Source organism: Topomyia yanbarensis, chromosome 2 (assembly GCF_030247195.1).
Source record: "Topomyia yanbarensis strain Yona2022 chromosome 2, ASM3024719v1, whole genome shotgun sequence".
Taxonomy (NCBI): domain Eukaryota; kingdom Metazoa; phylum Arthropoda; class Insecta; order Diptera; family Culicidae; genus Topomyia; species Topomyia yanbarensis.
Window position 1 is genome coordinate 382,693,095 of NC_080671.1, and position 144,179 is coordinate 382,837,273.

Below are 144,179 nucleotides of genomic sequence, written 5' to 3' on the forward strand. Positions count from 1 at the left end.
TGCTGGGGAGTGTGATTGTTATGATCACCAAGTGGAGACATCTTTTACTGCTCACAAGAATTATAGGCCGATGAGATTCCTTACAAAAGCTTAAATTTTTCTCTTGATAGGCCACCAGCAAGCTTAGACTGGCACAAAGCCGAAGTAAATAATTCTTGATATTATAAATTTGAGATAGGTTAAGGAGTTTTCGGCGCTTCCAGGAGCATAAATGATGTCATGTGACATTCCAAAGATTCAACTTAGTGCAGAACTCGTTGGTGACCGACAACTTTGTGATATTGCGGCACTATTTCCGGCATTGAGTGTCTTCTCGATTACAATTGATCTAGCTTACTCCATGACCTTTGCTGCAGCTTTAAGGAGAGTGGCTGCTTCATTACCCATGTCCACAAATCAATCCCATTTCATTTCTATGAAACTGAGTAAACAAGCGTTAGTTTGCAATATTTTCGCCATTTTTTAATTTGATGTCTTTGCAGTTGAAATTTTCGTGTTGTGCAACTCGAGCACCTTCGTTGTTTATTCTTTTATCCACTTTCCGTTTAAGAGCAACGCCGTATATTACGAATAAATCTGGATGAGACTAACAGGACCGTAGGGTAATTTTTTGGCACCGTTGGTAGAGTCTCCGTTTGTGCGCTTTTTTAATGTTTACATTGGCTTTCTTTTTCTGTTCGATTTTCGAACAAAAATTTAGTTTGTCTTATTTTAACATTTATCCTCACCAGGCATTGCATTTATCGCTCATATGAGTAAATGCGCCCGGATAGTTTGCTACTGCGACAATAAAAACTCACATTTTCACACGAAAAGTTATTGGCACTCACACATCTTCTCCGGATAAATACAACGTGTTATTTCTCCGGATAAAAAAAACAGCCGGAGAATGAGTGAATGAGTTTTTCACGGTATCTTTTCTTCGCTCGCTGCTTTCCTGCCGTTATTCCAAAACACGAAAAAACAAGTCTATCATTTTTCTTTGCCGCTTTTCTTTGTAATTAAGTGTATTTTTTAAGTTTTTATTGATTTCCACGAAATTAAAATTTTATCACCTTCTCCGGTGAGAAGGAAATAGTCAAATAAATTTTATCCGGAAAATCATTCTCACGCTATTTGTGGAGACGGAGAATTTTGCGACTCATCTTATCTCGAAAAAGTTGGACATCGGATAAGTTTCTTTTCGCGTGAGTGAGAGAGAATTACAATGCCTGATCCTCACTTATTATATAAAGCATATCAGGATTTCAGCGCTTGGCGGGGGCCAATCCGGCTAACCGTGCGCGACGGCTCTGATAGTGTTTTTTGTATTGTAGGGTTGAGTAGGTATAGGATCGGTTTGTCCCGCTACATTCTCGCCCTACTGTTGTTCAAATGCCTAGGATTTTTTTCCATGTATTCTTTTCATCTGATTCCCCTTCTTTGCATTCGTTTTTCGCAAGCTTGGGAAGAAGCATAATAAAAACTGAGTATCGGAAATAATAGCGAAACAGTTATCAAACAATTCCCCAGGTTGGTGCCCTTGGCAGGGTCAAATCTTGCCAACCGCACGCTACGGGCCTGTATTATTTATAAACTAACTCTTGATTTATTCATAAATTCAGGATCGTTGTTTACGGTTCTACTGTATAACGTAAACTGATTCATGATTGATTACACCTTGATCATGATCTAGTTTTCGTGGTTGAGAATTAGTACACAAAATCAAAACACTGTTGATATTTGCTCGTGAATCAATTTACGAAACTCGGAATATTATCCATGAATGCAAGCATGCCTTTGAACTGAGCATGCATGTCTTTTGAGCAGGATCTTAATTTTTTTATGTGGACAATTTTGTAGCACTCAGGATGCTATTCGTGTATTCGTGAAATGGTTCATGATTTCTAGTCATTATTCGTGTCCATGAAATAGTTAACAAATTCACAATAAATGCATAGATTTGTGAATTGGTTCTTTGAGTGTAACACCATGAGTTTTTTGAGGTTAGTTTCGTGGAGATACAAATAGTTTCATAAATCCTAAATTTTTTAAGCAACAATGCTTTCCAATATCCCTCAGAAAACACACTGAACAGGACACCAGCAAAACCTTCGTTGCCAGGAATGATTTATTTTCAACTGAAACCACCGCTAAGTAATGAACATGATAGTGCATAATACTTCAAGTGCATTTTTATTCTAACCACGCATTGGTGATACAATATTCATTAATGATGTTGTTCATATTCTGTGACCATTATTCAATCTCTTTGTTGTTCGCTTCTTGCGCTATACGTGTTTTTTCAGTTAAAACAATCGGAAATAATTACCCGATCATATTGCTATCCTATATCGTATTTAATATCTTAATAAATCCTATATTAGGCAAACAACTTTACGGTCATGAACTACACCAAAGAAGGAAGTTAGTGAGATCGTTCTATAATTATGTACCATTAGTATTCCTACTCCCTGACCCGACACTCTCATAAATTTATATTCGCAATACTGTGCAGCCATAAGTACCTCAAAATATCAATCACATATGGGCAGCCGCAATAATGGCCTCATCGTACCATAACTACGTACGAGTGACCAGTCAACAATAATTTAATGCGTTCTATTGTCATACCTGTCACCGCCATTTAGCCCCCTGGTATCACCTAAAAGGCCAGTCCATAAATCTGCCGCATCCTCGGACTGTAGCACCCGTCTTTTTTCTACACTAACTCACTCAATCTCGCTCTCTTTTTCTCTCTCTCTTTTCCTCTGATAATAGCCCAAGTTCCGAGTCTGACATCATTGGAATATTATTATAGGTAGCTAGGTGCACATATCGCGGCTCGGTCGCTAAACCACATCGGTTTTATTTACTCGCAACCACAGAAGCGTCGCCTCGGACCAGCAGCGTCGGATGGGCAGATATTCAAGGAGCACGACGAAACACCGAGACACGGTACAACACACGAACGGCCAACGGTCAAGAGCATAGCGCCGCCGCTGTCATCCATCCGTTGCCAAACGTAAACGATTCGGCCATCAAATCTGCTGAATTACGGCAATGACACCGTGTGCGGTGCGGCGATAAGCGCAGTAGGCAGACTATCTGCTGTCCAGTGTAGGTACCTCCCCGTCAGCCCTAGTCGACATGGAAAGAAAAACAAAAACAACAACAAAAATGTTGGGAGTACAAGGCAAAGGTCCGCGCAGGTAAAACAGCAAGCTAATCATAATTCGTTTCAACCTTCGCGCGCTACTTGCAAGTTCAAAAGCACACACGGCACCGTCATTAATTGCACATACCACTGTGATGTGCTACTATCTGATAATGAAACGTAACCGATTGGACCAGTAAAGATCCTTTTGTTTAATAACCGTGACGTAGTCATAGCAGTTAATACCAACTTTTTATTTTTGATGCAATAAAGAATTATTTAAAAACTTGAACTTGAAGTCGAATAAGTGGGTAAAAGATTTAAAACGTCGTGAAATTAATTAAATGAAACATCCGACGAGTACATAGGCGTGCGTAGTCTCGTTCACTAGGGGCGATGGGAACCTGTACCTGTCGATATGGTTTGATAGGCATGCCACCTCCCCCCCTCCGAAATATTTTAATCAAGTTTGAAAAAATATTTTTTTCATGGATTTTTGAATATATTAAAAAAAAAACGCTTTTAATCCTTAATTAATTTTACTTAACTCATATCACTCTCTTCGGATATTATATGGATTGAGAATATTTAGAAATTGATGTTTCGCGATGTTTTTGATTACACATACTGCATGGGATACTGGCAAGACTCGGAGAATCGCTCAAATCAGCATAGGACAACATCAGTGCTAGAAATCTCAAACCAAATCAGTGGGAAAGCGAAAAAAGCTCAAAAAATACACATTCAATCGAATTATTGCTAATGCTCTGTTAATAAAATATTTAAATTCCTCAATCAATGCATCGTGGTGGGAAAACTGAATTTTCCTCAAGGGGTTGTATATTGCGCTGAGTCAAAAAAATCGAAAGTTTTTTTGAATCGATTTGAAGTTTGAACCCTCAATAGCGTTTAATAAAATTTCCTACGCGACTGAGAACTAAGAAATGAAATTGCAGCTCCGGATATCACGCTTTCCCTGAAGTGCATGCGTGCATAGTTCAAACTTTACTTCGACATCGACTTTTTTCTGAGGGTGACTTCCCAATAGTATCCTTGATTTGAATTATTATCGCTAATCCTAATGCCAAAGAACAAATAAAAACCTCTCGAAACCGAACTGTTTGGGAAAATCATCATCATTACTGGAATTTTCATTTTCACGAAACTTTTCGACAACCTTCCGTCACTTGCGTTAATGCACTGGGTGCACAATGCTCTGAAAATCTAGCGAAATCGTCTTAGGGCACCAGCGAGTCTAATTCAAAGCCATTTGCTCGGCGAGTTATCGTGCTCACCGCAAGCCATGAAAAATAAACTACGTTGTGAAGCGACGGTCACTATTTATCAAAAAATCACGGTTTAATAAAAAATAAAACTATTAAAAAAATTCAAATAGTTTATAATTTTCACAAACTCTTTAGGAAAAATTGTTTAATAAGCTTTCGTAATATTGTGTAGGAAAAAAGCTGAAAATTTCAGTATTTTCTCTATCTGCAACATACAGTGTACTAATTAATTGGTATACGAATTGGAATAGGTTCGCCAAATTTTGGAAGAAGTCGATAAAATAACCCCTTGAAAGTTTTCACCTAAAAATTGTTGAGTTCGATGCAATAAAAGAAACCAAAAATGGAATGTAGGGGACATGGGGAGACTTGACCAAGCGCAAAATTCAATTTTTGGCTATGGTGTCTTCTATTCGATTCTTATTTTTTTTTTCAAAAATATTTTTATACTTGTTTCGATCCCTTAAGGTAATTTTTAAAATTTGGAATGAAAAATCCTTTCCTTACAGAAAATATTACCTGATTAATAAATTTGCATTAAATCATGTAATTTTTTATCAAACTTTCTATGGACATATATACTCGACTACTAATTACTATTAATGTACTAACATACCATCTTAATCCTTGTGAAACAGTGAAATGATTTTACATAAATTGGAACATTGGAATAGTTATTACTAGAATTTGAATGACATTGAACGCAATTACTAATGTTGGGCAGACTTGACCAAGATTTTATGGGGAGACTTGACCAAGTGGCAATTAGCTGAAGAAAGATACAAAATTCCTGATATTTATTATGCTTTTGTATCTACTGTTAATGTTAATCACGCCATAAAAATCCCACCTCAAACATAAGTCTTTATATTTTAGTACTAGTAAACAAAGTTAGCAATAGTACAACTGATTTCGTGATGTGTAAACATGCAATGCAAGCAGTACAGTTAATCCTTAAAATGAAATGCATTAGAAATCGAAATTTATCAAATGCAACTCTTTTATATTCTTTACTGCTACCCAAAGATCTCGACAATATGGAAAAAAATAATTACAGTATGTTTTTGACATTATTTTTTTGTTATGATTTTTCAAAATTCTCTTGGTCAAGTCTCCCCGCAAAAAAACGATCTTAGAAAAACTTTTGTAACTTTTCGAAAATTAAATTAAAAATTCTGCAAAATATTATGAAGACGCACAATAAATTTGCGCATTATATCTCAATGACTTTTGAGGGATTGAAAGCCCTTTTAGAGGTTTATGCAGGTTTAGTTGAAAACCTGGTCAAGTCTCCCCATGTCCCCCTACATATTAATGTGGGACACAGTGAATAATACATACAGTAAAGACCCATTTTTATCGGTCTTTTGGTGTATTCTTGCCGTCCCTTGATGTAGTCTGATAACTATTTCTGATTATTTAATTTCTTTAAAGGGGGGTTTCTAGCGTAAAATTAAAAAAATGAGCTTTTTATTTTTGCATATTTGCATCTTCATGATAAGGAAAACGTGCTCAAGAAAGGATTTACTCGAATTCAGTCTTGTTCGTCTGCTAGAGCCCATCAAACATATGTTCATATGTGGCTCATAAAATCTGGGTTTCAATGTATTGTAATGTATTAAGTATTCGAAGAAGTTTCTTGTGAACGAATGTAGAACGACTTTGTTTCTACTTACTTGAAGTCAGCGGCATAGCCAGAAATTTGGTTTTGTGAAAATCGAACTTACTATCCAAACAGCATGATTCCGAAACCGTAATTTTTGAAGTTTTAAAATTATACAGAATTATTTTTTTCTAAAAATAGTAACAGAGTTGTAATTTTAGTAACAGAGTAGTAATTTTACAAAAAATAGTAGAGTTCGTGTCTTTAGCGAATTTGTTGAGACTATCATTTAAAAAAAACTTTATTGTAGACATGAATATTAACCTGAGTAAATTTCAATAAATACTTCTTGGAGGATATAATGTCAAAATTATTTTATTAAATTATGTACTGTTTAACGTTTGTAAAACTCGTCGGAGATACCAAACCTCCGAAATTGACGGTTTCAAAATTATGTTATCTTGACCTTAAATTACTGTTTTCTAACATTTATTTTACCTATTCATATAAATGGTAATACAACAAAAATCAAATGCTCATCAAAATCGATAAGCTAGAGTCGAATGGAAAACGCCATTTTTCATAAATTTCTCTCTACATTCGGAAAGTGTTATCCTCGTTATTAATCATATTTCGTTTTCATCTCAACTCGACGCATTCACAAAAAAACATTTTTAGCAAATGTTGAAAGTTATTTAATTTTTTGGTGAGCAGTTTTATGTTTCATAGACATATGGTCAATTCCAACTTCGCTTCCTGTTAAGGGGTTATATACAAAGTTAAAACTCAAAAAATCGGAAATTTTTTTGTTGAATATTCTGAAAGTACATGCTTTTGAAAGTATCTGTACAAAATTTCATCCAGATCGGAGCACTAGATTTCAAATTACAGCCATTTGTAGCGAGATGGTTCTTCCACGAATGAAATTAACACAAAATTTTAAACGCTATTATCTCGGAATGAATTTTTTTGAAAAGTTCCGTTGCGGTGAACGTGATATCTCAAAAATTATTCATCCGATCTTCATATTTTTTTTTTTTGAATTGTTTGTATTTACATTCTCGTGTACTTGAACGGTTCCATTTTTATCAAAAAATTTTCGATTCTTTGTAATTAATTTTTGTTTAAAATTTGGAACACCAAAAAACTCAATTTTTTGATCAACATGTTTTTTGCAAGAACAAATTTTTCTATTTAAAAACCGATCCGTTCAAGTGCACCACAATACATTTTTCTTCAATAATCTTTTTAGTTTTTGGAAATCAGTTGAGTGGTTCGGTTTGGAGAGCGTTCACGGCAAACCTCTGCCTAAAAAACACGCCATAACTCCGACAACCTTGAATATTTTTTCAATTCAATTTCGTTTTTCTATCTTCGATTGTACTACCAACGAACTGTCTTTCAATTTTTCAAATAAGCTTTGCATAAAACACTTTAAATATTACGAACTTAGCTCACTTTTCGCCACAACTTTGTATATAACCCTTTAAATAAAGACCCTTATTACAGTACATCTCTTCAAAAGCGAGCTCAATATGAAAAGAAATCTGAGGATTATGATTGATTTCAGAACTCTGGAATTTTCTATTGAAATGTTGTGAGGCAGGTAATTGATATTGATGTTATTGGACAACTGTGAAATCAAGACCAATAGATCGGCTACATATCAGGATCCCATTCCGACAAAAGTCCTCATGATGTTTACAACAACAGGTTATCAATGTAAGGATCAGATAATTCTTATTGTAATATTGCATTAAATCAGTCAGCATCAATAATTTTTTAACTTCAATCCAATAAAATTTTTTTGGGTGAGGGATGGGTTTATGGTGTTAAACCTCAAAGCCTCCTCTTGGCTACGCCGTTGCTTGTAGTTGTTTATTTCATTTCATTTTCCAAGATATGTTCCAGATCGATTCGATGGTTATAAGCTAGAAAATTTGCATCCAGGAGGTTCACGCAAATGAAATTTTTTGCACCGATAAGTGATCAAGTTCCATCCAGACAACTTGGAACTGTTCGGTGGTTATTTCTAGCGGTTGTAGATAGAAAAATGAAAGAGAAAATTCGTTTTATCGAAATAATATTTGGCTTATTTAAATGGATTACTACGATATTGAACAATAAATAGGCGACAAAGGGTAATCCACAAACAACAACCCATAACTATTAAAGTATTCAAAATAGACATTTCATGTCTTCAGTAAAGTTATTCGCAAAGTAAGAGCTACAAATTTGCTGAAGGCCTCATTTCAATACAATCACTTCTAAGAAAGTTTATGAAAATATCTCACTCTTAGGGCGATGAATCAGTAAATGCACAATACTAAAAGAAAGGGCATATTGCATCCATTAAATTCTCCGAAGAAACCATTGACCTAAAATTAGCCGTTTCGGCGTTAATAATAGATTACATGTTTTTGGTCATATTTCTGGCAATGGGAAATGATAAAAATCTTTCGTCCGCATTTAATGTTAAATATCTCTTTTGATAATAGTACGATTTCAACAATCTATAGCTGTTCGAAAGGTATTCGTATAAAAATATATAAGGTGTTAATCTATGTTGTCAATTTCGGTAGATAATTTAAAAAACTTGCAAAAACCCATTTTTCCACATTCAAACATTCATATCTTGGAATCTAAATATCAGAATCAAAATCAAATTATTAGCGTTCTGTCTGGCTGATAGGTCTTTCATTTAAAATTAGTTTGAATAAGATCGGTTCAGCCATTGCTGAGAAACACAAATGAGAGTTTGTCCGTTACATACACACACAGACACACACAGACATTGTCCCAAACCGTCTAGCTGAGTCGATTAGTATATAAGACTCGGCCCTACGCACAGTGTCGCCTAGCCGGACAAAACCTCAAAATTTTATTTTAGATTTTTCGTGATTTAACATTTTCCTCTGTTTCTTAACAGGTTGAATAGTGTTTTCTCAAAATATTAAGTCCCAAAGACGAGAGTTCAATTTTTTACAGAACTTCAAAGGTGAAATAGATGATGAATTCTGAGGAAAACTCTTTTCAAACCTAAATTATTCAAACGAATATATCTTTTTAGTTAAGATTCCGATTGGGGTCAAACTGATTTCATTTGAAAGGTTATTCGCTGGACTTATAGCTGCCATTCGATTTAGTCGATACAAGCCTTTCTTCTCTCTAAGACATGAAAAACAAATAATAAATCGAGCAATAGTTTAAAGTTATAATGTTCAAAATGACTGTACTTCTTTTTGAAACGGTTCGGAAAGATCGCTTGTTGTTCATTATACTTGAAAATTAGTGTACTTTCCGAAAATGAATATCTTGTTTTTCCCCTTTCTGCCCCGAGGTATGAAAAAAGGTGATTTTTCATGATACGTTTGAAGGAGACGCATGGTAGCCTTTGACTACCCAGGGTTCGCAATATAATTTATAGATGTGTCTTATCATTATCAACAGTTGAAAAAATGTGTATTCTGCTAAAAAAATCACCGCGCCTAATTTTTTGAAAATGAATTTTCGGAAATAGTGCACTTTATATTCGTAAATGTTGAATTTTCGAACCACCCTAAGTGCCAAAATTTTGAGGATTTAAAAAACAGAAAAATAAACATCAAATATGAATTCAGCGTCACAAAATTACCCTAATGTGAGGTTTTCATCAAATTCGGGCCACTTTTGAGGTTTTGTCCGACTTTTGCATGGAAGGTGATCACTGTGCTACAGGCCTCGGAAAAAATCTTGAAAGTTTAAACGAATTCTATACATTTCTTTTCTAAGAAATGTAAAACATCATTTTCATAACGTACCACTATACATAACGGCACTATTAATTGATCTAAAATGTTTTTAGCGTGAACAAATGATGGTATAAGTTATTGAAGGTTGAAAAAGCCAGTTAACCCTTAAATGCGCAATGTTGTTTTAAAACAACATTGTGAAAACCAGCTCAAAATTATCATAGTGACGAATTAAAACTGTGAGACAATCTTCAGAAATTTTGAAAAAAATTGCTTTGCGCCTTTAAGGGTTAAACACCACTGATTTACTGCAAATACTTGGCTTGACTTTCTATTGTGGTTAAAGTTTGTCGTGCATCTAAAAAGGTAGTCTTATTAATAAATTTGTCAGGATAGGTGGATAGTTGAACTTTCGTGCCTATAAGTCATAGTGTGCTTTGTTTCTTCAGCCCTAGTAGGCGGGGGATCAAGTTACCACACGTTTTTACAAAAACCTCGTTTTGGCATGATTTTCAAAACAGTTCATATTACTGAGAGGACATAGTATTCGGATTTACACATCATTCATAGCTCTTATAATTCGAATCGACTACAAGATGGCGAATTCTGCAATTGAAATTTTTATTTCATTGAAAAGTTATGAGAAAAAAAAACAAAAGTGGGATCAAGCGTCCCCACTCTCCCCTAATCAATTGCATTTGATGACGGAATGATACAAACTTCAGCTCTAGTATTTCCATAGAAGGCCGCCTTGGGGAGATCTAGCATTTGTTGTGCTTTTCTTGCACTTTTATTTGTTTACAAAGTGGTTTGCCCGTTTTTGCCCGTTTAAAAGTTATCGGCATTGGAAAAAGAGTTATTTTCAATCAAAAAATGTGAATATCTCCACACATACTAGTGATAGCAAATTTCCGTCTTTGGCAAAGTATTGCAGTTTAATAGTCTAAACAATGTTCTAGAACATTTATATAATGGAAAAAATCTAGAAGAAAACTTATGATGAAAAAACTGTTTTTAAGGGGCCTTTTACAAATAATGTCCCATATCTCAAAAAGCTTAAAAGATAGAGCGTTGAAGTCTTCAGGTAAAATGTTTGCAACAAGTTTCTCTACAACTTTCCTGAAGTAAGTATTTGTATATCTGAATTATTGAGAAAATAAATTTCAAAACTTTTATTAGGGGGATTAATCATCAATCTGATAAGACAAAAAGAAGGGGAGTTCTACTCCAATAAACTTTCTCAAAGACACCATATTACTAAAGTCAACTGTTTTGACGCAATCTAAAAAACCCTTTTTTGCTCTTTGGGCCCACTGTGCATTGTCCCAAATCATCGAGCGAAGTCGATTGGTATATAAGACTCGGCAATCTGAGCCTCGGAAAACATCTTGAAAATTTGAGCGAATTCTGTTCATTTTTTTGTAAAACATGCTCTTTTTGTAATTTAATTTTTTAACACTTTGTTTTCAGTGTATATTTTTCGTGTATAAGTTTTTATTCCCTGTAACTCTTTCGCAAATAGTTTTACTAGTTTTACATTTTTTTTTTGAAAACGCTACATGCAAAAGCTTCTGAGCCCTTTTAAAAGATTGCTCTTATGTCAGAATGTTCTAATGGCCAGAGGAAATCATGAAAATTTATGAACCGAACACAACTGAGGATTTCCACGAAGATCCGTCCGAAAATTAGTGTAGCTTGCAAGTGGTTTACAATAACGCCTTGATGTCAAAGGGATGGGCATTTGAAAAACCTATTGTTGCTGATGGAGAAACGCCAGTAACTTATGAGAAGGTCGTAATAATTTTTGTTGTAAACATTTTGAATTCAAATGGAATTTAGAATTAAATTTAAAAAAATGTATTTTTGATTGCAAATGATACGAATTATAAAAATATGTTAAAAGTCGTTGTTAGAAAAATTTGTTAGTGAAAACTTCTCCACGATCCAAATAGATTTAAAGAAAAAATTTATGTCTCTAAAACTATGAACATTTGATGGGGAAGCGCGTATAATTTTTTAAAAGAGCATAATTTTACGAATTAATTGTTTTTGTTGAATCGAAGTTCCAAATATCTCCACAACTATCGCAATTTGGAAGATTTTTGTTAAGTGCATTTTGATTTGAAATGACACTTCGAATAATATTCTAATATTCTATAATAAAATTACAGTTTTGTATATAAATTGGTTAGTAATTTCATGTATAAAGTTATCGTTAGAAAAACTGTTTTTACAAATAAGTTCTCCATCATGTAATCACATTCAAAATATTCCCTTTCTCTTTAGGTTTTTGTTGACAAAATATAAAAAAATTATAAAATAGGTATTTTAGCAATTTCAATTTTTAACAGACGTTTTTCTCTTTGTGGAAAAAGGGTACATCATTTTTTCGTGCAATAACGTTCTCAGATAGTTTTTCTGTTTAAAATACAGTAACCGAAAGGAAAAAAATCAAAAGTGATACACGCCGAAACGTCTATGCCCTTTTGAAAAATTGCTGTTGTATCGAAATATTACCATTGCCAGAGAAAATCATGGAGATTCATAATTCAACTGCAAAGTTTCGTTCGAATCGGCGATGGTCATGTTTTATGATCGGCCACTTTCTTATAAAACCCCTCAATTCTAATAATTATTTGCGGTATCAAGTGAATTTCAAACTCATTACTAGCCGTTCTAAATTTTCTCACCAGAGTACCAATTATCCGAACGTGTTTGGCCCAAAAGTTTTTCAACATTCTCGCCACCTCCACCGTATATTGATCGCAATTAGACTACTGCGTCATGAATTAATAAAATTCCTCCGATCTCAAAGGACACCAAATTCTTCCAATAATGTATTCCAACAACTCCGACATGGTAACTTGGGACACGTTACGACGCAGACCAATCCCACCCGCAGCCGGAGCAAATCCTATAATTGATTGTTATTATCGTTGTGTGGTTTAAAATTGGCTTCGACTTGACCTTGGGATTGGTTTTTCGTTTCAGAACTCTTCCTGCATATAGTTATGCAGATGAGCTGGTTATAATTAAACGTAAGTTATGGTTATGTTCACCGGTTAAGAGCAGTTTGTTTACAAACAGTGGATATGAATAAAATCCGGTGTTCTAGTATATTTATGAAGCATGCCAAAGACCGCTCGATGAGAGGGGCTCGATTTTAGCTCGGGTATCAGTTATTCATGATTATTTTTCGTTAATACAATTTATGCCTATCAGTTTGGCATTTAATTGTGTTCTGAAAACTAGTATTTCCAATGACGTAGTGGGTGTCAATTTTGCAGTTGAATGTCCGCAAAGTTATCTTCCTGAGTAGATATCAGCCGACTACTTGTGACGCAGATTTCAGCTGTCTATATAAAGCATTTCCATTTTAACTCATATGAGTAAAGGAGGCGGATTAACACACGAATATGAAAAAATGAAAACAAACTGCACACTCGCCAGGTCACTGAATAAATACTTTTAATTTCACGTGATTTAATTTAAACACTTTTTATATAATTCGTTTACTTGATACGATTCATTGGGATAGCTTAACGGAGCCGTGGATCTTTTACAAATTTACAATAAGTAACAATAAAAATGAATAGTGTTCTAGTGCACACAACTTTATATACCTTCTTTCGCGGCAGAAAACTATTGGTCTGCTGACCTACCGCATCTTGGGGATCATTTACTTTTTTCTTGTTGTTTAGTCTATAAAAAAACACTACAATTATTTATTATTATGGTGGAAACGGAAATGGTGCAGTTCATTTTATTCGAAAAAAATATTAACATCGTACCTGGATTTATTAATACTTGTTCCATACATTCATATGTATGTCTCCATTTGCGGATTGTTAAGGTTATTGATACAAAAATAATGCAATGTGTATTTTTACACGTTGGATCGTAGAATATTTCAAAATCCTTGAAAACCACAAAGTGACAAAGTTAGAAGAAGTATTAAGGAGTGTAGTGTAGAAAACTTTACAAATGACATTTCAAATCAACAAATAGACATTTGAGGATACTAAGTAGTACTAAATGGAGTTAAAAGGTTTCTCAACAAATTGTCAAAACCGCCAAAGCCCCCTGTTACTTTTTTATATCTTGAGCCCAAAAGCAATCGGAAGAACTCTTTTAAAAAGAATGTTTCTATTGTCATTTAAATCTGCCCGATCACTATTGGGAGATCAGGCTATGTTTCAAAAACACTATATTCTAAGTTCACGTGTTTCCTAGTGACAAGAAAAATTATCACTACCTACCTTTGTATCAATCAATCACCAAACTGTGGTTAAATTAAAGACCTTCCCCTGGCAAAAGTTCAAAGCCTCTGTAGAGCATGATCACCACCCCGGTCGCTCAAGTTGTACAAAGGATAGTGTTCGACGATTACTTTGCTAGACCTTTGGTTGGCTGGTTGTCGTTCATAGTTGTGCCGACGATGATGATGATGATGATGATCTGCTCATGGCTAGGTATTGTAGACATAAACGTGACTACCAAGCGGAAGTTTCAATGCAGCTCAGAAGGCCACCCGGCTCTAGTACAGTTTAAATCGTTTTCCAGCGGCCAATCCCGGCAGTTCCACTCATGTTCTGTTTTGCTTGATAAAACCAGAAAGGAGACTTTTGACCTGTTCTCGAGATTTCCTCTAGAGTGAAGTAACTGTGGAATCTGCATATTTGCAGAGCTTACAGTGAGTTTGTTATAGTACAACAGTGCATTGTTTTTGCTTTGCCACTTATGGTATGCAGTGATTGTACCTGTCCATTTGTAGGGTTGGTGGGAGACGTAGAACTGGTTGTAGTGTTTTTCTTATTTTTTCAATGCTTTAGGAAACTGTGGATATTAAGTCAGGTAAGTACTCAGTGATAAGCAAATGTCAATTGTTTGATTCGCATGCAACGAGCAGAGGAGTTTCGGGTGGTCAGGTGTGTCCACGGGCAGTAATGAGTTGCGAAGTTTTATTATGGACTCTATCCTGAACTAGTATTGCATACGGATGAATAATACCATGATCAGTGCACTGGTAATCAAGGAAGAAGAATTAATAAGTTTGCTTATATTTTAAATGTCTGTGTTGGCAAAGTGTCATTGCTTCTTGCTGAGCGACAGGAGGTTGTCGCAGATCGAACCTTGCTTGTCCCCGGTGTTCAAATGTGATTTGTCTTACTTTGCGTTGTTTGAAACAAACACAACTGAACGAGAATCATAAAGCATATAAATTTAAAAACTCCCCATCCCCCATACGTTACAATTTGTGACATTTTGTCGTACCCCTTTCCCACCCTAAAAGCGTTACGTAATTTATGAATGGTCCCTAAGATAAGAGCGTAAAAACTACGTATAAGGTTAGCCCAGAATTTATGTAATAGCCGCACAAACCTGCTTAAAGCTAAGTATGATTTTTGACTTTTCAGATTCTCCTCGTCAGTGGCTAATAGCTGACTACCCAAGTAAAAATTGAATTGCTTGGAGGCTTTATCGTTCCTTTATCTTGGTTTAAGAAGGCAGGTATCGGAGCCGATGATTTCATTGCGATTTTATGCAGCTGTCATTTGAGTTTCACGGCAATTATTCCATAAAACTTTGTTATGACTTCCACCATATAACTTAATCTTATAAGTTTTATTCGTTGTTGTAAAAAGGTTAAAATAAAACTAATATAACGCAAGTAATCAAGTCATGAGGCAGTTTTATTGTAGACTATTACAAGCATTCAAGTGATTTTTGTATCTTTAAAAAAACCTATTCACAACTATTATTCTTACAGAAGATATAAGACAAACTAAGGAATTATTATAATTATCAATTTTTTACTTGAGTGATTCTTGTTAATTATCGGTTGCAAACCAGTTACTTCGACAAAACAGTTTGTGTTATATTTCTCCCTAATTGATAAAAATTTAGATAAAAGCTATTTTTTCTGCACAAAGATGTTTAAAACCATTTTTGCGCGATAAAAGAACAAAACCTATAACTAAATTAGGTAGGGAATTTGCGTTTTGACCTTGTCTCGTCAGAATTCGACACTAACTTAATGACAGGACAAATCGATCGCCGGATTGACGCTAGCTCCTCAAACGAAAACACTATTTGTGTTTCTGAGTAACGCCCTAACGTCTATCTCTAGTGTTTGAGTGGCGTAAAAATAAACCGTTAATTTCGATAACGCTCGGTGGAGGCCGTTTATGGTATCTGTCATTACTTTTGACATAATATCCTAATAATAAAAGTCAGACCAAGCCAAAATCAAGTAAATAGGCAACCAGCTCCGACAGGATATTTATTTCAAATCAAGTGTTGGAGCGCTCATCGAAACATAAAAATCTTCTTTTCTTGTGAAAATTTTCTGTTAACAATTTCGGAAGGAATGTTGGGCATAGCGTAGTTGGTAAAATGATTCGCTTGTATATAGCTCAGCTGGGTTTGATTCATTAACCCCGCACATAGGTATGGAGATTTAAAAAAAAAACCAACAGGAATGGAATTCCCTTATAAGTCGCTATTCCAATCTTGGAACAATCAAAAATAAGTTCTTGAAATCACAAACCTGAATCGACGGTGACTATAAGAAGTGTTCCTGGCCACAGTGGCCACTTCGATTGGTTCTGAAAACACCTTGTAAAGTTCATGATGAATCAAACCTTTTTTAACTGTATTGTGAAGTTCAAAATTCTAGGAGAATCCACCTTATTTTGCGTTTAATTTAAAAGTTTCCATCATCATATTTGCCCTTTTCAAACGATTCCGAAAATTTTGACAAAACTCAAAAATATTTTAAACTCAAATTTGGCTACTTGATAGTTATAACACGCACGATTGGTCATTTAGGTTATGAATATTACTCAGTTGTTTATCTCTCGAGAAAGTGATCATAATTTAAGTATCACCATTTTGTTTTCATTGAGTGTAGTTTAATCGGAAACGAAGATCGGTCGGTCACGTTTTTATAGATGTTCGACGGATCTTAGTGGAATTCCTCAGTTATTAATGCGTCGCTCGGGCGCGGTACTTTTTTGGAAGTATGGAAGATGACGGCCGTAATTTCACTGACAAAAGTTCCAAACTCATCACGAGTAGAGTCGCGGATCGACAAATATGCTACCAATCTACAATCAGGGTGCTGGAAAAACAGCTCGTGTGAAACAGTGCTTAATCTATTTATTGCTGAAACGATAGCAGGCCATTGGAAATAGAAAAGTTGTTTTGACAGTTTTTGTTCAGTAAAAACGAGTGTTTGAAACAATTAAACTAATTTGTGTATTATAGAGGTATGATGCAAAAAGAAATGCTCCTGAGTTGTTACGCAGTTACACAAAATGTCGTACGAAAGTTACAAGGTACATAGCTATACCGGAATGCGAAATTAACCTTTGTGATCCGCAGGGTAGTGTACTAGGCCATCTTTTGTTTAAACTATTACTTCACAACATGACAGAAATCTTGAAGAATGCGGAAGTAAACATGAATGCCACTGACCTAATTTTGATTTATCATCGGAGATAGTTGCATCAGGCTAATGAACCTGGAACTGACCAAATCTAGTGATTGTTTTTTTTTTGTTGGAGACGAACCACTGCGACCGATATTTAGATCTATTGTGGTATGCCCCTTCCTTAATCTAAGTGTACTATATACTATGACATATCACAATTGATGAGTGATTGTCGTTATTGAGATACACACTCTTCCCAGCTAGGCACTCCACTTCGTATGAAGTTTATTATCTGCTTGGGATTTGCAGTCCAAATATCAAAAGGTTCCAATGTTCCTTTACCGATTGGTTGAAGTGGAAACAACCCAAACTGAACATTTTCAAGACCAAATATTTTTTTGCAACTATGTGGCCGAGTAATGAAAATACTGCGATAGTAGAAATAGATGAAAAAATGGTTGAATGAATTTCAACTATTAAATATCTGGGGAACACATTGGACGAAAACTTAATTTTAATCGCCGACACTTTGCAAGGTCATATAGATGCCCCAGCTATATTTGAACAAATTAATATAAACGTCGCACCACGAACATTACGCAACAACATTATGCTTCGTTTACCGTTCAGACGCACTAATTATAGTATGCATGGAGCCATCACAAAGGATTTTCAACCAGGTTGCTTCAGCTTTCGATTTCAACGTGTCTAGACAAACTCTGCGTCAGCGATTTTCTAGACTTTTTAATCAATCTTTTAACCACATTTGACTTTTTTACCGTTTTTGTGAATTATTGTATGACCACTATTTGTGTATATGACTTGAATGTTAGTAATAAGTTTATTATTAAGACCAACACCATTGGGGCTTTGGTATGCCTGTTGGTGTATAAGACTAATAAAGAAATAAAGATGAGCTCATGAGATAAACATTCCGGAAAACTACCAGAGAGTGTGGCGTTCTTTGTGGGATTAATAGGTTTTTTACATTTGACTCAAAGATAACTGTTTACAAAACCTTTATAGCTCCTCATTTTAATTATTGCACTTCTATTCCGAGCATAGCAGGCTAGAAATAGGTAATGCGACTGTTACTACGATTTGACAAACTAGCTCTGCAAAGTTTAATACTCAATTGTTTACAATAGATGTCAGTTCATCAACGTATTAAATATAATACACTTCTTGAGACAGTCATATTTACAGTGAGAGACTATCATTATTTACTTTCCCTTCTGTTAATAATTCGGTCGCTTTAACATTCTTCCCTCAATTCTTTGCATAATATGCTAGACAAAACCATCGTCTTTCGAACTGTACTGTAAAATACGTGAAAAATGCTATAGTGACGCTTTATAACTCGAAAGAGAAAAAAACAAAGAGAGTTTCTCATTGTAGATATGACGTTTTGAATAAAAGCTCTAGACTTGTTTTTGCCTTTCTCATATAAAAAAGACTATGCAATCACTCCAAAAATCGACTTTTCAAACGACGCCGGATGGCTGAGTGTCATATGCCATTCGATTCAGTTCGTCGAGATCGCAGAATGTCTGTGTGTATGTATGTGTGTGTGTTTTTTTTTGTATGGTAGTGTACAGTGTTTTATAGGTTTTAAAAGCTTCAAAAGCATGGCCTGTAGTGAATTGGCACTCACGACTCACTTACGTGCCAAACCACGAAAACATTCCTTACTCTTTCCGGCCTTCTTTTCCATGGAGCTACGTCAAGGTATTACTTCGTGGGGTTTGCGGTTCGTTGTGCTTTCGTTGCACCTCTTTCTTCTGCTCTATCCCGGACCCTCACTTGGTTTGACCTTTAAGCTTTGATTTAACTCTCGACTCTAATCTTGCTTCTTGTCTCCATCTATTCAGTTGCCGATGAGATCTCGTCCCAGTGAGCCATTCTGATGCTGATTCTTTGAGCCATTTAGCTCATATTTCCGAGAGTCACTCAGCTCCTGGCCTTATCATGATCTACGTGGATAGTCCCCGACGGTGAACTCATCCTTCTGCGACCGATAGTTTTCTAGCGGAGGAATTTCCCCCAACACTAATACCCGCTTCCATGAGCCATTTAGCTCCCAGCTTCATTGAGATCAACTCGTACCGTATCCCACTCCAACTGAGAGTTCCCCGGCAACGGTATTTCTATCGTTTTTTTCATGAGCCAATTAGTTCCCCTTTTTATCACAATTCTGTCGGGTAGTGCACGCCGGTGAATCTACCGCGAATTCCCCGGCGGCAGATTGCTCCCGATACCGATGTTCGTTGCCGTTAGCCCGGCGGTAGACCTAGCCTACTCAACGGGCCAGCAAGTAGGTGCTGAAGTCCGTCCGGCTGGCTATCCGACGCGGTCTACTCAGTCTAATCCCCGGTGGTGGATCTAGCCTACTTACGAGCTACCCGGTAGGGTGTCGAGATCGGTCCGGCGATACCGGTGAAGCCTGACGTCTGGTTCACTGGGGCCTCAACGACCCGAACCTGGTGCTACGTCGCGTACTATTCAACTGGTCTCCGGCGGTGGACTAAGTCTGCACCGTTGGAGAGTTCCCCGGCGGCGTTCTAGCCAATGGCGCTACTTTGTTAGTCCCTTCGCCACTTCCTCTGCAACTCGGGGAGTATACTCGTAACCACTCTGTTGATAGCGTCCCAGATATGCTCGTCGCAGGGCATTCGAGAACCACGCGTTTCGGTGTCTCTTGCACGTTCACACACTCCGGGCAAAGAAGTGATGAAGCGCGTTCAAACCAACGCAAATAATTCCGGAAGCATCCCTGCCCGGACACTACTACGTCAAGTGGAAGTGCACCTCTCCATGCTTCCAATGTTCCCAAGCAGACACATTTCGGATGAGTCGGTGGCTCCACCTTCCTTTCTCCGCGTTGTCCCACTCTTGCTGTCACTTAGCCAACGAGAGTTTTCTTGCTTTCAACCCTTTTGCCACACTAAGGAGCTCGTCGTTGGAAACAAGATTGTCACCAACATTTCCGTCTGCATCAACGTACGGTTTAGGTGGCCATGTGGTTGATTCGTGCTTCGAGAACAGACCCTCCGCGATAATTTTCAGTTTGTTGGCGCACATCTCGACTGGCGGTAAGCTGTATATTAGACTGCCCAGAAAAATGATGAATTTTTGAAAACTCAATCGGCCCACCCCTGAGTCGATTCCTAGTCCCACCAGGAGTAATTGCACCAAATTTGAAGCAAATCGGACAAGTCTAACTACCGGACCAACGTGCCTGAAGTTTGTATGGGATTTTTCAACAATTTACATGTAGAAAACTCACTAGTTCGTATTTTCGTCACTAGGTGGCACTATATGCATCGTATTATCACTGTAAGTGAAAATAAGAAAGATCATTTAATTATCTACAACTTTGTCGAAAACTGCTAGTAAATCCGGCTTTGTTAAAAGAAGTTATTAAACTTTTAACGAAGTGATGTCTGAGTCAGTTTTGCATGGGGCCTAGCAGTGCATGGTTGTGTATCAGTACTCGAGTCCCGCGAACTATACATTTTTGTGAAATAAGGGTTAGATTTAGCTGAATAGTATGCTTACAAGAATTGTAGTAAATAATATGAGTTATGTTTTGGCTAAAAAAAATTAGTTCCACCTGTGACCGCATAGATGGCGCCACCACTAAGTTTTCATAGAAGAGAGATAGAGTATCAATATGTTCGGAAGAAGTACTTAAAACTGCCTGTTCTACAACTTTGTAGAAGACACCAAGTTTCTATCTCTCTTGGTTGAAAAGTTAGTGTTGGCGCCCTCTATGAGGTAACATGTGGAACTAAAATTTTCTAATCAAAGCATGACTCGTATTATTTACAATAATTCTTCTGAACATACCATTGAGCTAAACCTAACGATTATTTCACAAAAATGATTAGTTCGTGTGAATCGAGTACTGATACACAACCATGCACTGCTAGGCCCCATGCAAAACTGACTCAGACATCACTTCGTTAAAAGTTTAATAACTTCTTTTAGTAATGCTGGATTTACTAGCTGTCTTGGACAAAGTTGTAGACAATTAAATTATCTTTCATATTTTCACTTACAGTGATAATACGATGCATACAGTGCCACCTAGCGGCGAAAATGTGCGCTAGTGGGTTTTCTCCATGTAAATTGTTGAAAAATCCCATACAAACTTCAGGCACGTTGGTCCGGTAGTTAGACTTGTCCGATTTGCTTCAAATTTGGTGCAAGTACTCCTGGTGGGACTAGGAATCGACTCAGAGGTGGGCCGATAGGGGTCATTTTTTCCTGTCACTCTACTGTATATATGTGCGTATGTATTTGTGTGTCAAATAATGTCACTCAATTTTCTCAGAGATGGCTTGACCGATTTGCATAAACTTAGTTTCAAATGAACGGTATAACGCTCCGATAAGACGCTATTGAATTTTTAGTTCATCGAAATACCGATTCCGGAGTTACGAGTTGAAGAGTGCGATCACACAGCAAATTCCCATATAAACTAGTAACCCTATGATGTCCGAATGATATAATAAATATTCAAATATGTTCAAAATTACTTTGATTCGCGGGTCTAGATCACTAATGACCCATCAAAGTAGCTTTGACAACATTGACCACCTATGACGGATCTTGAAGCCCCCGGGGAAATTCCCGTACTGATGTCACACTTATTTCGCAGCAAGCTTTTAACCGATTATTACAAAATTGATTTCAATTGAAAGAAATACTACTCTCATTGACTGGCATTGAATTTCATTCAGTTCTGTTTTTTGGTTCCGGAGTTATGGGTTGGTTATTGCGGAAGACGCCGGTGGTTGAGTGGTAAGCGTAACCGCCACCCATCCCAGTTGATCTGGGTTCAATCCCAGCCGAGATCGTTTATATTTTTTGAGGTCAAAAAATCTGTGGTCACGTCTTCCTTTGCAAATAAAATAAAGCGGCTGGTCCCCGGTCCATGAGTTGATGGGTCGATATCTAGTCCAGATAGTTTAGTCACACCTCGTCGGCGTCGGTCATGAAAAAGTTGAATCCAACTTCTATACACTTACTAACAAAAACTCCTCCTCCCGTGATACTTGTACAGTGCGCTGTAGTATATACGGTCTCTAGCAAAAGCAAGCATTGGACTAACATTCCTTCCCTTTACTACGTTCGGGCCTGGCCGGCGCCGGTTTTGATCAATAAACACTTTAGGATTACCAGGAGTTGCACATTGAAAGATGTTTCGCTACTCCTAAGCATTATTATCTACTGATTCCCCGAGCAGCTTCAGCTAGTCTGGATTAGTGATAAAAGAGTGGCAGCCAGGGGTGGTCGCACAAGCTCAAGCTCGGAGTTACAGGTTGGTTATGGCGGTCATTTCTCATATAAACCAGTACAATCGTAGTACCTCATAGGTTAAAAATTTATTGAGATGAGCATCAAATTATTTCGATTCACAGACCTAGATCGCTGATGGCAAATCAAAGATTTTTGGAATATATTGGCCTCTATCCATAATTCCGGTAGTTCCGGGGATATTCTAGAACTAAAGCCACTTCGGTGATGACTGAACCAATTTTCACTAACCTAGTCTCAGATGGAAGGTATAATATGCAGTTCCGTGTTGAAACCTCCATCTACCCCTCCCCACTCTTTTCTCTCGCACCCCCCCCCCCCCTCTCAGTCCGATCTCACTCCTGCATTCCCCTCATCCACCCCGTATACCAAAATAAGTTAGGTGGTTCCCGACGCATGCTCCCCTTCCCACTAATTATACCCCTTCCCTTCTCCACCGCCCGCATTTAAAAATATGTTATGGTAGAAACAACAGTGTACTCTCGCTGGTTAAGCTAATGAAATATTATATTTTTGGTTGTTTCAAGTATGTCAGCGTCGACATGTTACTTATCAGGTTCGTGACAATCGTGCACTTATATATGCTTATCAAATGTAATAAGAATGTAATAAAGATTTCAACAATGTTATATTGAATGTAACCTGATATTAAAACATGGTTTGGATAAATGAGAAAGGCACAATTTTACCATTAGGTGAATTAAAACAGGTTTTATCTATAGGATTATGGAACAATATCACAACGACTGACAAAAACCCAAAAATCGATGTATGTAATTCTTTTGTAAATATTTATTTAATTTTTCTATCAGTTTGAATAAAATTAATTTTTAGCTTGTCGTTGAAGCAAGTGATGTCGAAGATTTCTTTTCAATTCAATTCATAAGAATTGTTCGTACCTTTGAACTTCAAATGCCGACATCTCTAGAACTACATGGCTATAACTTCGTTGGAAAGAAGAATGTGTTAAACAATAAATGTGAGCTTTTTGTACAGAAATCATTTTCGTTTGTTCGGCACCAAGAAAAAAGCAATTAAGAAATTGAATGTTTACAAGCTTTACACGTCTTACAATTTTTGAGGTGACCATTTGTCATGAATCTGGTTTAAAATTGAGTGTAGTTTCAAGATATATAAGCCTCATCTTGTGCATTTTTGCGTAAAAAATTGGCATTCGTAAGAACCAATATAAATACATAAATAGCCTAAAAACGGGAAAATGCTCGTGTTTGAGAGCAACGAAAACGCGAAACGAGTGGCCCCAATTATCGCTCTACCATTTAAGTCAATATGTTGAACAAAGATGGCAGACGCGGCTCTAAACAACGGTAATCTGTCCCAAACGTATCCTCAGTTACATTAATCATCACAAATGGACAAACAAACAACTTGCTTCCAAATACAATGGATTCTGGAAATTTGTAACATGTAGAACAAACAGAGGAAACCACAAAAGATAACCTGAATAGTGGTCGCAGTGGTAAAGTTTCCCATAACAAAAAAACAACTGCGTTAAATGGATAGGATGATAATAGAAACAGGGCTTAAATAGACTAATTACCCAAAGTCCTCTTTAATTATCAACAGAATACATGTCGCCAAATCTCTGACTGAACGTTTCTTTTTTCAAAATACGCCACCCCCACCCACTGATCGCTCCAATGGTTCATCCGCTCTGAAAGCTCACCTGTACCTGTGCCCGATATGCTCGGTTCAAGCAGCGACGAAGCCGAGAGAAAGAATCTCGCATCACACTGACAGCCGTTCGCTAGTGCCTGGTCCTAGGCACGTGAAAAGGCACACCGGGTGGCTTAGTAGTAGCTATCCAGCAGAGGATTTACCACTTAGTACAGTCAGTCGATCGGGTGGGTGAGAGAGAGCAGTTGAGTTGAGCTTTTATTCACGCGCCGTCGAGCTTTTTTTCGGCATCGCTCGGTTGCGCGCGTTACTGTAGTGGTATCCGTGGCCGAGAAATTCTATATAAAAGTCTACGGCATTCATAATTTCTTCTTTATTTGTTGTCCAAAGGTGCTGCCGAGTGCTGTTGCTGCGAGTGAGTTGTTGTTTCGGAAAATAAAAGTGAAGGTTCAGAGTTTTTTGTCGTTATTCTTACTGTGGCTATTCAAGGATTGGTTCACTTCAATAAAGTACTGGTGTGGATTTTTTTCCGTTAAAAGTAACTTTTAGTGCACCAACGGATTTTCATAAATGACAAATCTAAGACTATTGTGAACTCTTCGGAGAACCTGTGCGATGTGGATCGTTATTTAATCGTTTATGAATCGATCAGAAAACACAATAATAAACAAGAAAATGGTTCGCAGTGCACGAAGAAGCCAAATATTTGGAAACCAATAACATTGGCAAAATGCATTGAAACAAAAACGAAAGTGTGCAAAGTGAAGTAAGAGTGTGCAGAATAAACACGAATGCAGACACACAAACTGGCAGGAAAAAGAAAAAAAAATAGTTATTTTTGGGTCCCGCGAAGGAACACAAATGTGCGCGAAAGAATTGGGCCGACAGCGCCTCTCACCCCAACAAACAATACCACATCTAATACCCGATTACCAGTGATCAGTCCGAGTCCGAGTGTGTGTTGTAGTAAAAGAAACCGAAATCTTTGCTTGCGCACACCTTGGAGCCTGTTGTCGGAGCTCTACTTTTTCTTAATCATCCAAACACCGGAGAGACGCCACACATTTTCTGAAACGATTTTGTCGTTGCGGGGCGGTGGGGGCTTTGTGTAACTGACTGATCGGTCGGCTGGGTTTGGCTCGGAATGATCTGCACCCCTGATTGGATTCGGTGCGGGGGGAAAAGCGTGCTCAAAATCGAATTATAAATACGGGCAGAGAGTTATATAAGGGGGAATATTGCAAACACCTGTTTTTTGTTGTTGTGACGTACGGTCTAACTAGGACTGCACAGCAGCACGTGGACCGATTGGAACGCATTTTACGTTTTTGGGCGAATTAGATTTGGAATAAGGTTATGTGTCATGTGTCTAATTGGGAATCCCTTGTTATTCAAAGGACGAAGTTTAAAACATAATTTCTTTAGTAGAATGGAAACAATTAAAATTGAAGAAGATTAATTCGGTAGAATTGAAAATAGCTTTAATCCATTCATCGTAGCTCAACGATTTATAAGTAGCCACTAGTAAACAACACCGGGTTCGCCGCTCATGGCCGGCAGTAATTGTAATTCTTTCAAGCGATGTCCGTTGCGGAACAAAGAACTGCAGTTTCGAAAATGGAGAATGTGGATAATGATGCAAAATAATGCACTATGGGTGCCCAATTTTAATTTCATAATTATTTGTTTTAGAAATCGAATTGTTCAAATTGCCTGGTGTTTGATTTTGAACAAATAAACCAATTTTAAACCAAAGATATATTATTTTTACAGGTAACTTTCGGGGTTCAGAAAGAAATTGTAACTCGTCATATTATATTATAAATGACAACATGATATGACGCACGAACGAAGGTCGTTCATTAATGCTGATTTCGGTTTTAGATTCGAGTCGCTCTAGGTTTGCTTCAATGTTTACAAAATTCATATAAAATGACAGTTTCAAGCGACTCCTATCTAATAACGAAATCAGCATACGATTGTTCGAGTAGTTTACCAAAGAGAAGAAATATAAGTCCCCCTCATTAGCGACCACCTGGTTACGATTTTCATAATCATAAACTACAATGCGTCGTGCTTGACATTAGACGTGCATTCATCAGCGTGTCGTTTGATTTAGGAAACAACTTTCCCCTTTTACACGCTAATGTTTTGCAAGCGTCTTGCTTTACCCGAGAAGCAGACAGAGAGAATGGAATTGAGTTAGTGTGGATATCTTCAAGGTAATCTATTATTGTGACAAATTTTATGAAATGTTGTTACTGTCTAAGCCGGCGTTGGAAAAACTAACCGGAATTTTCGACACATGGAATCACTGATGGTTGGTTTCTGATAGATTGAATTGAGTGTTTGAACTCAATTTCCATTATATTCATCGGATTCAATCGTCGAGACTAGCATGGATGGAGATAGAGTGCAATGCAATAAGGAGAAACTTCTAACCGAATTAAAAATTAAAAGAAATTTAAACTGTTCGGCTCATTAATATAAAGGAAGTATGCTCCAAAAATGGTGAACGAAATGCTAATGTTAAGTGATACCAACCTTACAATATTTTTGAACGTTTGATTTCTGCCCAAAAATCTGTCACATTATTTTAAAACATTTGGTTTTCTTTTTTCAAGTTTGACGTATTTGCTCTGAATTGTAACTAGTGTATTGCTGCCCTAATTCAAATGGTTGCCTAATTTATAAAGTTTTTTTTATTCTCTAGAGTCCTTATCAGTCGTAGTTTTAGTCAGAAAGTAAAATCACAACAAGACGGTACGGGTAACATACCTTTCTGCTGGGTTCTTCCACTAGAGTAAAGACCCGTTTTATCAGCCACTTTTCTGTGTTTTAGAGTGACAAAACGGGGATAATGACAAAATTCGGACATATATTTTTCATTCGTTTTATTAAACCATAGCTGTTAAAATATTCTTCTTTTGCCCTTAGACGTCCCCTAATAATCTTTTTTGATGATTCAGGGTAAATTTTCATTAAGCGGGTCTTCGGTCGGTGCAATTTTTTTTTTAAAAATGCGTATATATATTTTTTATTTTGATTATAGAGGTTTTAACCTTAAGATCATTCGGCTCTTCGGGTTAGAAAAATCTCTTATGAAAAATTTCTAACCCTATGTGCGGGGTCGGGACTCGAACCCAGGTGCGCTGCGTACAAGGCAATCGATTTACCAACTACTCTACGCCAACCCCAAAAAAAATATAATATATTTATTTTTGTATATTTTGCAACTTTAGGAGAGGAAAAATATGCCCAACAAGAATTTACTTGAATTTGCCTATCAAACAGATTTTCATACGAGACTGACAAAATCGGATCAAAAAGCTGACAAAACCGAGGGCTGTCAAAATCGGGAGCTGATAAAATCAGGTCTTCACTCTATCACCCTCAAACCGTATTATTCATATCTACGGTAACTACGCAATTAAATCCGTTGATAAATTCGTGAAAAACAATCCCAATTTCGTGAACTGAACGAAATGTTTTACGAAAACCGTAACCATGTTACTGAAATTATGAAGAATAAACCCTCGTACTCATGAAACTAGTTGTGTTTCCAAAACATTAGTTCGCTCCGAATATATGCATGGCGTTACTTATTTTGTGATTTATCATGACGGTACCGTGCTATTTTATTCATGAGTGTATTATCGGATTTTTCTGTTAGACTAGTGGGATTTATGGTCATGATTCCAGGATCCTAGTCGCGATTTTCGTGATTTCTACTCACGTTATCGTGATGTTTTAGTCATGAGTTAAGTGATTCATGTTTATGATTGCAGGATCTTAGTCATATTTTTTTATTTTTTAATCACGAGCAATATGACTTATGTTCATGGCTTCAGGAAATTTGTCGTGATTTTCTAAATTTCTATTCACATTGGTGTGATATTTTAGTTACGAGTAATGATTTATGTTTATTTATGTTCATGATTTCAAGATCTTATTGTGCTATTTTATTCTTGAGTTTATTATTGGATATTTCTGTCAGACTAGCGGGATTTATGTTCATGCTATCAGGATCTTAATCGCGATTTTCATAATTTCTATTCACCTTATCGTAATATTTTAGTCATGAGTAGTGATTCATGTTCATGATTTCGGAATATTAGTCACGATTTTTGAAATTTTAATCACGAGTAATATGAATTATGTTTATGATTTCAGGAACTTTGTCATGATTTTCATAATTTCTATTCACGGTGTCGTGATATTTTAGTTACGAGTAGAGATTTAGGGGACTTTCAAATACTTCGTGGACAAAAAACCTTCGTTTTTAACATCGTCCTACCCCTCAGAGGAAAAGCGTGGGCAATTCCTGTACCCCTCCTCCCTTCATACGATGTCCACATGGACTTTCTAATTTTTTCAGCTAATTTAATAACAAATGGGTTTTCAAAAAAAATTTCTATGTGTAAGACTAAAATGGCGAAGAAAGACTTAATGAAAATCGTTCAAACTTCAACCACAGAATACCATACCCTACTTTAGCAGTTTGTGAATTTTCCATTGATCATTGAAAATCAGTATTGGTAATCAAATTTGGTTTCAAAAGATTTGCATTTGAGTTTGAAACAAATATAAAATAAAAATTTATTTCTCAACAAGTTGAACATTTTTGGAAGGGGTCCCGACACCACGGTGTGTTTGGGAGAATAATTTCATGCGAAAAAATTCGACATCTTCGAAACTTCAGGATATAACAAAATGGCCTTTACCCTTTCATTTACAATCAAAAGTCAAATAATCTGTTGGGGGCTCCAGAACAAGGTTGTATTTGAAAGTATTTGTTTGAAAATTTAAGTTTTAGGTTCACACTTTTGCCACTAGGTGGTACTATAAACATTCAAGTATTATAAAAGTGGGAATCAGATTGACAATTTAACTGTTAACTACTTTGTATAACTCCAAGTCTTTCCAGAAAGCTATAGTAATTGTATCAAAGTTTTTATATTCTCATAGGGGCTATTGGTTAGGGAGGTTTCTAAACAATGGCTTGTTTCATTTGGACAGTGTTGTCAGAATAATTTGAGTGCTGAGAAAGTCCCACTTTCATACAAAAAAAAAATTTTAGATTCCACGTTTCGTGCTCACCTATGACATCTTATGAACAAGGAGATATATAGAAGAGTAGTTAAAAATTGTACGGAATTGGTACTCCTTTTACAAAATGCTGTAATTTTGAATCAACCTTCTTTTCCATCAGCATAAATTTTAATCTTTATATTTGAACAAACTCGATTAGATTTGAAGTCATTTGACTTTATTTCGATTGAGACTCTTGATTAACCGTTTCAAAATTAATGCAGATGATGAACAGAAAAATAATTTTTTGAGATTTAGATTCTAGTTTGTTGACTTTTTAATAAATTCGAGGACATCTGTTCAGCGAACGATATACTACGTCCCATGCAATTCTAAAAACTAATCAAATTTTAATAACCTTCTCGGATGATTTTACATCGATTTTTGGTCTTTTACAAAATTGTTGACAATGAAATTTTTCATTAGATTCTTATTTTTAGTAATATTTGAATGTCAATAGTACCACCTACTGGCAAAAACGTGAACTTGTTCTATTATAACACGATAGTTTTTAAACATAAGACTAAAGTTGTTCTAGACCCCTGATCGATTATTTTACTTTTGGTTGTAAATGAGTAAAAATTTCTGAAGTGGCCCCCCCCATTTTTCACAAAGTGGTGAATTTCGCAAAACATGTTTTAATTTTATTGTTTAGGTACCCCTAAACATCTTCGTGAAATATTTTGTTGTTATTCGAAATATTTCGAATAGTTTTAGTTAATTGAAAATTTATACACCTTTTTATTATAATATTTTTTACAGCCGAAGCTTAATTTCGAATTGCACCAAACTTCACTGGTGGTTTAACAAATGTTTAGTCTTGAAAATGTCGAAAAAAGTTTTAACAAATGTTAACTATTTCTAATATTTTTTTAACAATTTTTCATAAAAATGCAGTTTTAAATGGTTTCTTCACGCGATATTCATACCGTTTAAGTTGTAAAATGTTGTATATATTATCAGCTTTCAATTTAAAGAAAAACATTTTTGAGCAAACATAAGGTTTTTAAAATATTTGATATTTTGTGATACCCGGCACGCGAAAAACAACGCGCGAGCGAAACAGTCGCTGGTCGCCACGGCACGCTTGGACCAACATTGCACTAGCGAACCTGCCGTACGCTCCGCGACACGTTTAGACAAGTATAAAAGTTGGCAAATGGCGTGTGGCGGACTTAAGCACGATTCAGACGATTCATCAGCTTCCGTCAACGTCAACGGAACGTCACCGTTCCGTCAGGATAAGTTAAATACTTTCTCTTGCGTCCGTTCACACATGCCGTACGTCAAAACGTTCCGTGCCGTTGATGTTGTGTGTGAATGCCTCCATTTAACTGCATGTAACTTATCCTGACGGAACGGTGACGTTCCGTTGACGTTGACGGAAGCTGATGTATCGTCTGAATCGTCCTTTAATCAATCAGTTTTAGGAGACCAGTTGGTGCGATTATACTTGATACATACATACTGTTTATATTGTTTGTACATACTGTTTATTACTGCATCGTTTTCGTTTGTTGAATTAAGTTATAGTTCTATGGTTGATAGGTCACCTGGAAGAGTGCAGTAATTCTTTGCATAAAATAAAAAAAAACATAACCATTGTGCGAGGGAAAATCTTTCCGTTGATACGTATAAATTAAAATAAATAAAATTTGGATTGCAAATATGCAATCGAATTGATATTTACATATGCTAAAGAAATGGTTGTTCTCCCGTGAGCAAGAACAGATTTTCAATGAAGCAATAAATAAACTATCGCGTATATAGCTAGTTTGTGCTGATTATACATTATACTGTTTGTACAATTATAATAAAATGACAATGGTTTGATTGGACGAATAGTTATTTCAAAAAAATTGATTCTCTATTTTGCACTATGAAATTCGCGCTTCTCAACAACAAAAAAAACTTTTCCTGGAAATGCAATAACAATTGATGAAGGTAAATTAGATGGTAAATTTTCAGATGACACAGGATGTGCTACACTGGGTATTATCGGTAAGACTATCGCAACGAAACTCATTCTCTAGCTTTGCATTTGATGTAGTCAGAGTCGTGGCGAGCTCCCACCGACTCGCTCATGCGATGTTTGTCCAAGCGTGCCGTGGCGACCAGCGACTGTTTCGCTCGCGCGTTGTTTTTCGCATGCCGGGTAACACAAAAAATCAAATATTTTAAAAACCTTATGTTTGCTCAAATTTTTTTTTCTTGGAATTGAAAGCTGATAATATATGCAACATTTTACAACTTAAACGGTATGAATATCGCATGAAGAAACCATTTAAAACAGTATTTTTTTTTGAAAAATTGTTTAAAAAATAGTAGAAATAGTTAACATTTGTTAAAACTTTTTTCAACATTTTCAAGACTAAACATTTGTTAAATCACCAGTGAAGTTTGGTGCAATTCGAAATTAAGCTTTGGCTGTAAAAAATATAATAAAAAGGTGTATAAATTTTCAATTAACTAAAACTATTAGAAATATTTCGAATAACGACAAAATATTTCACGAAGATGTTTAGGGGTACTTAAACAATAAAATTAAAACATGTTTTGCAAATTTCACCACTTTGAGAAAAATGGGGGGGCCACTTCAGAAATTTTTACTCAAATGGAAGAGAAAAGTTCACTCTTTCATATCCTGAAGTTTTACAGATGCCGAATTTGTTTTGAATAAAATTGTTAGACAAAGACACCGTCACCTCCAGGACCCTCCCGCTGGATCCGCCACTAGTAGTAGTTAAGAATCATATTCAATAAGAAAATAGTATTCTTGAGTGCAAATAGTATGAATTATAAACATACCTTAAAAGTTTTTGTTAGAAAAACACATTTTTGACAGCTTCTCCGTGATCCAACTACACTGAAAAAATCCGTTTCATGTTTAAAACGATAAACCTTAGTTCATGATGGAGACACACAAATTGCTTCTGAAAAAGGCATAATTTCACGAATTGTTGAAACAGAATTTCAACATATCTCGAAAATTATCGCATTTAGAATCATATTTTATAACAAAACTATAGTTTGTCAATTTGTACGAAATTTGAAAACATGTTTAAAGTTGTCGCTCAAAAAACTTTTTTACTGATAGTTTCTCTATAATGCAAATACGTTTAAAATCTTTCTTTTCTTTTTAGATTTTCGTACACAAAAGATAGAAAATTAAAAACATGTTTTTTTTTGAAATTTAATTTTTAACACTGTGTTTCCAAACTATATATTTTTCGTATAGAAGTTTTTATTCACTGAAACTTTTTCTCAGATAGTCTTACTGTAAAAAATACAGTAATCAAATATTGTTTTTGAAAAATGATGCATGCAAAAATGTCATGTCTAATTGTTCTAATTTCCAGAGGAAATCTTGGAGTGCTCAAAATAATTTAACCAATCTCAAGTATTCGAAAATTTGGTTTACCTTATGCTGAATTGTTACGAAATAGAGGCATCCCAGGAATTTTATCGCTCTTTTCAGTTTTTATGTTGCTCTATTATGCATTTCCAAATATTCAAAAAAAAATTACATTTTACAATTGTTCAAATAAATCCAACATTTTTTGGAATTTCGTCCAGAAATCTAAGTATTTTTTTATACTTAGATATAACCGTTACGTACAATGAACAAAATACTAGCAAATTGATTGTGTACACTAAAATGTAACTAGGTACGTAAGTGTGGATAAACTTTTTCACGTCTTTTTATTACCAAATACTGTATATACGTATTAAAGATTTATCATAACATAAAATTAAAGTATCTTATTGATTCTTTAATTGATTCGAATTTCAACCACAAGCTCACAAATAAAAGTAGTGGTATTGGACCAAGTCACAGAAGATTGAACTAAATGGTTCAGACAATTTTTTTCCTCGGATTTTGTTTTGTACGATTTCCTATGATTTTTTTATGATAGTTGCCATCACCCACTATGCTGATATAAGCACTTTAACTATTTCGAAATCTTGAAAAAAATTGAAGAGAAGCGCTCACATCAATGACGCTACAAATATATTTCATTTTGTTATAGAGGCAAAGATATACAGTTAACTCTCTCTATGTCGATATTCCCTATGTCGATATTTTTCTCTATCTCGATTATTTCGTAGGTCCCTTCAGATCGCATGTATAAAAACTCCTCTATGTCGATATTTTCTCTATCTCGATATCTCCCTATCTCGATGTACCTAGCTTTATATTTGCCTGCATTATTCTCTCTCTATGTCGATGTGTTTTTTTCTCTCTCAGGACATCACAAAGCATATACATAATGAAATGAAAATTGGCGATCAGGGCGCTAAGTCCTATATCAATATTTTGCATGTAGGGGTAGGGGGCAGTAAAGACATAATTTGGGGTAAAGCGGATATTCAATATGTTGTCCTACGGGACTTTGTAAAACGAATTCATCTTAATCTGCATATATCGAGGTTTTCTAGAAATTATACATTTTTTGGTTCAAAATTTTAACTTTAACGTGCTATAAAAATATTTAAAATGCAGCCATCTGTAGCACGGAAATCATTCTTTCGTAATCAAAACAATTTCAATTAGGGGAACATGGTGAGACTTCACCAAGCACAGAATTCTATTATTGGCTATGACGTGTTCTATTAAGTTCTAATTATTTCAAAAATATACTAGTTTCGGTCCGTCAAGGTAATTTTAAAAGTTTGGAATGAAAAATTCTTTCCTTATAGAAAAGATTCCATATTAAATAAATTTGCGTTAAATGTATCAAGCTTTTTATGGACATATCTCGCCTAATAATTACTTCTAAAGTACTCATACATTATTTTATACTTTATGAACTAGTGAAATGATTTTACATAAATCGGAACATTGAAATAGTTATTACTAAAATTTTCACGAGATTTAACGCAATAACTAATGTTGGGGAGACTTGACCAAGATTTTATGGGGAGACATGACCAAGTGGCAATAAGCCGAAAAAGATAATTTTTTTCTGATATTTACTATGCTGTCATACCTACTGTACAATGTATGCAATGTAAGCAGTACAGTTAATCCTTAAAAGAAATGCATTAAACACAGCCGAAATTTATTAAATGCAACCCTTTTATACTTTTTTACTGCTACCTAATGACCTCGACAATATGGAAAAAGGCTTACAGTGTTATTCATGTCATTATTTTTTGTTCTGATTTTTCAAAATTCTCTTGGTCAAGTCTCCCCAGGCCTCAGACAAACTTTTATAACTTTTGAAAAAGTAAATTAAAAATTCCGCAAAAAATTATGAACACGAATAATACCATTTTGCATTATATCTCAATGACTTTGGAAGGATTGAAAACTTTTTTAGAGTTTTATGCAGGTTTAGCTGAAAACCTGGTCAAGTCTCCCTATGTTACCCTACGTGTGAGGCAGAATGATAAACTGCAAATAAAGGATTCCTTCTCAAACAGAAAACTTGATGTTTTGCAGTGCGAGTGCACTTTACCTCGTCGTCTGCTACCCTACTCCCCCCAATACGAGCATCTATCTTCATTTTCCGGTATGCATTGTGATGTCCTGAAGGAGAAGTTGTCTCAAAGAAAATCATTGTGTTCTATATGTCGATCTCTCCCTATGTCGATGGTCCCTTCAATATCGACACAGAGAGAGTTAACTGTATAATGAATGGACAAAAATATAATGAGGAGTCCACGTGGGCATTTTCAATAACCCCACCCCCTCACCCCGTGAATATTTTCGTGGCCCCAACTATCTCGTAAATTGTCCACGTGGTATATGGATGGCCCCTTGTGTTTATTTATGTCCGTGATTTTAGGATCCTAGTCACGGTTTTCATAATTTCCATTTAGGTTATCGTGATATTTTATTCTAGAGCTTACGTTCGAATTTGACACAGGGAGTAATGTAACTCGTGGTCATGATATCAGTCATTTTATTATGGTATTCGTAATTTCTCTACGACTTATCGTGTTCTGTTATTGTTTTGTTTCTACGGCTTTTTTACTCGGTGTAACGTGACACTATGAACTGGATCATGAAAGTATTTGATTCGCAGTATCTTGTTATGAGAACTATATCACGAACACGCTTTGTGGTGCTCAGCGCAGTTTTCGTGTTCTGTCCAGACATCACACCAAATCTGACTTTATCAAATGAATGACGAGGTCCTGATAGTTTTCTTATATCTGCTGCTCGTACCGATTACTGGTCGCTAGCAGCTCGACATTTCATGAAAAAGTGGATGGAACAAAAATGATTCCACGAATGTTAATAGTTCATAAATCATTTACTAGGAATCATAAATCAATTTACGAAGTCATGAATATTATTTCATGATTTTCGGAACTATTTGACGGGCACGAACGGTCAGACGTGTATATTGTACTAGCAGTCAAGAATTAAATTGGTGAGTCGTGACTATTATACACCCAAAACGTACCCGGTAAGAATCGCTTACATTAATGCAATGAATACGAGCGAAAATTTCAAGCGTTCTGGTAATGTGCGAAAATTGCAAAAAGCAAGAAACAGAAAAAAAAAAACGAATTTTGCCTATGTATTAGCGATGTATGTTTATTGGTGACCAATATGCTTTGGATAAAAAAAGGCCGGTGGCATTGAAAAATGAACTCCGCACAGGTGGATCACACTAACCAATACTTTATCCATCCAACCATGTTATCACATAGTTATGAGTGGATAAAAGTTCTATATAAACACATGGATGATTTCACGATTAGTGAAAAAAGTAAAAGCCGCACACCCAGATTCGAACTCACTACTTTGCGCATCCTAGCACTGACTATAACCACTGCCCTATCTTAGCACATGTGGATAGAGCGTTAACACTCGTACAATCAGCACATCTGAAATTTTATACTGTCTCGTGTGTAATTAATAAGCCACAAAACTGCGTTTGATGATGTTGGTAAGGAATGAATAAAAAGTAGACGGAAAATAAAAAAAAAATGTTGCAATAACACCCAGCATAGGCACGTGAATGTGGTGGTAATCCCTTGACAGTGTGTTGAAGAAACGTATGTACGCATAGCGAGAGATGAAGTGATTTTATATGCTTGCAACAATTGCAAGCGGCTTTTACTGCAAAATTGCAAGCGATGCTAACATTATTTGCAAGTGATTGTCGCTTGCAATTATTGCAAGAGATTTTTGTTTTGGGTGTACCAGGTATCATTAACCAGTTCACGAATACAAAAATATTTCATGATTTTGTGAACTATTTCACGAGCTTGGATATTGGATCGTTACTAATATATTAGGAATCATAAATTAGTTCACAAGGATGGGGTTCATTAATGAAATTCCAAGTTTCGTGAAATAGTTCACAATAATAAAATATTCAGAATGTTTTGATTTGGTGAACTGATGATCCTAAATATAGGAATAAAATCATAAATTAACCATTGGTTTTATGAATAGTGTACATAAAGTTGTGACCTAGTTCACGTACAGAAAATCAATTTGGTAAGGATATGGCGAAAACCATGACTGAAGTTCACAAAACAAAATCAAATATTTACACTATGCGTTATGCGTTATTAAACACATAATTTTTGTTCATGGTCCTGATTTCGTAAAGCAAAAACGTGATTGCTTCAGAAATCCTGGCACTTTATTCATGATTCTGGGAACATTTTTTTCGATGTATTATTCAAGGGGTTATATATGTAGATATGCGGTAGAAAAGAGAAAAGTTTAAATTTTTGTAAAGGTATGTAGCCATATTTTTATAAAATACTAGTGATACGTCTAGCGTAGCACAATGTTCAATTTGTAAAATCCATTTGAGAACATAAACAAATATTAATAATTGTCGAAGTTATAGTAATTTTCGCAAAACGCGTTTTTGCCTTTCTCATATAGAAAGGTTATGCAATCACTCTGAAAAACGTCAACCTAATCCCGGCCCGGAGGGCCGAGTGTCATATCCCATTCGACTCAGTTCGTCGAGATCGGAAAAAGTCTGTATGTGTGTGTGTATGTATGTATGCGTGTGTATGTGTGTGTGTATGTGTGTGTATGTGTGTGTGTGTATGTATGTGCGTATGTGTCAAATAATGTCACTCATTTTTCTCAGAGATGGCTGGACCGATTTGCCCAAACTTAGTATTAAATGAAAGGTGCAACCTTCCCATCAGCTGCTATTGAATTTTGGATCGATCGGAATTCTGGTTCCGGAATTACGGGTTTCAGAGTGCGGCCACACAGAAATTTCTCATATAAACTATAGGAAAAATTAAAAACTGAATTTTTATTTTTGATGCTAAATGTGTTCAAGGTGCATGAAACGTCGAGATTTGATGCAAACTAGAAAAAAAAATTTGACTACGATTCACTTTTTTGGATTTTGGCACATTTTTGCCTTTCTCATATAGAAAGGTTATGCAATCACTCTGAAAACCGTCAACCTAATCCCGGCCCGGAGGGCCGAGTGTCATATCCCATTCGACTCAGTTCGTCGAGATCGGAAAAAGTCTGTATGTGTGTGTGTGTATGTATGTATGTGTGTGTGTATGTGTGTGTGTATGTGTGTGTGTATGTATGTGCGTATGTGTCAAATAATGTCACTCATTTTTCTCAGAGATGGCTGGACCGATTTCCCAAACTTAGTATTAAATGAAAGGTGCAACCTTCCCATCAGCTGCTATTGAATTTTGGATCGATCGGAATTCTGGTTCCGGAATTACGGGTTTCAGAGTGCGGCCACACAGAAATTTCTCATATAAACTATAGGAAAAATTAAAAACTGAATTTTTATTTTTGATGCTAAATGTGTTCAAGGTGCATGAAACGTCGAGATTTGATGCAAACTAGAAAAAAAATTTGACTACGATTCACTTTTTTGGATTTTGGCACATTTTTGCCTTTCTCATATAGAAAGGTTATGCAATCACTCTGAAAAACGTCAACCTAATCCCGGCCAAATTTTTTTCCCGGAGGGCCAAATTTTTTTTTTCGACTCGTTTAGGGTTTCTGGATTTTAACAGGGGCGTAGTTGATGGTTTACGGATGGTCCTTTAAAAATCTCCTTAAATCACCCCTCAGACCACCACCCCATCCAGCCCTCATACCCCTCCCTTTCAACCCCATCATCTTTAAACCACCACTATATCACAAAGCATACCAATTTAAGCTGGGGAGTCGTTCGTTCATGGGACTTTCGCCCTCTTCACATACCCACCCCCGCATGACAAAATGAGTTAGCAAGCAGATAACATTGATCTAATGCTGATTAGGCTAATGGAGTATGATATTTTTTTGTTTCAAGTGTTTCACCGTCGACACGTAGCTCATCAAGTTCGTGGCTGGCATGCCATTGTGTATAAGTGCAAAGTGTACTAAGAATGTAATGGACATTTCCACGATTATGTTGAACATAAAAAGCCTCCGTGCCATAGTTTAGAGAAATGAGAAAGGCACAATTGCACCGCTAGGTGGATTAAAACAGGTTTTTCCAAAGAGGTTTGCCGTGACTACGATTCCAGTCCAACAGCTCAACTGAAAGCATAAAACTAAAAAAAAATCATTAGTATATGCACCTGTGGTGTTCTTGAACGATCGATTAATATTTTTTGCACTATTGTAATTATTCTAGAGTATATGTAGGCAAAAATTTAGCACTGCGAAAGAATTCGTAATTTTTGTTACGATAAATATTTGTTATCGTAACAAGTTTTTATGTTCCAATTTTTTTATTGGCTCTTCCTCCAGTAGGCATTAAACCTCCTCATCTTTCCAAAGCCGTAATTTAATATAATGATTCCAATGTGTCAGAGCTTCCTCGAGCGACCTCTCAAGAGCAACATTTAAGCCTTTACAAGGAATCCTTTCTGCCTATAATTTTTAGGATCAGTTAAACATGCCCCTACATAGGGATCGGCAGAGTCATTCTCTTCCTGATTCAAAAGAGCATAACTCATGACTTGTGATGGTGAGCTCTTTTTAGTATTTTTTCAAAACAGTGGTCAGAGCATATTTTAAGGAAACGCATCAGATTCCTCGCTGTTCGTACGCGGCGCGTGGTAACAGATCATGTGAACTCTCTCCACAATAGGCGCACTTCTCAGTTTTCCCATGAAAAAGTCAAACTTGTGATTCTTCATGCAATTTTCACAACGAGCCTTATGGCTACAATGACTCATTTGCTTGTATTTTAGTGCAATGCATAACGCGTTGTTAAAATTGCTGAACAGGCAGACGATCTTTGTCGGAGAAACGCAAAGTTACGTTACGTTGCGAGATTGAAGGAACACACAATTCAGGTCCGTCCAGTGCGATTGCCATTCAAAGTTATCGCTCGCTGGAGTAAAGGGGCCGTTGAATATGTCAATCACGTCCATCAGTAGATCCATACATAATAAACTCGAATCGGTGACCACATCGTCGATCTCAACTTTGTGAGCGGACATGTAAACGAGGTAGTGGTTCACAAAAAACTTGTTGCCAATAACGTCATTTGCTTGCTTTAGACAGAATACCACAATTACGAGTTTATCTGGGCGAATTTTAGATCTCTGTCACGGCTGAATATTTCTGCGTCAGTTCTTTCAAAATATTCAGAATAGTTAGCGAATTATCCTTAATCCGAAGAATCAGATACGGTCCAAGCGAAATCAATGTGTGTGATTTTAAACAGGATGTTAAAGTCTTTTATATGAATAGCCATTTGGTTATTGTAATCGATAATATATACCGTTGGACATTTTCAATGTACATGAGCGTCCGTCATTATGTCAAAATGGAACTTTATTCAATAGTTCAATTCGCGAAATAGTTTTTAATTAAATTACAAGCACAAAATTATGGTACAAGCTTTTAAAAGAAATATCGTTTCATCTGCAGCAATACAAATCTTAGAAATGCTTTTTGTTATTATCAAAGAATCCGAATTTTCGCTGAATTATTTCTGTGGAGGAGTATGAAAATTTGTAAAGAAGCAACAACATGTTTCCCGATACATTCATCAAGATATTCTTAAATAATTATATCGTTATTTGTAGTAGTTGCAGGTATTTTACTTGGCGTTTTGCTTTCAAATGAATTTGATAGTTTTCATTTGCCATTAGCTTGTGTTCTCATGAAAAGCATTTTTCTGAAAAGTTAAAAAACCGATTAACCAGGATTAACCAGCAGATGAGACATTTCTTACCCATATCACTGTTGGATCATTCATTAGTTTTCAGAACTCATGCGAAGTAGGCTCCCTACTAGAGGTCCTGCACAAATAAAACCTCGAGTAAACTGAACAAATTATAGAAAATCAATAAAACAAATAAAAGTTTAAAAAAAGTTCAGCTCATTAAATATAAAATAAAACAATTTAAGAAACAGTTATCATATTAATAGAATAAATTGAATTGTTTCAAATTAACTATTTGGATAAAACAAATAAAAGGAATGAATCGATAATAAAAAGAATAAAATAAAAGAAATAAACAAAAAAAAAAATGAAATCAATGAAATAAATAAAAATAGAATAATTAAAAATACAATGAATAATATGTAAAACATTATTAAAATCAATAAATGGAAAAGAATGAAGAATTAAACAAAATGAATAAAATTGCTAAAATTAAGAAAAAGATTAAAAAACAATAAATGAACTAAATGATTTAAATGAAATATTAAACGACACTAGAAAGGTTTTGAAATTATAGAATAAATTAAATTGTATCAAAATAATAATTTGGATGAAATGAATTAAATTAATGCACAAAATTAGTCAGATTATTAAAACGAAGAAACTGAATAAAATATATGAACTTGAACAAATGAACATGCATAAAATTAAACCAGTGAACAAAATAAGTTAAATGAAAGATATGATTAAAATGCATGATTAGAATGAATCCAAAAAATTAAACGACAAAAATAGATAAAATGAACCCAAATGAAGAAAATGAATAAAAAGTATGCTGAATGAAATAAATGATTAAATTGAATTGATATTCAAAATTAGCGAGATATTCAAAATTAAATACAGAGAAGACCCGACTTTATCAGCCTCCGATTTTATCAGCCCCCGATTATATCTACCCCTCGATTTTATCAGCTTTTTGACCCGATTTTGTCAGCCTTATATGAGAATTGATAGTTGGTAGTTGGATGGGCTCTTGCAGACGAACCAAGTTGATTTCGAGTGAATTCTTTCTTGAGCATGTTTTTCTTATCTTAGAGATCAGATATATGTAAAAATAAAAATATTCATTTTTTTAAATTTTTCGCTGATTCCCTTAAGGAAAATTTAAACTAAATAATCAGAAAAGGTAATGAGGCTATATAGGATCTAAAGACGAATATTTTAAGAAATAAATTGAAAATAAAGAAAAACGTGCGTCCCGATTTTATCAATGTCCCGTTTTATCAGCATAAAATGCTCCAAGGGGCTGATAAAAACGAGTCTTTACTGTATCAGTGAAAATCCCATTTTTTTAAAAATGAGTGATCAATACACAATGAACTTCCTAGTGTTTCCATCTTTTTTGTTTTCACTTTTTAGTTTTCGTTCTTTTTTTCTATCCGGCATTGATTAAGATTTTCTGGTGTTTCTACTATATTGATGAATTATAATTATATTGATGAATTATAAATGTTGAATTACTGTTTTTGAAACATGAATTTTCTTGTAATTTCAAGTCCTAATCTTTTACAAATAAATATGTTTTCACTCACATTGATCATGAAAAAGGTGCATTTGAGTTGTTAGTACAAATCAGTTTCATTTGTTGCTACATAGTAGTGTGTATGACAAAAATGTAGGTAGATCAACTATCTGTTCAATGAATAAACTATGATTGTAATTCTTACCAAATTTACTTGTAGAATACGGAGCAATCAAACGAAATGTGTACTGAATTATTCAACGTCTCTAATCTCTAAAATCGTGACCATCTTAGATTCCGATGAAACTTTATAGGTTTTTCCGGCATGCAAGACTAAACGTTATCCACAGTCAATAAGATTATTTTGACTCAATAGCATTTTTTAAAAAGGGCCTAGACGTTTCTACATGCAATAATTTTAACATTTTTTTGTTCGATTACTCAATTTTATACAGCAAAACTTTCTGCGAACGAGTTATAGGGAATGAATACTTCTTCAAGATAAAAACTTTTATTAAATTAAATAGCGAAAAAATATTTTTCTTTTATTTTCTTTTTTATTTTGTCCACAAAAAAACAAAAGAAACATTTTCAATGCAATTGCATGATGGAGATTTCATCGGTAAAAAAAGGTTTTCTAACAATCACTTTATACATATGTTTGAATTTCATACCAATTGACATACAAAACTGTCATTTTATTACAGAATATAATTCTAAGTATCATTTTACATCAAAATGCATTTAGCAAATATCTTCCAAATTGCGATAGTTTTCGAGATATTTCGATATTTTGCTGCATCAAAAAAAATTAATTCGGGTAATTATGCACTTTTTAAAAGTTACTCATGTTATCCCATCATAAAATGTCAACAATCTAATTTTTATCGTTTTAGAGACGTAAAAGAAACGTTTTCAGTGTATTTGGATCATGGAGAAGCTTTCAATAAAAAAGTTTGCCTAACAACAACTTTTGGCATGGGGTGGGCGTAGCGTAGTTGGTAAATCGATTGCCTTGTATGCAGCGTACCTGGGTTCGAGTCCCGACCCCGCACATAGGATTAGAAATTTTTCCTAAGAGATTTTTCTAACCCGAAGAGGCGAATGACCTTAAGGTTAAAACCTCTATAATCGAAATAAAAAAAACTTTTGGCATGTTTTTAGAATTCGTACTATTTGCAGTCAAAAATATAATTTTATTTTTGAATATGATATCAAACACCATTTTAAATCAAAATGCTCAAAACAAAAATTTTCTGAAATGTAGTAGTTCTTGAGATATTGCAAATTTTGTTTTAACAACACATTTTTTTGTTTCAATACGACCTTTTTCCAAGTTCGCGTTTCTCCATCAACAACAACATATTTTTCGAAAGCTCGTAACATTTTCCGTATCTTTCCTATTAACATCAAGCCGATATTGTAAACTATTTGAAAGCTATACAAAAACAATCAAAATATTATTCAACCATGGGACATATCTACAATGAGAGACTCTCTTTGTTTACTTTCTTTTTCGATTTTTACAGCATCACTAGAGCACATTTCAATTACTTTACAGTACGGATCGAAAGACGGCGGTTTTGACTAGTACACCCAAAACAAAAACCTCTTGCAATAATTGTAAGCGACAATCACTTGCAAATAATGTTCGCATCGCTTGCAATTTTGCAGTTAAAGCCGCTTGCAATGTTTGCAAGCATATAAAACACTTCATCTCTTGCTATATCTACATGCGTTTCTTCAACACACTGTCACAGGATTGCCACCACATTCACGTGCCTATGGCGGTTTGTATGGCAACGCACGCCGAGTTTTTATTTACCGTCTGCTTTTTATTCATTTCTCACCAACATCCTCAAACGCAATATTGTGGCTTATTCATTACACACGAGGCAGCATCGAATTCCGGATGTGCTGATTGTACGAGTTTTAACGCTCAACTTTTATGTGTAAGAATAGATCAGTGCCTATAGTCTGTGCTACGATATTCAATGGCCCGAGTTCAAATCTGGGTGCGTGCTTTACTTTTTTCATTAATCGTGAATTCATCCAAATGTTTATATATGACTTTTATCCACTTATAATTATCTGATAGCATAGTTGGATGGATAAGGTATTGATTAGTGATCTGTTCGTGCAGTGTTCGTTTTTCAATACCAGCTGTCTTTTTTATCTAACGCATATTGGTCACCAATACACATACATCGCTAATACATAGGCAAAACTCGTTTTTTCTGTTTCTTGCATTACATGCAAGGAAGCTTCTTGCAATTTTTGCACATTACCAGAACGCTTGCAATTTTCGCACGCATTTATTGCAATAATGTAAGCGAATCTTACCGGGTACGTTTTGGATATTATGCAAAGAGTTGAGGAATAAATGGATAAGCGCCTGAATTATTAACAGAAGAGAAAGTAAATAATGAGAGTCTCTCATTGTAGATATTTTACTGAAGAAAAACCTAAAGAAATTTGTTATTCTTTTCTCCCCTCTCATCTGTTGCACTGGGATTATGATCACTTTGTTCAGCCTTTTTACAATATCCTGAACTATAATTTTGAAATCCTATCAAAAAGGAATACCCCAACAAAAAATTTCTACTTCTTCAAGCGGATCTTACTGAGCCCACCTACCGACAGAAGTTGCGTCAAATGTTCACCTCCCGCAGTTTCATTTTCTTTCGATCTATCTATCTATATTTTCTAATGATTGTAAAATTTTTTCCACCATTGGTATTAGCGTGAAATTGAAAGTGGGCCTCCACAGCAACGAAGCCTTGGCATTAAATAGAGAAAACCAAAACACGCCAAGTCACTTATCGACTGGCGGGAGGAGCATCCGAAGGCGAGCATTGAACAAACGGCGAAAACGGTGTATTAATAATTTTCGGAACAAAAATGTACTCCTCAAAGATGACAGTATGGAGCTTGCTTGGATGTTTGGCGATTCTGGCGGGAACTTCCTGGGCGGCGTATGAAAGACGTAAGTAAATGCAAATTTATTTTAAATGTTTAATAGAAGTTGATTGTATTTTCTCATTCATAACAAAATATGCACTAATGTGCTAAGATGTTCGGATTAGTCAGCGTTCAAGTTTAGCCACTTCATGTGATGCGCTACAGTGCATAACATCTGGCAACTCAAACCTTATCCGAAACAACCACTCAATTCAAGATTTGAGGCTTGTGAATCCGCTGACGCACGGTGATAACCAATTCAAGATTCCACTTGAAGAGCGCTCTACGTTTCAATGTCAGCTATTACAACATACCTACCTCCGGTGACCATCACCGGCGTTTTCATCGTTCAATGTTGTGAGGATTTCGTTTAAGCTGATATTTGACGAAGAGACCAGTCAAATTGGCACCAAGGTACCATTAACACCCCTCGGATGATGAACTCAGGCACGCTTTCCCCCAAAACAAACCCTGTTGCGTGAATGAGGTGTGCTGACCTTTACCAATCATTCAACAGGCTCACGAGAGCTACCCTCTACCAACGCTGCCGAAAACAAACACCGTGTATTGTCCGGGGTGGATCCAGTAGAAAAAAATTGCACCATCTTGATGAGCAAACTAACCGAGTGCCCGCCGTGAATGAATTGATACGGCAGCGTTGGTAGATTTTTCATCTATTATCACCTTTAGCTGTCTGATTAACTTCAAGCGATGTCTAGTGGACTCGAAAATGACTGTAGTTCACCCGTAAGATCCTCAAGGTTCGGGCATGGACGACGGTGGCGTAGTTTGCCCAGTAAATGTTTGCGGTCTTCAAGGTATCAGATTGGAATCCATCGAGTCGCAATTGAATAATTATGTGAGATGCTTTGTTGAAATGTTTTCTGGGTTCAGGGAAACTATTTTCAAGTAGATCACATACTACCAGATAAAACTTTAGATCTGATATGTTAATCAACGCGTTGCAACGGTGAGAATACTGGCAAACAACAATCAACGTAATAGTATTGTCAGTACCTACTTTCGTCTCATTCTATATTATTTCAATTTCTAACAAAGTAGTAGCAAAATTGTATTTAAATTGTGTAACTGTACATTGCAGACATATGATCCTCATGTCTTCGTAGACTAATTGAGCAGGATCGTTCTAAAACAACGATTGCCCTCGAATTTTTCTAATTACGTTGCAAATCATATCTAGTCTCTGTAAACTGGGTTCAATCCCAGCCGAAGTCTTTGAGATTTTCAGAGTTGAATAATTTCTGAGCATGTCTTCCTTTGGGAAGGAAGTAATGCCGTTGTTCACGGTCAATGGTGATGAAGGGTGGAGTGGTCTGTCTAGCGTCGGTGGTGACGAGGCCGACGGATAACAAATATGATTTTAAGAAAAGTCTCTGTGACGATAATGTTCTGAGATATTGGGGTTTTTAAATTATTTTGTTTGTGGTATATAAATATACTGTAGTACTTACAGAAAAAATGTTTTCTATATTCAATTTTTTCCTTTTTTATTAACGACTTATAGTGAGTCAATCTTTTTCCTTTTTTATATTGTAATGACAAATAATTAGCAAGGGACTGGAAAGTGAGGTATTTTCCAAATAGTAAGAGCCATAGTACTCAAGGGAGAGCAAGGATTTGAAGTAAGAAAGTTTAGAAAAGCGTTTCCCGGTTACTTAGCTTTTTGTCTTCTGCAGCGCAGGAGTCAGGATCTTTTGGCATTAAATGCGAATCACCTGAGTCTGCGGCATGTCCGGACAAGCGTAAAGTCAATTTAATGACTTATGCTGTCGGAGCCGATATATTCAATTTGAATTTCCAATTACAGGCTATTTTCTATTTCCATTTGAGTCAAATTAACAACAATTGGCAAATTTCCAAAACATAGTTTTCATTATTTCCATCAGGAGTTAAGTAGAAAAAGCGCTGCTTCGACTCAATACCGTAATCGTTGACTTCAAGCTGTATGCTATACGACCGAGTTTGAATGATGTGAAATATTTTCTGAAGGTGACAATGGAGCTCATTTTATTCAGTTTCAACACCTGCATCATTTGTTAAACATGTCAGCCCAAGAATTTTCGTTTGCCAAAATAGATTTATATAGATTATATAGATTAATAGTGAAGAGCTTGAAATTACCTTCAATTTGATATCAATGTCATGAAAATTTATCAAGCCGAACTTTTGCAATCCGGTACGGTAACTGTAAAAATAATGTCAACGTGGGCGTTAATATCTCCCAAATAAACGAATATGTTTTAACAAAAAAAAAATCATTCTTATAATAAGGCATCCAAAATTGAAAAAAAAAGTTAGCCATTTACATGGTATTCCCCCGTGTATATGATGGAGAAGATGACAACCTAGAGGTACGACTACACGATCTGACACCTAGTACTTGCCCCAAGTTGATTAAAATTTTTTTCACAACATGAACAAGTTGAATCTGTTACACGCGATAATTAGAGAAACCTCTTCTCAGATCCTTTTGTGGTGAGGCTGCGATTTATTGCTTCCTACTTGACTTCGAAAGCAAAACAACGCGGAACTTAAATTAAGCTATGCACGTATCAAGGACGAATTCATTGGTGCCAATACTGAAATCGGATCGTACACCATGGAAAACCTTGTGTGGAAAATGCTGAGAAGAATAATAAAAGTGCTGTGCATCAATCAAAGTAAGAACATTGGTTGATTGTAATAATTAAACATAGCCTGTAATATTTTAGCATATATTCAAACAAACCCAGTCGTATAACTTCCTCGTGCATTTTCTGCTTCATCGTCCTCCATCTTCAATGTTTTATTGCAGTGTGAACCGCGTTGGTACTTCGTTATAATACCTTTTGGGTTAACGAAACAGCATATTTGCTACTAGGATCTCAAACATGTTTGATCCAGCGCAGAATAAGATTATGTCATAATAGTTCGCAACATTTTGCTTATCAACTTATTTTAGAACTGGTAATATGTTTGCCCGCAAGGCAGTCATCTGGGCTCGCTTATTTTTATTTTGTTTATTAATGATATCTGTAGTCGGATCAAGTCTGGGAAATTGTTATACGCGGACGATCTCAAAATCTTCCGAACTATCACTTCTGCACTTGACACCGAAGTGCTTCAAGAAGATATCTGTACTATTCAAGAATGGTGCACGTTCAACGGAATGGAAATCAACGTTAAAAAATGCAAAGTAATCAGTTTCGGACGCTTGCTTACTCCAGGACGTTATGAATACAGCCTAAAAGGAAGAACAATTGAAAGCGTCGACTCAATCCGTGACTTGGGAGTGCTCTTCGATGGGAAGTTGAGCTTTTCCGACCAGGCACAAATCAATATTTTCCATTATATATTCGTCCTAATAAGGACAAATTGCTAATAACTATGTTTTGGGATACGGGACAAGAATTCTTTGAAGCAATTGGAACCTTGTCGTTCCGGAGATTCGTTTCTGCTGCATACACACAGACGAACATTCCTCTTTCGCATGTCAAATGAGCACTGAAATACAAGGCGATCTCTTTTATCAACTTTTTGGTGCAGATGGAAAACTATCCTTTTGTGCGACAAATAAAAATATTTCCATCAGACGAATTTCGCGCCAACTCGAACAAATGTTGGCAGCACCCCCTCAGATTTTAATTAAACTTTCTGTACATGAGAACTTTGTCACAAAAAACCACTTTGCGTGCTCTGTTTTTCCAAAAATGATCTAGACTGTCTTTTGAAAATGGCCAAACTTTGTGTAACAATTTTTTTCAAATGGCTATAGTCTAAAACTGACAAATCCTACAAAAAAAATGTTGCAGGAGTGATTTTCACAAAATAAGTTTTTGAATAAAAATATTGAAAAAATTCCTCAGTGACTCCTACGCTGAAAAAAATCGGTTTTAAAAATTCAAGTTGGGCAATTTCAAGAAAAAAAAAAGTTATTTGAAAAAAAACTTTTCCTTGTGCAAACTGAATTTTTTTCATTGTATTTTTATCGAAAACTAAACCAATGAAAGTCAATCACCTCAAAATCCATTTTCCCAGCTGCTAGTTGCCTGATACATGAAAAAGTATCAGTAACGAATTTGGTATACAATCATAACAAACTTGAATGAAGACTGGAAGATTGGAAGATTGGAAGACTAAAAGACTGGAAGATTGGAAGACTGCAATTCATTTGTTCCTCTCAAAACTGATAAATTTTATGAAACAGTTGACAAACTTTTCTAAAATTTATTTTATGTCTGGTGGAGTAGCAGTACAATAAGAAAAACTTTGCAAGCTTGTGTAGATTCCAGTCAAAGTATGAGTTAAGCGCAGAATGGCATTTTGTTACAGCATCCCATGGAAAGGACCCTGTGATGCTATTGGTGGCACTCTCAAGCGAATGGAAAAAAGAGCCAGCCTTGCTCGTGACTATGGAAATGCCATAACAAGTCCCCGAGAGTTATATAACTGAGCAATTGAACGAACTGATAAAAAATATCACAAAATTAATTTTCTGCTACATATTCACTGAACAGTACAACAAAATGTCAGAAGAACTCTAACAACTGTATAATAACGCCAAAACAATATCTGGAACTCAAAAATTCCGCTGTTTTGTGCCTATTCCTGGGGGCAAAGTAGGTTCTAATTCAGAAGATGAACCAAAAATATTTTCCTATTTCCTATATAACCAATATAGAAATAATACAAAATAGCATGCATGAAGATAGTTTTAAGACAAATGTAATATATAAAGATAAATAAAAAAATATGCATGATTCAATACATAATGTTGTGGTGGCTATTTCTTTCTCTGATTCTTCCTCAGCACTAAACAAGAAAATAAAGTAATAATGGAATATTTGTTTGACGACATAAACTCTTTTCAATGAGATTCTTGATTAAGGGGTTACATACCTTTTAGCGATAAAAATGTCAAGAAAGCAAGAAAGTTTCAATTTACGTAAAGTAATAAAGCAATGATTTCATTACATCAAACTTATAATATTTTGGCAGCATATTTTTCAGTCAAATGAACAAGCATAAGTTTATAAAAATAAATTGATAATTGACGGAGTTGTGGCTTTTTCCCCGAAACCCTTTTTTTAAGAGGTTTGCGGTGATCACGATTGGAAACCAATAGATTATCTAAAATACCAATTTCATTAGTATTCCTCGTACCTTAACGACTAGTTGAATAAATAATAATTTTTCCTGCATTCGAGAACGTTTTTAGTAAAAAAACGCTATTTTAAGCCCTAAAAATTGTATTAAAAAATTTTATCCATGAAACAAACATTTATGAATAAAAAAGGAAGTCCGAGAAAAATTAATTACGATCGATTGAAAGAAATTAAGAAAATTGATTGAGTAGTTTTTCGGCAATCGTGATCACGGAAAAACCATTTTTAGTAAAACGACATTTCGAGATAATCGAGTTTAAAATTTCAAATTACCACTACTCTTGGTAGACGAAGCGCGCTTGGAAGCGCTGTAACTTTCGATCTATTTCTCGGATCTTTATAAAAATTAAAGAAAACATTCTCAAGGAGTTGTACTTTCAGATAAAGTAATAAAAAATTTCGATTTCATGAAAAATGAAAAACCCCTTAACAAAAAATATGCTTAGTTGCTATATTAGACAATATCTTCTCACAAACTGACTTTTATTGGATTCTGAGATGATTGACTTTCATTGGTTTAGTTTTCGATAAAAAAATACACTGAAGAAAAAAATTCTGCTTGGACAAGGAAAAGTTTTTTTCAAATAACTATTTTTCCTTAAAAGTGCCCAACTTGAATTTTTGACGGTAGTTAGGGAACATAATTATCTAACTTGAAACAAAATTTCATCCAAATTAAAAATGGGGTGTTTTTGTAAATTGACTTTAAATTTTTAAAATCGATTTTTTTCAGTGTAGGAGTCAATGAAGAATTTTTTTTTCAATATATTCGAAAATTTTCTAATTTTGTGAAAACCACTCCTGCAACATTGTTTTGTAGGATTTGTCGTTTTTAGACTATAGCCATTTGAAAAAAAAAAAGGTAAAAAAAAGTTTGGCCGTTTTCAAAAGACAGTCTAGATCATTTTTGGAGAAACAAAATATGCAAAGTCGCTTTTTGTGACAAAGTCTTCATGTACAGAACGTTTCATTAGAATCTGGAGGGTGCTGCCAACTCTGAATACGATTTGGCGCGAAATTCGTCATCATTCTTTTTGGTGTGGCTTTCGCTTAGGTGCAGGGTTGCCACATTCACTTATTTTATTAATGATTTTGCAAAAACCATCGGGTTGGTATATTATTATTTTGAAGAATATTTGCATATATTATGATTCATTGGTAAAGGTACAGAATTAACAAGCAAAAACTTAACGCAAGTTAATAAAAGGAATTTTCTAATTGCATTCTTTTTCTGTTATATATTCGTCCTAATAAGGACGGTTTGCTAATAACTATGTTTTAGGATACGCGACGAGAATCTACTGGCGTTTCAGCCTTGCCTGCACGGCTGATACGTCCGGCATAAACCAGAAATTTGCCATCTCGCTTCTGTTCCGCCATCGTCGTTTGAAGCTGCAAAAAAAAGTCCTTCCAGTGCACACAGACAAACGTATCCCTTCCGTAGCTCGTGATCAAATGAAAGATGTAACAGCTTTCCTACAAGCAACAATTGTGTAGGACGCTTAGGAATGTCGAGATGAGGTCCGTGTTAGGGAAAGTCTTGCACAAATTTGTGCAAATTATGTTTTCCCTATTTATTTTATATTTACGGATTTTTCAATAGCGTGCTGATAAAATTCAAAGATAAATTTGATAACAATTCGTTACTGGCAATTTTCAGATTCGAATGGTGTTCGAATCATGAAAATCGATCAATAGTTAACAAAACATAAGCAAAAACTTTGTCTGTTTTCTTATGATTTTACAATAATACGGATTTTTCAATAATGTACAGTTGAAATACCAATTAATAGTTGCAACCAATTGTTAAGTTTGACTTCTCTGAATCTATTAGTATTTAAATGACGCAAATCGATCAACAATTAACAGCGCTACAGTCGTTTAGAATTATGACACATTCTCGTGACGCAGTTCGAAATCAGATTTTAGTTCTACACCTAGCCCCACCCCCATATAGTAGAGTAAAGCATTTACAATGCTAAAACCTATTGATTGCTAGAAACCAGGATGGCCTACCGTACCAGATAATTGACGTTACACAACTGGTCGGATGACATCCAGTGTAGTCCTGTCTTTCCGTAAACCGAAATGCATATTGGACAGACCGTTCTCACTCTCCTTATATTTTGCAATAATTTCATCTCCATAGGCCTCGTGCTGAATCAACTTTCAAATTTTTGACTCGGATTTCTTCAACTCGTTCCTGTTCAACCAGTCCCTCTTCGATGGAATTTCCTTTTTAATTCTGCAACGAAGAATATCCAAAAACCTGTGCACGTACGCCACAGCCAGGGTTGCCACTATTTTTCGAAGAAAATCTGGCAGTTCAACTAAAAATGTCTGGCAAAATCTGTCACTTGACAGTGACCTCAAAGTCATCGAAATTTGGTATACATTTTGATCTCCATAGAAGTGAATTTATCGAAAAAGACCCAGATTTCCAAAATTTGTGTGATACTACTTCCATAGTTTAAAAAATCTGATAGAATAAGAGATTTGACTTTTTGCTAGAAGCTTTAAAAAAATCTGGAATAATGGTATCCCCGCTGGGTTGTAACGTAGAATTCAGAATATCTGGAAAAATCTGGCAAAATTTAAAAAATCTGGTAAAAAGTCTGGCTTGAACGAATGTCTGTTCAGTTGGGAAAAATCTGGAAGATTCCAGATAAATCTGGAACATTGGCAACGCGCCCACAGCTCGCAAAAGGTGCTCCCATTTCGAAAATATTTCAAACTGTATAAGCCCTTGCACGACAATGTGGTGATGCAGATGTGGTGATGGACGCAGTTCTTCCGCAGTATTCACTGTTTTCACTTTCTGCTGAGGCCAAATATCAGTGTGTTGACGCAGAAATGCTGGAGCTTAAAGCCAGCGACTTTCGTAGTTGATATTTGGTCACTTGCCCCACTTCGTTACCTCGTCTGCCAAGTTCAAACGGGATGGGGGCCAACGCCATTCATCAACCTGGCTCAGATTAAGAATTTCCTTCACCCCGAAAGCAACGAACTGTCGATATTTTTTGGGATCCTATCGCAACCAGAAGAGGCAGGTACTAAAGTCGCTCCAGAGTACTTTACGAGTTATCGGAAGTGTATGGCTATCGATAAAAGACTTGGACAACCTCGTACCGAGAACAGCCGCTGATAGTTTGAGTTTGTGAATAGACAAGAGCGTTAATGGAGGCAAGTTCGTTTTTTTCGATACCAAGGAACAAAAAAACTCTCGAACCTTCGACAATGCGCTGATCAAGGAGATTTTTCTGCCATCGGCAGCCAGACCAGCTTCTGTAGCTTCCAGTTATCGGGCTTCCAGTTATCGGGCTTCCAGTTATCCAGTTATTTTTGCAAGTTATATCCTGAATATGTTCGGGTTCTGCTGTACCGCTGTTTCAGAACCAGGTTTGCGATTCCGTCTGGTTCTGAGGCCTTCTTCACATTCTTGAAGAGGATGCCCTCCAATTTAAGTTCTTCGACGAACACGTCCCTGTGAAAGATCACCGATTTTTTCCTTCACTTGATTATCTGCTTCCCAGGTGATTCAAACTGTGTCCTCTTACCATTGCTGTAGGAATCTCCTCGCACATTCTTCAGTTCATGTTTCCTGTAACTCAAAGATTGCAGAAAGTGCCTCCCTCTCCCTCCGGTAAGTGCTGATTCATTTGCAAGATCTAGATTTGGTGTTGCTAGAGCCTTCTTGATCGCTGATGGCCAGACAAAGTCTCTTTGAATCAAGTATTCATCCCACCAATTCCGTAAGACCCTGGGTCAAGAAATATTTCAGACTTAAAGTTTTTTTCCTTTCCTCGGAAAAGGCTTATTCGAGTTTCACAAACTTAGTTTCAAGTGGAAGGTTTAGTATCCTTAAGCTGTCCAACTCTGACGAAAAAATCAGGACACCTTTCAGCAACGAAGGGTAATCGTTCACCACACTCAGGTAGATGGTTAGCATACTGTACGGATTTTTTCGACAGAGTTGATCAGCTTAAGTATCCTCAAAGCCTGCTGGTGAAGTTCATATGAATCGGACCTATGGCTGCGGAATTACGGTCTGCATACTATAATCCCACATATATCGCCAGGAATTTGATTTGGATTCAGATTTCTCAAATCAAATCCCGTATGATCTTTGACGATAGTAGGAAAACGTGATCTCAAACAATGCATAATATAATGATGAGCGAATATAATTTCCCAAACTGTCAATGTCAAATAGCGTCTCGACTCATCCTGAGGCCTTTCTTTTCAAACAAGTTTCGTAAAGATCGGTACAGCCATTGCTGAGATAATTACATGCTTGCTAGGATATTGTGCGGTTTAGGCTGCATTGGGCTTTGCTAAATCTCTAAAAAAGCCATAATCCCGATAGCAAATCCGATGAAGCGAGTATGTGCCGCTTCAGCTAAAATTCGGACAAATATCAAGGATCTTAGCAATAAAAGCACCCTAGCCCAACCGGAGTGCCAATCGGCACATCATAATCGACGCCAGTAACATCCTTATTACGGCATACTGGCCACGGCAAACGTCAACGGACAGGATACGGATTACGAATTGGACGGCCACTTTGGGGTGAAAGGCGTGCTGTTCTACTCTCTGAGTAAGGTAGGATAACACCGACCTGAAATGGAGCTAAAATCTTGGCAGGTCTCGGGGTACGTTCAACTCGTTACCAATAGCTGCTGGTACTAGGTTCGAATGGACCTTTCCCAATGTAGCGCCGACCCGGCTCTGAACACTACTCCCCGTAAAGGGTACTGTCAACCGTAGCATGACCTCCCTGCTTGCATAGATAACCATGGGATCACGCGAGGCGACTACGTACAACGAGTGAAGATTGCGGCCCGAAGTAGGCACCCAATAAAATGGAGAACAAACAAGAACCTGGCACATACGGAGTAGGCGCGGCGAATCCGCTTCTCAGAGTCCGACAGGTGCTTGTGTCTGCTGTAAAGGTATACGAAACGGCAACACTGAGGGCTGAGGTAGCTGAGCGTGCATTGACGTCGGCAAGGTTACTTACTTACCGTTCAGGCTAGAGCCTTGTTGTCTCTTGCTGTATGCAGAAGCCGCCCCCACTCCTCTCTCGATCCATTGCTGCTTGTCGCCAGCCTCGCAGTCTTCGAAGGGTCCGCAGGTCGTCCTCTATCTGGTCGATCCACCGTGCTCGCTGTGCGCGCCGTCTTCTTTTCTTAGCCGCTCAGAAGCAGGGGAAAGAGAAGTTGGTTGGAATGGAGACGAGTGAGGACGTCCTTACTACCGATGGGAAGGACACCACTCAACAGGTAGAAAGCTCGAGTACCGTTGTTGGTCGTATGGAGAAGCAAAGGAAATAGCAAAAGAGGAGGGAGAGCAAAGTTAAGCAAAAGAGGAAATAAAAACCTCTGGCTCTTCAGAAGGCGCTAAAGGGAGAAATCAAGCTAGCTAAAGCTAATGACGTGACGAAGGAAGCAGTGCTCCTCAAGAAAGTTACAGAGAATCGGAGCTGAGTTATTTGGGTGAAAACGCGGTGAGAACCAGGCGTACCCAAAAAGGTGAGATGCTCTTCGAGTTGAAGGAGGATCCCACGATTTATAGTTCGACTATGCAGGTGATTATGACTAAATCACTGGACGACGAAGCAGAAGTTAAAGTTGGGGACAGGGATTGTTTGCAAGGTCACGACGGTAAACGAATTGACTGCTGCACTGAAGGAACAGTGCAACCTGGGCGATGGGCACATGATAATCTGATTAAATAAGAGGTACGGAAGAACACAAACATCGTCTAGTGGTAAGCGCTGCTGACAAAGCGTTGGAGGCAACTACGGTTACGTTCGGATTGTCGAGATGCCGAGTAAATAAACAAACAAAGAATTGTTTCAAGTGTTTGGGCTTTGGACATTTGGCAGGGACTTACAAAGGCTCGAATTGATCCAGAATATGCTGGAAATACGGACAGACGGGTCATCTTGCGGGAAACTGCACGCAGAGGCCAAAGTACATGCTTTGCAGCCCAGAGGATGAAAACGACCATCATGCGTGGATGCGGCCGATCTACAATGAAGTATGGTGATGGCTTGTAACGCAACAAATTCGCGAAAACTGTAGCCACGCCATAGACAGCGTCCAGATTACTGGTATAACGAGACAGCCAGTAGGCTACACGCTGCTTATTTCAGAACCAGAAGGTTCGCAATTCAGATGGCCACAAAAAGCTGCGCCGAAACGTAGACGCCAATCTCTGGGGAATGCGTACCGAGTCGTGATGATGAAATATGTAGAGGCCATCAACGCTAGCTGAAATGTGCCCGGGTAAACTGAGATATTCGCTGAGTGTCTCTTCTCAGAGCACGATCCAGCTACCTTACTACAGGAGACAACACGCACGATCGGCAGGTGACTAATGTTCGTGAACAGAAGCTCGTGTGGCTGCAAAGGCCAAAGAAGTCACCAGACTATCCGGCGTCGTATAGGCCTATATGTCAGCAGGATTCGCACGGAAAAATCCTGGAAATAATCATCCTTAACGGGCTGACGAGATTCACGCAGGGCGAGCATGGACTGTCCAAGATGCAGTTCGGATTTCGCAAAGAAATATCGATAGCGGAGGCAATTCAGACAGTGCTCGAGAGTGCCGAGCTTCTAAACAGAAGCGAAGAGGAAATCGATACTGCGCTGTGGTCACGACAGATGTGAAGAAAGCGTTTATCAGCGCCAGCTGGGAAGCCATCGCCGCAGCGCTGCACAGAGTGAGAGTCCCCGACTATCTATGCCAGATCCTGAAGAGCTGCTTCCAGGGCAGGATGCTGCTGTACGAGACGTACGCAGAGTAGCAGTCAATAGGAGTCACGGCGGGGTCCATTCTGGGTCAAGATCTTTGGAACAGAATGTACGATTGAGTCTTAACATTGCGGCTGTCCAGGATAGCGAAAATTGTGGGTCTCGCGGACGACGTGTCACTAACGGTGATGGGCTAGACACTTGATGAAGTGAAGGTGTCAGTGACAGCGGCAATAGACGCGATCGAGAGCTGGATAAACGGAATTAAGCTGCAGTTAGTTCACCACAAGAGGCTTGGTCAGCAACTGCAAAGCGGTTCAACGGATGCAGATGGACGTTGGAGGGCACGTGATTGCATCGAAGCACCGTGCACTGAAGCAATTGGGAGCGATAATCGATGATTGATTGAGCTTTAACAACCACGTCGACTACTCCTGCGAAAAGTTGGCGAAAGTGTTTCGTCATCGATACTGCGGTACAGGGTGCGGCGCTAAAGACCAAGCGAAACCGCGAAAAACAGAATAGGACGCCGCTCTGGCTGATGGCCGTACGAGTCGCGAGCGTGTACAGAACAATATCGTCGGAGACAGTATGCGTTACCGCTGGGATGATCTAATCTACATCACACGGGTGGATGATATTGAGTGCTACAACCGGAAAAACACCAAAACGTGTGGAAGATAGTGAAAATCGATTCGATGGCGAGGTGGCAGCAGAATTGTGGCAATACGGAGAAAGGAAGGTGGACCTACCAAAACTGTCGACGTGGAACAGTAGAAAGCATGGAGAAATGAACTTCACCTAACACAGCTCCTGTTGGGACACGGCTGCTTCAGGAAGTATCTTCATCGATTCGAGCACGCAACGTCACCATTGTGCCCGAAGTGTGAGAACGTTGAGGAGACACCGGCGCACATGGTCTTCGGTCTTTCCGTTTCAAGCATCTCTCTTTCTTCCGAGATTCGAAGCGCAGAGAGATGCTTGAAACGGAAAGACCGGACATCAACCCGGATAATGTCGTCTACAGCGTTTAAGCGACGTAAACACGTGGAACGCAGTCAATAGAGTAGTGACGCAGATCGTAACTGGTTTACAGCGGAAATGGCGTGATGAACAGCGAGCAATTGTTTTAGCAGAGCAATCACCGCCAGAAAAATCTCCGCAGGAGTAGGCTTCATCCACCACCGAAGAGTAGTCGAGTAGACCGCGTCAGTACCTTTGCTATGGGTCGGGGCGCCCAGCAAACAGGACGCCACGCTTCGCCCGGAATTGCCAAACCGACGATGGTACCCTACCGGTTAACCCAAAAGAAATATAACGACAACAGAAAAAGAATCGGTATTGAGAGAACTTCTTTCGTCAGGGAACTCTCCGTCAGCGTAAGCTAGATTCACCACCGGGGACTAAACTGAGTAGATCGCGATGAGGCACCACCAGTCGCGGGTTGTCGGGACACAAGCGAATCGGACGCGTTGCTTCATCGGAATCACCGAACTGACCTCGGCACATGGCTGGTTGACTTGGTTTCGGGAGAACTTCTCTCGCCGGGCAATTCTCTGTCGGAGTAGGCTAGGTCCATCGTCGGGATCCGACGTTCGAGTAGTTCGCGAACGGATCGGGAGCTGAATGGCTTAACGAGAGGGTGATGCTAAACGGCACAAGACGGGAGCCAAAGGGCGTAAAGGAGTTGCAGTACTGAATGGCATTGGACAGGAATCCAAAGCGCTCAAGAAATTGTGCTGCTAAATAGCACAAGGGAGTCTATTTGCAGGATCCAAAGGGCTCTGCAAATTGGACAATCTGGAGTTTGCCGCCCAGATTGTCCTTGTAGGGGAAGAGCACTAACAACAGCTAACTTTCGTACCGCCATACAGAAATAACCACTTTGCGTGGGCGACCGAAAGCTGATGGTCGAGGTGTGTGTGTGTATTTGTGTTGGGTAGCAGCGGCGGTTGTGTAAGATCTCTCTCTAGAGGTAGTGGTATGATCACTATCCCAATGCGATGATCACGTGTTCTTCCTAAGACGTTATCATAGCCCAGGAATAGCATAAGGGTTTGTGCATTGGGGCGGAGTCCCAAGGGTTGCAGGTTCGAATCCTACCTCTGAGGGATTTTTTTTTTCATATAATTGCTTTCGCTTAACTCACCATTTCAATCTGTTTTCCTCGTTGGATACCACAAAAAAGTCTTAAATATGTGTTGGAACATAGGTAATTGATTAAAATTTATATTTTTACTGCTTGTAAATATGTATGTATTGAATGATCATATTTAAAAAATTAAATTCAAAAATATGAAACTAAATGTACCATATTCCAATGATTCTTGAAGGTTAAAAATGTTTATTCGATACAAATTAGGAAAATTCAAACAAAGAATTAATAGTTTTTTTTTATTTTAGTCATTCATTTGTGGAATGCACTGTTCTAACAATTGAGCTGCTGAAATATAAGTCTGAACGAAAAACCATGGCTCACAGAATCCCTTTAATTATATTAAAATGGGTAAAGTTTTCCATAAAATTTTCAATTTTTTGGTAGGAAATAATCAACTTCTATTTAGAATAAATTCTAAAATAGAATGGAAGTCTATCTGTTAAACGCCGAACCATGTTCGGTTGCAAGTACAACATCAAACGCAAACAAACAAATCCAGCTACCGAGCTGTTATGAGAAGTAGATTACCAGATCGCCCATTATAAATTATTGTCAAGGTCACCGAGAGAACCGGATGCACTCTCATAACCACGATCCGAATGAGGTAGACTCAATTGTTCCATCTAACAATTACAATTGTTACGCAATCCTGAAACACTGTTAATCATTTTCAACTATTGCCGCAACTATCCCAGGAGGCCCCTCATATCACCAGGTGAGCATTGCGAATTGAACAATACTAAGCCTCAGAATACCTGTGATCGTGCACATACGTCCTCAAGCCGGTCGCTTAGCAGACGGTGACGAAACCAGCCGCCGCCGCCGCAAGAGACTCAGACCGGGGGAAAAAATCCGTTTCCATCACCGCTCAGGCAGACAGGCGCACAACCAAGTGCGACAGAAACTATGCTCGATTGCAAGCCTCCTCGCAAGCTGGCATGCATTCAGATCCGACCATCAGAAGGAACACCCCTGAAGTAAGTAAGTATAGGTATGACGCTCTCTCTCGCTCACAGCTGAGTGCTGACGAGGGGTTTGCCTCGCTGTGGCTTCTATGACGAAATATTGGTAATTTCGGAGGGCAAGTAAAAAGAACCGCAAACTGATCGGACCAGCAGCGGTAGCGGGCGGATGGACGGACGGACGAACGGAACAATTGGTCCATGCACTCTAGCGCTACATTCGTCCGGCCGCTGCTGTGTGGTATGTTGACCGTACCATAATGCAATCGAGCATTGGCGGCTGTGAACTCGAGTGTTCATTAACATTATTTACATTTTCATGAGCAAATGTTGTGCAAAACTGTTGACCTACACATGATTTGAGTATAATGATCTTGCACAATGCATTCGGAGTAGCAGCAGCAGCAGCCGGCATGGCGTGGCTACCGTTGTCGTTTGCCGGGGGCTCACTTAAGGATCTGACGTACGGTGATCGCTGCTAGACAGTGGCTTCGAGCTCCATGGGAGTATTCACTGAACCTACTAGGTTCATGGTGCTCTCGGCGATGTTGATCAGTGTTGTGGGGGCCGTCGCGTGTGCCAATGTTTGGCGTATTTTGGTAACAGCTATCGAAATGTGTTTTCTCGTTTTTACGATAGATTACCGATATGTTCAAATTTAAGACCTTGAAATTTGATTAGTTGTCTTTTTATTGTCACTTGTGGGTTACGAACCAATTGGTCAACATGCCAGTTACTTCGAACAGGTTGTATATAACTTCTTTGGACAAGTGATTTGTATGCTGTACAAGCGAGGAACCTATTCTGAAAACTAAGCTGTGGTATTATGCAGGGTTTTCACAACTACTCAAAATATTTACCGACCCTTCTAGTTGGTAGTTTTCTCATCGCACAAATCTAAATACAAAATCCAAACACATACATGTGTCACGGTTATGTCAAAAAATCCTTTTCAACATCCTATCGTGCATAGTGAAAAGTACCACTGCACTGCACAGTGGTCCAGATCGCTAATTTAGGAGGAATTTTTACTTTCTGACAAACCTGTATAATTTAGCCGTATCATGTCTTAGGATGAATTTGTGTACTTTAGAAGATGCTTCTTTTTATTGGAATAGTTATTAGGGTGGTTCTAATTTATCTAAAATACGAAAATAAACTTTTTACTGATGAAAGATAGAGCTCCACAGTCTTCCACAAAGTTGTAAAGTAACTTATTTTGAATAAATTTGTTGAACATATTAAAGCTCTATCTCTTTTAGTTTTTGTTATACAAGAAATTTAAAAAAAAAGATTAGGGTGTTCCTGAAAAAAACGTTTTTTTAGTATAACTTTCGTATCTTTTACTTTTTGTTAACACAACCTTTGAACAGCTTATTGAAAACTTCAAGCCGAGTATTTTTCTCCAAGACACCGAAGGTCTAACTTTTTTCTTTAAAAAGTTATGGACACTTTTCGTTAAAAAAATAGCCTATTTCAAGGCTCAATATCGCTGATGCGGGCACCTAAAATTGAATTCTGTTTCCACCACATGAAAGACCATACTTATTAGTATATTTGAGCAAAAATTGGCGAATACGATATTTTTTTAAAATTTGCAATTTAGATTTAAAGTTTGTAGTTTTGCAGGTTCAACGCATTAAAGCATTTACACACATATCGTTGTATTATGAAAAAAGCCACTTTCAAATATCATTCTCTCATCGCAGCAAGCTTTGCATAAGTGAAACGACTGTCAAAAAAGGTTTCTGATTTTATTCGTTTTAAATAAAACTAGTAAATATGGATATTAGTCGAAGAGAGTTGGCGAATTTGCTTATTGCTGGTAAAAAGACAGATGAACTGCTTAAGTTCATTACAAGTAGTAATCCAAATGTAAAATTGAGACTTGTTAATGTTCGAAAGAAATTTTATATTTTGTTAAAACAACCTTTGAACAGCTTTTAGAAAACTTCAATCCACGTTTTTTCATAACTCTGAAAGTCTAACTTTATACTTTCAAAAGTTATGGAAACTTTTCGCTCATAAATAGCCCTTTTTCAAATGTCATTATCTCTGATTGGGGCAAATAAAAGTAAGTTCGGATTGAACCATAGAAAAGAACATACTTTTAAGTATATTTGAGCAAAAATTGGAAAATATTATTTTTTTTAAGCATGTAATTTTAAATTTACTAACCAAAGTTTTAAATTTTATCGCATAGCGACATAAAAGAAATTGCCTAAAGCCTTTGTATTTCCTTTTCTGTTTTGCTTACATATCAACAATACAGAATGTGTTCATTAAAAATAATTTGGCTATGACAACAATTTATGATTTATATAAGGAGAATTTATTCAATGCCAATTAATTCAAAAGTAGATGCATTGCATTTTCAGGTATATCCAGCGGTGCTCGTTGAATTCGACGTTTACATTTAAGAGAAATTATAGGATCTGATGAAACAAGAAGTCTCTTGAAAACGTCATCAAGATTGACGAGTCGATCGAATTTGCGTGCGTGGAATTCTCGGAATCTGCGAATACTTTTATTCCTGGTTTCTTGAACTTCTTCACTGCACATACCTACTGGCAGCATGTTATGTTGAATAATGCTTCCTCCATGGACCAGGAGTTTATGCACGGTTGGTGAGAGAGCGTACCAACCATACAGGCGTACATAAAGCAATCGTGTATCTTCGGCGTAACTCCGGTAAGCATCCGCGTTAATTCCCAATTTGCTGTTGATGATTGTTAATAGCACATACATACGTTCTAGCAACATTTCGTCCAACCCGGTTTCTTCTGCAACGACATCTCGGTTTCTGAAAATTTTTCGAGCTGTGTTACCATCGTTAGAATTTCCGCCACCTGGCAAAGGTTCGCTAATACGAAGACCTAAACGGTCACGTAACGCTTGTCGAATTTTTATTTGTCGTTCCTTAAGCTCGCTGGTATTTTTGCCTACGCGCCAACGCGGTTTTGCTAGAGCTAAACGGTAAGCAATATTCAATAGTAACTCCATTGCTCGTATTAATGCATGTAAAGGTGAAAAAACATATAAACTATCCGGTGGATCGCTGGCTTCCAGTAAAGGATCATTCAATCGCTTTCCGGAGCGTTTGCATATATAACACGCTTGAGACGGTGTGCCTGTTACGTCATTCACTACCTTCGTATCAACCATGGAAAATATGAAGCTTGAACTAATCGGAATCTTGCGCATATTAACATTTACTATAGTCGGGACTAATTCATCGATTTGCTTGTTCATCGCGGCAACTTCATCCTTTGTTAGTTCAGGATTTTCCTTCTTGAAAATTAATTTTACTGGTCGGCACAGGGATACTGAAGATGGAAAATCATTATTCCAAAGAATGCAATCTCTTGACTCATATTTCCGGCGACTAACTACACGTAAAGGTACTATAGATAGAGCAAATATATGCGAATCGTTATACTCGAATAGTTCTCCATTTTCATCTTCGTCAACGCACATTTGCTTGTATCTATGTTCAAGTGGAAAAGAGACTGTCAGTCAAAGTTTAGAAGAAAAATAATGTTGCCTACCGGGAATGGTTGCTGCTTCCATCGCAGCCCCACTTAAAGATAACAAACGTATTATCCTCAGGATGCAGTGGTAGAACTCCAATATTCAGAAACGAGATGAGTCGTTCCACGGTATGGTTAACAAGAGCTTGAAGGGGAACATACGCACAAGAAGGCTGAACAGAAATTCCTGAAAAAACTGTTGATTCAGGGACGAATCTTTGAGAATAGTACATACCGATCGGATAGCATAGTTTCTTTTCTTCTACTATTTTATTATACGCGGGATAAATGTCCAAACCCTTCTGCATAACTGAGCTGCGTATGTTTTGGTACTGCGCCTTAGAAAAATCATTTTCACAAATAAATCTAAGTGCCTCCTCCGCAGTAAACGTTTCTGCAATCGGGACAGCCATAGATCCTAAATTCTCTACGGTAGATCTGACGGGACTTTTCGACAATCGTTCGATTTGTCTGCCAACTAAACGGAAACCAGTAGAATTAGCGTTGACGGCTGACGCTAAACCAAGTTCTTCCGTGGAATACTTATCGCGCAACTTTCCTAATCTTTTTATTTTGGCTCTGCGACATATTTCGGAAAATGGTTTCCTCTTTCGGCCTTTACCTTTACCTTCGACTTCGAATCTTAGCTTTCCTTCAAGCCACACAAAATTTTCCAGCTCAAACCGAATTTGCGTGCGCTTACTCCGAATCCACAACCTTCTAAATTCCAACATGAAGATTTTTATTTTCTTCCGAGCACTAACAAGTCTCAATTTTACATTTGGATTACTACTTGTAATGAACTTAAGCAGTTCATCTGTCTTTTTACCAGCAATAAGCAAATTCGCCAACTCTAATATCCATATTTACTAGTTTTATTTAAAACGAATAAAATCAGAAACCTTTTTTGACAGTCGTTTCACTTATGCAAAGCTTGCTGCGATGAGAGAATGATATTTGAAAGTGGCTTTTTTCATAATACAACGATATGTGTGTAAATGCTTTAATGCGTTGAACCTGCAAAACTACAAACTTTAAATCTAAATTGCAAATTTTAAAAAAATATCGTATTCGCCAATTTTTGCTCAAATATACTAATAAGTATGGTCTTTCATGTGGTGGATACAGAATTCAATTTTAGGTGCCCGCATCAGCGATATTGAGCCTTGAAATAGGCTATTTTTTAACGAAAAGTGTCCATAACTTTTTAAAGAAAAAAGTTAGACCTTCGGTGTCTTGGAGAAAAATACTCGGCTTGAAGTTTTCAATAAGCTGTTCAAAGGTTGTGTTAACAAAAAGTAAAAGATACGAAAGTTATACTAAAAAAACGTTTTTTTCAGGAACACCCTAATCTTTTTTTTTTAATTTCTTGTATAACAAAAACTAAAAGAGATAGAGCTTTAATATGTTCAACAAATTTATTCAAAATAAGTTACTTTACAACTTTGTGGAAGACTGTGGAGCTCTATCTTTCATCAGTAAAAAGTTTATTTTCGTATTTTAGATAAATTAGAACCACCCTAATAACTATTCCAATAAAAAGAAGCATCTTCTAAAGTACACAAATTCATCCTAAGACATGATACGGCTAAATTATACAGGTTTGTCAGAAAGTAAAAATTCCTCCTAAATTAGCGATCTGGACCACTGTGCACTGGTATGGAGGTTGCTACTCTTTTGCAAAAAGATTCCATTACCGTTTCGAAATAGAATCCGTTGATTCACGTTCCCTAGTTCAACATACCAACGACCTAGGTGTACCTACAGACCACAGCATAGCCAATCTTGCGTCTTCTCACATGCACACCATGATCTGAAACTCGGTGTGCAGCAGAAAGGCCAGACAACTCTCACTCTTCGGCACGACTATGTGCACCCGGTAAATAGGTCAGTCGGTAGACGGCACACCGGACGCTAAGCCACGTTCGTTTGAGGAGGGTAGAAGCAAATGCGCCACGTACCGTTGGTAGGTATAGCGTGAGCTTAAAATCATTTTCATAGAGGGTAGAGTTTTTGCAGCTAAATTTTCTCCACCGAGATCGTTCTACTAACGTAATGAACATTTAGAGTGAATATTAGTCCACCACGCAGTTAGCGTAACTAAACAAACACTCAAAACACTGGAAACTTACCAGTTTGTCATAAAATAACAAAAAACGCTTTACTAACGCAAAGCCGCATTTTGCTCCACTTCTCCCTCAAAAACCGTACTTATTGGCTTGATGATAGAGCTCCGCGTGGCAATTTCGCAGAAAACTTATCTCTGTCAAGGTGCTCCAAAGCGCGGTGCAGTCGGTATCTGCTATATGTTTCGTTGACGTGATTTGAGCCAGGTAATAAAGAAACCGTGTGTTCCATGTCATGAATGAAACACACGGTGTGCGGAGTGCCGTGTCTATCGCATATCACACCCGCTCTCGCAGCCGACTTAACAATGACCTCGATCGCAATTGAAATTGGTGCATTTTTCGTGATTTTCCCATCCGCATCGTATGAAATATGAATTCAGAGTTCACTTCCCATTCACTGTTGAAATGACTGATCATAAATTGCCGGTGATTGGGTAAAATTGCCCATAATTGGCGGAAACGAACGCTGGCACACGCACAGACAGAAACCGAAAGTGATGACGACACGTGAAACGTAACGAACGGCTCGGCGCAAACGGGCCGTGAAACGATAATAATCGCATCAAATGCGGGGATGCCGTGAGGAATGCGAATGAAATGGCTACGATGATATCATAATTTGTATTGTGCTTCACACAATTATGCTACGCTTGCCGACTACCGGGTTAATCTGGTTAAATATCTGGGTTAGTGGTTTAATTATGCGTCAATGTGGCAGTTTGTTGCGACGAATCGAAAGAAGAAAGTCCTGTGAAGTAAGAACTTCGCATGGATCTGACTCGACGACATGTTAGCCATACAGGCAAATATTTTTCGCAACAACAGTTTGCATTCTCAACATATGTTTAAAGTTATGCGTCAAGCAATTCAGTGAAGCAACTGAGCATTTCTGAATCCGAAGTTGTGGATTTGGGGTGGGCTGTGAGTGGAAAAGGGTGTTACTATCAAGAATTGATCAAACTAAATGTGTGTAACTCAGCCAATTTTTGTATTACAAAATTAAATCATCTTTCGTTTACAAGTTCCGTTTATACAGAATAAAGGGAAACAATCACTCAAGCTTCCCTTTGTAGTGAAGGCGAATTTCCGGGTCTTTCCTTACATCGAGTTTTGCACAGTTCCTTGGTCACTTTTCTCTCCGCATAACGTCACTTTGCCTTGAGCTGCATCTCGCTGACAACTGTCTTGCGGGTCTTCTTGAGGTTCCGCTTGATATCGGCCTAATATTTTTCTATTCGGCGGAGCTCTGGCGTGCTCATATCCTTGGGCACCACCCGAACGTTGGTCCCGGCATATCACGTCATGACCTTTTATCGTAATAACAAGATGCCAAATCTGACCAACACAAAAGTGAACAATCGTATTGCTTGAGGAAAGGCAACAGACATATTTCCAGTCAGCCAATTTCCTGGTTGATGGTCGTGGTTGTGATGTAAGTGTCGCTTGTCATGCCACAGGAATAAATGGCCTGCCACACGAGATATTTCTTTGCGAACTTCGACAGCTTAATGTGTTTGACAATCTGCCATTCCTCGCCAAGAAGCTGTTGTAAGTCTGTCTTGATGTTACATCAGTAACAGTAGGTTTCGTCATCATGTAGCAGCATTTTCATGTACAGCTTCCGAGATCATTCTCTGGCTGACTTATTCTGGTTATCGTCATGAATTTTAGTCACCACCTTCCTGTAAGTCGACAGTCCCTCTTGTTTTCTAGCTCGATGCACAATTGTAGACCACACTCCTAATTTGATTGCTACATCTCGCACGGAGAGGTTTCGAGTTCCGCTAGAAACAGCTTTTTCGTCGTTTTTGTGGCATCCGAATTTCTTTTCGTTTTCCTCCCGATCCAATCTTCCTGGCTGTCGACAAACGGTTTCCGAACACTTTTTTCTACGTTGGTGACAATATATTTGGTCACATTCAACAATTTTATCTACTTGACGTGCGAGTAGTTCGGATTGTCGCGATGCGCGAGCAAAATTTTTCTTCCATTGCTCCTGTTGCTTTGATGCCATTTTCACAAAATCAAACAGTAGGCATGATGCTACACACGTAGATTTTTAAAATGAATAGTGTACAGGTAACTTTACGCGCGATGAAAAAGTGCGTCAAGCTGAAGGTGACGAATTGTTAATTGTAACACGTTTTAAGTCAATTTCATTTTCTTATGGATCCTAATTGTGCATCCGACTTCTATAGTGTTTTCCTCTTTGCCTTTCTACATAAAGAAAGATTACGTAATCACTCCAAATAGCAACTCCCTAACCAGGGCCCGGAGGGTCGAGAATCATATAGTTTAAAAAGCTTCAAAAGCCTGGCCTGTTGCGTATTGACACTGTGTATGACCCACGACTCGCTTCGTGCCTAACCACTAAAACCCTCCTCACTCTTTTTTCGCCCTTCTTTACCACGGAACTACACTCAAAAAAAGTAAACGTTATGCCTTATTGATTTTACACATAGATTTTTGCAATTAACGGAGGCATATAGACACTATTTGCTGGCACATTAACCTAATGTGTGTATTTACAAGAAATATTAATCTTACATTCACATTTCATAACTATTAGGCACATAAAACCCCATTCTATAGCAATATGCACATATAACTTACGTGTGTGCATACATAGTTTATACAGTTGACACATAGAAGGTATGTGTGCGCGTGATAACAATAGCATTTCTTCTTCATATGAATTTTAAGCGGTTTGAAGCAAATAAAATTAACGTTTGGATTTTTTTCAGTGTACATCAAGGTATTGCTTCGTGGAGGGGGGGGGGGGTGGCTCATTGTGCTGTCTTCGCACTTCTTTATTTTACCCATGAGTTTTCCGCAGCTATCTCAGAGCCTCACTTGATCCATGAAATGGTTTGACTTTTATGCTATTAAGCTCTCGACTCTTGTTTTACTTCTCCATCTACTACTTCGCTATTAAGTACTCGTCTCAGTGAGCCATTTACCTGCTGATTTCCTGAGCCATTAACTTTCTGTTTCCGCGAGTCATCCAGCTCCCAGCCTTCTCGCGATCTACTCGGATAGTCACCAGCGGTGAACTCACCCTGAGAGCTCCGCGACGGAAGAATTTCTCCCGACACCGATAGTCACTGTCTTTAGCCATATAGGTCTCAGCTCAGCATTATTGTGATCTACTCGGATACTATCCGGCACTGAAACTACCCTACTCCGACTAAGAGTTTCCCGGTGATCCACGGCGGTGGAGATTCTCTCGGTACACATGTCTGTTTCATAAGCCAATTATCTCCCAGCCTATAAGAATCTGTGAATTCCCCGGTGGTTGATTTCTCCCGATACCGATGTTCGTTTCCGTGAGCCATTTAGTTCCCCGCTTCGTCTAGATCTACTCATTCTTGTCCCCGCCGGTGGACCTAGCCTAACCAACAAAGTAGGTGCCGAGGTCTGTCCAGCGATTTCGGATGGAGCCTAGCTTCCCATTCACCCGCTCCCCAGCGACCCGCTGCAAGCGCGATCTACTTGAACTAGTTCCCGTCGGTGGATCTAGGCTACTCACGAGCTATCCGGAAGAATATCGAGATAGGTCCAGTGATTCCGGTGGAGCATGGCGTCCGATTCGGTGGTCCCTCCATAATCCGAGCTGCATCGCGCACTACTCAACTGGCCTCAAAATTAATCGGAAGGCTAATTTGAAAGTTATATCTCCACCGTTCTCCGACAGATTCTAAAAATTATGAAACCTATGGATAATTCCAAGTTTGTAGATATGTTAAGATGCCAAAAGATTAAAAATCAGTTTATATTCGACATAAAAATTCAATGTTCACGTGACAAGATTTTTTTTACCTATTTTTTAAATATACTGCTTTCAAAGGATTTTTCGGAAAACAGTTTTGCTTTATGAAATTATTATGACACATTTTGTCGTCTGATCAGTGCAAGTATCATATAATTCTGTGCAGTAAACTGAGTTGCCAATACTCAAAAACTCTTGTTTCTTCTGAAATTTAAAAAAAAGGGGCTGACGTTTAACCGTAGTTGCGACAAATGGACCCATTGTTTGAGTACGGTCCAACTGGAGCCGTAGAACTTGGTGCTCGGATCGGCTCCCTCTCAGAATCACTCACTACAATTGCAGATGAGACAGGAAATGTCACCAATTGAACACTTCCTGATGCTAATTGCAGCGTGCCATGATTCGGATTGTTATATTGACCCGATCGGAAGGTGATAACACAATACTATCAAGATTATATCTCCAATTGATACCTGCTAATTTTTTTTGTTATAATAACTACTAACGAGGCCTAATTTATAACATGATTTATAACGAAAGTTGCATTCTGTTATAATCTTGTAATTTGATTCTGATTAGAGAGTGTACTGTTCAGAACTGGGGACGTCGAGATTTCGTGATCGCATGGGGAGGAGCATTTATATGTTCGCGCTTGAGACCGCGTTTATAAATTTATAAGGGGCGTAGTGTGGAGCAGGGGGAACCAAAAAAGTGCTGTGCTCGGTTAATGTGGTTATGATTACGTGTTTCCATATAACAATGCCCCACCCTGATATATATGGGTACGCCATTACTCCACTCCAAGCTTCGGGTGCTCCTCTTATCAGAATATTACTCTCGCTCAACCTAGCACTATTCTTATACGCCACCATGCACTCGCAGGTAGGGAAGTGAGCAGATGGTAGATTCGAAACTCAGATGTATCTGTTTCTCGAAGCAAATTTCGGAAACTTTGAGCAAATTAGTTTCTGCTCGCTTATTCATTCGTTTCATAGTAGTATGTTCAGTTCTCAGAGGAATTTATATAATGAAAGACTATCTTCAGAGAACAAATACGGAAAAAAATGCAATACCGATATTCACCAAGCATGAAATCAAATTAAATGACAGCAACACTAAAACGCTTTTCGGCTTGACTCATATATCTAAGGTTTACTTCCCATAGGTTGGTGCTCTATATTCATAACTTGCCTGAAATAGGTGAAGAAATTTTGGTTTTTTGTATCGCTTTTGGAAGCTTTTCCGGAAAACAGTTTTGTTTTATTTATAAAAGTAATACATACTTCGGCACATTTACCAACTGATCAATGCAAATGTTATGTGCAGTAAAATGAGCTACTAATGCTCAAAAACTCCTGTTCCTTCTGAAATTTTATAAAGGAGACTAAAGTTTTACGATCAAACTACTAAGTCACAACAAAAGGACCCATTTTTTACTGTGGTTCAACTGAAGCTGTAGAGCTTGGTTCTTGAAAGAGATACCCGTCGAAATCACTCACTACAGTTGCAGAAAGGACGGCAAATGTCACCCATTAAAAACCGCTTAAGGCCAATTGCAGCGGGCCGTGATTTTGATTTTTTTTCCGTGTACCGTGTGAGTACGAGCATTTATGCGTTCGTGCATGAAATCGTGTTTATAAATTAATAGGTATTAAAACGTTCACTTAATCAACCTGCCGTGTTCAAGGCTGCTTAGATGATCGCGACGGGTACGAACGATTGTATGTTGCGATAATAATTTATTAATGTTCTCGTTTTCAATTCCTTGTATGTATACCCTGAGTTTACTAAAAACTTACACCGCATTTTTCTCGAAACATCTTTTTAAAGCTTGCCGGAAGTGTAACTCTAACAAATGGTTTTCGTCGCTCTGAAATTTTCGCAGTTTATTCAAAATTACTTTCTCCAGTGATGTACGCAGGATTTCATTTTTGCATTGAATATCTTTTAATAATCAATTTTGTGTCGATATTTGGCAATTTTTCAGCATTTTTCCTTTAAAAAGTATGCCATTTTTCGAAAAATCCCCCAACCAATTGAGATTGGAAAATGTTCATCGTAACAACATGCTTGGGAATAACATGATGAGCCGCATTGTGCAATCTATATGGATTCCTGCATACTGATCAACATCGCCGCCGGCCACTTCCGAATGCCGGTCTTCTGGGAAAGAAAGGAATGTCATTTCGATTCATATCGCTGCTAGAGAATCCTCTGCGTCTCCACATGTAGCACGGGAAGGGGAGAGTTGTTAGTAACTCTGGGCAGCCGACTGCCGAGAATTTGGGAAATTAATCATTTTTATCATTTGTTGTTTTAATACGAATGGCCAAATAAGCAACTTGAACTCTGGATAGTCGATTATGAGGAGCAGAGCTTATATTTAAATGAATCGGTAACGTTCACTTTTCTAACACACGATTTTTCGTGGTTTCTATCGTGTAGGTGCTGATTTTTCCGGCGATCGATTGAACACAATGCGGAATCTTATACAAGAGATATTTGTGGGTGTTTTAATCAGGTACTATTCTTTTAGATAGATGGAATTGCACATGTATAATGGTTTCGTAGTATTTTATTAATATTAAACTGAAAAATAATGAAACCAGGAATGGAAACAGAGTAATTTCTTTAGCATTAGTATAACAGAATTCCGATTCGAATCAAATAATAGAATACCAATTTTAAGCAATCACATCCGCGCGCGATTTATTTATTGTTGTGATAACTACCATCTTTGCGCATGAAGAGCACAAAACCTATAACTAAACCTATAATCTTGCGGGGCATCACGCTTGACTAGGAGTTTGCTCAGGAACACAAATTGTGTCTCCGTTTTTTAGAGCTAGCGTAAATCCCTAAGTTAGTGTCGAATTCTGATGAGACAAAGTCGAAACGCAAATTCCATAACTAATTTTGTTATAGGCTTTGTGCTCTTCACGCGCAAAAATGGTTTTAAACAATTTTCTCTTTAATGGAGAAAAAATAGTTTTTACCAGAATTGTTCTCCACTCAGGAGAAATATAGCATAATAAAAATTAAACTGAAGATTTAGTTATCTTTGTTGCACCTTAGATAGTTCATTGATTGAAAGAAAGGGAAAAAATATACGTATTTAAAAGTGTCCCATGTATAAATGATCTAACCTCTAATGTGTAGCATATTAGTAATGAAAATTATCTGAACATTTGACGCTAAATGAGTAAAATAAATTACAGTTTTGCACTGCGAATGAAACATTTTTTCGGGAGACTTTGGAAAATAAGTTGACGCTAGGTACTTGAAAGCGACGGACAGCGGATCGTTCCGCGAGACTGGATGTATAGATCAGTTTATTGAGCTGACGATTTATTAGGGAATTCAACCAGCTTCTATCACACAACAATTCGAAGACTTCATTTGAAAATTTGTTCCTTTACCAACCGTTCGGTATATTTACTTCCAGGGCTTGGAAGCGTAAAAATTTAGAAAAAAAACCGATTTCCAAAAGATTCGACCGACGTTTGTTTGTGTTTGACTGTCGCTCATTTCATGAAAATTCTAGCCACAAGTCTGTATATTCATGAAATCAGTTGACGTTAGGTATATGGAGGCAATGGAGGGAGCATCTATTCAAGAGGCTGTATAATAGGATACAAAATTGTTTGTATGGAAGAAAAATAACCATTGAATTTTATTACTGGACACACTCCGAAATCAAAATAGAAATTCAGAATATATACAGCGTTGCGCGTAAGTCGTCAAAACCCTGCAAGAAACTAGCTCTACATCCAACAAAACATCGCAAGAAGTTGATCGGTGTAAGTTGTTTGTTGAACAGACTTGTCTGCAAGGTAGTGTAAAGTTCATGCAAAAATGAATGTTAAATGTATTTTTTTCCAAATTTGATGTATATTTCTAGAGTGATCTGCCCCTAGTATCAAATACTGACTTCGCATTTGAGTCATACACATTGAACTCTGCTCTTCTTTTGGATATAAGACAATCCGTTAAATATTCTAAAGATTTCTAAAGAACTGACGCATCGTGATAGTTTTCTCGAAAGTTCGCCCAGATGAGCGCAGAATTGTGATTAAATTGCGGCAAATTTCGTTACTGGCGACAAGCCTTTTATGAAGGACTAGCGTATCTACATACCCACTCACTACGTTGAGATGTATGGTGCAGTCACCGATTCGAGTTTTTCATGCGTGGATCTACTGAAGCACGGAGTTGGCTACTTGAAGGACCCCTTGATCTAACGAGCAAAGGTTTGGAATGGCAATCGCACTGGACGGGACAAAGTGGTGTAGCCTTTAAATCTCTTGTCAAGTAACCTTTGGCAGAAGATTCCATATAACCATGCCACGTATACAAACAGCGTCCGAACAATCCCTGAAGCATTCCCTTAAAAAGTGATCTGTGTGCTCTTTTTCACAAATATTAAAAAGAAATAAATCATGATAAACCATTCTGCTCTCATGGCTGAGGAGTGTGAGTGTTATGATCACTGTGTGGGGATATCCTTTAATGCTCACAAGAATTATAGGCCGATGAAATTCCTTACAAAAGCTTAAATTTTTCTCTTGAGAGCCAACAAGAAGGTTAAAATGGCACAAAGCCGAAGTAAACAGTTCTTGATTTTTATAAATTTGAGATAGGTCAAGGGAGTTTTCGGCGCTTCCAGGAGCACAAATGATCTCATGTGACATTCCAGCCAAAGATTCAACTTAGTGCAGAACTCGTTGGTGACTGACAACTTTGTGATATTGCGGAACTATTTCCGGCATCGAGTAGGCTTCAATTCTCGCGGTGCGCTGAAAGGTTGTCTTCTCGATTGCAATTGATCTAGCTTATTCCATGATCTTTTCTGCAGCTTTAAGGAGAGGGGCTGCTTTATTACTGAGGACCACAAATCAATCCCATTGTATTTCTATGAAACTGACTAAACAAGCGTTAGTTTGCAATATTTTCGCTATTTTTTAATTTGATGTCTTCGCAGTTGAAATTTTCGTGCTGTGCAACTCGAGCACGTTCGTTGTTTATTCTTTTATCCAATTTCCTTTTAAGAACAACACCGTATATTATGAATAAATCTGGATGAGACTAACAGGAACGTAGGGTAATTGTTTTGGAACCGTTGGTGGAGTCTCAGTTGTGCGTTTCTTTAATGTTTACATTGGCTTTCTTTTTCTGCTCGATTTTCGAACAAAAATTTAGTTTATCTTTTTTTAACATTTATCCTCACTTATTATATAAAGCATATCAGAATTTCAGCGCCCCCCTAAGGTTGATGCCCTTGGCGGGGACCAACCTGGCCAACCATACGCTGCGGCTCTGTATCCAAGTAATGGCGTGCTTTCCCGATTTTTCCTTCCTTAATGAAAGTTATGATGAATATTCAAGGTTGTATGTTAAGACGATATTCTTTATCATAAAATGCTAACATTTCCAAATTTTCAAGTATTTCTTAATCCAAAGTTCATTTTTGTTGCATATTGAGGTAGCATGCATGAATTTTAATGATATTGGGAATAAACTTGCGATGAATATGTTCTAAATTCAATTATGAGTTAGAAGTGTTAAATGAGCTCTAAACCAGGAAATACCTAGTTTCTAATCAGATCTCAACATCCAAAAAATACTTAGAGATCTTCAAACACCACAATTTTTCGCAGGTTATTAATTCAACTATTTTGGACCTTTTGACAGTGAGGACAGTGACAAATATGTTGCAATTAAGTGAGATGGTGTCGATTTCATTCGAGATTTGAAAGAATTACAACACAGATGTTCTCAACCATGTTCGAGTAGATATCACAGAAAGTTTTACTACTAAGAATCATCTAGTATGATCAAAATCATATAGTGTTCATCATATTTACAATATTAACATTTTGAAGAAGGAAAACACCTTTTTGCCTTTCTCATACAGAAAGGTTATGCAATCACTCTGAAAAACGTCAACCTAATCCCGGCCCGGAGGGCCGAGTGTCATATCCCATTCGACTCAGTTCGTCGAGATCGGAAAAAGTCTGTATGTGTGTGTGTATGTGTGTGTGTATGTGTGTGTATGTGTGTGTATGTGTGTGTGTATGTATGTGCGTATGTGTCAAATAATGTCACTCATTTTTCTCAGAGATGGCTGGACCGATTTGCCCAAACTTAGTCTCAAATGAAAGGTGCAACCTTCCCATCGGCTGCTATTGAATTTTGGATCGATCGGAATTCTGGTTCCGGAATTACGGGTTTCAGAGTGCGGCCACACAGAAATTTCTCATAAAAACTATAGGAAAAATTAAAAATAGAATTTTTATTTTTGATGCTAAATGTATTCAAGGTGCATAAAACGTCGAGATTTGATGCAAACACGAAAAAAATTTGACGAAGATTCACTTTTTTGGATTTTGCACATTTTTGCCTTTCTCATATAGAAAGGTTATGCAATCACTCTGAAAAACGTCAACCTAATCCCAAATTTTTTTTTCGACTCGCATAAGGTTTCTGGATTTTAACAGGGGCGTAGTTGATGGTTTACGGAGAGGGGTTACACCCCCCCTCTACTGTTCACTCCCCTCCTTTAAAAATCTCCTTAAATCACCCCTCAGATCACCACCTCATACCCCTCCCTTTCAACCCCATCATCTTTAAACCACCACTATATCACAAAGCATACCAATTTAAGCTGGGGAGTCGTTCGTTCATGGGACTTTCGCCCTCCTCACATACCCATCCCCGCATGACAAAATGAGTTAGCAAGCAGATAACATTGATCTAATGCTGATTAGGCTAATGGAGTATGATATTTTTTTGTTTCAAGTGTTTCACCGTCGACACGTAGCTCATCAAGTTCGTGGCTGGCATGCCATTGTGTATAAGTGCAAAGTGTACTAAGAATGTAATGGACATTTCCACAATTATGTTGAACATAAAAAGCATCCGTGCCATAGTTTAGAGAAATGAGAAAGGCACAATTGCACCGCTAGGTGGATTAAAACAGGTTTTTACCAAAACGGTTTCTGGATGAATATAACTCTATTTGAAGTCGTCAAATATTTTGTTACTTTTCCAATTGCAACATGTTTGATTTTAGAAACCTTTGATTCAAGCAAGACATTCTGAAATTTACCATGTGTTTTATACTTCGTATCGAATGTAATGCTAAATCTGTTTACACCTGTTGACCCATACCTTTATATAAGAAAGGTAAAAAACAAGTGATTTCATTAACGAACGGATATAGTAACACTTTTTTTCGCGTACTATCGTAACAATGTCATAATTTCTCACTTTTGCTCCTCACCTTCTGATTGATAGTTGTCTAATGCTTTCTCAAGAATCGCTAATCAGGCCAAGAGGTGGTATTTTGAGGTCACGAAACACGCATCAAGTTTGTGCTAAAGCTGCAAAATCGCTCTTTATGGTACTCTTTTGACTGATTACTAGCTAAATAAATGATTATCACAAACCACGCTACCGTCCGTAACTGGTATCGCTAAACGAGACTCGGTAATCCGTCCGCAAAACATATGAGCATATGTTCTGTCTCTTGAGCAGTGGTGGGTTCTGCACTCGCTTGCATTAGATTGCCATAAACCACAAGTCCTCATACCAATTGACGCGCGATCACAGCCAGCAGTTCTTTCACAAACGAAAACGGCTAGTTCAACTACAGATCCATTCCAGTTATGCGTGTGTGAGTGAGTGTGCTCATAGAAATCGAGAAGTTTGTTGACAAAACAAATAGACGCACCCCATCCGATGCAGACACTAATCCAAAATGATCTACCAAACCGGTTAAACTCCAATAGGTATGCGGTGGTTGATTTCAGCAACGGACCTCTTCTGCTAACACTACAAATGTGAGTTGGTTCAAGCTAGCCTGCTAGCCGGTGAGTAGGATGAAGTTGAGGGTCTTGAGGTGTGCGGTGGAATTGCAGCATGGCACATCTCGATGCAACGTTGGTTTGCCAAAATTCTACATTTTGGACATTCTTCAATTTGTAACTGTTTTACTTTGATGGGAAGCATCGGTGAACAACCGAACAGCCTTATGGGCACTAAAGCACCTTATGAACAGTTTTCATAAGACAGGTTCGTCGCTTGCTAAAATGCATTGAAATCTTTCGCAACTTTTGGGATAGCAGAAATGTCTTTTTCTATCGGATCATCGCCGCACTACTACAACACAAATAAAAAGTCACTATATGCCAACCATTCACACATTGACCGAAGACCAATGCAGTTATGTGTTTTATATGTATTTCGATATGCGCAACTTGTTCTGATGTACGGTTTATACATACGCGCGTACATTTATGCATTAGTGAGTTGTTCTTTCTTCTTTACAAGACTAGTCACAGTCTAATGTCAGCTGCATTTTGAGCTACCGATCAGTCGAACCAGTTGATTTGGCAATCCGGTTTCAAGTTTTTCTTGGTTTTCCATCCCCCGACCAGACTTCTAGAAAGCATTAGAACCAGTCTCTATTACTTTTCCTGTTTGGCGCTCAAATTGCCGGACTTGTGCCGGACTAGCATGCCGTTAGTCTCTGTAGTAGGCAGAAAGTAGAAGTTTACGCGGTACCGGCTGATTGAGAAACATACAACCCGTTTGAGCGAAGTTGTAATTCTGCTCGTTTGTTCTCTGGTGCAAAAGAATGCGTATGGTAATTTAGCACTCTACTGACACCGAGGCACCACACGCCATACGAGTGGCTTATTGGAAAGGGTTTTTAATACGGAAACTTGAATCTTGAAGGTGAATGGAAAGCCTAGGCTGTAATCTTTAGTTCGTTTGTCTTCTTATTCGTTGCACTTGATAAACATGTAAAACGATTTTAATCTTGTTTAGAAGTAATTGACTGCTTGGTTAGATTCTTAATGCAAAAAAAAAATTTTCGAACATGGCCATGACACTACATCAGTAGTTTTCAATTGAGAGGAAAATCAATTGTTTATACTCTAAATTTAAAAGCAATCAAACAACTTCTAAATTTAAATTACACAAATACGACATCATAGTGTGCGCAAAGCAAACGTCATATATCTCAATAACGGCTTACTCGGTTTAGACTTCAAGGCACTCTAACGGAAAAATAACCCCTAGTGCTCTCAGTTGAAAAACAAAAAAAAAACATTCAACCTTTCTTTGTTGGTTGTATCACTTCGTAATGGAACTGATAAATATACGGTGAAAGCCCACGTTTCGGTTCTACTAGGGTAACACAGAACGTGAGCAAAAACATCTGAACATCCAAACATTATGCAAGCGGTGCTGGCCTGGCATACCAAGCAACCGATGCGTGGACGACCAGTATCAACACTTCAAAACATAAAAACAATTCATGATCGAATAGGAAACAACTGAAATCGGATAGTTCGCTTCATACCGCACCCTGCGAACGTGAAGGCTGAACTGGACGCCAGACAAAACGTTACATCGAAGCAGGCCAAACAAAACCTTCCGGATTTTACAACAAAAACAACAGCACCAGAATACCCCACCTGATTATACATCAACGCAACACCCTTGGACGGCACAAAATGTTTACAGTAGGAGCAAATGGTAAGCCTATGAAAACAAAACACAAAGTAGAAAGACAAAAAAAATCGCTCAAGCTCAAGTGAATCGACAAAAACCCATCTAAAGGGTGACTCTTGCTTCGACCAAACAGACGCTACGAGGTTAGCAAATACCGAGTGGCCCCCCATCGCAAAACAACCGGCAGCGAAATTTAGTTGCATAAAAACCCATGCACTTGCACTTCTGAGTAGCCAATACGATATACATGCATACAGGATACCATTCGGCGCACATTCGGGTTAGCAAGTTGGAAGTCGAAGTGGAATTTCGTTTTTCATTTCAACTTTGTGAAATGCTGCTTGGAATGGACGGGTGGAGGTAGTTTTGTGCGAAGACAAGAAATGTATAAAATATCACGGGTGCACGGGAGCTACTAGTAAAGGTTAAGCACAAAACTTTACTGTCCTTATGCACCAAGGGGTTCAAGCGTGCCTTTCTCATTTGGGAATAATAGTATACTATGGCAGTTTATGTTCACTATCATGCAGGAAATATCAATAACTTTGTTATTGCACTTGGTGACGCTGTACCAGGATGTCTTGATTTGTTTCATCTTGAAAATGAACTGGTTTTCGTGGTTGTGAATTAGTTCTCAATATTAAAACATAATTTCTCGGGAACTATTTCACGAAATCCGGAATATTATTCATTAAACCTTTCAATACTCGTGAACAAGTTAATGATTTGAAATATATTAGTTACGATTCAATGACGTACTCGCGAAATAGTTTCGAAAATCATAAAATGTTATTCATGTATACGTGAACTGGTTTATGGTTCGTTAAATTAGTCACAGTTAACCATTCATTCTCGTGAAAAAGTTCACAAAACCATCAAATAATTTTCTTGTATTCGTAAACTAGTTCATGATTCCTAGCGTAATAGTCACGACTTACAATTCCAGCTCGTGAAATAGTTCACAAGATCGAAAATTATTCATGTATACGATGAACTAATTCAACTGATTCCTAGTTCACAAAATCATGAAACTTTATTCATGGAAACGTGAAATGATTTATGATTTCTAGTATAAAAATTACCATGCGTTTCCGTGAAATAGTTCACAAAACAATAAAATATCGTTCATGTGTCCGTAAACTGGTTTATGATTTCTAGTATAATTTTCACGAGAGACCAATTGTGCTCATGAAATAGTTCACAAAACCAAAGTATTATTCATGGATTCGTGAACTGGCTCATGATGCGTAGTACCTGTTTCACGATCTCTCTTGAGTACCGTAACCGCGGTGACATTGATCACTTATCGAAGTAATCATTACATATTTTTCGACGCAAATAATTTTTTTCAAGTTTAATATTTTTAAACCATGTACTGATGTGTGGAGAACAAGATTGGATGGTTTTAGCTCAAATTGTCCGCTTACAACTATTTTTCTAAAAATGATTTCAAATTGAAGTCCGTTTTCGTATTCCGGGGTGACTTTGATAGCCTACATGTTCACCCACATTAAGTTATTGATGTCAATGTTTTTCATTCAAATGTTTGTTTAAACTAATTCTGGAAATGTACTGTGAAATTCGAGTAACCAAAATTGTATAATTGGTGTTCAACTAGAATAAAAGATTCCGAAAACCTTTAAATCTGCTAAAATTGTTTTATTTCATTGCTTTATCAATGTACAAAATGTTTTAACCATTTTAACACGTTAGAATATTGAACAATAAAAAATGTTGCGAATTTTAGCTTAAAATAATTTGAAATAATTGCAACTAGTTTCACAAACATTGAATTTAAAATAAACAAACTCTTAAAAGTAAATTTGGCACATCGCACTCTAAAGGAAAATAAAATCTCGCTTGTAATTTATTACTCTTGCTCAAATTTGAGATTTGTTTTATAAAAAAAATAGACACTTCGAAGCTTCGTAAAAATAAGATATAGTCAAATTTCGGTTTTTTTAGCTTTTGTACCCGAAAACCGCACAATATACTCAAAAAGTATAACAAATCAGCATTTTATAAGTTTAGAGTAAAAATCATTTTAAATTAAAATGATTTGGTAGACTATTCTGGTTTTATAAGCGATATACGAAAAAAGTTTCGTATGATCAAAGTCACCCGATGATTAATGTCACCCCGGTTTACGGTACTTGTGATGTTTAAAAGACATCCGTAATATCTTTCAATTTCATGCAACTCTGCACATGGTCTTGAAATTTTCACGTGAACTTGGATTTTTTCATGAAATATCATTTAGTTATGTCTAGCTTCTAGTGACTAGTAATAGATGAGAGCAGCAGATATAAGAAAACTATGAAGACCTCGAACATCCTTATTCATTTGATAAGGTTGCATGTGATGTCCCGACAGAAAACGAAAACTGCGCTGAGCGCGAAAATTATGTTATAGAGCCACAAATAGTATTCATGATGTAGTTCACAAAACAAAATACCGCGAATCAATCATGTTTTACATTTCTTATAAAAGACATGTATAGAATTCGCTCAAACTTTCAAGATTTTTTCCGAGGCCCGGAGGGCCAAGTCTTATATACCAATCGACTCAGCTCGACGATTTGGGACAATGTCTGTGTGTGTGTGTGTCTGTGTGTGTGTGTGTATGTAACGGACAAATTCTCATTCGTGTTTCTCAGCAATGGCTGAACCGATCTTATCCAAACCAATTTTAAATGAAAGAACTAAAAAACAGTATGAACGCTATTAATTTGTTTTTGATTCTGAAGTTTAGTTTCCAAGATATGAATGTTTGAATGCGTAAAAATGGCGTTTTTTGCAGTTTTTTTGAATTATCTGCCGAAATTGACAATATAGATTAACAATTTATATGTTTTTAAACAGCTTTAACGAATACCTTTCGAACAAGCTATAGATTGTTGAAATCGGACTATTATCAAAAGAGATATTTAACATTAAATGCGGACGAAAGATTTTTATCATTTCCCATTGCCAGAAATATGACCAAAACATGTAATCTATTTTTAACGCCAAAACGGCTTATTTTGTGTCAATAGTGTCTTCGGTGAATTTAATGGAGGCAATATGCCCTTTCTTTTGGTATTGTGCTTTTGCTGATTAATCCCCCTATGAGTGAGATATTTACACAAATTTTCTTGGAAGTGATTATATCGAAATGATGCCTTCAGCAAATTTGTAGCTCTTACTTTTGCGAATAACTTTACTGAAGACTTCAATTATCTATTTTGAATATTTTAAAAGTTATGGCTTGTTGTTTGTGGATTACTCTTTGTCGCCAATTTATTGTTCAATATAGTAATAATCAATTGAAATAAGCCAAACATTATTTCGATAAAACGAATATTTCATTTTTCTATCTACAACCGCTAGAAATAATCACCGAACACTTTCAAGTTGTCTGGAAGGAACTTGATAACTTATCAGTGCAAAAATGTTCATTTGTGCGAACCTTCTGACAGAAATTTTTCTAACTTATAACCATCGGATCGATCTGAAACATATCGGAAAATGAAGAGCTAATTAAATAACTCCAAGCAACGGCGTAGCCAAGAGAAGGTTTTGGGGTTTAACACCATACAACCCACCCCCCACCACACCCAATAAAAAATATTGGATTGAAGTTGAAAATTTATTGATGCTGACTGATTTAATTCAATATTACAATAACAATTATCTGATCCGTACATTGATATCTTGTTGTTGTAAACATCATGAGAACTTTGGATAAATTGTCGGAATGGGGTCCTGATATGTAACTGATCTATTGGTCTTGATTTCACAGTTAATTGCATCAATATCAAAATCCTGCCTGAAAACATTCCAATAGAAAATTCCAGAGTTCTGTAATCAATCATAATCCTCAGATTTATTTTCAAATTGAGCTCGTTTTTGTAGAGATGTACTGTAATAAGGGTCTTTATTTAATAGGAAGCGAAGTTAAAATTGATTTAATGTCTATGAAACATAGAACTGCGCACCAAAAAAATGCATAACTTTCAACATTTGCTAAAAATGTTTTTGCCTTTCTCATTCACTCTAAAATTCGTCAATCTAATCCCGACCGGGAGGGCCGAGTGTCATATGCCAATCGACTCAGATCGGAAAATGTCTGTGTGTATGTATGTGTGTATGTGGAAAGTAATGTGACCTCTGTTAATCAGAGATGGCTGGATCGATTTGCACAAAGTTAGTCTAAAATGAAAGGTACAACCTTCCCATCGGCTGCAATTGATTTTTTTATTGATTGGACTTCCGGTTCCGGAGTTACGAGTTGAAGAGTGCAATCACACAGCAAATTCACATATAATCTGAAATGAAAATTTTTCAAAATCAGATTTGTATTTTTGATGCCAAATGACTTTATAATGCATGAAACATCGAGATTTGATGTAAACTCGAAAAAAATAATGTTTGACAAAAATTGATTTTTTTGGACTTTGGTACATTTTTGCCTTTCTCATATAGAAAGGTTATGCAATCACTCTAAAAATCGACAATTATACCGGCCCGGAGGGAGTATGCAGTGAGTGGTTGCTACTTTAAAATTGAAACTAGTTTAAAATTTCGTAACAAGTTGAAAATTTTCGGCAGGACCCGGACCTCCCGGATCTTACTATGTGATACTGAAACATCGCTTGAAACCAGCGGCGATCAAGCGATGTTTCAGTATCACATAGTATCTCAAGATCGTGGCTGTCAATCCATTGTACGTATGTACAAATCGTACTGAACATGTATTATTCATTTCCACCATTGTATTGAACATAACCAGCCATGGAATCGTAGTCTGGACAAATCAGAAAAGCACAATTGCACCACTAGGTGGATTAAAACAGGTTTTTATTTTGGGAATGCGTCGAGTTGAGACGGAAACGTAATATGATTAAGATCGAGGATAACACTTTCCGAATGTAGAGAGAAATTTATGAAAAATGACGATTTCCATTCGATTCTAGCAGGTCCTGATCGATTTTGATGAGAATTTGATTTTTGTTGTATGACCAATTATATGTATAGGTCAAATGTTCAAAAACAGTAATTTAAGGTCAAAATGACATCATTTTGAAACCGCCAATTTTAGAGGTTTAGTATCTTCGATGAGTTTTACAAACGTTAAACAGCGCATCATTTGATAAAATAATTTTGGCGGCATATCGTCCAAAAAGTATTTATGGTGAATTTTCTCAGGTTAATATTCATGACTACAATAAAGTCTCAACAAATTCGTTAAAAACACGAACTCTGTTACTATTTTCTGAAAAATTAATTCTGCATAATTTTAAAACTTCAAAAATTACGGTTTCGGAATTATGCCGTTTGGACAGTAAGATCGATTTTCACCAAACCCCCAACAATTGTAAAAATGGGTTTGTAAAAAAACGTAAGGGCGATACTTCAATGCTGATAGGTGGGACCGAAAAAGTAAACAATCGTCAAAGGGTTTGTCAATTTCAATAGCAAACACAAATTTTAATTTAATAATTTCAAATACTTCATGAAGTTTTGGGTTTCGATCACTGAATCATGCAATCTAGGATGTAAAAAACACAATAGTTCTTAAATAGGAAATAAAACCAAGTCTGAAAATATTCACTGTTGATTTTCTTTGAATGGTGTCACTGCTAGTATCGCTTTTTTCCAGAAAAAGCGTTGATTTTTATGTCTCAGTCGCGTTGGAAATATGAGTAAAGTATAAACTTCATTTCTATTCAAAAAAAAATTCGTTTTTTTGCCTCAGTACAATATACATGTATAGGTCAAAAATCCCCTTTAGGAAAATTCAGTTTTCCCACCAGAATGCATTGATTGAGGAATTTAGATATTTTATTAACAGAGCATTAGCAATAATTCGTTTGTATGTCTATTTTAAGGGCCATTTTTTCGCTTTCCCATTGATTTGGTTTGAGATTTATAGCACTGATGTTGTCCTATGCTGATTTGAGCGATTCTCTATGTCCTGCCACAATCCCATGTAGTATGTGTTATCAAAAACATCGCGAAGCATCAAGTTCTAAATGTTCTCAAATGATATAATATCCGAAGAGAGTGATAAGAGTTATAAGAAATGTCTCATCACACTGTTAGGTGGATTAAAAGCGTTTTTATAGTCCAATTCATATTGTCACGTTGATCCGAGTAAAAATCCGACAGTGATTAAATATGAACATGACTCACATTATTCCACATGTCAAATTCAAAAATAAGCTCAAGAAAAAAATATTACTATAAAGTGCATATAAATCACGACCAATATCTTAAAAATCCTGAACATAAATTACACTACTCGTGACTAAAATATTAAAAACCGTGACTAGGTTTCTGAAATCATGAACACAAATCACTATACTTGTTGTTAAATTATCACGATAACGTGAATATTAGAGTGGCTCGACATATGACATTTTTCAGTACAGTGCTTTTTGAGAACCTTTTGTGGTCCCATATATATATATATATATATATATATATATATATATATATATATATATATATATATATATATATATATATATATATATATATATATATATATATATATATATATATATATATATATATATATATATATATATATATATATATATATATATATATATATATATATATATATATATATATATATATATATATATATATATGCAAAATTTGGGAGTTGTCGGTTGCTTCCCGGGTTTGCACATTGCGTTCAAAGTTTGTATGGGATTTTATATTAGGAAATCAATTATTTTGAATTTGCGTTAATAATTCGCTATTTAACTCAATATGAAAAACCAGCTTTATAAACGATAATTCAAACCTTGGTTAACAATTTTGCCGAAGACGGTAACTAGCTACGAGTTTTCAAAAAATAGTTATAACTATTTTAAAACTTATGGTTCAATCCAAATGCAGAAATTCCTTATTTCTTCCAACACTGCCAGGACACCACCGACAGGGATACTTTAAACTTTAAAAAATGGGAATATAGCCATCCCAGAGACTGAATGAAATGTTCAGAATAAATTGTTGAATAACATAGACGTAGCCAGAAAATTATAGGAAGAGGGGGGGCTTGTGTTCTCCCCAGTCCTCATGTCAGCGGTTATTTTCATTTTCTGACTACGTCTATGTTATTCACCAATTCATTCTGAACATTTCATTCGAAGGTACCATGTCTCGGCGATGACTATATTCTCATTTAGAAAACTTAGAATGTCGATGTCGGTGGTACAATGGCAGTGTTGGAAAAAATAATAAATCTCAGCATTTGAATTGACCCATAAGTTTTACAAACGCTATAACTATTTATTGATAACTCGTAGATAGTTACCGTTTTCAACAAAGTTGTTAACATAGGTTTGAATTATCGTTTTATAAAGCTGGTTTTTCATATTGAGTGAAATAGCGATTTTTTTTAACGTAAATGCCAAATAATTGATTTCCCCATATAAAATCCCATACAAACATTGAACGCAATGCGCAAACCCGGGAAGCAACCAACCGCTACCAAATTTTGCACAGGTATCTGGGACCACAAAATGAACTCAAAAAGTGCTGTGCCCGCTATTTTATATCATTTTGAAGTTTTCCCATACAACTGCGAGCCACTCTAGTGAATATAAATTAAGAAAATCGTGACTAAGATTCTGAAATCATGAAAATAAATCTCAAGACTCTGCCAGAAAAATTCAACGCGAAACTCGTGAATAAAACATCACGAAAGCACGTGAATATAAATTACGAATATCGTGACTAACGCCCTGAAATCATGAACAGATCTCGTGCTACACTGCCAGAAAAATCTGATAGAAAACTCATGAATCGAATATCACGGTAACATGATGAGAAATTACGAATATCGCGACAAAGCTCCTGAAATCATGAACATCGTTTATATATCGATTCTTTTAGTTGAACTACGGATCGAAACTACAAGGTATAATCACAGACTAACAGACATAACACTATGAAAGAATTCCCTCAAAAAACATCGATCCGACAATTTTCCCAGAACACTAGCTCCACCTTTTATTCACAGTCCTAAACACTCTTTTACTGGTGGGTTACCCCTCAGGTTTGGGAACAATTTTTCACTAGTGGTCTATCCCCCATATGCTTGTTCATATGTCAGTGGCGCCATAATTTTCAAAAGGTAGTCCCAACTACAAATATATTTAAAATGACCGTTAAAGCGGGCGTAGCTTTGTTTTTGAGTGTTATATCTGTGGTATAATATTCATAATTTTAGGAACTTTGCCACGATTTTCGCAAATCTTCAGTTCACGAAATTGTGATTTTTTGTTCATGAATTTATGGACGGATTTTTTCCCGTGTACTTTGGCTTCAAACATTTCAAACTTTCTTTATCCATTATGCTACACACTTAATTTTTTCTGCCGAGTTTTAGCTTTTTTTGCATCTTTTGTCGAAATCTCAACAGCTGAGATTCAGCAAACATTATTTTTTGCCGAGATCTCAGTAAAAGTGACGTTTGAGTGCTAAGACACGGAAAATATTTCACCGAAAATCAGCAAACTGATCTCACTTTACTGAGATATCAGTTTCTAAATTTGCTGACTATACAGCTGTTGGGAAATTACCGAGCCGAATCGAGTGTCTATATTTTGCCCCCTAGCAAAAAAAATGACTAAACGCCAAAATGTTTCCCTAAAGCGAAAATTTTTAGTGGTGCCACTCTTTGTACGTGAAGAGCACAAATCCTAACGTAAACAAAGTCATGGGTCACTGTGTTTCCGTTTTGAGGGAAATAACGTCCAGCCGGCGCTAATCTATTCCGACGATAAGTTACCGTCGGTTTCTGACAAGACGAAGAAGAAACGCACACATAACTTTGTTCTTTATCCATCTCTTCCGTAAAAGCGTTGCCGGTCAGTGGAAGGTGGATTGTATATACTCAAATACATTATGCTTTTCTGCCCTGATCTTGTATTTGTTTCATAAACCAGTATGTTCGAGTTCCAACCAGGAAGGATGCTTAGTGTCAGTAGGGTCTTAACTCTAGCTATACAATGTCCTGTATACTTAGAATTGGTTGGGAGACCTGTCGAAAAAGTTGCTACGGAATGTAATACCACGGGTTGTCCTTTTTATTTTTTATCAATGGAGGGTAAATTCAAGTCTAACTTGTAAAATAAAATTCAAAATTGCGCGTATTGTTTGTTTACAGCCGACGCTCACGTGAATGCTTGATTGCGAGATCGCGAGCGTAGGTGTGCGTGGATGATCGCGAATGGCTCAAGCGTTTGTATGTTCATGCCAGCAAGTATGAGACTTCGTGTGTATAAATTCGATTTCGTTACAGTGCGACCATTTGCGTATTCGCGTTGCTATGGAGCGTGTCGTCTAGTGGATTCCAGCGTTATTTTTGATTGGTTCTAGGACTGAGGTTAGAGACTTCAGGACGTGAGCGATAGATGATTGCGCGAACAGGGGTAGGTTCATGTTTGAGATTTGAGCGAGCGTAGGTATGCATGGATGATCGCGGAGGGCTGCCAAAGATCATCTGGTATATTGTCATCTTCGGGAATCTTGGAATGGGACAATTGAAGTTTAAAAGAGCTCCAAACCAGTACCCATCATCAAGCCCAGGGCATATCTAGAGAGAACTTAGCTGGAAATTCACTTTTTGTATTATTTAAAGTAATAAAGGTAGCCAAGTTAAGTACTAAATTTAATGACAGTATAGCTTAACTAAAAGGAAAGTCGTCCTACTCAATGTTTCTATGTGATATAATCACTGTAATTCTGCTTTAGTGGAAAAGCCCCCGAACGTCAAGATATAGTATCATGCCGAAAACACCAAATCTGCGGTCCCAGAGCTCTGGAGGCTTTATTGGTTAAAAGAAGCATTCTTTTTTCCACTATCTATGATCGGAGAATATTACAAAAAATGTGAAAACAAACAACTTTGTTAAAAGAAACAATGAAATGGCGATCAATTAACTGGTCAAAATTCCCATTTAAGAACAACAAATAATGCACAGCGTCATCTTCCTACACATATATTGAACTAGAAGTGACTTCGAAGCTAATATTGCAAAAGTCAATCCAGCTGTGCATCTTCCATAATGACCGATTCTGTTCATAATATGTAAACAGTCATGACAATAGCAGTTTACGCCATCCGTTTAATAAGAAAACGTCATACTACTATGTACGACGGAGCCTCCCTAGGAGCGTAAAGATTGTCGGTTTTGCGGACGACATGGAACTTTTAGCGATCGGCGAATCACCAGAGAAAGTAGAAGTACTCGCAACGGAGGCAATAGATGTTGTGCAAGATTGGATGCGCAAGAAGAACCTGACGTTAGCTCCCCACAAAACCGAGATGGTGTCGATAAACAACCGCAAGGCAGTGCAGCAGGCAAGAATTTCGGTCGGAAAGTGTATCCTTAACTCAAAACGGGAAGTTAGACAACAAGACAAGACAAGACAAGACAAGACAAGACAATACAAGACACGACAAGACAAGACAAGACAAGACAAGACAAGACAAGACAAGACAAGACAAGACAAGACAAGACAAGACAAGACAAGACAAGACAAGACAAGACAAGACAAGACAAGACAAGACAAGACAAGACAAGACAAGACAAGACAAGACAAGACAAGACAAGACAAGACAAGACAAGACAAGACAAGACAAGACAAGACAAGACAAGACAAGACAAGACAAGACAAGACAAGACAAGACAAGACAAGACAAGACAAGACAAGACAAGACAAGACAAGACAAGACAAGACAAGACAAGACAAGACAAGACAAGACAAGACAAGACAAGACAAGACAAGACAAGACAAGACAAGACAAGACAAGACAAGACAAGACAAGACAAGACAAGACAAGACAAGACAAGACAAGACAAGACAAGACAAGACAAGACAAGACAAGACAAGACAAGACAAGACAAGACAAGACAAGACAAGACAAGACAAGACAAGACAAGACAAGACAAGACAAGACAAGACAAGACAAGACAAGACAAGACAAGACAAGACAAGACAAGACAAGACAAGACAAGACAAGACAAGACAAGACAAGACAAGACAAGACAAGACAAGACAAGACAAGACAAGACAAGACAAGACAAGACAAGACAAGACAAGACAAGACAAGACAAGACAAGACAAGACAAGACAAGACAAGACAAGACAAGACAAGACAAGACAAGACAAGACAAGACAAGACAAGACAAGACAAGACAAGACAAGACAAGACAAGACAAGACAAGACAAGACAAGACAAGACAAGACAAGACAAGACAAGACAAGACAAGACAAGACAAGACAAGACAAGACAAGACAAGACAAGACAAGACAAGACAAGACAAGACAAGACAAGACAAGACAAGACAAGACAAGACAAGACAAGACAAGACAAGACAAGACAAGACAAGACAAGACAAGACAAGACAAGACAAGACAAGACAAGACAAGACAAGACAAGACAAGACAAGACAAGACAAGACAAGACAAGACAAGACAAGACAAGACAAGACAAGACAAGACAAGACAAGACAAGACAAGACAAGACAAGACAAGACAAGACAAGACAAGACAAGACAAGACAAGACAAGACAAGACAAGACAAGACAAGACAAGACAAGACAAGACAAGACAAGACAAGACAAGACAAGACAAGACAAGACAAGACAAGACAAGACAAGACAAGACAAGACAAGACAAGACAAGACAAGACAAGACAAGACAAGACAAGACAAGACAAGACAAGACAAGACAAGACAAGACAAGACAAGACAAGACAAGACAAGACAAGACAAGACAAGACAAGACAAGACAAGACAAGACAAGACAAGACAAGACAAGACAAGACAAGACAAGACAAGACAAGACAAGACAAGACAAGACAAGACAAGACAAGACAAGACAAGACAAGACAAGACAAGACAAGACAAGACAAGACAAGACAAGACAAGACAAGACAAGACAAGACAAGACAAGACAAGACAAGACAAGACAAGACAAGACAAGACAAGACAAGACAAGACAAGACAAGACAAGACAAGACAAGACAAGACAAGACAAGACAAGACAAGACAAGACAAGACAAGACAAGACAAGACAAGACAAGACAAGACAAGACAAGACAAGACAAGACAAGACAAGACAAGACAAGACAAGACAAGACAAGACAAGACAAGACAAGACAAGACAAGACAAGACAAGACAAGACAAGACAAGACAAGACAAGACAAGACAAGACAAGACAAGACAAGACAAGACAAGACAAGACAAGACAAGACAAGACAAGACAAGACAAGACAAGACAAGACAAGACAAGACAAGACAAGACAAGACAAGACAAGACAAGACAAGACAAGACAAGACAAGACAAGACAAGACAAGACAAGACAAGACAAGACAAGACAAGACAAGACAAGACAAGACAAGACAAGACAAGACAAGACAAGACAAGACAAGACAAGACAAGACAAGACAAGACAAGACAAGACAAGACAAGACAAGACAAGACAAGACAAGACAAGACAAGACAAGACAAGACAAGACAAGACAAGACAAGACAAGACAAGACAAGACAAGACAAGACAAGACAAGACAAGACAAGACAAGACAAGACAAGACAAGACAAGACAAGACAAGACAAGACAAGACAAGACAAGACAAGACAAGACAAGACAAGACAAGACAAGACAAGACAAGACAAGACAAGACAAGACAAGACAAGACAAGACAAGACAAGACAAGACAAGACAAGACAAGACAAGACAAGACAAGACAAGACAAGACAAGACAAGACAAGACAAGACAAGACAAGACAAGACAAGACAAGACAAGACAAGACAAGACAAGACAAGACAAGACAAGACAAGACAAGACAAGACAAGACAAGACAAGACAAGACAAGACAAGACAAGACAAGACAAGACAAGACAAGACAAGACAAGACAAGACAAGACAAGACAAGACAAGACAAGACAAGACAAGACAAGACAAGACAAGACAAGACAAGACAAGACAAGACAAGACAAGACAAGACAAGACAAGACAAGACAAGACAAGACAAGACAAGACAAGACAAGACAAGACAAGACAAGACAAGACAAGACAAGACAAGACAAGACAAGACAAGACAAGACAAGACAAGACAAGACAAGACAAGACAAGACAAGACAAGACAAGACAAGACAAGACAAGACAAGACAAGACAAGACAAGACAAGACAAGACAAGACAAGACAAGACAAGACAAGACAAGACAAGACAAGACAAGACAAGACAAGACAAGACAAGACAAGACAAGACAAGACAAGACAAGACAAGACAAGACAAGACAAGACAAGACAAGACAAGACAAGACAAGACAAGACAAGACAAGACAAGACAAGACAAGACAAGACAAGACAAGACAAGACAAGACAAGACAAGACAAGACAAGACAAGACAAGACAAGACAAGACAAGACAAGACAAGACAAGACAAGACAAGACAAGACAAGACAAGACAAGACAAGACAAGACAAGACAAGACAAGACAAGACAAGACAAGACAAGACAAGACAAGACAAGACAAGACAAGACAAGACAAGACAAGACAAGACAAGACAAGACAAGACAAGACAAGACAAGACAAGACAAGACAAGACAAGACAAGACAAGACAAGACAAGACAAGACAAGACAAGACAAGACAAGACAAGACAAGACAAGACAAGACAAGACAAGACAAGACAAGACAAGACAAGACAAGACAAGACAAGACAAGACAAGACAAGACAAGACAAGACAAGACAAGACAAGACAAGACAAGACAAGACAAGACAAGACAAGACAAGACAAGACAAGACAAGACAAGACAAGACAAGACAAGACAAGACAAGACAAGACAAGACAAGACAAGACAAGACAAGACAAGACAAGACAAGACAAGACAAGACAAGACAAGACAAGACAAGACAAGACAAGACAAGACAAGACAAGACAAGACAAGACAAGACAAGACAAGACAAGACAAGACAAGACAAGACAAGACAAGACAAGACAAGACAAGACAAGACAAGACAAGACAAGACAAGACAAGACAAGACAAGACAAGACAAGACAAGACAAGACAAGACAAGACAAGACAAGACAAGACAAGACAAGACAAGACAAGACAAGACAAGACAAGACAAGACAAGACAAGACAAGACAAGACAAGACAAGACAAGACAAGACAAGACAAGACAAGACAAGACAAGACAAGACAAGACAAGACAAGACAAGACAAGACAAGACAAGACAAGACAAGACAAGACAAGACAAGACAAGACAAGACAAGACAAGACAAGACAAGACAAGACAAGACAAGACAAGACAAGACAAGACAAGACAAGACAAGACAAGACAAGACAAGACAAGACAAGACAAGACAAGACAAGACAAGACAAGACAAGACAAGACAAGACAAGACAAGACAAGACAAGACAAGACAAGACAAGACAAGACAAGACAAGACAAGACAAGACAAGACAAGACAAGACAAGACAAGACAAGACAAGACAAGACAAGACAAGACAAGACAAGACAAGACAAGACAAGACAAGACAAGACAAGACAAGACAAGACAAGACAAGACAAGACAAGACAAGACAAGACAAGACAAGACAAGACAAGACAAGACAAGACAAGACAAGACAAGACAAGACAAGACAAGACAAGACAAGACAAGACAAGACAAGACAAGACAAGACAAGACAAGACAAGACAAGACAAGACAAGACAAGACAAGACAAGACAAGACAAGACAAGACAAGACAAGACAAGACAAGACAAGACAAGACAAGACAAGACAAGACAAGACAAGACAAGACAAGACAAGACAAGACAAGACAAGACAAGACAAGACAAGACAAGACAAGACAAGACAAGACAAGACAAGACAAGACAAGACAAGACAAGACAAGACAAGACAAGACAAGACAAGACAAGACAAGACAAGACAAGACAAGACAAGACAAGACAAGACAAGACAAGACAAGACAAGACAAGACAAGACAAGACAAGACAAGACAAGACAAGACAAGACAAGACAAGACAAGACAAGACAAGACAAGACAAGACAAGACAAGACAAGACAAGACAAGACAAGACAAGACAAGACAAGACAAGACAAGACAAGACAAGACAAGACAAGACAAGACAAGACAAGACAAGACAAGACAAGACAAGACAAGACAAGACAAGACAAGACAAGACAAGACAAGACAAGACAAGACAAGACAAGACAAGACAAGACAAGACAAGACAAGACAAGACAAGACAAGACAAGACAAGACAAGACAAGACAAGACAAGACAAGACAAGACAAGACAAGACAAGACAAGACAAGACAAGACAAGACAAGACAAGACAAGACAAGACAAGACAAGACAAGACAAGACAAGACAAGACAAGACAAGACAAGACAAGACAAGACAAGACAAGACAAGACAAGACAAGACAAGACAAGACAAGACAAGACAAGACAAGACAAGACAAGACAAGACAAGACAAGACAAGACAAGACAAGACAAGACAAGACAAGACAAGACAAGACAAGACAAGACAAGACAAGACAAGACAAGACAAGACAAGACAAGACAAGACAAGACAAGACAAGACAAGACAAGACAAGACAAGACAAGACAAGACAAGACAAGACAAGACAAGACAAGACAAGACAAGACAAGACAAGACAAGACAAGACAAGACAAGACAAGACAAGACAAGACAAGACAAGACAAGACAAGACAAGACAAGACAAGACAAGACAAGACAAGACAAGACAAGACAAGACAAGACAAGACAAGACAAGACAAGACAAGACAAGACAAGACAAGACAAGACAAGACAAGACAAGACAAGACAAGACAAGACAAGACAAGACAAGACAAGACAAGACAAGACAAGACAAGACAAGACAAGACAAGACAAGACAAGACAAGACAAGACAAGACAAGACAAGACAAGACAAGACAAGACAAGACAAGACAAGACAAGACAAGACAAGACAAGACAAGACAAGACAAGACAAGACAAGACAAGACAAGACAAGACAAGACAAGACAAGACAAGACAAGACAAGACAAGACAAGACAAGACAAGACAAGACAAGACAAGACAAGACAAGACAAGACAAGACAAGACAAGACAAGACAAGACAAGACAAGACAAGACAAGACAAGACAAGACAAGACAAGACAAGACAAGACAAGACAAGACAAGACAAGACAAGACAAGACAAGACAAGACAAGACAAGACAAGACAAGACAAGACAAGACAAGACAAGACAAGACAAGACAAGACAAGACAAGACAAGACAAGACAAGACAAGACAAGACAAGACAAGACAAGACAAGACAAGACAAGACAAGACAAGACAAGACAAGACAAGACAAGACAAGACAAGACAAGACAAGACAAGACAAGACAAGACAAGACAAGACAAGACAAGACAAGACAAGACAAGACAAGACAAGACAAGACAAGACAAGACAAGACAAGACAAGACAAGACAAGACAAGACAAGACAAGACAAGACAAGACAAGACAAGACAAGACAAGACAAGACAAGACAAGACAAGACAAGACAAGACAAGACAAGACAAGACAAGACAAGACAAGACAAGACAAGACAAGACAAGACAAGACAAGACAAGACAAGACAAGACAAGACAAGACAAGACAAGACAAGACAAGACAAGACAAGACAAGACAAGACAAGACAAGACAAGACAAGACAAGACAAGACAAGACAAGACAAGACAAGACAAGACAAGACAAGACAAGACAAGACAAGACAAGACAAGACAAGACAAGACAAGACAAGACAAGACAAGACAAGACAAGACAAGACAAGACAAGACAAGACAAGACAAGACAAGACAAGACAAGACAAGACAAGACAAGACAAGACAAGACAAGACAAGACAAGACAAGACAAGACAAGACAAGACAAGACAAGACAAGACAAGACAAGACAAGACAAGACAAGACAAGACAAGACAAGACAAGACAAGACAAGACAAGACAAGACAAGACAAGACAAGACAAGACAAGACAAGACAAGACAAGACAAGACAAGACAAGACAAGACAAGACAAGACAAGACAAGACAAGACAAGACAAGACAAGACAAGACAAGACAAGACAAGACAAGACAAGACAAGACAAGACAAGACAAGACAAGACAAGACAAGACAAGACAAGACAAGACAAGACAAGACAAGACAAGACAAGACAAGACAAGACAAGACAAGACAAGACAAGACAAGACAAGACAAGACAAGACAAGACAAGACAAGACAAGACAAGACAAGACAAGACAAGACAAGACAAGACAAGACAAGACAAGACAAGACAAGACAAGACAAGACAAGACAAGACAAGACAAGACAAGACAAGACAAGACAAGACAAGACAAGACAAGACAAGACAAGACAAGACAAGACAAGACAAGACAAGACAAGACAAGACAAGACAAGACAAGACAAGACAAGACAAGACAAGACAAGACAAGACAAGACAAGACAAGACAAGACAAGACAAGACAAGACAAGACAAGACAAGACAAGACAAGACAAGACAAGACAAGACAAGACAAGACAAGACAAGACAAGACAAGACAAGACAAGACAAGACAAGACAAGACAAGACAAGACAAGACAAGACAAGACAAGACAAGACAAGACAAGACAAGACAAGACAAGACAAGACAAGACAAGACAAGACAAGACAAGACAAGACAAGACAAGACAAGACAAGACAAGACAAGACAAGACAAGACAAGACAAGACAAGACAAGACAAGACAAGACAAGACAAGACAAGAGTAATGATAGACGACCGGCTAAGCTTCAATAGTCACATCGACCACGTATGCGGCAGGGTCGTAAAAGTGATCTCGGCACTAGGTTGGATCATGCCCAACAATTCGGCGATCAGCAGCAGTAAAAAGTGACTGCTGGCGGGACCTGCATGGGTGACGGCACTGAAGGCGAAGAGGAACCGCATATCAAACTCGTCAGATGCAGCCTACGTGATAGATGGAACGATTCCCATAAACCTTCTATTCGAATAAGAAAGCGAGTGTTATAGGGATCGTGGAACGAGAGGAGTCCGTAAACAAGCCCAAGCTGATACCTATGTGGCAACATCAGTGGGATAATGCTTTAAACGGTAGATGGGCACATCGACTAAGTCCGTGCCTGCTGATGTGGATGAACCAAGCGCACGGTGAAGTGAACTTCCACATGACACAGTTGTTGTCTGGGCATGGCTGTTTCAAGAAATAGGTTCTGCCACGTAAACGTCTGAGTACGTGTTCCTCGAATGCCCGCGATTCTAGCACGAGCAAAGCGAAATCAGAACCATTGTCGGTGAAAACGTTAACGTGAACAGATAAAGTAGACCAGCAAGCGCGACCGGAGTAGGCTAGATCCTCCACTGGGGACTAGACTGAGCGCACGCATCCTTGATGATAGATCATCGGCGCACATGAGAACCGGAAGTCATCCTCCCCCGGAATCGCAGGATTGACCTCGGCACCTAACCGACCAACATCGCGATAACGGTTTCGATGTCGAGAAATTTCTCCGTCGGAGTAGGTCAGGCCCACCGCCGGGGATTAGCTAGAAGTAGCACCGGCAAAAGGCAACCCTCCACCTAGAATCGCAGGACCGACTTCGGTATCTGCCCTGGTAGCATCGGTTTTGGAAGATCTTCCACTGCCGGGAACTCTTCGTCGGAGTAGGAAAGATCCACCGTTGGGGACTACTCCGAGTAGTCCGAAGCGAATCGCCGACTTGAATCGTCGAGGCTCCAGTGAACCGGGCGCACCCGGAATCACCGGACAGACCTCGGCATTCTGCCGGACTGCATCGAAGCAAGAATAACGCGTCCGGCAACTGTTGCGGGAAACATTCTTTCGTCGGGGAACCCTCCGTCAAGGTAGGCTAGCCGAGTAGCACCGAACGCTACAAACCACCAGTATAGCGTCGTCGGGGTAACAGTGAACCAGAAGCCATCCTCCAATCAGAATCGCTGGTTCGACCACGGCATCCAACTGGTCAACGCAGAGTAGAGCGCATGAAGAATATCATACCATGCAGGACTGATATTGCGGTTATGATACCAGCGAACTAGCTAGACCTGAAATCCAGTGAAGTCCATGAGCACAGCCTCCCCCCGAAGTAGTTATTTCAAATGGAATCCGGGGGATCAGGCAAACGTCGGATTCTTTGATAGAGATCAGAGGAGTAGGGTTCAGAGTTCTTGAGCTCTTTTCTGTTCAGAATCCCTCACTCACACAATGAACGAAATCGGTAGTATGATCCAACTATTGAACGTGTGCTAAGTCGGCGTAAGAGCTTTACCACCAAGTAAAAAAATACACACACACAACTGGACCCCATTGTCGACTATTTGAGCAAGTCCTTGCTGTTATGACAGCTGGCTAGATTTGGCCATAACGTAATTGGGCCATCATGGGTCTGCTGATGCTAATTTTCTTGCCACAGGATCAGTTCCCTTGCCAAACCATTTGTTTTGAAAACAAATTTCAATCTGCTAGAAACCGTGAGCAGTAGCCTTGTAAAATTCGATACCCTAGATTTATTTGAAAATGGTTGTCGCATACATTTCATCGTCGATCAAGATACATCCATCAAATTTCGTCAGCACCTAACCGTACAGCTAACGGACTTGGTTTCTGACCGATTTCTGTTGTTTGGGGCTACTGTTAGGTTGTTCATTTGCTCGGTGACGTTTGTAGCCTCCTCGAAGACGGATTCGCCGCACAGTTCAGTGTTCAGTTTTTCGCCTTAATGGCATAGAGTTTTAACGAATAAACCAAAAATCAATTGTCATAAGTCTGTGTGAAACCTATCGGCATTTCAACTGAGATTGAGCCCGAGGTATTCTAACCTTTAAAGGCTGCATTAAGATATTGAATTTCAATCAATTATGGTCAGCGTGTGAAAAATGACGCTTCTCCATAGACTGACCTTTATTGAATGTGGTTAAATCACCACTTGTACTTCGACTTGTGCTAGTTGGTCTCTGATTTCGTTTGCTGTGGTTTTTTTTCTGAAAAAACTAGCTCCAATATGAATGCTGGGACGAACTTTACGCGTGAGACAAAATTGTCTTAATTTTACGGAATTCTGCTTTAGATGAATTCGCCTAAATCAGTGAAATGGAAAGGATACCAATTTAAAAGATGACTTCGACCGAATAGACGTCCACTGGCTGACAATCACTTCATTTGTTTAAAAAAAATGGTGCCTAGATCTTCGTGTTCCTTCTCAGTTTAGCAACAAATCACACAATGAAGCAATATGGGCACATTACTGTACACGCTGTTCTTCAAGGATGCAGAATTGCAGGTTGGGTCAGAAAAATTGCCCCATAACATCAAACAGGATTTCTATTTGTGTAACCAGTGGAAGTAAATTGAAAATCCATTGAGATGTTGAAATTGTTTATTAATAACGAAGCAAGTATTCAACTTGATGTGTTGTCGAGGAAAAATATATAAACAAAAAACCCCAAAAAAATGAGAACAAACTTTGATATCTTATTTGACAATCATAACCTAAAATTAAATTAATATTTAAATTTGAAGCAAATATTAAATTATTATTTCGTTTTTCTATAAATGCATTCTGAGTTTGTATCCGTAACAGACCTGCTGTAGTGAAACCCTCCATTGTATCCTGATCGATTGCGCAAAATTGGGAAACTAAAAACATGCACCACGTGTTGTTTATGTTAAGAAATCAATGGAGAAATAGACTCTCCGAGGAATAGTAGAGAAAAAAAACAATAGCATTCAAAGATGATGCGATTTGTCTAATTATTCGCGTATCTCCAAATACGAACCGTGTTAAGCAATAAGTTTACAAAATTCGACACTTTTTTGTCAGAAAGATGTGCCCCTCTTTGCCAGCCAGCTGGAGCTGCATATGAAGATACCTGTACAGAGCACGGTTCTGTTTTTTGAAAGCATTATCCTATCGCATTGGGTGAGGGATTATAAAGTATTAAAGATCTGAAGTAGCATTATTTTATCAAAACTCAGTAACCTAACCTAACTATTCACGTAGGTATTCTATACGTATAACCTGATTAGTGAATACCGCCATGCTCGCTTTTTGATGGTCAAAGAAACCTGACTAAGGGAAAAGCCATCTCGTCACCGATGTTGCCATATTACTCGAATGAGACTCCACGAAACAAAATAAGAGCATTGCCACAATCAACCTAACAGTAAGAATATTATAACAAAGAAAATTCACCTTCTGCAGGCCTTATGTATTTATAAAAACCCCTACCTTCTCTTGCATGACGCCTTTCATCCGTCACAATCGAACCGGTTTATGGCGTCCTTGCCGAACGTGAGCTGAGGTATTTATGTGCAGTGACTGCAAGATCACACATTCGGTTTCACTACGACATCCGAGAAGAATTGTGCTCAGCTGTGCGCTGACAGAGCTCCACTAGCTTAGCTTGTCAATGTTCGAAGGAAATCCGTTCGCATTTTGATACAGCTTACTATAATTGTTTTGCCACTCGAAAAAGGCATTTTTTGTTATTCCGGAACAATGCATTTTCCTTTCAACCAACTCTTGTACTGATTTGCCCCAGAATGATTTCCAAACACGGTAATCATCGCCATTTAATAATTACCATGCCGTTCCGCACGGCCACGTGACCTGTGAAATGCAACGCTAAATTTAGCCGCGTGTCGTTGTTGGACTTGACTTAGAGCGCTGGTCACTGATGCAGATACCTAGTGCAACTGGTTCAGTTGGGCCGTGTCGCTACAGGGGTCCGTATGTAAATGCAGAGCTCACTAAAAAGTCGATCCTCGTTAGTGATCGATTTTTGCGTGACGTTGACTAAAGAGTATGCGTAAACAAACACTCACACCCCTGCAGATTGCTTCCGTTATTAAGGTTAAGGTCGCGATGATGGATTCGTTGCCTTTGCGTGTTTCCTTCTCATGAAGGTGGTTCTGTGGCCAACATTTTAATGTCGAGCGAAACTTTTTGCAGCACATCCACTAATGATGCTTTAACTATTGTAGTAGATCCTCGACTAGGTATCTTGTGAAGATCTTTTAAAATATTTCGATACGTGGAAGTTTTTGTCGTATCCATCCAATTTCCGACGATAACTAGATTAGGTGAAAAAATTTCGTTGCAACTGTTTATTTATTGCATACGCGTGAGCCGTTAAACTCACTAATTTACTATGCGCTGACACTTGACTTCAATCAATGGTTCTGCTCGTGTCGTTGGCATTTCTCAAACTCCACCATCCGGATTGAGAAAAAAAACCACAACCACGTAAGCAATAACACACTAAACAAGTTGTTAAACACCAGCCATTCATCACTTACTATCGTCCGACTTAGCTACGGGCGATTCCACAGCAGATACCTACTAAATACCAGGTTTAGCTAATAGCGCTAGCGGGGTGTTGTCATCGCCGTCATCAATGATATACAATTTAAAGGGCTTGACTAACCACGTGGAACAAACGATGCAGCGTGGACGGAACCGGTGCTGCTGCAATGGGGTGTTAGATGAAGAAATCAATCTTCATCACGATTTACGGCATACCTCCCCGGCCGGTGGAGGGTAGTCAAACCTACCGAGCAGTGCCTTTAATCGGAAAGATCAAATCGGCAATCCACATTTGATTGATGCGGACTTGAAGGCTGGCGGTGTGTAGGCTCAATTTTGTAACACACGGAACGAATAGTAAAGAATTTTGTTTTATTGAATATTTTTAAGGTTGCTGATACTTACTTGATGTGTGAATTAACTTCAATTTGTAACAGATTTGTTCCATCTGAATTAAGTGGGGTTTCAACCTAAAGCGTCTTTCTAAATATTTAAAAAAAATGATCATTTATTTGCAACGCATCTTCAATGGTTTATTTTTTAACCTATACATGAATTTCTGCTATAAATAATTATATCATCAATACTGTCCCTATGATAAACGTACAAGATGACCTGTAGGTATGATACACGATTTTTTTAGTACATTTCATCCTTTCAATTGTCTGTTCATGTAAAATACAGTTTCCAACAAAATTTATTCAAATTGTTACACAGCAAAAGTTCATGAAATGCATCAACTTATTCAGAAGACACATCGGGCCAGCCATCCTAAAATAACCAGACTCGAGCCGGATTCGGACTGTTGACTGTCCAAGTTCAAGTTAGCACCATTCGGACACACGACCCGACCATGGTCTCGTTACGTGCGATACCCTTGTTGTTCCTATGCACTGCAAGCTTGCACATGGCGTTGATTATTGATGTTTTATCACGTCAAGCCAAACAATAACCCATATACATAGTCGTACAGTGTCAACGCGGTTTCCGTTGGTTTGGGTGGCGGTGGCTCGCGTTGGTCAGTCGGCTGTGCTGCACCCAACGGTTGCTTTGGAGTATGGCGCGAACTCCAAATATTGTTTTTCAATGCCATCCATCCGTTTGGTGACCGTGACAAAGAAACCATAGGCCGGCAGCGCGCTGTCGTCAGTGACGATACTGGCACTGGCATAACCAAGGTGTTAATAAACTATAAACATATTGTCACGGTGGACGGAGTTTTTTTGGACATTGGGGGGTGCAGCAGACCTACGCGGCATCCGATGGAGTAACATTTGTACTTGGATTCATAGTAGGATCTTTTGTTTAACTACGTTTGAGCACAGCAAATTATCATAGGCTCACAGCTAATGACAAGATGGTTAATTCGATAATTAGGAAACATTGGTTGTTGTTTGAATTTCCTGCTTGATAGACACTACTGATATTCACTGTCAATATTCATTAGGGTGTTCAGAAAATCAATAATATCTTCGAATCTGTAAAAACTAATTGGAGAGATAAATGTGATATTGGTAGCATATGTCTACCACTTCTATCCCTGATGCTTTCACATGCGGACACTATTTATATCGTCCTTGACTAATAACGTCATAATGGTCATTTGGCTGAATGCCTTTTGGTAGAATTGCAATTGGCCGAACGCCATTTGGCCAAGTGCCAACTGGGCAATAGCTATTGAATCGAGAGTCGAAGTTTCGTTAATTGGGGCTGGGGCTAGGTGTAAAACTAAAATCTGATTTCGAACTGCGCCACGAAAATGTAGCAAAATTTTAACCAACTGTAGCGCTGTTAATTGTTGATGGATTTGCGTCAAATACTAATCGATTCAAGGAAGTCCAACTTAAAAATTGGTTGCAACTATAAATTGGAGTTTCAACTCTACACTATTGAAAAATCCGTCTTATTTTGAAAACATTGCGAAAATGTAAGAAAACAGCCAAAGTTTTCGCTTACGTTTTGTTAATTGTTGATGAATTTTCAATCGTTTTAGAAAATTTCCATTAAAAAATTGTTATCAAATTTTTCTGTGTATTTTATTAGCACACTATTCAAAAGTCCGTAAATATGCAATATATGGGGAACATGTACAATTTTCACAAATTTGCGCAAGACTTTTCCTAACACGGGCCACATCTCGACATTCATAAGCGTCCTACAAATTTCATCGCTTGATATAAAAGAAATATTTTTGACTGAATTTCTTCATTGCCATGCCTGCTCTGCTGGCAGAATCCGATAGATTATCGCTACCGTTGTTTGTAGGATAGCTGTTCGATCTTTCATTTCACATAAACTACGGAAGAGGAACGTTTGTCTGTGTGCGCTGTAAGGACTTTGTTCGCAGTTCCAAACGACGATGACAGAACAGCAGCGAGATGGCGAATTGCTGGTTTATACCGTGCATATGCGTCATGCAAGCAAGGCTCATATCGTTGCATAGGATTCTCTTCCTGTACCACAAGACAGCTATCAGCAAACCGCCCTTATTAGGACGAATAAATAATAGAAAAAAATTCAATTAGAAGATTCCTTTTGTTATCTTGTATTAAGTTTGCGCTTGACAATTCGGTACCTTTACCACTGAATGGTAATATAAGCAAATATTCTTCAAAATAATAATCTACCAACCCGATGGTTTTTGCAAAACCTTTAAGAAAATAAGTGAATGTGGCAATTCTGCCACACCAAAAAGAATGATGAACATATTTTTATCTTACAAAGGGATGGTCTTCCATCTGCATCAAACAGTTTATAAAAGAGACCGCCTTGTGCCACATAGTTCTCATTTGACATGAGCTGCGTGAGGGGAATGCGTGTTCGTCGGTGTTTACGCAGCAGAAGCGAATCGCCGGCAAGGTTCGAATCGTTCCAAAAGATTCTCGTCCTGTATCACCAAAAATAGTCCTGATAATGGAATACATAATGGAAAAATAATGAAATTAGATATTTCCTTTTATTAATAATAATATAAGCAAATGTAATGTAAAATGAAAAACAAATGAGACTAACATAGTCGAAATAAAAAGGAAAAAAATATATAAGCAAATCTTCTTCAAATCCTACAAACCCGAAGGGTTTTGCAAAACCTTCAAGAAAATCAGTAAATGTTGGAATCCTTTCACTATGCGAAAGCCGTACCATAAAAAATGATGAAAATATTTTCGTTTATTACACAAAAGGTGGGACTTTCGTCTACACCGCAAAGTTGATGAAATTGCTTGCCAGGATTCATCTGCGTGTACTAGAACGATTTTGTAAATCGTACTTTCCAGTATGGTACAACAGAAGCAAGATGACGAATTGCTGTTTTTATAGCATGTACATGAGCCTTGGTGGCAAGATTCGAATCGTTTCTTAGGATTCTTGTACTTAATCACCAAATAATTATCTGCAAACCGTCCTTATTAGAACGACTATATAATGGAAAAAGAATTGAATTGGAAAATTTCTTTTATTAGCTTGTCTTGTTAATGATCAATTCTTTATCTTTTACCGTTGAACAATAATATTAAAAGTAACAACGTAATGTGTGTGTGTCCTGAAAAATGATGCAATTTTGATACGATGAAATGAATTCGCGCATGGTGTTCGCTAGTCATGCTGCATTTTTAATGTAACAATAGTCGTGTCTTGTACACAACCCTCAATTTTTTCGCCATTTTGAATACGTTGAATCGTTTCATTGATTCTGTTATATCGGTGGAAGACTGCCTATCGATATATGGCATATTTCGGTTTAAAACTGGACCATCGATTGGTTTTCTTGTTTTTTTTTCGATTATAGAGGTTTTAACCATAAGGTCATTCGCCTCTTCGGGTTAGAAAAATCTCTTATGAAAAATGTCTACCCCTATGTGCGGGGTCGGGACTCGAACCCAGATGCGCTGCGTACAAGGCAATCGATTTACCAACTACGCTACGTCCACCCCTACTGGACTATCGATTCCAACAGGCTTCGCAACCAGTTTAAAGCATTTAAGACTACTTCGGGACGATTCCAATAATTCCACTAATACTCTTAGGAAGGCTTTAATATATTATAGTGACTAGTTATATGCAAGACGAATGAATTCTTAAATATTATAAATCATAGATGCAATTTTCAAAGGTCATCTCGATGTGTTGATAAGAAAACACTGCCGTGGTTGTATTACAATGCACCAAGAATTCATCAGAATTTTACCATGTTTCGATTTAAATATTTGACCGCACCGCAACTTGATCGAATTTTTCATAACTTCTGCGTAAATATTGAAGAAGTAACGTCATCTGAGATTAGAGTATTTAGGGCATCGCAAAAAATAACTCATTTTTGAATTCAAAAAGTTCCCCCCCCCCCTTTCATATTGTTACAATTGTCAAAGTAAGATCAGATGCCATATTTCACAACATTTAGACAATTTTACCATAGTTCCAATTTCTAAAATTTCAAGCGAAGTGGTCTGGGGGCTAAAATTCTCCAAATGATGTAAAATTTGGTATCTGAGCTTACTTTGACATTTGTCACAATGTGAAAAGGTGGGTATCAGAGAACAAAAAAAAATTTTGCGAGACCAACACCAAACCTCAGCCTAACCAAATCTGCTCAAGGGATTACATACCTTTTTGTAAGGAAAATGTCAAGAATGTTTGAATTTGCGTAAAGGCTTAAATCAATGATTTCATTACAGCAAACTTATAGTATTTTGGTAGTACATTTTTAATGAAAGAAACAAGCATAAGATTACAAAAATACATTGTAATTCACCTCCTCCCCCCCATGCAACCAACCCAAAATAATTGAATTGAAAAAAAACTTAAAGTAGACTAACTTTATTAAATATGATACAATAATATTTTCGAAAGTTTTTTATCTGATCGCTACACTGAGAACCTAATGTCTTTTGGAAAATAGTGGGAATTGGATCTTGTAACTGATCTCTTAGACGAGGTCCTATAGTTGTCAAATTATGATAAGCTCTTTTTGGAGAGATCTTCCAAAATATGGATTGGGAACAATACTTCGAATGAGAAGCGAGGTTTGATTAGGTGGATTGTCTATAAACACAAACTTGCTTACCGCAAAAATTCATACATTTAAACCTTTGCTATAAATGTATTCTTTGAGACAGTTGACACAAAACTCAATGTGGCTGACAATGATAATAATATTTTGGATAGTAGAAGGAAAATGATGATAAATTACGTTTTCCGTTTGGTCAGGATCGGTTTTTATGAGCATTTAATTTTTGTCGTATAGGGTGGGTACTAGAGTGGGACATGGTTGTATGAAAAAAATAGAATCTTGCTCCGAGCAACTTTTTGGCTTCCATTTGGGTCCCAGAACAATTGTGCAAAATCTCAGCTCGATTGGTGAAACTATATTTTCGCGCCGGCGGTTTAAAGTTTACATGGGATTTCTTATGGGGAAATTGACTTTTACAAAACAATTCCTCTAGAACTCTCCCGTTGGTCCCTAAAAATAAATCGATATGTGTTTTTAATAGCAAATTTAATAAAGAAAAAAAGTCTCAAAGATTGCTAAACAATCCGAGGCTCATGGAAAAAGTTATTAAGCAAAAACCGGTTGGTCCTCTGACGATTGGTAAAATATTCAATTATTCTAGCACCACTGCTGCTGCCGGTCGAATTGTATGCAAATTTTACAACATTCTCTTATTGTGTCCAAACCGTTGATTTGAGCTATTTCGTCTCTTCACAAGACTTTTTAGGGATGAAATGAGGCATCTTTTGGAGTTAACGACCATGTTCCAAATATCACTGTAAAGACACTACGGAAACAAACTTTTTAATTGAAAGAGATACAAAGTATTTTTCTTCGGCAAAGTTTAAGAATGAATAAAATGCAGTAACTTTACCAAAGACATTGAATCTCTATCTCTTGTAGTTGAAAAGATATGGTAGTTTTAAAATATTGCCTTTCTTTTTTTGGTGTAAAATAGAATTGCAATTTCTTGACATTCTTCGACCCCGAAAATACTAAAATAGTTTTAAAAACTTATGTAACGCGAAAATAAGATCAATGTGCATGATAGTGTAGCTTCTCAGTGTCAGTAGAATTATAGCACTAGCCTATGCCAATTTCGGAATTCCTCAGAAAATGAAGTCCTGGTTTACAAGCCCTGCTGCGAATAAATGATATTTTGAAAATAGAACTTTTTCGTACATTCTGATGAGTCAAATGAATGTTTTTTTTTATTATTTTGGTTTACATTTAATGATTGTGTAAAATTAATATTTCATGGGCTTAATATTCCTATGGTGTTCGATGACTTGTAGTAGGTAATTGTTTTGCTCAGGATCCTTTGTTACTTTGTTATTCGGCCGATTCTATGAGTACCACCACGGAAAAGGGACCCGCGTCGTGGACCCGCAAAAATAAGCTATTATGACCAATGATGATTTCGTTACTGCCGTGGCTGAAAAGAGGCGGCGGCGCATACACCTGAGAAGCGCAATCAACCTCAGACAAAGGGAGGAACAATGGAAGCAGCTCAGATAGAATCTCATGTATCACCACAGACTAACTTGCCGAAATTTTCTTAAAAGCTAATTAAATTATATTGAAACATACTGAAATGACTTTTTATTACATCCATGGCGAAAAAAACGTGGGGTCCGAATTGAACCAAAGTTGGGGTAATTCGGACCTTTTGCAATCAGTAGTTCAAGAGCGCTTAGACACACTCTGATAAGAGATAGCCAAAAGCTATCTGAGAAAAACATGTGCGCCATCGGTTAGGCTTTCAGAAGAAAATACTTTTGAAAATCTGTTGACAAAGTTCCATTCGATAGCTCAATAACTCTTACTAGGGCCGAATTGGCCCAGCTCCCCCTATTTAATATTTTAAAACTACCATATCTTTTCAACTACAAGAGATAGAGATTCGATGTCTTTGGTAAAGTTACTGCATTTTATTCATTCTTAAACTTTTCTGAAGAAACCTACTTTGTATCTCTTTCATTTAAAAAGTTTGTTTCCGTAGTGTCTTTACAGTGATATTTGGAACATGGTCGTTAACTCCAAAAGATGCCTCATTTTATTCCTAAAAATTCTTTTGAAGAGACGAAATAGCTCAGATCAATGGTTTGGACACAATAGGAGAAAGTTGTAAAATTTGCATACAATTCGACCGGCAGCAGCAGTGGTGCTAGAATAATTGAATATTTTACCAATCGTCAGAGGACCAACCGGTTTTTGCTTAATAACTTTTTCCATGAGCCTCGGATTGTTTAGCAATCTTTGAGGCTTTTTTTCCTTATTAAATTTGCTATTTAAAACACATACCGATTTATTTTTAGGGACCAACGGGAGAGTTCTAGAGGAATTGTTTTGTAAAAGTCAATTTCCCCATAAGAAATCCCATGCAAACTTTAAACCGCCGGCGCGAAAATATAGTTTCACCGATCGAGCTGAGATTTTGCACAGTTGTTCTGGGACCTAATGGAAGCTAAAAAGTTACTCGGAGCAAGATTCTATTTTTTGTCCCACTCTAGTGGGTACTTCTATAGTTGAGGTGTACCAATAGTTGCAGTAGTGGGTTATATGCCTAACTAAGGTACCAACCATCAACAAATATTTTTTATCGATTCATCGCACTAAAATTATGCTTCAATAAAACTGTTATTCGTGAAATTTGCTGAAATAACTATTGAAAAAATGATGTTCTTTGAATTTTGAGCTCCCTTGCACCTATAGTTGATATAGTGTACCTATAGTTGCAAGTCCCATAAGAAATCAATGGGATTTGCAACAATAGGACCCGAAATTAGCGATTGCGCCACTATTGGTACATGTGTTCCTATAGTGGTACAAGCGGTTGTGAATACATATATTGGTTATTAACTAATCTTTATATTTTTCCTATGAAGTAGGGATTGAAAGCTTTCGTTTAATGTTTTAACATTGCCCATAGGTCTATTCATCGATTTTTTAGCAAAAGTTTTCCTTAAGTACGCGACTATTAGCACATCAACCCTAATCAACTATATAAATAACCTCTAAGCAGGAATGGAAATAATAAAAATTTCAAAATATTTCAAGTTAGTGATTACTAATGGTGTTTATTTGAGCATTAAATTGAATAGCGTTAAAATGGTCTATACGAGGACTTGTTTTGGAGTTGGGAGCTTTAATAGTGAAGAAAAGTCAAATTATTGTTCGAATAAAAATGTTTACGGTCAGGATCACATTATTTCGGAACTATCAACTTTGGATGATTAGTATATTTGAAATACATTAAATCTATAAGGGTGTCATTTGAAAGGGAGTGATCAGTAGATGACCAAATTAATAATTGACGCCATTTCAAAATCAATGGATGCAGCTTCGATTACCACACATCAATGAAAACCATCATCAATATAGGTGTCAACTGAAAGTGAGTGATCTGTAGAAGATTAGAATTGGTGATTGATGGCATATTGAAAACCAAGATGGCTGCTTCCGATTACATCAAAATAGTGGAAACCATCATCAATCTGGGTGTCATTTGAAAGAGGCACTGAGTGGAAAATGAAAAATAAATATTGGCGCAATTTTGAAAATCAGTTGGCTATCCTGGTATTCAAATGACGTCAATAATCACTTGCGGTCTTCTACAGACCACCCCCTTTCAAATGACAACCATTTTGATGACGGTTTTAATGGTCTGGTTTTTAATGGATTACCTTGGTTTTCAAAATAGCGTCGATTCAACCATTAATTTTCGTCTTCCATTGACCACCCTCTGTCAAATAATACCTATATTGATGATGTATTTCGTCTAAGACGGGACGTGTGGAAACGAAAAAACCTAACTCCAAATGCTAGGGAACTGTCAAATACAGCCAGTTCATTTAAACTATGACTACCTCAGAAAGAGAGGCTATGCGAGACGAACAATAAAATGAGCGGAAAAATAGAAAAAGAAACCATCTATCCGCTGGTCTCGTTCCAGGTTTTCACTGTTTTCTAGTAACCGGAAGCCATCACCTTGATTTTCAAATGCCATCAATAATCAATTTCGTTTCATCTATTCACCACCACCCGTAAATGACACTAATATTAGTAATGATGTCAAGAGTTTTGTTGTCAATAATTTCTGAAACCATAAAAAAATAATAATAATGAAAATGGAATATTCCATCTCCCCGTGTAAAAGTCGTATGTCTTTATAACCCATTTATGCGCCAAGGTTTTTTTATCCCATTTCTGCACTTATTGGCAATTAAACCGGTTTTTTTTATAAACCGTCATCGGGGGTTGACCTTCTGAGTTTAATGTCTTCAGCAAAATTTTCGAAAATGCTATTTCAAACAACTTTGTTGATTGAAGCAGGCAGAGTGTAGTTGGTAAGTCGATTATTTTATACGCATCTCACCTAGATTCGATTCCCAACTCGCGAAAATAAGGCTAAAAATGTTTCTAAGCTGAAAAAAAGAGTCGACAGATCCTAAGGTTAACGCCTCTATAATCAAAATGAAATAAAAGACATTTGTTGAAGACATTTCATAACAAAGTTTGATGAAGACACAAATACTCCGTGTGTTCAGAATATCGAAATATATTAGGACTACACCCAGGTTTTTTTTACGCGATTTTTTTGCGAGGTTTTTTTACGAGGTTTTTTTACGCGGATTTTCCAATTAATGCGGTTTTTTTTACGCGGATTTTCCAATTAACGCGGTTTTTGCAAAAATATTTTTTTTATTCATTTCGTTTATTTGATAGGCACAAAATTTTGCAAAAATATTCTAAGTCCTTTTGAATGGCGTCAAAAATCAATTTTTGTCTACTACTCGTCATTCCAAAAACACTCATATTGACTGGGTTATAGTGAATGTGGCTAACCCGGAAGTCGCTATCTTGGAATTCAAAATGGCGTCAAACATCGATCTTTGTCTACTACTCGTCAAGACCATTCCGAAAATACCCATATTGCATGGGTTATAAGGAATTTCCGCTAAACCGGATGTCGCCATCTTGGATTTCAAAATGGCGTCAAACATAAATTTCTAGCACCTATTTGTCAATACCATTCCGAAAATACCCATATTAATTGGGTTATAGCGAATTTCGCTAAACCGGAAGTCGCCATCTTGGATTGCAAAATGGCGTCAAAAATCAATTTCTGGCACCTACTCTTCAAGACCATTCCAAAAATATCCATATTGATTGAGTTATAGCGAATTTCGCTAAGCCGGAAGTCGCCATCTTTGATTTCAAAATTTCGTCAAAAATCAATTTCTGACACCTACTCTTCAAGACCATTCCAAAAATACCCATATTGATTGGGTTATAGCGAATTTCGCTAAACCGGAAGTCGCCATCTTGGATTGCAAAATGGCGTCACAAATCAATTTCTGGCACCTACTCTTCAAGACCATTCCGAAAATACCCATATTGTTGGTGTGCGGGCCATAAGGAATCTTCCAGACCCGTCTCTTCCATCTTTCCGAAAATCTTTTAAGTCTTTTGCATTCAAAAGGACTTAGAATATTTTTTGCAAAAACCGTGTTAATTGCGAAATCCGAGTCTTTTGCTGATAGTTTTTTTTGCGCGGATTTTCGAATCAACGCGGTTTTTTTACGCGGATTTTCCAATTAACGCGGTTTTTTACGCGGATTTTCCAATTAACGCGGTTTTTTACGCGGTTTTTTTACGCGGTACGTATCCCCCGCGTAAAAAAAACCTGGGTGTAATACTCTGTATGCAATGGTCTCATTTTTAGTTGGTGGAAAGCGAGGAATAAAAATACAAAATGCTTAATATCTCCGCTGCTCGTGAACGGATTTTGACAACCTATAGCTTGTTAGAAAGATATTTTCATCTATATCTATGGAGTTTGCGTGACGTGATTGCTTGTTCGAAGGTTATATGCTTCAAACATGTTGTGTTTTGACCAAATCACCCATATCTCACAAAGTAAACAACATTTCGAAAAACAAAAATAATAGTGTCGTATTGTTACGTTGGGCCTATCATTTGAAACTAGTTTCATTAAATACGGTTCAGTTATCCCTGAGATAATTACATGACATTCGTGCACATACATACATTAATACCTACATACACACATACATATAGACATTGTTCCAATTTGTCGAGCTGAGTCGATTGCTATATGATACTCGGCCCTCGGAAAAAAATGTTCAAAGTTTGAGCAAATCCTACACATATCTTTCATAACAAATTAAAAAAGTCGTATTTCTTATTTGTTGTTGAAAAGCTGATTTTAAAATCTTTCCAAAAAGACTGCAAATCATGTTCAATACACTCTTGCTAGAATTTGTATAAATTCAATCCATCGCGTGCCAAGTGAGCAGAAGATGAATAATTCAATTATTGCTGGTGAACGCGTGTTAAGGAGATTGCATATTTAACAAAATGTTAGAAAAAACTAGAACTTTACTTCTGTTTGAACAGGCTCAGTAGTCCATTATCCGTGAACAACAAAATCTAGCAATAAGAAATACGAAAACTAAGAGGAAGGCCTTATCATTTGTGTACTTTAATTCTTACTCTTTACATGTAATCGTGCGTGAAAAAATTATTCTTGATTGTAGATTTTTTCTCCCGAACCGCTCAATTTCAACCCTGCATTGCGCATCAAATAATTTCAATCGCCATTGGTTAGGCAACCATCAGAGCAGAAACCGATCGAATCGTTTCATTTTTCTTTCTCTCATTTCTCCAACCGCCAACAGCTCCATATGTGCTGCCCTGCCGCCGAAGTGATCCCGAGATCAACAAGTGCATCAAAAACTCGTTCAACTACATCCGTCCGTACATCGCGGGTGGGCTGACCGAACTGCGTACTCCCCCGTTGGAGCCTCTACGGATCGAAGAACTGGCCATGGAGAACAATGCCGGAGCAGTGCGGATAAAGGCCCTGTTCACCGACATCGTTGCCAGCGGAGCAGGAAACTACACCATCAAGGATGTGCGTAGTGACGTGAAGAAGCTACGAATTGATATGAGCCTGGGAATCCCTCGAGTGGAAACCCGGGGCAAATACGAGATCATCGGAAATGTACTGCTGCTGCCCGTTCGTTCCAATGGCGAATTCTGGACCGAGTTCTGTGAGTATAGTTTTGCTAAACCATCACATAAGCTCACTTATTAAAAGTTTTATTTGTTGATTCCAGCCGACATCAGTGCCATCGCCAAAATATACGGCAAACCGGTTGAGCGCGACGGTGAGACGTTCATGAGCATCGAAAAGATGCTGGTCGACTTCACAATGAAGAACGCACGCTTCAAGGTTAAGGATCATGTCAACACCCAGAATGTTCTAGGTATGTAAAAAGTCGAATTTCGTTGTTTTACCACTAATGATTTACGTACATCGCCTTCCAGGAGAGGCCATCAATCAGTTCTTGAACCAGAACGCCAACGAGTTGGTTCAGGAGATGAGACCAGCTGCTTCGCAAAGTATTGCCAAACTGTTCCGCAAGTTCCTGAACGATGCCTTCAGCAACATCCCGATGCGGCTGTGGCTGCTCGAAGAATAGGGGAACATAGGTCAACTTTTCCTGTCCGTTGACAAAGCGTTGTTCAGATTGTGTGTGCGCGTGAGTGTGTAAATGCAGTCGCAGTATAGTGATAAGCGCTTCTACCTAGCCGCTAAGTGATATGTTAGTTTGTAAGACTTGATCTTTCGGCCGCAATAGAACAGTTTTCAGATAAACTTAGGACGATGGAATAAATACGGGCCAACTAGTCGGATTTTTTTCTACTTAGAAAAAAGACAGACCAAGAAGCAACATGTTATTATTTATTGAAAGTGTAGTGCTATCGTGAAGATCTTTTCTTGTAAGTATTGCAAATCCACGTATTTTCGAAGTCAGGAATCTCTCCGAGTTAGATGAGAGAGAGAGATTGGCTGGTACTAAGAAAAAGAGGCAGAAACGTACAAAAAACCAGAATGCGAGTAATGATCATCTAGAGTGTAAGATTCATGTAATTGTAAATACTAATAAAGTATTGTATGATGTAATTTTAAACAAAAATCAGGACAGTTATGATCAATTCGAAAAAGAGTAAATAAATAAAGTTCGAAAGCGAGAAACATGATGTGTTCTTGAAAAATTCCGAAATATATGACGCAAAAAATGGCAAATATTGCATCATTTTTAAACAAATATAAACAGGCCCAAACAGTGTGTTATCATAATCGTGAATTAAATGAATAATTACAATTCACATGGCGCCTTGTCACCATCGGCAAGTGAAACGAAAAAATTAAGAAGAAAATTTCTAGCAAGATCATCTAACAGGTACTGATTTTTTGGCACATGCTGTTATTTATCCATAAAAACCAATAGAGTACAACTGTATTAAAATTAGTGGATTTTAAATTTCACAATAGTTTCTGAAACATTGTGTGTTAATTGTTGCAAACCACAATAGAGATGAATGTTCTGTTTATTTTCCCATCCCCCAGAGAAACGTAACGCCTTTCGTAGCAACAATCCGGCGATAAGGGATGCTCAGGTCCATCGCAAAACTCGTGACCACGACTTACAGTAAAAACGAGCGACTGATAAGAGGTCAATTTGGCTGAGATTTGCAAAATTTGCCATCGAACTTCGACAATCACTGGCCAGCACTGGCAATTGGCAAATACGTAAGCGAGGCTAGGTTACATTTTTTGTGTACGGCTGTCTGCGTAGGAATCGGCTTTGAAAAGTCAATGAAATACTTTATACTTGTTGCTATTGGAGGATGAACAGATTGTTTGTGCGACTTTGTTGCTTTCGATGATTAACTTATAGGAATGTGTAGCTTTTGTTTCCGGCTGCTGGTTATAGATGATTGAGATCGCGAGATTGCATTTTTTGATATTGTCGATTCCAAGATAGGGCATATTAGTCTAATCGAAAAAATGCAGATTCATTTGTTTGTAACTCTGTAGCTCGTGGGTAAAAATGTGAGAAATTTGAATTAAAAATAGTTTATAGTAAATTAATTATGACATTTGCATTCCGACTTCGTCTCATCAGTATCCGACACTAACTTAGTGAGAGGACCGGATTGACGTCAGCTCCTTAGTGGACAAAAATAGTTTTTACCTACATTTATCTCCGATAAGGAGAAATCTAGCATAGTTTATAGTACAATATTTATATTGGCAAAGTTTCATCAATATCCAAACGCCTCTAATCGCTGGATCACAACGGCTCGAAATTGCGCATAGATCCGTGTACCATACCATGTGTTCAAAACGCTTAAAGAGCACCAGACAACCAAGCGGTACGATAGTAGCGGAAGGAAAGGTGGCACCGTAAGTCCAGGTTGGTATGAGGTCGATCAAACATTTTTTAAAGATTTAATTCAGTTTGAGTAAAAACAATGAAGTGCTTTGGAGCACCGAATCGTACCAACAAACAGAGCACAATGATCAAAGCTCAACCAAGGAAGCTATACGAAAAGTAAAAGTGGATACAGTCGAAATTGATCTAAAAATCTTTGGCTGGCAAGCGGTCTGGAGATGTGGCAAAAAGATTCAGTTCTTCATCACACCTCGGGACACCAACTGATGTATTTACAAGTACAAATTTGTATTATAATTGTAATTTCTTTTTGTAGATCCTGAGAGATAAATTTCTTAGCAGGATCACGAAAACGTTGATGTTGAAACAATCTTCAAATGAATCAAAAGTTGAAGATTATCGTCAATAATAGTAGTATTAAAATTTGCCTGTGTTGTTGGTACTAATAAATTCTTCGCATCTATTACAGAATCACTTCAACTTTGTAATGCTATACTAATGTCAGCTTTATTTTGTAAGTCAGAATCACGATTAAAATTATTTCCAAAATAAGTTTTGTACCCTGGGAAGGATTATCACTTTGTGATAATAAAACACTGAGCTAATGGGATTGGAAACTGCTTCTTGAGAAATCGAGAGAACTACTGGAAGGTGATCGGAATTGAAGTCAGCATGTGCAGTCAAGTCACACACGCATCACGTAGGTCCATTTGGGAACAATATTGAATAACAACCAGCAGAGTAATCATTACAAAGTAGTTTGTCGTTGGGATTGCTGTGAGCATTATTCTATTATAAACAATTTCGACCGATTTCTTGTAAGTTTGTGTAAGTCACCTTTCAAGAAATTGTTTTTCTCGCTAGTGCGTTGAAAAGGAAATTACGCTGCAGCAATAAAAATGATATCAAAATCTGTTTGCACCTCGATATCCAAACTCTCGATCACCTTGATGTCAAGGGACGGTAAGACGCAATGCTTGATTCTGCACTTAACCACTATTGAGGAATCTCCGAATCCAACAATTCGATCAAATCAATGAACAACAAAATTAGAGTTCCTCTTCAAATTTAATGTTCAGTTTCAAAAAAGTTTCGGTCACAACGGCTATTTGAACATTATGTATCCTCAAGAAGTTGAAAAATTCATCTTTGCACGTTTTTAATGGACGAGAATTTAAATTTAATAAATTTAAATGATTATTTAAAGTTATTATTAAAATTTGACTTCATTACAATTGTTTTAAGAAATTACCACCCAGTTGAAAAGCTTCAAACGTGGAGGTAGAATTTAACATTGCAGTGATTAATTGAAACATTGATTGCTGCAAGAAATTCAAGCTTCCTTCTGTAATACTACTTAGATCGGATGGAGCAAAAGAATTGTTGTGTGAAAACCGAAATTGGAGGCGTGCTAGTCAGCGTTCTTTTTGTCGTGTTACCTACCACTGAAGAATAAGATGCCGCACCATTGTAGGATAGTGTGAGGGAGATAGAAGATTCTTTTACAGGTAGAGTTAGTTTATTTTTATTTGAAGCGGAATAACACGATTAAACTTGTTTTCTTGAAGTGTACCTGCAGAAGTATGTACATTTTTGTCTATCTCAATAGAAAAGTATCGCAATTGCTCTGAAAACCGACTTTTTAACGGAGGCCCGGAGAGCCGAGTGACATATACCATTCGATTCAGTTCGTCGAGTTCGGCAAATGTCTGTGCGCGTTTTTTTTTCAGAGAGCAGTAAAAAAAAATTCAGGAAAACTGTGAGACCTGAGGGAAAATGTACAAAACCCCAATATCTCAGGGAACGGGTTTGGGCTGCCATCACCCGACCCGCTAAAAACTACTGCCCTTGCGCAGAACCTGAATCCTCCCCGGCACTTCCTTACGGCATTACTTCAGGGAGGGGTTTTTATTTGTATAGCACACACTCTAATTCAACTACTTACTAGTTCGTTTCCTTCCGCAGGGTTACAGCAGCACTCCTCAACACACCACCAATTCTCCACCATCCACACAGACTGCCAATTTATGCATGGCAATCGGAAAGCTGGCTGTGAGTCGAGACTTAGTGCTCCTCCCCTACGAAGACAATCTGGGCGGCAAATTTCAGACTGTCTAATTCACCGAGCCCTTCGGCTCCCTTGTGCCAGTTGGCACCGCCACTCCTTTCTCACACCATTCAGCGCCGTTTACTCGTTGAGCACCAGACTTGTTCGCGAACTACTCGGTCTAGTCCCCGACGATGGACCTAGCCTACTCCGCCGGCGAGAGAAGTTCTCCCGAAACCGAGCCAACCAACCAGTTCGGCGATTCCGGTGGAGCAGGTCGTCCGGTTCGCTGATGCCCCGACGACCTGCGACTGGTGGTATCTCGTCGCGGTCTACTCAGTCTAGTCCCCGGCGGTGAATCTAGCTTACGCCGACGGAGAGTTCCCCGGCGAAGGAAGCTCTCCCGATACCGATTCTTCTTTTGTTTTAGCACCACAATTTCTTAAGCCCTTTAGCTCCCTATACGGTGCCATTTAGCACCGCAACTCACTGAGCCCTCCATCTCCCACCCTTACTTGTTCGCGAACTACTCGGTCTAGTCCCCGACAGTGAATCTAGCCTACTCCGACGAAGAATTACCCGGCGGGAGAGATTCTCCCGAAACCGAGCGGTAGATTTCCGCCGATACCGTTGTTCGTTTCCGTGAGCCATTTAGATCCCCGCTTCGTCCCGATCTACTCGATCTAGTTCCCGGCGGTAAATCTAGCCTTCTCAACGGGCCAGCCAGTAGGTGCTGAGGTCCATCCAGCAATTCCGGGTGGAGCGTAGCTTCCGGTTCACTGGCGCCCCAACGACCCACTGCTAGCTGTACGACGCGGTCTACTCGGTCTAATCCCCGTTGGTGGATCTAGCCTACTCTCGAGCTACCCGGTAGGGTGTCAAGGTCGGTCCGGCGATTCCGGTGAAGCCTGATGTCCGGTTCACTGGCGCCCCGACGACCCGAACCCGGTGCTACGTCGCGTACTACTCTACTGGTCCCCGTCGGCGATTCCAGTTGGAGTGTAACTTCCAGTTCATCGGAGCTTCGATGGCTCGAAGGCGTGTACTGCTACGTTGATGGTCGTTGCTCCGCTCGCCAGCTTCGTTGCAACGCTGACATGATTTGAACGACTGTTCTGTTCACCGCGTCCCATTTTTCTTTATCCGCGCAAATTCTTTGGACAATATTGTTCATGTTAACGTCCTCACCGACAATGGTTCTCATCTCGTTTTGCTCGTGCTCGAATCGCGGGCATTCGAGGACCACATGCTCAGGCGTCCCCTCTGCATCACCGCACGCGATGCAGAACGGCGAACTCGCGTGGCCGAACCTGTTCAGATACTTTTTGAAACAGCCGTGACCAGACAAGAACTGCGTCATGTGGAAGTTCACCTCCCCGTGCGCTCTGTTCACCCAGACCGACAAGCGTGGAATTAGTCGATGGGTCCATCTACCGTTAACAGCGTTATCCCACTGATGCTGCCACTTGATTAAGGTGTCAGCTCGGACTCGTTTACAGACTCCTCTCGTGTCTCGATCCCTATAACACTCGCTATCTTCTTCGAGTAGGACGTTTATGGGAATCGTTCCACCTATCACGTAGGCTGCCTCTGACGAGATAGTTCGATATGTGCTAGACACCCGCATGGCCATCAGCCTAAACGTGCTGTTCAGCCGAGATGTGTTCCTCTTCGTCTGCAGTGCCGTCACCCAAGCAGGTCCAGCATATCTGAGCACCGATATGGAAACACTCGCCAGTAGTCGCTTTTTACTGCTGCTGATCGCCGAATTGTTGGGCATGATCCGAGATAGTGCCGAAATCACTTTTACGGCCCTCCCGCATGCATGGTCGATGTGGCTATTAAAGCTTAGCCGGTCGTCTATCATCACTCCCAGTTGTTTAGCTTCCCGCTTTGAGTCGATGATACAATCTCCGACCGAAATTCTTGCCTGCTGCACTGCCTTTCGGTTGCTTATCAGAACCATTTCAGTTTTGTGGTGAGCTAACGTCAGCTTCTTCTCGCGCATCCAGTCTTCCACAACGTCTATCGCCTCCGTTGCGAGTACTTCCACTTCCTTAAGTGATTCGCCGGTCACTAGGAGCACCACGTCGTCCGCAACACCGACAATCTTCACGCCCCTGGGGAGGCTCAGCTTCAGCACTCCGTCGTACATAGCATTCCAGAGAGTTGGGCCGAGAATAGAACCCTGTGGAACGCCCGCTGTAACGGTTACACTTCTTTTTCCGGCGTCAGTTTCGTAGATCAGTTGCCGGTTCAGAAAGTAGCCCCTCAGGATCCTACAGAGGCACTCGGGAACTTTCAGTCTGCTGGGTAACCACTCCGCAGTAGCGGTTTCATCTTCTCTTTTGCTTTTGTGTAGTCTCCATAGTTTCCACGGCCATTCGTATGGCGTCCACAGTGGATCTACGTTTCCGGAAACCGAACTGCATATTGGATAGTCCATTCTCTCCCTCTGTGTATGTTGTAAGCCTGTTAAGGATTACTCTTTCAAACACTTTGCCGACTGTATCCAACAGGCATATCGGCCTGTATGCTGAAGGATCTCCAGGGGGCTTGCCTGGTTTCGGCAACAGCACCAGCTTTTGTCGCTTCCAGATGTTTGGGAAGTCACCATCATCGATGCACATTTGCAACGCACTCCTAAACATATCCGGGTTCGATAGGATTGCTGTTTTCACAGCCACGTTGGGGATACCGTCTAGTCCCGTGGCCTTTTTGGTTCTCAAGGCTTTTGCCAGCACCATCAGCTCGCTGGTTATTCGAGCTTCTTCTTCATAGTCATACTGCGTCCCGTATGGCGTGGGCGGCCAGGCTGTCGGTCCATGCTGCGGGAATAGTGCTTCTACGAAGGCTCTCATCCTCTCCGGGCACCTATCCGGTGGCACTGGCGGTCCTCTTATCTTCGCCATGGCAACTCGATAGGCGTCGCCCCACGGGTTCGAATTGGCGTTGCGATAAAACTCTTCTAGGCAGGCTTTCTTACTGAGCTTGATTTCCTTGTTAAGTGCGGCTCTTACCGCCTTATACGCTGGTCTTAGAGCATCTCTTTCCACGACGTTTCGGGCTCTCTGCATCTTCCTCCGGGCTCGGTGGCAGCATGCACGTAGGTCGGCAACCTGCTCTTGGCATGGTTGCATCGCACGCTCTTGCTAATGCCGTTGTCACTTCATCTGCACTGAAGTCTACGTATAAAGGTGTATAAAGGTGAAGACTCCCTTGTCGAACTTCGTTGTTTTCCACCTCCGCTCGATTGATTGGATCATACGCGCTTCCGGGTGTCTACTGCTTCCGATAGTGTACCGGATAGCTTGGTGGTCGGTGTGGGTGTACCCCTCGCATACACTCCAATTTAAACCTACAACCAGCCCTGGGCTGCAGAAGGTAACGTCAATAGCTGAATGTCGACCGTTGCGGCGGAAGGTGCTGGTTGTACCATCGTTTGCAACATCTATGTTCAGCTTTGCAAAGGCCTCGAGTAGACTACTCCCCTTTGAGTTAGTGAATCGGCTGCCCCATTCTACTGCCCAAGCGTTGAAGTCGCCGGCTATAACGACAGGTCTCCGATCGATGAGCTCCTCTGTCAGCTTGTCGAGCATTTCTGTGAATCGATCGGTCGTCCACCGCGGGGGTGCATAGCAGCTGCAGAAGAAGACTTCATTGATTTTGGCGATTACGAAATCTTCATCTGCACGATAGACCACTTCCTGAAATGGATATCTCCCCGTCATCCAAATCGCCGCTGATTTTGCGTTATCTGCTATCCAGTTTCCATCGCTGGCCGGGAAACGGTAAGGCTCCGAAATGATAGCTATATCGCATTTAGACTCCGCTACAGATTGCCGCAGCAAGTGTTGTGCTGTGTCGCAGTGGTTGAGGTTGATTTGCGTTACCTCCACTGTGATATTGTTGCAGTCGCCTGTTTGAAGGCCGCACAGCGTGGGCCTCCTGTAACGTGGTTGTTACCTTCTTCGGTTGCACAGATCAGACATCTCGGAGCCTTCCGGCAGTCTTTTACCATGTGGCCTTCTTCCCCGCACCTTCTGCATAATTTGCTCCTGTCAGGTCCACTGCAATTTCTCGCCAGGTGGCCGAACTCTTGACACTTGAAGCACACTTCCGGTCGCTGGGAGACGCTCAATGGACATACCGACCAGCCAACTTTGATCTTCCCAATTTTAGGTGCCTTGTTTGCTGCTTCGACTGAAAGCCTAACCGAAGCCGCTTGCGTGCCGAAAGGTCCCTTCCTCATTCGGATCATCATCTGCACTTCTCCAATTTCGCACTGTTTTTTCCAGAGCTCCTCTTAGCTCTTCTTCCGAGGATATCTCATCCAGGTCCTTACATTGGATGGTTGCCTCCGGGCACAGGGCTCTCACTTTCACCGCTTCGCCTATAGCTTTCTCGGTGAGCTCCTTATAAGTAGAGCTGCTTGACTTCGGATCCTTTTTCAGTTCCAGGATCATATCTCCGGTGCGGGTGCGCCTGATTTTCTTGACGTCTGAACCCAGCTCCTTGAGTGCCTTGAGTATCTGTGCGTGTGTATGCATATGTGTATGTATGTATGTGTGTGTATGTGCGTCTGTGTATATGTGACCAAAAATGTCACTCATTTTTCTCAGAGATTGCAGAACCGATTTTGACAAACTTAGTCTCAAATGAAGGATACAACGTTCCCATAGGCTGCTATTGAATTTCTGATGGATCCGACTTCCGGTTCCGGAATTACAGGGTGATGAACACGATCACGCAGAAAATCTCAATTTTAATAAATTCTGCAATGAATGTAGAAAGGTGAAAATTTTTCCAAAATATGACCACAACTGCTTCAATTTATAGTATTAGGTCACTAACATCCATTCAAAGTCTCTTTGGCCACATTGGCCACCATCATCGGTTCTGGCAGCCCCGACGGAAGTATCCAAATTCAGAATAACAGTCACATCGATTTCTCGGAGATGGCTAGACCGATTCAACCAAACTTAGTCTCAAATTTCGGGCACGGAGTTAAAAAGTTTTACCTCAGTGCCCGAAAATAGTGTTTCCTCCGGTGACAAATTTTTTTTCCGAATATCAAATGAAACAGCACGACCAATTTTTAGCGCCAAATAATTGGAAGGCAGTTATAATGACAATAGATCGCCTTGAAAAAGCGAGTAACAAGAACATTACAGAGAATGAAGAAGACCGGAACCAACGGTCGAAACGTTTGGACATTACCAAAATTAGTGCTCGCTAAAATTTACAGGACTGAACAGCCGAATACATTCCCCTGAAACAACCACAGTCGTAACAACACGCAACAATTTAATGAAAGTGTTTGCAAATAGAGATTAGTTACGGAAAATAGGCTGATTTCTTTAAAAAATCGATTAGTTTTAGTTGTAAAAATTGGTATGGTTTGCAAAGATATCGTCCATGACGCAAACGCTATTTGGTCCGTTCATCGAATGCATAATTCGTCCAACGTGTTATACGAGAATTGTAATATCAATTTTATTACATGAATTATACATACAATTTTACGTTCCGGGATATTCAAATTTGTATGAAAAGAAGTGCAGAACGCCGTATCTGTCCAATATCCTGCATATTCAAACTCGTTCAATGACGCTTTCATGGGTGCAGTATTTTTGAAGACCAAGCAATTCGGATACTCGTTCGTAACAGGAAATCGATTGTAGACCTCACCCATTACTGTGTAATTCGTCCATTATCCGCTTTATTTTGATTAAATCTTAATTCGTAGTAATGCTGATCCAACTGTGCCGGGAACGGATTCGATATATCACGTTTTACATTTCTTATAAAAGAAATGTATAGAATTCGCTCAAACTTTCAAGATTTTTTCCGAGGCCCGGAGGGCCGAGTCTTATATACCAATCGACTCAGCTCGACGATTTGGGACAATGTCTGTGTGTGTGTGTCTGTGTGTGTGTATGTAACGGACAAATTCTCATTCGTGTTTCTCAGCAATGGCTGAACCGATCTTATCCAAACCAATTTTAAATGAAAGAACTAAAAAACAGTATGAACGCTATTAATTTGTTTTTGATTCTGATGGTTAGTTTCCAAGATATGAATGTTTGAATGCGTAAAAATGGCGTTTTTTGCAGTTTTTTTAAATTATCTGCCGAAATTGACAATATAGATTAACAATTTATATATTTTAAGACAGATTTAACGAATACCTTTCGAACAAGCTATAGATTGTTGAAATCGGACTATTATCAAAAGAGATATTTAACATTAAATTCGGACGAAAGATTTTTATCATTTCCCATTGCCAGAAATATGACCAAAAACATATAATCTATTATTAACGCCAAAACGGCTTAATTTAGGTCAATAGTATCTTCAGAGAATTTAATGGAGGTAATATGGCCTTTCTTTTGGAATTGTGCTTTTGCTGATTAATCCCCCTATGAGTGAGATATTTGCACAAATTTTCTTGGAAGTGATTATATCGAAATGATGTCTTCAGCAAATTTGTAGCTCTTACTTTTGCGAATAACTTTACTAAAGACTTTAAATATCTATTTTGAATACTTTAAAAGTTATGGCTTGTTGTTTGTTGATTACTCTTTCTCGCCCATTTATTGTTCAATATAGTAATAATCCATTGAAATAAGCCAAACATTATTTCTATAAAACGAATTTTGTATTTTATTTTACTATCTACAACCGCTAGAAATAATCACCGAACACTTCCAAGTTGTCTGGAAGGAACTTGATAACTTATCAGTACAAAAATGTTCATTTGTGCGAACCTTCTGACTGCAATTTTTCTAACTTATAACCATCGGATCCATCTGAAACATATCGGAAAATGAAAAGCGAAAAAAATAACTCCAAGCAACGGCGTAGCCAAGAGGAGGTTTTGGGGTTTAACACCATACAACACCCCCCCCCCCCCCCCACAACACCCAAAAAATATTGGATTGAAGCTGAAAATTTATTGATGCAGACTGATTTAATTCAATATTACAATAACAATTATCTGATCCGTAGATTGATAACCTGTTGTTGTTAACATCATTAGGACTTTTGATAAATTGTCGGAATGGGGTCCTGATATGTAACTGATCTATTGGTCTTGATTTCACAGTTGTCTAATTGCATCAATATCAAATTCCTGCCTGAAAACATTCCATTAGAAAATTCCAGAGTTCTGTAATCAATCATAATCCTCAGATTTCTTTTCAAATTGAACTCGCTTTTGTAGAGATGTACTATAATAAGGGTCTTTATTTAATAGGAAGCGAAGTTAAAATTGATTTAATGTCTATGAAACATAGAACTGCTCACCAAAAAATGCATAACTTTCAACATTTGCTAAAAATGTTTTTGCCTTTCTCATTCACTCTAAAATTCGTCAATCTAATCCCGACCCGGAGAGCCGAGTGTCATATGCCAATCGACTGAGTTCGTCGAGATCGGAAAATGTCTGTGTGTGTATGTGTGTATGTGGAAAAAAATGTGACCTCTGTTTCTCAGAGATGGCTGGACCGATTTGCACAAAGTTAGTCTCAAATGAAAGGTACAACCTTCCCATCGGTTGCTATTGAATTTTTTATTGATTGGACTTCCGGTTCCGGAGTTACGAGTTGAAGAGTGCAATCACACAGCAAATTCCCATATAAACTGAAATGAAAAATTTTCAAAATCAAATTTGTATTTTCGATGCCAAATGACTTTAAAATGCATGAAACATTGAGATGTTTGACAAAAATTGACTTCTTTGGACTTTGGTACATTTTTGCCTTTCTAATATAGAAAGGTTATGCAATCACTCTAAAAATCGTTAATCATACCGGCCCAGAGAGAGTATGCAGTGAGGGGTTGCTACTTTAAAATTAAAACTAATTTAAAATTTCTTAACAAGTTGAAAATTTTCGGCAGGACCTGGACCTCCCGGATCTTTCTCCATGAGCCGCCGCTGGTTTCAAGCGATGTTTCAGTATCACATAGTATCTCAAGATCGTGGCTGTCGATCCATTGTATGTATGTGCAAATCGTACTGAACATGTAATATTCATTTCCACCATTGTATTGAACATAACCAGCCATGGAATCGTAGTCTGGACAAATAAGCCAAGCACAATTGCACCACTAGATGGATTAAAACAGGTTTTTATTTTGGGAATGTGTCGAGTTGAGACGAAAACGTAATATGATTAATAACGAGGATAACACTTTCCGAATGTAGAGAGAAATTTATGAAAAATTACGATTTCCATTCGACTCTAACAGGTTCTGATCGATTTTGATGAGCATTTGATTTTTGTTGTATGACCAATTGTATGTATAGGTCAAATGTTTAAAAACAGTAATTTAAGGTCAAGATAACATCATTTTGAAACCGCCAATTTCGGAGGTTTAGTATCTTCGATGAGTTTTACAAACGTTAAACAGCGCATCATTTGATAAAATAATTTTGACGGTATATCGTCCAAGAAGTATTTATGGTGATTTTTCTCAGGTTAATATTCATGACTACAATAAAGTCTCAACAAATTCGCTAAAGATACGAACCTTGTTACTATTTTCTGGAAAATAATTCTGCATAATTTTAAAACTTCAAAAATTATGGTTTCGGAATTATGCCGTTTGGACAGTAAGATCGATTTTCACCAAACCGAATTTCTGGCTACGCCGCTGACTTCAAGTAAGTAGAAACAAAGTCGTTCTACACTCGTTCACAGAAACTTCTTCGAACGCTGAATATCTGTTATAATACATTGACACCCCAATTTTATCAGCCAAATATGAATTGCCAAATATGTTTTTTTTATTGCATCGAACTACAACAATTTTTAGGTAGCTTTCAAGGGGTTATTTTATAGACTTCTTCCAAAATTTGGCGAACCTATTCCAATTCGTATACCGTTTCGTTGCAGATAGAGAAAATACTGAAATTTTCAGCTTTTTTCCTACACAATATTACGAAAGCTTATTAAACAATTTTTCCTAATAAGTTTGTGAAAATTATAAACTATTTGAAATTTTTTAATAGTTTAATTTTTTATTTAACCGTGATTTTTTAATAAATAGTGACCGTCGCTTCACAACGTAGTCTATTTTTCATGGCTTGCGGGGAGCACGATCTCTCGAATTGCTGAAATGAAAATTATGGAATAGAAAATAATTTTTAGTGTTCTTTACAGATTTAACTCGCCGCGCAGATAGCTCTGAATTAGACCCGCTGGTGCCCTAAGACGATTTCGCTAGATTTTCGGAGCACTGTGCACCCAGTGCATTAACGCAAGTGACGGAAGGCTATCGAAAAGTTTCGTGAAAATGAAAATTCCAGTAATGATGATGATTTCCCCAAACGGTTCGTTTTCGAGAGGTTTTTATTTGTTCTTTGGCATTAGGATTAGCGATAATAATTCAAATCAAGGATACTACTGGGAAGTCACCTTTAGAAAAAGTCGATGTCGAAGTAAAATTTGGAACTATGCACGCATGCACTTCAGAGATAGCGTGATATCAGGAGCTGCGATTTCATTTCTACGCTTTTTTGTGAAAAGGGCGATACTCACAAATGTAAACATAAGGCTTTTTTCATACATGCGAATGATAAATAAATAACCCCTTTAGGAAAATTCAGTTTTCCCACCACAATTTAGATATTTTATTAACAGAGCATTAACGATAATTCTTGTCCATGGGCCATTTTTTCGCTTTCCCATTGATTTGGTTTGAGATTTCTAGCACTGATGTTGTCCTATGCTGATTTGAGCGATTCTCTGAGTCCTGCCACTATCCCATGTAGTATGTGTTATCAAAAACATCGCGAAACATCAAGTTCTAAATGTTCTCAAACGATATAATATCCGAAGAGAGTGATAAGAGTTATAAGAAATGTCTCATCACACTGTTAGGTGGATTAAAAGCGTTTTTTCACTTGATCGCACACTACCCTAGAGCAGTTGAATCATCTCATCGAAGGTAACCAAATATGCTTTGCATTAAATTGATCCCATCCCATCGAAATGTTCCAATTTTGGACAGTAACTTCAATAGCTGCTTTCAGGATATCGTCGCAATCGCAATCGTTATTACCACAATTTAGGTTATACAAGGTTGATCCAAGAAAAATCATTCGAAAGAAGTTGATATTATATAAACTGAGTGACGAGTTATTTAAAGATTCAACGTTGTGTAGTCCGTCAAATCAACATCTTCTGACAACTGTTTTAGAACAGATATACATGCAATCAATCAAGTTTGGAAACTTTTGAAATTATTCTTTTATTTATCCTTTTTTATGTATTCCCGGGCTCCCGGGATTTCCCGGAATTTTTTTTTTATATCCCGAATCCCGGGAAGCTGATAATCGTCGGGAAATGGAACCTCTAGTTAAAGTCTTTAACATGGAAACTTTTTTGGACCACGCACATAGATTCAGTATGATTTTGACTGTTTGTATAATGATTCCCCCTTAATATTTCCTTTCTCATTAGGTTTTCACTGTCGGAAAATAAAATAGTTGAAAATGGGTTTTGAGTTATTTTATTTTTTGATGTGAATTTTTCTGTGTTAGAAAAACAAAGTCATATCGATGTTCATGGAATTGCTTTTGAGCATGTGTAGATATCAAATGTTTAAGAGATTTTAAGGTAGGTTATAATATGGTCGGTGTTAAGTCAAATTGTATTGATTTCGAGAAAAACGAGTAAGTATGAATCACAGCATCCTTTACGTCATAATTCGAATATCACAACGTTTCATAATGCAGAAAATTTAAATACACATTTAATGTCCAACAATGGCAAGCAATGTCTCGGAAACATAAAGATGAAAATACTATTATATTTTACGGAATCAGCGGATCGAAAACACACAAATCATGATTTTATTCCAAGTATATCCTTAATAGGGAGTGTGATTGTGGAACATCATTCGTGAGTAGTTCTTTGGTTGTGAACACGAACTTTTTAGGATATCGCAATTGTAGGCTAGATGAAGTTACCAGATACTGGTAAGACGAAGTCGATTACGTGGCTGGTTAATATTTTTACTGTATATCAGTGTAATACTATTCATAAGAGCGAAGCAAACATGTTGACTAAGTTTTTGCGCTTTCCGAGCAAAAACCTAAACAAAGGAAGAGTTTCCCTAAAAGGGTAAACACAGGCAACTCGCCGCATGTTTACTACACCGAAAGAAGCTGTCCCATTCCGATGCATCGCCGCAGATTCCATTCGTCGATGGAAAACTCGAGGCCAATCTGCCGAGAGTTACTACTAGTTTAAAATTAGAGGCGCAATATGACCGATAGTGGAAAAGAAAAACAAAACTATCACTTCTCCTGCTGCGCCTTGGACTGTGTGGGCTGTTTATTTATAGACACCCTTCTTATCAATTGCTTTGACCAATGCAAGCAAAGATAAGCCAGCTACGATTGCATTGACCGTTGTACAACTATTATTGTAGTGGATTCGGCGATGCGTGAACACTCATTTGCGTTCCTTTCCCGGAGCATCGATTCTCCCGCCTTGTATAATAGTAAATACGTAGAAAGCTGTGGCGGGGCGCCCAAAAAGAAGAGCTTATCAGTTTGATTGCGTAAAGGTACCATTACAGTGCACTTTCTTCGACGCACGGGCCGGCGGACGGAAGTGCCATGCCAATTAATTAAAGTTGATTTATGTGACTGTTACAATGCGTGCTAGAAGTTATTGAAAGTTTAATCTTGGTCGAATCGTGTAACACAATCCGTAGAATGTAAACGGTTATCTCCTATTATTCATTTAGAGCAATAAACTTTGACTTTTTTGTTTACCAATATCAACTCAATATGAAGTGTGGATATTCAAAGTCGTATAACCGCCATTTTCAACTGTTTGGAGGAGTTCAGAAAAACTCACATTTTTTCATTTTTAATATTAAACGCAAAAGCTCATGAGTGTTTGTTAATTATGAAGTAATACGACACTTACCAAAGATTGAAACGATTTCGATTTGAATTAAGGAAAATACGAGGACTTGAAATTTGAACATGTAAGTCGAAGGGGTCTGGTAGTTCAAAGCCGTATATCAGCCATTAGCGTCATGAAGTAGAAGTGAGAGAAATAAGCTTTGCGAAGGTTTTAATGTATTTGTGGCAATTGATATAAATAACATAAAGTATTCACAGACATGTTTTTGTTTTCGTGAATTCGTTGGTCAATATTTCGTGAATTTCTTTTGGTACAACTTTTCACATAAGACGAGAAACAACCTTTTTCATTTAATAATAACGTTAAATACCACAGAAAACGACTTAGGTCTTTGGGAATTACTTTCGCTGGAATACTTTTTTACAAAGCTGTCGTGTATTCCTTGCCGCTTTTGCGGCGTTACTTGTTTTTCGCGACGTAGATTTTCTTCGGGAATACAGGATCTAAAACATGACATGTTTCATGACTCAAAATGTTTGTAAATTAATGGTAAAGTATAATCAAACGGATGATTTGACGATTTTCAACATTTGTTTGTTTTGGGTAAAAAAAATGGGAACGCTTACTTTGACCGGTCATATCTCAGGTTTAACTATAGATGTTTTTTTTTTACATTTTAACGACATTCAATTAGCTAGAGATTACTGGGTAGGGAAAGTTATGAAACTTAGAGCCATAGTACTCAAGTGAGAGCAAGGATGTGAAGTAAACAGATCGGAAAGCTAGAAGTGGCAGGGTCATTAGAACAGGCTTAATATCATGCGGGCTTAATTTTTGCATTCTGATAATGAGGGTCGAGCTTAGGCAGAATAACTACGAATCACCCGAGTTCACTATCATGTGTCCTGATAAAGGTAGACGTATCTATCTTTACCGTGACAACCGGCGAAGTAACTATAGATGACAAAATTTGTATGGCGTGTCCTAATCGTGCATGGAAAATTGTCCATGCAAATAAAGCATCAATTATTAACTTTAATTCATATCTTTGGCTTCATTTAGACCAAATAAACAATCGGTTTGATGAATTTTGAAGAAAATGAGTCAGGGAATCTAGAAAAAATAATAGTTTTTGGATACAGTGTTGCCAAATATGCTATATTTCCAGTTTAAAACTAAAATTGCATTTATCTCACAATTCGTGTATTTTAATTTTGAAAATGATTATGCCATTGTGTTTCTCAGACATTTTTACATAGAAACACATCTAATACATCAAGGTAACTTATGCTAATCCTCAGACACAGTTATTTTAAGCAAAAATCACAGTATTTCTCACCACGTTTCTCATTATATCTCAGTAACTAAGCAAAATTTCAAAATTCTAAAAACACCCCTTTGTACAGATTTTTTGGACCAGTTATGTGGTATATCTAACTCAGTTTAGCCCAAAATGGCGTTTGTCATAAGATAGCACAACAGCGACGATATATCTTTTACAAAAACGGAGATAATAAAATAATGAAAAACAAATTTGAATATCCGCAGTTATTGTAAAAACAGTAACTGAAATTCAGTACAGACAAAAGGAGCCTTTCTGTTCTGCCGTTTGTAAATCAACTTCAGTTTTTCATACACCAATGAAATCTTTGGCGCTCCTAGATTTGCAATGTATGCAATGGATAGTAGATATTCAAAAACTACTATATTTTTTGAGGTTGTAGGCCGTATGATTTTCGCAATTCGCATGGCACACGGTTGTTTATTTTTTTACCTTGTTTAGTTTTACGGTTTACGGAAAAGTAACATGTCTCAATAGTTCTACATATTTCATATGGATATTATTATATTAAAAGGTTCGTACAAACGTAGAAAAACGCAATATTGTATGTAATTACCAATATTGTATGTTACAAATTCAGTAAATACGAGAAAGTTCAGAAGTTCTAAAATATTCGTCATATAATTTTAAATTTAAAACGACGACCTATACATTTTTGTATACCAATCGATTGTAATTGATGACGGTTGTAATTTCTGAAAGAATAAATTCTTATATTTTCTCAAAAAATAGACAAAAGTACGTAGAACTACAGAAATTTCATTTAGTTCGCAAATAATTTCAATTTCAAAACGATGACCTATGTCTTTCTATGTACCATTCGATTGTAATTGATTTAGACTACAATTTCTGAAAGATAAATTTTAAAATTTCCTCAAAAAATAGACAAAAATACATAGAAGTACAGAAAAACAGTTTGCAAATATCGTCAAATTCAAAGAGATGGCCTATACCTTTCTATGTACCAATAGATTGTAATTGATTTCGATTACAATTCCTAAAAGAAAAAAATCATATATTTTCTCAAAAAATAGGCAAAAGTGCGTAGAATTACAGAAATTTCAATGAGTTGGCAAATAACTTCAAATTCAAAGTGATGATCTATAGCTTTCTATGTACCAATAGATTGTAATTGATTTCGGCTACAATTTCTAAAAGATCAATTTTATAATTTCTCAAAAATAGGTAGGGAGAGAGGGTAACAGTGGATCAGCAGGAACTATGAAACATTCGCAATAAAATCATAATGCATGATCAGAATCGTCTCATTCTCTCATATTTCACGATTTCTAATTCTTTACTCGTGTTGCTATATTTTGGAAGAGATCTGTAAACTGTATCTCTTTTAATGGATATTTGTTTGTTTTGTGATAGCCAGAGTAAATTTGCAATGAAAAACATTATACCATCTTTATGAGTTACCATTCATTGAATAAATGTTTAGTCTATTGCTATTTATAGCAAATTTTATGCTCAACATATGCCGCGAACAAAATTTTTTGGTAACTTCTCATGGTTCTGTGTAATTTCACAATTTTCATGAATAGACCCATTGGGTAACTGTGGAACGAAGGCGTATGGGGAACAGTGATAATTTTTTGTTTTTGTGGTCTGTCTCAAAATGTGAATGGGTTCCGATTTTCAACAGTAAATACTACTCATATAGTGCAAAATTAGTAAATTTGGGCAAGTTTTGAAGAAATTGTCTCTTATTTCAGGATTGCAGCTGATATGTATATATGGTGGTTCAATGTTACGCGATGTTATAGTGGATTCTTTCGTAAACAAACGATTTTCGCCTCAATATAACTTTAATTCAAAGCGTTAGGATCATTCTTCGTCAAAACAAAAGAATAAAATTTATAAGTAGAATATTTCACTATAGACGACATCGTGTTTCATAGTTCCTACCCATGGGGCACACTGATACGTTTTACCACCGACTGTTTATTATCCAAAAAATGTTATTTCCCGTGAATTTTACCAGCTGGAAAAAATATATGTATTAGTTAACAACAGAGTGGCACTATGTATCACTTTTGATTACACAAATAACAAGTATTATCATCAAAATTAAATTGTAGAAAAAATGTGTTTCATTGTTACCCTCTCTCCCCTATTATTGATCTATACCTTTTCATCCCCCAATTGATTGTAACTGATTTCGGCTACAATTTCTGAAATAATAATTTGTTTATCAGTTTAAAATTCGCAAAGAGGCTAATAAAAACGGGTCTTCACTGTAGTTCAAATGCAAAGGGACAATCTATACCTTTTTATGTAGCAATCAATTGTAATTGAGTATTTGTTGAGAAAATCTATGAATAGATCTTTCACAAATTGTAGCCGAAATCAATTACATGCAATTAATTGGCACATAAAAAGGTAAAGGCCACTGCTTTGAATTCGAAGTTCTTTACCAACTAAATAAAATTTCCGTAGTTCTACGTATTTTTTAAAAAAAATTGAGATTTTTTCTTTTAGAAATTGCAATCGAAATCAATTACAATCTATTGGTACATAGAAAGCTATAGATCATCACTTTGAATTTGACGATATTTGCAAACTGTATTTCTGTACTTCTTCGTTTTTGTCTATTTTTTGAGGAAATATTAAAATTTATCTTTCAGAAATTGTAGTCGAAATCAATTACGATCTAATGCTACACAGAAAGACATAGGTCATCGTTTTGAAATTGAAGTTATTTGTCAAGTAAATGAAATCTCTGTACTTCTACGTACTTTTGTCTATTTTTTGAGAAAATATAAGAATTTATTCTTTCAGAAATTGTAGCCATCATCAATTATAATCGATTGGTATACAAAATAGTACAGGTCATCGTGTTAAATTTAAAGTTATATGACAAGTATTTTAAAAATTCTGAACTTCTTCGTATTTACTGAATTTTTTCTTTTACATACTATTATTTTGTAACTTACATACAATATTGCATTTCTCCACGTTTGTATGAACATTTTATTATAATATTATCCATGTTTAATATGCAAAACTATTTTTTTTTTTTTCATTTCGTTTATTTGATAGGCACAAATGCGTTAGCTTGGCGGTGCCGAATTATTTTGTTTTTACATTTTGAATATCTTAAAACTAGGAGGTTACAATGTTGAAATATTTTTTTTATAAAAGAGAAAAAATTTTACATCTATCTTAAGACTAGAAGAAAAAAAATCTATATATAAGAGAGGGGGCAAAAGATTTTTTTTTATGAAAAATTTTAAAACAAGGAATTCAATAGTAATAGTTTTTTAGGAAATATTTACAGTTATCTTAAAACTAACAATATAGTTTGGTACACAAAAGGAGGAACAAATATTTATGAAAAATTTCACAGATGTTTTAAAACTAGGGATACAATTCTATTTACAAGATGGGGGACAATAGTTTTAACAAAGAGTAGAAATTACAACTATCTTAAAACTAGGAATACGGAATACAAATTTGATTTTTTATCGGATACTTATGCTTGGTCATTTCCAAAATCGGTGTAGAAGTAGTAGTATCAAGGACAGGGGAGAGAAGGCGTAGATGGTGACCGGTAGAGAAGAGCAAAACTTGCAACTTTCGGGCAAACGGGAGATCAGCGAAACAAATTTGCGCCTCAGTCTAGTAGGTCGGATTGGCGGATGGTATTCTTCGGACCCGCGGGGAATCCTTCAAAGGGAATCCTTCGGACCTCGAGTCGCTCTCGCTTCAGATTCCGTAGTGATAAGGGCGACGGCGGTTACATAGTGGCAGTCTGAAGCATATCGATTCCACACGGCAAGAGGAAACTTCTAAAAACGAGAAATAAAAAGAGAGGGGCTAAATTGGGATATTTATCGTTTTTATGAAAGTATAAATAAGGGACATATAGGGGAAATCACGATTTGCCAGCATATCTCGGACTGGGACATTGGGTGGTCTACCTCGGGCCCGAAGGGAATCCTTTAACTGAGACCTGGCGTCCAAATACCCGGCGCATACCCAGACAACGTGCTCGATGTCATGATAGCCCTCGTCACAAGCGCACAGACTACTCTCCGCAAGCCCAATACGCCGCAAATGTGCATCTAAGGTGTAGTGGTTGGACATAAGTCGGGACATTACACGAATAAAATCCCGACCCACATCCATCCCCCTGAACCAAGGTTTCGTTGATACCTTTGGGATAATCGAATGTAGCCATCGTCCAAGTTCACCATTGCTCCACGAGGTTTGCCAACTGTTGAGTGTCCTCTGACGACAAATACTAAAAAATTCGTTGAAGCAGATTGGTCTTTCGTATATGTCACCATTTAATGCGCCCACCTTTGCTAATGAGTCGGCCTTTTCATTGCCCGGGATAGAACAATGAGAGGGGACCCAAACAAAGGTAATCTGATAAGATTTTTCAGATAACGTACACAAGGACTCCTGTATCTTTCCCAGAAAATACGGGAATTGCTTTTTAGGCTTCACCGCACGAAGAGCCGCGATAGAGCTGAGGCTGTCCGAAATGATGAAGTAGTGATCTGTGGGCAGAGTGTCGATGATCCCAAGGGTGTACTGAATTGCAGCTAACTCTGCGACGTAAACTGAAGCAGGATCATTGAGCTTGAATGAAGCGGTGATAGTATTGTTGAAGATACCGAAGCCCGTGGACCCATCGAGATTTGATCCGTCAGTGTAGAACATTTTGTCACAGTCGACTTCTCGGAATTTATTATAAAATATATTGGGGATCACTTGAGGGCGTATATGGTCCGGGATTCCACGAATCTCTTCCTTCATGGATGTGTCGAAGAATACAGTAGAATCAGAAGTATCTAGGAAACGAACACGGTTGGGAGTATACGTAGAAGGATTAATGCTCTGTGCCATGTAGTCGAAGTACAAGGACATAAATCGGGTTTGAGAATTAAGCTCGACGAGCCTCTCGAAGTTTTCAATCACCAACGGGTTCAGAATGTCGCATCGGATGAGCAATCGATATGCGAGTTCCCAAAATCGATTTTTTAGCGGAAGAACGCCCGCCAGCACTTCGAGACTCATCGTATGGGTCGAGTGCATGCAACCCAAGGCAATGCGCAAGCAACGATACTGGATTCTCTCCAGTTTGATGAAGTGTATGTTCGCAGCGGAGCGGAAACAGAAACACCCGTACTCCATCACCGACAATATCGTTGTTTTGTACAACCTGATCAGGTCTCCTGGGTGAGCACCCCACCATGTTCCAGTTATTGTTCGGAGAAAATTGATCCTTTGTTGGCATTTCTGTTTCAGATACCTAATGTGACATCCCCAGGTACCTTTAGAGTCGAACCAGACCCCGAGATATTTAAATGTGAAAACCTGGTTGATCGTTGCACCCATTAATAGAAGCTGGAGTTGCGCCGGCTCACGCTTCCTAGAAAAAACAACCAACTCAGTTTTCTCCGTGGAGAACTCAATACCCAGCTGAAGAGCCCAAGCAGACAAATTGTCCAAGGTATTTTGTAATGGTCCTTGCAAGTCGGCAGCTTTGGGCCCTGTAACAGAGACCACCCCGTCGTCTGCAAGTTGCCTTAGCGTGCATGAATTGGCAAGACAATCGTCAATGTCATTCACGTAAAAATTGTAGAGAAGGGGACTTAGACATGAGCCCTGGGGAAGACCCATGTAGCTAAATCGCGATGTTGTTAAATCGCCATGCGAAAAGTGCATGTGCTTTTCAGACAACAGGTTTAGCAAAAAGTTATTTAAAATTGGTGAAAGACCATGCTGGTGCAGCTTCTCTGACAGAATGTTGATAGAAACTGAGTCAAAAGCCCCCTTAATATCCAAGAAGACTGATGCCATCTGCTCTTTGTTAGCATAGGCCATTTGGATTTCTGTAGAAAGCAACGCAAGGCAATCGTTCGTCCCTTTGCCTTTGCGGAAGCCAAATTGTGTATCTGACAGTAAGCCATTTGCTTCAACCCAATTGTCGAGGCGAAACAAGATCATTTTCTCGAACAACTTCCGAATACAGGACAGCATTGCAATCGGCCGATACGAGTTGTGGTCGGAGGCTGGTTTTCCTGGTTTTTGAATGGCGATGACCTTCACTTGCCTCCAGTCATGAGGGACAATGTTACCCTCAAGAAACTTGTTAAATAAGTTCAGCAAGCGCCTTTTTGCAGTGTCAGGCAGATTCTTCAGCAAGTTGAATTTGATTCTGTCTAACCCTGGGGCGTTATTGTTGCATGATAAGAGAGCAAGTGAAAACTCCACCATCGAAAACGGTGTTTCGTTCGCGGTATCGGGAGGAAACGCGGCGCGGCACGTTTTCTGTACCGGGACAGAGTCCGGACAGATCTTCTTGGCGAAAGCGAATATCCAACGGTTTGAATATTCCACGTTCTCGTTGGTACTATTACGGTTACGCATACGCCGAGCCGTACCCCAAAGAGTGCTCATCGCTGTTTCTCTCGTTAACCCGTCGACGAACCGGCGCCAATAACTGCGTTTTTTGGCTTTCATTAGACTCTTCATTCGTCTTTCTAGCGACGCGTACTGTTGATAGCTAGCGGGTAACCCGTCTTCCCGGAAGGCCTTATATGCAGTGGACTTCTCCGCGTACAGCTCTGAGCACTCTTTATCCCACCACAGTGTGGGAGACCGTCCATGGGTATTCGCGCTGGGTACTGGTTTAGTCTGAGCTTGATTCGCACTGTCGAGAATCAAGCCAGCCAAAAACCTGTACTCTTCCTCCGGAGGAAGTTCTTGAGTGGATTCGATTTTAACGGATATCGCGGTCGCGTAACTCTTCCAATCAATGTTCCGTGTGAGGTCATACGAGGCATTGATTGTTTTCGATGGTCTTGAACCGTTAGCAATTGAAATCACGATAGGCAAATGATCGCTACCGTGGGGATCAGGGATCACCTTCCACATGCAATCTAACTGTAGCGATGTCGAGCAAAGCGATAAATCCAACGCGCTTGCGCGTGCTGGTGGTGTAGGAATCCGCGTCATTTCTCCCGTGTTTAAGATGGTCATGTTGAAATTGTCGCAAAGATCTTGGATTAATGTTGATCTATTATCATCATGAAGACAGCCCCATACCGTACCGTGCGAGTTAAAGTCTCCCAGAACTAGCCGCGGTGCCGGTAAGGATTCCGTGATATTACAAAGCGTTCGGTGCCCTACCGAGGCTCTAGGAGGAATGTAGATGGAAGCAATGCAAAGGTCTTTACCTTTGATTAGAACTTGACAAGCGACAATTTCAATGCCTGGTGTTGAAGGGAGGTTAATTCGGTTGAAAGAATAGCACTTTTTGATCCCCAAAAGTACTCCTCCATAGGGGTTTTCTCGATCCAGACGAATTATATTAAAGTCGTGGAAGTTGAGATTTATATCGGAAGTTAACCAAGTTTCACATAATGCGAAAGCATCACATTTTAAACTATTTAGTAAAAATTTAAAGGAATCGATTTTCGGGAGGATACTTCTGCTGTTCCACTGTAGAACAGTGATCGAATCGGTGACCTCGTTCGATGACTTAGCCATCGAAGGATACGATCGCTGCAAGGAGGGGCCATTTAGTAGTCAACTGCTTCAAAAATTTTTGCACTATAGGGAGAAAACGTATCAGAAGGCTTTTAAGAGGATCAGTAACATTGAAAGCTGTGAAAATTAAGTCCACTATGTCAGAAAATTTCATTAGTCCGCTACTGGACTGAGTATCTGTTTGAAAAAAGGGGACACTTGGGGTTTTGGATGTCCCTGGAAGTGGTGGGTACTCCTTGTTAGAATTAATATTTCCAAGTCCTGGAGCAAATTGCTTCGGCTTTTGAGCATCACTTCCGTTGGATTTATTGGTTGTAGATGGCGCACTCTGAGTGGACGACACCTTGGCACCCTTACGAGGCAATTTAGGGGAGGCTAGATTTCTCCTCTTCCTGGATTCCCCTGGGTTAACCAATGATGTTCCCTCTTGTGGGTCGTCAGATTCTTGCTCAACGCCAGCCAAAAGAGCAAAGGAATTTTCGGAAGGGACAGATGGCGAAGCATTCTTTAGCATTTCTGCATAAGAGTGCCTCGAGCGATCCTTAAGGGAGCGCTTAATTTTATCCCCGCGCTGCTTGTACGCCGGGCATGACTTAAGAGCATGCGGAGGGCCCCCGCAGTAAATACACTTCTCAGTTTCTCCACCGCAAGCGTCATCCTCATGCTCTCCCTCGCATTTGCCGCACCGTTTTTTATTGCCACAATAAGTGGCTGTGTGGCCCAGTTGCTTGCAATTGCTGCAGTTCATTACCCGCGGTACAAACAGGCGAACGGGTAAGCGAACCCTATCCAGGAGGACATAGTTGGGAAGAGCAGACCCGGAGAAAGTCACCCGAATTGAGTCTGACGGAGAATAAGTCGTCTTATCATTTTCTGTTTTTGCGGAATACAATTGCCTGCATTCCAGAATCTTCACCTTTTGAAGTGAGGGGTCCTTAAAGCAGCCAACCCCGTACTTCAACAGGTCTTCGCACTTTAGACCCGGTTCGGCGACTATTCCATCGATCTCCACTGCCCTACAAGGCACATACACTCTGAATTGTTTCGTAAAACGCTCGCTGCGAGCAATCTGGTTTGCCTGATCGAGGTCATTTACTATAACGCGTATCTTATTAGCTCGAACACGTGTTATCTGAGCTACGGCCGGGTAGTTAGCAGTCAGCTCCCGTGATATTTCTAGAATATTGGGCGATTTCGTGTTGGGCCGGAAATACACCACCCAGGGTCCATTTGAACTGGCTGGGTATGTTTTAATACGGGGAGGACTGGGGGAATCAGGGGAGGGAGTAATATCGGGTTTATCCGGTAAATCCATGGGAATATCATTCCCATCCAATGTTCCTTCGCCCTCGGCCATTTAGGCACGAGGATAGCACGTGGTGTAAACGAGAGATGAAACTTGTATTCAGGGGAAAGGGAAAAGTAGACCGATCGGGGAAAGGGAAACAAAAGAAAGAAAAATAATACTTAGCTTATATAGCGGCGTGTCCGGCAATTCTGGTATTCACTTCACCAGCCTAGGCACCGGCGAACAAAGACTGCCTCAAACAATAGTTGACCTTCACTGTCAATATATATTCTTGTTCACTTTATGCACAGCACCAGAAAACGAACTGCTTCGATCGAGAGCTCGGAGAGTTATGATGCAAAACTATTGAGTAAACAATGAGCATGTGTTAATATTACCTTTCTCACATAGAAAGGTTATGCAATCGCTCCAAACATCGACTTTTTAACCGAGGCCCTGAGGGCCGATTCACATATACCATTCGACTCAGTTCGTCGAGATCGGAAAATGTCTGTGTGTATGTATGTATGTGTATGTACGTGTGTATGTGGAAAAAAGTCACCTCTGTTTCTCAGAGATGGCTAAACCGATTTGCACAAAATTAGTCTCAAATGAAAGGTACAACCATCCCATCCCATTGATTTTTTTGTTGATCGGAATTCCGGTTCCGGAGTTTCGGGTTGAAGAGTGCGGTCACATAGCAAATTCCCATATAAACTGGTACCACCATGATATCCAAATGATGCAATACATATTAAAATGCATGCAACATTACTTGTATTTACGGATCTAGATTAATAATGGCCAATTGAAGTAGTGTTGACCACATTGGCCACCTATGACGGTTCCTGATGCTCTCGGGGAACTTGCCAAATTCCTAAGTTAATATCCCGTCTATTTCTCAACGAATTCTTGATCGATTTGAACAAACTTGATTTCAAATGAAAGCAATGACACTGCCATTATCTGCTATTGAATTTTATTCCGATCTGACTATAGGTTCCGGAGTTATAGATTGATTAATGCGGTCACACAGGGATTTCCCATATAAACCGTTACAATCGTAATATCTCAGAGGTTCAAAATCTACTGAAATGTTCCGGAAGTGCCCCGGAGGAATCGCCACATATAAAAATTAACAAACTCACAACAGTTTATCGGGGTAGGTTGGGACGATCTTCACAAACTTAGTCCCAAATGAAAGGTATATAAGCCATAGATGTCTATAAAATTTCGTACGAATCGGTTATATGGTTCCGGAAATATAGACCGATCCTTCCGGTCACCTATGAAATTCCCACATAGGCCGGAACAATTTTTTTTGGAGACCGCATGAAATTTCAGAAATCGAATTCGTACTTTCGATGCCAAATGCCTTCAAAATGCATGAAACGACTAGATGTTTTGTTATGTCGAAAAAATGTTCGGCTGCTATTGAATTTTATGTCGATTTTAATCCGTTTCCGGAGTTACGGCATCACCCGTCAAAAAGCAAAGAGTCTCAGAGGCCCGGCTAGTCACTGTTCTCTAGTTGCAATGAACTTGTAATTTGAAATACAAATGATCGAATGTTTTCGGGGCTTCGATTCTCTCACTGATAAAACGACAAAAAAGAGGCTTACATTTTCGTTGGGTCTTAGGAGTGATGCTTCTTGAAGTCACAATTATAGCTTGCCTTTTTGAGGGTTAAGAGTGCGACCACACATATAAACTGATACCACTATAACAGTCCAAATCACTAGTGACTAGTTCTGAGTTCAGAAAAATAAGGAACTGAATAGGAAAATTTAAAAATCGAATTTATATTTTTGATACCTAATGTCTTTAAAATGCACAGAACGTCGAAGTTTGATGAAATCTCGAAAAAAATTAACACAGATTGATTGATTCATTTTGTCAAATTTTTGCCTTCGCCTTTCTCATATAGAAAGGTTATGCAATCACTCTGAAAATCTTCAACCTAATTTTCTTTCGACTGACATAGAATTTATGGATTTTACAGGAGCGTAGCTAGGGATGAATGGAGGACATCAGGTCCGTGGCTGACGAGCGTGTGTAGGTGCAAATTGTATTAAGAATGTAACAGACATTTTCACAATTATATTGAACGGTCATGGAGTCAAAGTTTGAAGAAATGAGAAAGGCACAATTGCACCGCTAGGTGGATTAAAAGTTTTTTTTTAGAGCACGAGTCGCTTATACATACGAATGCACAGGTAAACGAGTGAAGGTGTCGATTGTATGTGTACTACTGCATGGTTATTTTAATGCCAACAGTCTGATACCGTTGAATTTATCAATTCATTTCCAGTTGTGTAACTTTCTACACTGTCTTATTTTTGTCTCAGACCAATTTATACGCATTATACCAGTTATAATGCACATTTCGCATGAGAATCATGCAGATTTGCATGTAAATCATACGGCTCGTGTTTTGTGTGTATGAATACGGCTTTGTCTATAGAATTTGCTGATTGAAAAGTTATACACACGGAAAAATTGTTCCCAGAAACGTGAGTAAAGTGCCGTGAATTCAGAAACAATCACGTTTTTACGTTACAAAAACACGACCATGAAAAAAAATCATGTGTTTTATAATTATGTTCCATTTTCAGTCAGTAACGATAAAATGCCGCTTTTACTTGTGACGGTATTTGTATTTGATTCGTGAACTTCAGTCACGGTTTTCGTCATACCATTACTAAATCGATATTCTGTACGTGAACTAGTTAACAAATTTATGAACATTGTTCATAAAACCGAAGGTAGAATCGTGATTTTATTCATAGCTTTTAAAAAACATACGTACGCGTGAACTATTTTACGAAACCAGAAATATTCTTCGTGAATCCTTTCAATCATCGTGAACTAGTTCATAATTCCAAATATGATAGTCAAGATTCAACATCCGTGCTCGTGAAATAGTTCACAAAATCACACAATGATATTCATGTATACGTGAACTGATTCCTGATTCTTAGCGAATTAGTCACAAGTTCCCATTTACGGTCATGCATTAGTTCACAAAATCACGAAATAATTATTATAATTAATGAACTAGTTCATTATTCCTTGTATAATAGTCATGACTTACCATTCGAGCTCGTGCAATAATGCACAAAAATGAAAAATATTATTCATGTATACGTGAACTGATTAATGATTCCAAGCGATTGTCCATTCGTGCTCTTGAAATTGTTCACAAAATCATGAAACCTTATTCATAGAAACGATAACTGATACATGATTCCTAATATAACAGTCACACCTGACCATGTGTGGCCGTGATCTAGTTCACAAAATCAAAAAATATTGATCATGTGTTCGTAAACTAGTTCATAATTCCTAGTATAATTTTCACGGCTGACAAAATCATAAAATAGTTCACAAAATCATAAAATTTTATTCATAGATTTGTGAACTGGTTCATGACTCGTAGTATATGATTCACGATCTATCTTTAGTGCTTGTTATATTTAGAAGACATCTGTAATTATTTTCTATTTCGTACAACTCTGCACATGATCTTGAAATTATCACGTGAACTTTTTTACAAAATTTGTATTTTGTCATGAAACATCTGACATGTTCAGTAGAACGGCAATAATTTTGACCTTTTTTCGGATTTACCGCTAAATCAAATGGTAATTGGCTTCAGGACCCATATGCCAAATATGACTTTATTCCGACAACTCTAGTTCACCCTCAAGAGATTTCAAGTTTCTGTAGTTTAGTTTTTAAAAAAAATTGAAAATAGAAATTCAAAATTCAATGAAAATTCCCACAGTAGCTTCGTATACCTAAACTTTTAAGACAACTTATCTTATTCTATAACAATTACTTCTGTTGAAGGTTGCTTATTGATTGGAGATCACTGGACAAAGCATTTCAACTTAACCCATTATAACCCAGGGGTTTCAAAAAGTGAGCCTAATGCAGTGATATCTTCAATTCCACCAAAAAATGCATCAAAGATTATGGGAAAAATAAAATTACCGCTGAAAATGGTTTTGAGAATGAAAATATCTCTTGCAAAAAATTTCGTACGCTTAAATAAAAACAACAAATTTTAGGTTGTTTGACATATTTCTTCGGATTTTCTGATAGACAACACTTCTTTTACACCTGTAGGAACGTTTTGTCACATAATGGAATTATTAGCACGAATTCCAACAATAAAATTCAATTAAATGTATTGCTTACTTTTCAGCCTCCATTTGCCCCAACTATACACGGTTCAAAAATGTAAACAAAATTATAAAAAATGGCAGTTGTATTGTTTCCCAATGAAATATGAGGTGCAATAATCCCATTAGTGCAATAATAAAGCAGTTGGATGCCAAAACGCTGCAGTAAATACGCGTTAAACGATGAATAGTTCTGCGTATGAAATTTCATACGCTAGGATATAATGGGTTAAGGGTCAACAGATTTTTTGAAAATCTCCTGTTCTAAGCGTGTGCGAGAAAGAGAGGCAACACATAAATTTATATGAGAATTCCTGTTTACTACTAAATCGGATTAATTTGCAGTTTTCGGCAATGTTGTTTCTTACACCTAAAACTATAGATCGATGGATTTTGGGATGCAGAAGATGATTTCTGGGATTTTTCGTTGCATATTTTGCTGGCATTGCCGATTTTTC

At 38.0% G+C, this 144,179-nt stretch overlaps 1 protein-coding gene across 3 annotated transcripts; it reads left to right on the forward strand.

The window, feature by feature from the left end:
- The first annotated feature begins 24,427 nt into the window (after positions 1 to 24,427).
- LOC131684688 (protein takeout-like) lies at positions 24,428 to 114,256 on the forward strand. Of its 3 annotated transcripts, none has more exons than XM_058967776.1 (5): positions 24,428 to 24,566; positions 44,586 to 44,828; positions 112,893 to 113,267; positions 113,334 to 113,483; positions 113,545 to 114,256. In XM_058967776.1, the coding sequence occupies exons 2-5, from the start codon at positions 44,744 to 44,746 to the stop codon at positions 113,697 to 113,699; spliced, it is 765 nt and encodes a 254-aa protein (XP_058823759.1). In that variant the 5' UTR covers positions 24,428 to 24,566; positions 44,586 to 44,743; the 3' UTR covers positions 113,700 to 114,256. The 3 variants fall into 3 exon arrangements, with proteins under 3 accessions (XP_058823759.1, XP_058823760.1, XP_058823761.1); XM_058967777.1 differs by having other exon boundaries at positions 24,524 to 24,598; XM_058967778.1 differs by lacking the exon at positions 24,428 to 24,566 and adding an exon at positions 24,574 to 24,592.
- Positions 114,257 to 144,179: the final 29,923 nt, after the last annotated feature.

Coding starts and splice junctions, on each gene's coding strand:
- LOC131684688 (XM_058967776.1), top strand. CDS start 44,744: ATGTACTCCTCAAAGATGACAGTATGGAGCTTGCTTGGATGTTTGGCG. Junction 44,829..112,892: donor CTGGGCGGCGTATGAAAGAC/GTAAGTAAATGC, acceptor AACCGCCAACAG/CTCCATATGTGCTGCCCTGC. Junction 113,268..113,333: donor CGAATTCTGGACCGAGTTCT/GTGAGTATAGTT, acceptor TGTTGATTCCAG/CCGACATCAGTGCCATCGCC.